Genomic DNA, 144,179 nt, shown 5'->3' with positions numbered 1-144,179 from the left:
CTGGCCCAGCCAGGACTGGATTTGATTGATTCTTTATGGCCTGTAGATTCGATGCCCGTGCTGAGCACATGTGGAAGACGAGCCAGGGAGGAGGTGGGGAGAGGAGAGGCAAGGGGGAGCTGTGCGGGCCAGACCCCAACCCTTGTAAAACACAGGGCTTCCCCAGGCCTGGCCCAGACCAGGACACCCCTTCCCACCACACCCACATACCAATGACTCCGGTTTCTAGAACTGTCCTGAACCTCATTTCCCAGCAACGTCCGATCAAATGGGAATGTCCAAGGCTAGGCCTTGGGACAAGCCTGGGCCAAATGTCCTCCTGAAAAAATGCGATGCGAGCATTGTTCATCTGTTATTGATTGGGAGGCTGTGAGCTTTGCTTCCAAAATCTCCAATAAAACTGGCTTGGAGGAGAATTTCCTGAATCTCCGGGTAAGTGGATAAAGATGTTCCAGGAGTCCAGGGTGGTGCTGGTGGGGAAGTTCATCCACCATGCCCAGTTGGTTTTTCCCTTTGTTACTTAACAAAGAACAGAAAACAATCAGCCCCATCTCTCTGCATCTAGACACGGCACCCTTCACCCTTTGAGTTAATTTCCAGTTAGAAGCAGGGGTCTGCTCAGCCTGAGGGTCCCTGGGAATCTGCCCCTTGTCTTTTGGGTCCATGGCTGAGGTTAATTCATTCCTCTGGGCATCCCAAGAAAGGGCTCTGGCACCTCTAGTGGTATTAGGAGGGTAGGAGGATTCCAAGGAACATGACAAGGAATTGGGGAGCTGGTTCAATTGCCCGAGAAGCCCAGGTTACAGAGAGAAGGATTCAATTCTGAGGTCCCCCTCCAAGGGTCCTGCCAGTTATCAACTGTGTGACCTTGGGCAAGAGAGTTTGCTTCGGGAACCTCAGTTTCTTCATCTGTGAAATGGGTGTCGTCTCAGCCCCGTCTCATGGGGTTGTTACCAGGAGTCCAGGAGCATATGCATTGCATACATGTGCTTTGCACAGTGCTTGATACACAGCAAGCACTCAATAAGCATGGGTTTTAATTACTATTATTCCTTGACATCAGCAGCTGGGATTCTGCTGACTTCATGGTGGACCCCAGAGACGCCCAGAGAGATGGAATCACCCCTTCCTCACACTTCTCCTTCCCTTCCTCCACCCCCGACACATGCTCATGGGCAATGGGATGGAAGGATGAGGACAATCTGAGTCAGAGTGCTTGTCATCTGGGTGGGGGGAATGGGGGGTGGGCCTGGAGCTAGGAGACTTCAGCCTGAGCCAGGGTGTGGCTGGGGAGGTCAGCCCTTGGCCTCATGTCTCTGCTGTTGTGGCGCAAAGATGCCAGAGAAGCCTCCCCCCTCCAGCGACACGGATCTAGGACTCCCTGAGCCCTCACAGCTGCCAGGGAAGGACCACACGACCGCGGCCTTTGCTCCTGAGCACCTATATGGCTCTGGGCCCTGGATGTCTCATCTGTCAGATACAGAGGTTGGTTTGTGCCTCGTGCATCTCAAAGGGTTGTACAGCTCAAATCAGGACAGGGCTCAGAGATCTGAATGACCCAGACAACTGTCAGCCTAACCCAGAATGCCGCGAACACTGGACAGATCCAAGCCAACAGGGCAAAGACTCAGAACTGAAGTGGGAGTCAAACCCACAGAAGCCCACGCAGAACTTAGGGTGTGAACCTAGCCAGGCTGTTTGGCTGCTCAAAAAAAATCCTCAACACTCTTCAAAGAGAATAACAATCCAGGATCTACCCAACATAACATTCAATTGGAATGCCCAGGGTGCAATCCAAAAATCAACATACAAAAAACTGTGGAAATATAAAGGCCTTGAACCTGATAAAAGGCCTTTACGAAAAATCTAGAGTGAACAGCATACTTCACCGTGAAAGCTTGAATGCTTTGTCCTGTGAGCTGCACTTTGCATTTTCACACTTAAAAACGAAATAAAATTGGATCACATACATAAAGATACAACATAAAGAGATAAAATTTCCAGAAGAAAACATAGGAAGAAATCTTTGTGATCTTGGGATAGGCAAAGAGTTCTTGGATTCAGCACCAAAAACACTACCCATAAAAGAAGAAATGGACAAACGGAACTACAGCACAATTAAGAATGTATGCTCTTTGAAAGACTGTTTAAAAAACGAAAAGATAAGGCACAGACTGAGAGAAGCCATTTGCAAATCACAAGTCTGCTAAGGGACTTGCATCCGACTATATAAAGAACTTTCAAAAATAACAAAAAAGTAAATAGCACAACCAAAAAAAAAAAAAAAGGCAAAAGATTTGAACAGACGCTTTACCAAAGAAGACTTATGGATGGCAAATAAGCACATGAAAGATGTTCCAAATAATTAATCACCTGAGAACAGATAATTAAAACCACACTGAGATACCATTTACACCAATTAAAATAGCTAAAATTAAAAAGACTGACCCTACCAAGTACTGGTGAAGATGAAACTCTCAAACTGATACCTACCATGTGACCCAGTCATTTCATTTGCAGGTACTTACTCAAGAGAAAAGGAAATATATGCGTTCACAAAAATTTGTATGAACATGTTCATAGCAGCTTTATTTGTAATAGCTAAAAACTGGGACCAACCCAATTGTTCGTCAACAGACAAATGAATAAACAAATTGTCATATATTCATACAAGGGGCTACAATTCAGCAATTTAAAGGAATAAACTGTTGGTATTGACATATGCAACAATGTCGACAAATCAAAAAAATTAAGCTGAGTGAAAGAAGCCAGACAACAAAGAACACATGCTATGTGACTCTATTTATATAAAACTCTAGGAATTGCAAACAATTTGTAGTGATAGATGCAGGTCAGTGTTTTCAGGATGGAGGGAAATGTTTCTTATCCCAATTATGGTGATGGTTGTACACATAGGTCAAAACCGACAAAAATTGTATAATTGAAAAATATGCAGGTTATTGTACTTCAAATATAACTGAGTCACACCGGGGGAATAAAGGAATAGCTTTCTTCCTATACTGATATGAAATGCCCATTCACATAGCACCCCAAATTGCCCCCTATGCCATCCAATCCTCCCACTTTAGGAAGCCCTTTAAGTACAGGCAGACCTTGGAAATACTGCAGGTTCCATCCCAGACCACCGCAATAAAACGAGTCATAATCTTTTTGCTGGTGGAGGGTGATGCCTTCAGTTTATAAAATATGCAACATCGGTGAAGCACTATAAAACGAAATGCAATAAAATGAGCTGTGCCTGTACCTTAACGTGCCCAGTTCATAAGACCTGCAATGTCCTGCAGCCTGGTGAGTTGGAGAAAGCACACACAAAGCGCGAAATACGATGCTGCTGTGAAGTTAATTTGAAATATAGGAGACGTAAACCCTAAGAGTATAAAAGTGCTGAGGGGTGACTAACTGTCTCCTAGCCCAAGTTCCTCTGAAAGCAGAGCCTGAGGCAGAGAGCTCATGTGTTATCACTTTACTAGGGATGGAATCCCAGTGTGATGGCCACTTGACTGGGAAACAGGATGCCCAGCTATCTGGTTAAACATAATTTCTGGGTGTATCTGTGAGGATATTTCCGGAAGAGACCGGCACTTGAATTGGTGGGCTGAGTAAAGCAGATGGCTCTCCCCAATGTGGCTGGGCATTCTTCAATCCACTGAGGGCCTGAATAGAACTAAAAGGTAATGAAAGTTGAATTTTTCTCTCTCTTTACCTGACTGCTCGAGTTGAGACATTGGTCTTCTCCTGCCCTTGGACTGGAACTTACACCATCAGCATTCTTAGTTCTCAAGCCTTGGACTCAGGCTGAAATGACACCACCAATTTTCTTGAGTCTCCAGCTTGCAGATAGCAGACTGTGAGCCGTCCCAGCCTCCTGGACACAGTGATTGGCTTAGGGGTTGGCACATGACCTGTGCTGGGCCAATCGGAGCCAGCAAGCAGCAGTGCCAGGACTGTTGCAGAAACAGTTAGGAAACAGTCTCTCCCTCTTTCTATCGGGGATTGCTAAACTGGTAAGACAAGACGTTGGGCCATCATTGTCACACCTGAGGGGGGTGCTGCCTGACAATGACTGACACATGGAAGAAGAGGCAAGAGATGGAGCAAGTTCTTGACATCATTTGAGTGCCTGGATCCAAGCATGCCAGTTCTTCAGAACTGGTCTTTGAGTTTTTGGTTACTTGAGCCAATAAATCCAGTTTTCTATGTAAGAAAGTTTGAGCTGTGTTTCTACCATCTGTGACCAAAAGAATCCTAAGGCTGCATTACATCCTCAGGACCTTGTAAGAGTCTGATGCCAAGTACAATTTAGGGATTGGAATTCCTCAGAACACCTACCACAGAACATCCTTTCTTCTCTCAGCGCTGACTCCCTGGGCAAGCACTCCCATTCCCAGGGCACGGGGCACTTTGATTAGCGTGCGTGCTCTGGGACCTGATATCTCGGTTCAAATCCAAGTTCAGCCAGTGATTAGACGTGCAAGCATGGGCAAGTTCCTTACTCTCTCTAAGCCTCAGTTTTCTTGTCTGAGAAATGGGATAATCATACTACTTACCTCAGAGGGTCGCTGTGGCCTTTAAGTGAATTATTATATGCAAAACGATTGCTCTAGAGCTCTACACATAGTTAGTGCTCAGTAAATGCGAGCTGACGTTAGTGATGTACTGATAACTCCTGAATCTATACCTCCTGCTGTCCACTGAGCTCCAGGCCAATAGACAGCTGTGCTCAGTGAGACCTAGACTGGCCTGGCCCCCACCCTATGCCAATCCTCACACCCACTCAGCATCCGCTTCCAAAACTTGGTGATAGGCCCCACATCCTCTCAGTTGCTCATGCCGGAAACTTAGAAATCTTCCTGGAATCCCCGCCCTCTTCCACATCCGGGCAGCACCAAGCCCTGTTGATGCTAACTAACTCCTCAGTATTATCTCCAGATACTTGCGACTCAAAGTGTGGTCCATGGACCAGCAGCATTAGCATCAGACTCTCAGCCGCACTCTGGACCTACAGACTACAATCTGCATTTTTTAACAACATCCACAGGTGATTCATATGAATATTAAAGCTTGAGAAGCCCTGCTCTCCACCTTCTAATTTTCTCAATCGTGGCTGCACACTGACTTCCTCGGAGGGTCTTTAAAAACACGGATGCCTGGATCCCACCTCCAGAGATTCTTACTGAATTGGTCCAGGGTGTGGCCCAAGCATCAAGATATGGCACTTCCAGTGTGTGCCTGGGGTGAGACCCACTGCGCTTGCCCCTGTCCCTCTTGGCCTCCCCAAACCCCCACTGCCCCCACCATCCTGGTCTCCTACAAGGACAACTATGACAGTCCTCAGTCTAGCTTCTAGGGCAGCTCCCCACCCCGCACACTCCAACCACAATGAGCTTCCATAGCAGGAAAAAACATCACACCCACTATAATCGAGTGTACCCAACATGTGTAGAAATGGAACTTATTTTCTCTAACTGACATCACTGAGGGCCTGAACAGAACCAACTTCCTCATAAGTCTCTGCATCTTGCTGGCAACAAGGAAAACAAACTAGCAAATCAACTTGATTTTACCAATTAAAGATGACTCCATCCCTTTTGGGTTACTTTGGTCTCTTGTGGGGATGTGCTGTCTTTCAAGGGTTTTTTTCACCCTCCCATCCCATCTTTCCTTCTTGAGGTGGTTCTCAGAGTGGCAGGGGAGTCGCTAGACCACCTGTGTCCTGTGGCCCCTTGCTTGGCCTCAGGTGTCCTGACCCTCTTACCTCAGAGCTGTGGGCTCTGACTTCACCGAATGCTGGTGCTGTCCTTGGTCCCTCTGGCCTGCGGGTGTGTGCCCGCACCTGTGATTCTGATGGTGGACCTTGCCATTGCCTCTCAGTCGCCTCCTTGCCCTGCTCCTCTTGGGCCCTCTGAACCCCACTTTGGGAGGCATGCATGGACTTTTGGGACTGTCTGTCACCCCCAGGGCTCTCTCAGACTCGCTGGTCTGGATGTGTCCCTTAGTGTTGGCCTGAGCCAGCAGGGCTGGCAGGGAGCAGGGCACCAGCCTGGTGCTCTTAATTCCCCCTTTCCTTCCCTGAGGTGCCCAAGAAAGCTTCTGTTTTCTCCACTCCCCCAACCAATCGGCTGGTGTCCACCCCAGGCTGGTCCCTCCTCCTTCCCTCCCCACCTCACAGGAACGACTCCCAGTTCCACTCTCTCTAGACTGGGTGCTTCTCTCGAATCCTATGTACGTCCCTTCTGTCTATGGCTCTCGGTAAAGCCCACTGGTCCAAGTTGGTCAGGCCTGGCTTGTGTATACAAAGGGAATTTTGGACATTTTGAAGAAAACTTTCTTCACAAGGCTGGCTTTCAAGACAATTACCTCATTGCAAGCTTCAGAAAGGTAGTCTGGCCTCATCGTCCTAAAGAATACTTGCTCTCTCCTTCCCCAGTCAATGAGTCTCCTGGACTTTCCTTTCAGGTGGACAGGCTACAAGGTGGCATGCTTTAGGGTAGAGGAGGGGAGAATCAAAAGTAGCCTTCTGGAGACCTAAATGTCCACCAGCTGGTGAAAGGATAACCATGCTGCAGCACAGCGGTACGAGGGAATACTACTTTGCAGTAAAAAGGACTCCCCTGATTGACAACATGGGGAATCTCAAAAGCATGGTGCTAGGTGAACGAAGCCAGACACAGAAGGCTACTTACTGTGTGATTCAATTTATAAGGCAGTCTAGACAAGGCAAATCTGCGGATTTGAAAACAGATCAATGGTTGCCTAGGGCCGGGATGGGGATTGACTGAAGAGGGGCAGGGAGGAACTCTGGGGGGTGATGGAAATGTTCCATGTTTTGATTATAGTAGTAATTACACAACTGTATACCGTTGTCAAAAATGACTGACTTGTACACTTCAAATTGGCGAATCTTATCATATGTAAATTATACTTTAATAGAGCTGATTAAAAATTTAAAAAACCAGTTTTATATTTTAAAACATCAACCTCACTTCCTATCGAAAATCACCATCCCATCATCTGAGTCTCCATTTCAAACTCCCCACTGCCCTTGGTATCAAGTTTAAAATCTGCACTGCTCTCTCCCTTTCTTCATCTGCTACCTCAAATTTAGTCTTGGCCAACAACTTAAATCTCATCCCCTAATCCAGGCCCTACCTGACCCACCAACACTGGGTTAGATCTCCATGCTGGTTGCCCCACAGCAATTTCCACCTCTCTTTTGCATACTGTGATCGTTTTCTTGTTTGTTTACTTCCCACTTTTCACACGAGACTGTAAGTTTAGTGTCCCCGGGTTCCATCCAGCACTCTGTCTAGCCCGGAGTAGAGCCTCAGTGAATGAACGAACAAAAGAGCAAGGAGTAGTTTGGTGGGGCTGGAGTGTTGTTTGCATAGAAGGGAAGACATTGAACAAAAACTGAGCAGAGATCTAGGAAAAAGCCATGGGAACAAGGCTGGACCCTGAAGGGTAGAAGGAATTCAGGAAAGAGAAGGGGGTGGGAAAAGACACTCTGTACAGTACAACCAGCCCAAGCAAAGGCTTGGAGTGGATATATCATAGCGGGCGGGGGAGTCAAGAGGAGACCGGCTGCTCCAAACCAGGCTCAGACGCCATTAATGAGCATTTACCAAGGGCCGATCACGCTCCCAGAACTGTGGGGCAGTCGTGAGAAGTACGGACTGTTCCTGCTTGTCTCTACACCGCATTTCACTGCCCCACACATTAGTCTCTGCCTTGTAAAGATCGATTCTATATTGACAGTTTCTGTCTGCACCCAAACAGGCAGGAAAAACAGCCCTGCTGGAGGGACCCGACGACAACTGGATTTACGACTGCGTCTCTGAGAATGCAGGCTGCCAACATGCACCAGCCCTGCTGTGGCTCCCAGCACTCCCAGACACACAGCTCCAGGTCGAAGAAGCAAGGATGAGTCCAGGAGAATGGGATCAATCCAGTAAGCCAACATTTCCTGATGTCTGTACCGTGCCAGCCTCTGAGGCTACGGAGAATAGTAAAACATCATTCCTGCCGTGTGTAGTCTTCAGACCAGCCAACAAACATTACTGAATACCTTCCATGTGTAGTCAATAATGTTTGTTGAGGTTTAGTTATTTAACAAACACTTACATAGTACGTACTGTGTGCCAGGAAATGTTCTAAGTACTTTGCAAAGATTAACTCAGTTAATCCTCATAAAAGCCATTATCATTCCCATTTTACCAATGAGGAGACTGAGGCAGAGGAAACTGCAGAAACTTGCTGGGGGTCACGTAGCTGGTAAGTGGCAGAGCCAGGAGACAAAATCAGACCGTGGGCTTCAGATCTGTGCTCACATTCCCAAGGCAGGTGTGCCTTATTTCTGTAGTTGGAGAGCTTCATTCATTCATTCTACAATTATCTAGTGAGCTCCTACTATGCACCAGGCATTGAGTGAGATGCTAGAGATGCAGAGAGTAACACCTTCCACTAGCATTTCAGGAGGACCTACTGTGTGCCTCAAGGACAGGACCATATCTCCCTCACCTCTGCTCTGGGCATGGGGCACAAGACATAGTAGGGGCTTGATCACGTCTGGTGGGTGACTGAAAGTGCAGGGTATGAGAAAGAGTATTGAACTTGGAGCCTGAGAATGTGGATTCCTCCCGCAGGGAAGGAAAATGTTTTGACATGCTCATCCATATTCAGGTATGTTATGTATCCCACGGGGCTTATGCTGAAAGAGTGGAACTGAGATAAGGCAACAATAGCCTCCAAAAGAATGAAGTATTAATGGTGGAATTTCAGGCATCCACAAAGGAGGTAGTTTGGTGGGTGGGTGGCCCCCAAGTACACTTGGTCATTGCGTCTCCTCTAAGCGCTTGGGAATGGGACAGACGTTGTCTGCTAGGAGGTGCCAAGCACTCTGGTGGGGGCTGTGAGTCACTGGCTGGTCACACTGGAACCTGACGGGGAAGCAAAAGAGCACACCCACCCTGTACACAGATACGTCCTTGGAGACAAGGCAGGGTCTGTGGGAGCAGAACGAGGGCCTGGCCCTCCAAGCCATCGGAGGGGGAGGCTTCCAGCAGCCCCAATCTTGTGCCTGGACTGGGACTGGCCGAAGCTTGGGGAGGGGCTGGTGGAAGATCTGGGACAGGGCCAAGAATCTACATCACCCGAGGGACTCTCAGAGTCTGCCTCTATAGCTTTGTCCCCGGCCCAACGCACGGTGTCAGCTGGCGGGAATAGGGTCTTCTCAGATTCACCTGCCTCAGCCCAGGGGTGTGGGAGATGGCTGGATAGGCCTCCTGTCCTCCTGAAAATGACACCAACCGATAGTGAGCTGTGCCCAGGTACCCCGACACGTGACCCCTCGTCCTGCTGAACCCTTGCCCTAGCTCTGTGAGGTGGGACTGTTCCATTCCTTTTGTACAGAGGAGGAAATGAGACCCAGAGAAGTGAAGGCAGGTTAGCTCAGTAGGTATTTGGCCAGCTGAGAACCTGCTGCTTCTGATTCTGGACTCCAAGCACAGAATCCCAGCGCCATGCTACCACCCGCTAGAGATGGAGTCCAACCCTCTCCTCCTGGCTGCCCGTCCTTGCTCTGGGTCGGGACCCTGGCTTCGGTGGTGGCTGTCCACACCCATCCATGGTTCAGCCATTATATCTGACACCCAAACCTGCTAAAAGCCCCCTGGCCCCCTGGGATCAAAACCTTTAAGTGCAGCCCGTAACAAAAGTCAGTGAACCTCCCCTCCCCATCCCAACACTCTCTCTCTCTCTCTCTCTCTCTCTCTCTCTCTCTCTCTCTCTCTCTCTCTCTCTCTCTCTCTCTCTCTCGATCAGCCCTGCCCTCTCTGGGGTCTCCCCAGCCTCCCCCACGCAAGCTGCCACTACCCCTATTCTGCCCCAGTCGCCTTGCTCTCCAGGAGTTCCCAGCAAGCTGGCTCTGACATAGTTAAATCCTCCCCAGCCTTCTCCGAGGTAGAAGAGGTAGTGCTTATGGCGTGAACTTCCCCCATTAGCAATTATAATATTTAGAGTTAGGCACTGCCCTTTCTTGAAACATCATCTGGTGATGGTGTCAGAAACAACCTCAGGGAAATCTTCTGTTCCCCACAGATCCCAGACAATGGCAACAAGGGAGACCTTCAGAGGACATTGAAACCAACTTCCACATTAACAGATGAGGAAACTAAGGCCCAGCAAAGGTCAGGGATTTGCCTCAAGTCATCCAGCCACATCTGCCTGGGGCTAGAATCCAACTCCGTCCAACCCCAGTGCCACTTGCTAAAGTCAAGTCTCTGGAAGCACTGGGAGACCTTCAGTGACCTCAAACGCAAATGCCACCTCCGGGACCTCTTCCCCGGGTCCGGCGGAGGACAGCTCCTGCCAGCTGCCTCTCCTGTCCTGTCCTGCTGTTCATGCCCCTGATGCCCAGCCCCCACACCCCTCTCCTCTCAGCCCTGTAACGAAACCAAACATTTTCCCATACTTCATTTCATCACCAAACAATAAAAGCAGACTTTTTTTTTCCCCCCCTAATGGAAGTGCTAATTTATTCTCTATCATGCAAGCCAGGTTCACTGAGACGATACAGCCAAGCTGAGCGTGGAAAGCCAGGTGGGCAGCAGCTTTCCCAAGAGCGTGGGGACCGAGGTGTCTTAGCTTTCATCAGGAGTGCCGTGCTCTGTCCAGCCAAGCGGCCAGGAGAGGAGCGGCTCAAACCACTTTCCTGGCTGGGCACAGCCAGCGGGCCCTGTCTTGACAGTCCTCTGGCTGGAACGCAAGACTTCTCTTGGGGCTGGGCTGGGGGGCCTGTCCCGAGGCACCAAATTAAGAGTGAAAAAAGCCGATGGTTGGGAAAACAAACCCTAGAGCATGATGGGCTTTGCCAGCTGATCAGCATCCAGCTGTCCAGGGGTTGGCCGACTGTCTTGGGGATCCATGATATGTGGGCATGTCACAAAACACATCTCAGCAGAGAACTCTCGTAGTTCTAACTAAGAGCTCCCTCTCAACTCCCAATTGTTAGTCGTTTTTAATTCCTCTTTGTTTCATGCCTCCCCGATATGCAATCCATCGGCAAAACCACCAGCTCTTCCTTTAAAATATGTCTTGGATCTGGCCACTTCTTGTCATCTATATAACCATCATCTCTCACTTGCATTATTACAACAGCCTCTCCTGGGGCTCCCACTTGCTCTCTTGTCTCCTTATGGTCCATCTCCCATACAGCAGCCAGAGGGATCATTTAAAATGGACATCTGATCTCTTTCCTACTGTGCGTAAACTCTCCAATGGTACCACTTCAAGCCCTCACGGTGGCCTACAAGTCCCTACTCGAGCTGGCCACCGCCTGTCATTTTAACCTCATCTCCTATGGCTCTCCCCCTCATTCATTTCACACAAGCCACACCAGCCTCTTTGCTGCTCTTCACACTTGACCAGCACGTGCCTGCCTCAGGGCCTTTGCACTTGCTATTCCCTGGCTTATTCATTCTCTTAATTCAGGTCACTTTAAAATAACCCCTCCTTAGAGAGCCCAGCTCTATCTCACCTAAAATAGCACTCCTCACTCTCCCACTCTCTGTCCCTGCTGTATTTTTCCTTCAAGCACTGATCACTTCCTGACATTGTATTTTATATCATTTGTTTATGTGATGGTGTACCTTCTAGAATGTAAGTTCTATGAAGGCAGAGGCTCTCTCTCTGTCTTGTTTCATCTCGGTCTCCTTAGTGCCTAGAACAGTGCCTGGCGCACAGCAGGGGGTCAGTAAATACTTGTTGAACGAATAAATGATGACTCTGCTTCACACAGGCTGCATTTGTACACAGAGCAACACTTCCCACCTAGATAATGTGCTTATTGGGGGAAAGCATTGTACACCCCAAAGCAATTCCCAAAGAGGTGTCCACACTCTCTTAGTGGTTTTGTTGGCATAACTCAAGGATGGCAACCTTTCTTCGATTCTGTCCTTCCACTCCCATGACAGACATTATTTATAGGTCATGGTTAACCAGGCTCTTCCCAAATGAGGGTTTGACATCTTGGACAGGTGATGTTATGGATTGCATTGCTGAGCCACTCCCCCCTTCATATGTTGAAACCTTAACCACCAATGAGATGGTATTACAAGGTGGAGCCTTTGGGATGTGATCAGGTTTCTGATGGTGGAGCCCCATGGTGGGCTCCGTGCCTTTATAAGAAGAGAAAAAGATTAGAACCCTCTCTCTCCACCATGTAAGAATACAATAACAAGGCAGCCATCTGCAAACCAGGAAGAGGACCCTCACCAGACACTGGATCTGTCTGCCTCTTGATCTTGGACTTCCAGACTCCAGAACTGTGAGATACAAATGTTTATTGTTAAGCCACCTCGTCTACGGCAATTTGTTATAGCAGGTGAGGTACTGCTGGGGTTGCCCTCATCACAGAAAGCACCCTGACCATGAAAGTCTGGATATTTTCTTTGACATGACTCACAGCTGGGAGAAACTACAAATGTGGCAGAGGACAGAATACCCGGAGCGGCTGGACTACCCAGTTGAAATTGACGAAACGAAGTTCAAGCAAGGTCAACGCTGTCCTTCCCTTAAGTTCCTAAGAAAATGTAGAATTTATGTCTGAAACTCTTTATCATAACCTCATTTGTATCAGTGAAAAACTAGAAACAACTCTTATTTCCAATGAGAGGGGGTGGATGTCTTGTAGAGCCACATGACAGACCCACTAGACAGCAGGATTCCCAGCCTCAGCGTGATCAGCATTTGGGGCCGGATAATTCTTTGTCATGGGGGCCGTCCTGTGCATTGTAAGATGCTAGCGGCCAGTAGCAATGCCCCCACCAGTAGTGGTGACAACCAGAAATGTCTCCTGACATTGCCAAATGCCCCGTAGGGGACAAATGACCCTCGGTGGAGAACCATGCTATAGTCAAGAAAAATATTTCTTAACACCATGGGAAATGTTTATGCTGTTATGCTGGATTAAAAAAGAAAAAGATGCAAAACATGTTTTCAACTATATTCATACATACACTAGAATGAGGTTTGAAAGAAAATATACCAAGATGCCAACAATAAGGCAGTAGAATTATGAAAGATTTTCTTTTACATCTTCACTTCTGCTTTTCAATATTCATTCACTCACTCCTTAGATATTTATTGAGTGCCTACCATCCGCCAGGCATTGTTTGGGACGCTGGGGACAGGCTGTGCACAAAACAGACACAGGCATTCTGCAGAGCTCTGTCTTCACATAGGTCAGTTCTACGGGGAGACAGACATTCGACCCAGAACCTAGGAAAAGTAATACTCTGAGAGAGCGACTCTGGGAGCTGGGAGGTCTGCAAAGCAAGTGGGGGGAGACAGAACCAGCCTGGCACTTAGTACCCACTCAATGAATATTTCTTGAATGAATAAAGAACGTTTAAAGGATTTTCAGTAGTGGGGGGGCTAAATGATCCGATGTCCATTTTAAAAGAGCTATTCAAAAAACTTCTTAGTTTCAAAGAGATAATACAGGTTTGTTCTTATAAAAATTCAAACAGCATAAAGGAAAAGAATATAAAGGAGAGTATAAAAATCACATGAGTGCAGTCACATAGAAAACAGCCACTGCAAACATTTCAGTGAACATCTTCTAAAGCACCTCTCTTTCTCTCTCACTCTCTCTCTCCCTGCCTCTCTTTATAAATATATAAAAACATTTTATGCAAGTGGATTCAAACCATTCATGCTGATTTGTAACCTGCTCTTTTCCTGCCCTTTGTAATTTTATGCTCATTGTAAACTTTCCACAGTGGGCATATATTACTTTTATAATCCGGAACATAAAAAAAAGCAAAAGACCACAAAAAAATAAAGTGAAACCCACAAATACAGGATGAGGGCTCACTGGCTGAGCAATAAGGCTGTGAAGAAAGGCTTTGGGGTTTAGCTGACCACAAACGCAGCATGAGTTGACGGCATAATGTGGTTTCTAATTTCAGTTTAGTTCATGTTATCAGACAATTCTCCAGCTCCTAGTATGAGAAAAGCAAAGGACAATATGAACAGACTTCTTGGGGCTCAGCTCAAGGTAACTCAGTGTCTCCTTTGGAATCCTGTGCTAACTGAAAAGAGGATTGTTCTAACGGCTAATGTTTAATGAGCATTTACACTGTACTAAGCACTGTTCTAAGAGCTTTACGTATATTAACTCATTTCATCCTCCCAACAATCCTATGACGTGGGTCCCATTATTATTCTCATTTATAGATGAAGAAACTGAAGCCCAGAGAGGTTACATAACTTGAGCAAGGTCACACAGCTTACGGAAAGCCTCATGAGAAATACCAAGAGGAGTAAGCTATGGGTCTGCCCTTCAGGAGCGGACAGTCAAAAAGGCAAATACAGCAAACTCACATCAATTCATTCGACACACATTCACTGTGTGAGGAGTTCCTGCATATGTTGTCTCTGCCTAGCCAGAGTGGATCTTCATTTACTCGGTCACCAGACAAAATGTTATTAAGCACCAACTATGTGCCAGGCCTAGGGCAAACAGTGGTGAACAAGACAAAGTCCCCACAGTTCAGCTCACAATCAAGTGAGAGATAGAAACATCAAACAAGCAAATGGGAACATGATCTAATTAATGTGGAAATTAGTCCTATGAAGAAGAAAGGAGGGTGAGGGCTGGAACAGACTGGTGTGGGCTTCTGAGCAGGAAAGCCATGGAGGTCGTTTAGAGAAGGCCCTTCTGATAAGGCAGATTTGAGAAAGTGATCTGAACAAAGGAAGGGAGCAAGTCTGAAGAACATGTGGGGCAGTGCAATCTGGGCATGAGAAATGGCAAGTGCAAAGGCCCTGAGGTATGAACAAGCTTGGAAAGGCCAGAAACACGAAGGAGACTAGGGTCTGGATCAGAGTGAAGAGGGCAGAATTGTAGGTAATGCAGACTGAGAGTCAAGAGTTGATAACACTCGTATGGATTGGGCTGTCATGTAGGACTTTATTACATCTCAGCAGGGAAGCATTTGAGAGTTTTAAGCAAAGAAGTGACAAGATCTGATGTCCACTTTTAAAAGGTCACTGGACTGGAGTGCAGCAGGGAAGGGCATGGAGCAAGTAGATAGTATAAGGCTAGTTCAACAATAAGGATACAAAGTGATAGGACAAGACTAGGGTGGCATTGGGGTGCCCGGGGGAGCCAATATTCATTAGTAAATTGCACTGACCAGACCTGTGGATGGATTGGAGGCAGGCTATGAGGGAAAGAGAGGAGGCAGGATGACTCCAGGGGTTGGGCATGAGCAACCAGTGGTGTCATTTACTTAAAAGCAGAAGACTGAAGGAAGAGGGGGTTTCAGGAACACAATCTGGTGTGAGACGTGGTGGGGACTTCTCCAAATGGGAGGTTGGACATAACAGTCAACCTCAAGGGAAAGGTCTGGCCTCGAGAGATAGACATTTGGGAGATGTCAGTGTATAGAAAGACTGTCCACAACCTCAGACTGGATGACACCACCTGGGGGTGGAGCGGAGCCCTGGGTTGCTCCAGCATTTATGGATTTAGAAGAGGAGACAAATCCCAGAAAGGAGCCAGACAAGGAGTGGCCAAGGAAGAAGGAGGAAAACCAAGAGAGGGTGGTGTTCTAGAAGCCAGGGCTTAAGGCAGGAGGGAAAAATCAGCTTTCACAACGGCTGCTGAGAGGGTGAGGAAGATGAGGGCTGAGGTTGCCCACTTTGGCAGCTGGTCACCCGGTACACAAGGCATCTTCTTTCTGGCATTCAGAGACCCAGAGCTCCCAATTCCCAGTTCCAGCCACAGACCCCCTGGTAGACCAGTGACCTCACCTCTGCTCACACAGGTGTCTGGCAAAGGGTCCCAAGAAAATGTCAGCCGGTATCCTGGCAGAGCCCTCACAGACCCCACCAGGCACAGATCACGCTGCCCAGGATGAGCTGACACACACATGGAGCAACTTCCCAGAAGCCCTGCCCAGCAATATCTGCCCCCTCCACACCCACCCAATCCTGATGCCTGAGAAAGCAGTACTAGGCATGGGACTAATCGCCCCCTCATCCAAAGATTGCTGTGACAGGTAAAGAACCTGAGAGGAATCCTTGTAAACTCAAAGGTAACAGAATGTATGTTCTGATCACAGTCATCAGAAATTAACTCCTCCCTCCAACTGCCTTCCCCCTCCTTCCCACCTCTCCTGGGCTGGACCCAATGCCCCAGCTCCCTCAGCTCCCCCTGCCCCACCTAACTTAGCCCATCTCTTTTTTCAGGAGTCTCTTTCGTCCTGCAATTCACAGTTCTTCCAAGTCAGCTCAGCCCTCCTCCCTTTCTCCTCATCACACTCTCTCCTACTCTCTGTTGAGGAGAAAAAAGGGAAAGAATAACAGAAGTAGAATTAGAGATGGTGATGATGATGGTGATGATGATAATGACAGTGATGATGGTGGTGGTGATGCTGATGATGGTGATGGTGGTGATGGTGGTGATGATGGTGATAATGATGGTGGTGGTGATGGTGGTGATGATGGTGATAATGATGATGGAGATGATGATGGTGATGATGGTGATGGTGATGATGGTGGTGATGGTGATGGTGATGATGGTGATGATGGTGATGATGGAGATGATGATGGTGATGATGGTGGTGATGGTGATGATGGTGGTGGTGATGCTGATGATGGTGATGGTGGTGATGGTGGTGATGATGGTGATAATGATGGTGGTGGTGATGGTGGTGATGATGGTGATGATGGTGAACACCGATACACCTTCCTGAGCACTTCTCCACACCTGATATCATGAGACTTCTTGTGTATTCTTCCCTGCAGCCATGGAGGTAGCTGTTCTCCAAGTGGTAGTAGCTGTCCCCATCAGCAGGATAATAGCAATGCATACTGTTTATTAAGCACTTACTATGTGCCAGGTCTGGGGTAAAAACCTTCTGCTCACGTCTCCTTTCAACTTAATATCAATGGTAGGAGACAAATATTCTTATTACATCCATTTTGCAGGTGACAAAAATTGAGTTGTTAAGTAAAAGAATGAATTGTGGATCAGAATTCAAAAATGGGTCAGGGCAAAAAAACAAAAAAACAGAAAAACAGGCAGAGAGACCTCAGAAATGCCTGCTAACCATTGTGCCACCCTGAGTTCCCAGTAACATGTCAGTATGGGGGTGTATTGTGTGTTGGGAAGGGGAGCAGGGAAGCACACAGACCCGCTTCCCTGCAAGTCCAGCCCTGAGGGAGGGATCCATGCGTCCGTAGCTTGTGGCATCCTGGAGAGTGGCGAGGGGTGCAGGCACCAGATGTGCCGTTGTCTTGACTGTGTCCCAGCGGGACTGTGGCAGACATTGCATTTTTGTGGCATGAGGTGGAAATTTGAAACATTAAACAAAGGGGGAAAAAAGACAGAAACAAAAAAGAAAGAAAAAGCAAGGAAACAATAAAATGTTACCATCTTGCAGGCGCCAGGCTGGGCGATGAAACCACTAATGAGCCCGAGGTTCTGCAGAGCCCAGCATCTAATTCAAACCAGACAGATAACAGCCTGGAACACCCCTGTCCCAGCACTGAGAATGTGCCCTCGAAGCAAGGATGGGTGTGGGAGTCTTCCCACCATGCTGCCCATCCATCCAGCAGCCTGACTGAGTCCAGCCAGGGTGGAGAGGGGAGGCGGGGGAGCCTGAAATGGGCCGAGAGTACACCTACCTGGTCTAGGGAGCTGTCCTGCTACCTCCTCTCCAGGGACCAATCCTGACCATCACCTAGGCCAGCTTAGTCTCAGCTCCTCCCGCTCCCCATCTCAATCAGCATTTCAGGTTGTGGGTTGCAGACTCTGCTGAACTTTTAGAGAGCTTTCCCCCTATTTTGCCTACTTTTGAGCATTTGAAAGATTTTCACTTTAGCTCATCTTTTCTAAAAGCGCTTGCTCATTTGAATAATCAACTATATTTGTATGTTGACATTATACTGTGAGTTTACTCCCTCCCAAGTATTTTGACTTCCTTTTAGGTATCTCAGAAGCAGGATAGTGTAGGGAGACCTGGGTGTGAATCCCAGCATCACCAGTCCTAGCTGTGATCTTCGGCAAAGAATTAACCTTGCCGTGCCTCAGTTTCCCATCTTTAAAATGGAGATGATGATAGTCTCTACCTTTTAAGGTTGGTGTAAAAATTATATGAGATGATACACACAAAGCACTTGGCACTGGGAAAGCACTCAATGAACTTAGCATGGTCTACTTTGATGTATTTTACTTATTTGTCTACTCAAGTATAAACTGAGCATTTCCTAGAGTCAGGTGCTAGTCTGGAAACTAGGAAAATGATCGTTAACGCGACAGACAGGTTCCTGTCTTCGTGGTGCTCCCAGTCCAGCAGGGAAGGCAGACCAGCAAAGAGGTGATTACAACACAGTGTACTAGGGGCAGAGATCTACGGGAGAACATAACAAAGGCACCTGGCCAGTCATAAGCAATCAGAGACGGCTTCCTGAAGGAGGTGACATCCCAGTTAAGCCTTGAAATACAAGTATGTGTTAGGCAATATAAAAGGATCCGGTATCCAAAATACAAGAAACAGGGTTTGCAAAGGCTCAGAGGCATAAAACACCAGAATACTCTCAGAGAACTGCAAACAGTGCTGGGAAGTTGAGTGTGAGGGGAGGGACAGGCAGCTAATCAGGCTGTGGAGGGAGGCAGGGGCCCGGCCAGGAGGGAGCTCCTCCACCTCCAATGCTGGACTAAGGAACTTGGACACTGTTCTGAGGTTGGTTTGAACCTTGTTTTCGAGCTTCTACTTCCTTGTTTATAAAACTGGGATGTCTCACAGAGCTGTTAGGATGAAATGAAATGATACAGGTATTGTGCTTCACACAGGGTCTGCCACAACAGCAAAAGCTCCCCACATGCTAGCTAAAATAAGTATTACTATTCTGATCTAGAGTAATTATTATGAGATGAAATGAGATCACGTGGGCAATGCTCTCGGCACATAATAGAGCCTGGTTGTTAAGAACTTGAGTTCTGGAGCCAGCCTGATTGGGTTTATATCTTGGATCCATCACCCAAGAGTGGGCAACTTATCTCCCCTTTCTGAGCCTCAGTTTCCTTGTCTCTAAAATGGAGACATTAACCCCATTATATTGTAAGGATGAAGAATGCATGTAAAGGGCCCAACAGTTATTGGCAGATGATAAGTGCTCAATAAAATAAAAATATCGGCAATTATTAGTGCTTATTTAATACAACCAGTATCTTTGTAAACGCCACCTTCACGTCCAAAATTGAACTCAATGACATACGAGTACAAGACTATTCCAATGCATGGTTTACCCGCTGCCAGGTTTCCCTGTCAAGATGGTGGAATAAATCAAATTCAAGTTCACTGCTTTCTCAAACTGGGTGAGAATCACAAACCCCTTATTGTGCTCTTAGGTCAACAGAGAGACCTCTGCTAAATGCTGGGTCCTTGACATTCAATATAAATGGTCCATGTTATTGACAACAAGCACCTGCCTGCCATACGTTTAACAAAGGGCTGTCATATCTGTCACCCTTGGAAGTGGGCAGCATCTCCACTGCATTAAGGAGTGGGAGGCTTAGCGCAATCACATGGCAGCGAACGCTTGAACCCAAAGCCTGTGCCCTGAGCCAGGGCGTGCTCTCTCATTGGGCCACTTTTCTGAGCTGAATGCCAAGGCTTTGTGTAGGAGTTGGCAGGGCCTTATCTCCCTTAGCAGCCCCCTCACCCATGGGTCTTCTCTCCATAAGGAAGATCCCCTTTCTCCGGGCTTCCAAGACCAGCAGCCTCTCCTTCAAATTCTCTACAGTGCCACCCTGCGTTCCCGCAGAGGCTGCAGTGACCTGTAGATCGTGGCACTGGGTGCAAAATATCACCTACCACCCAGCTTTGGAGGCCCCTCCCTGTGCATCCCAGAAGCAACTGGAAATATTCCTCCCAGTGTGTGAGGTGGGTGTACAGTCTACAGTGTAATGAAGGGGACAAAGGAGAGCACTGAACTCGGGGGTCAACTCCTGACGTGCATGAGAGGTCACTGTCCTCTTGGAGTATCAGTTTTCCCATCTGGAAAATGGGGACATTAACATATGCCCCATCTTCCTCATAGGATAGCCGGGAGGACCAGGTGAGATTATGCAACTTATTGTAAAACCTCAAGGAGCAGTGCGCTGAAGGTCATCCAAGATGAAGCACCATCTCTATAGCTATGTTAAACAGACAATGCAGGTGTCTCCTCCCAATGGACAAGTCACAAGAATTTCTGAGGACTGAGGGCTAAAATTCCTCTTATTTCCTCAACTGCCATTGATCCAAAGTGCCAGTTCCTTTGCATTCTTTCGGTTGTAAGTGACAGACGATGAGAATTGAAAGGAAGAGACGGAGACAAACAAACGGAGGAAAGAAAAATACTGCAGAGAAAATGACAAGATAGGAGGGGGGTGGGCCTAAGACAATTAGAGGGAGTGAAAAATAACACATAGAAGAGCAGAAGGAGAGAAAACGAGGAGGGGAGAGACCAGTGGTGGGGACAAGAGAGGCTGAGGCTGAATCAGGAGAGGCAGAAGCCGGGGAGCCGGGGCAGAAGGAGGGGGTCAGAACCCAATCAGGGTCTGGCCCATGGGGGCTCTGGGACATCGTCCTAAAGTGATGGGGAAGAATCGGAGGGCAAGTGGCCACGGGGCCCAGGCTGCATGACTCCTGCTGCCGCGTGACTCTGGATTTGGGTAGAGGAAAGAATTCCTGTTTTCCAGATTCCACAAGAGAAAAGACTGTTTGGTCCCGGATACCAGCACCTTCTCTCTACCACTGAAGTCCAGTCCAGAAAACCTAGCATCTGTTTACCACTCAGATATTGACCTTGGTGCATAGATGGGTGATTTCTAGAAGGTCACAAACTGGTGGAACCTCAAAGGCCAGGTTGTTTAACCCTCCCTTTCTCACTGTCCATTAGAAAACTTATTCAAGGCCTAGAGAGGGGAGACCTGCCCAAATCACAAAGGGAGATAGTGGCTGTTTCAAAGCACAGCGGAAGCCTCCTGGCTGTAGGGGAGAAGGGCAGAGAATGGGTGGGGGTGGGGAGTGAATAGAGATCTCAAAGTTGGGAGGCTGGGGAAAGGATGGTGACTAAGGAGAGGAGGAATGGGGGTAAGGATGGAGGTTAGGGGGAAAGAATGGAGGCTGGGAGAAACAAGGGAACATAGGAAGTACAGGTGGGGGTAGGAGGAAGGCTGGGAGGGAGGGAAGGAGGCTCTTCCCCTCTGCCCAAGGCAATGTTTGTGTTCTCAGATATGTCCCCAGCACCTAGAGGAGGCCTGGCACATAGGAGGTATTTAAAAGTAATTTGTGTCAGACACCGATGTAGAGGAAAGCCATCTGGTGACCCCTCTGCCCTTGACCAGAGCATACCACTGGCTGGCCTTGGAGTTCCCTGCCGAGTTGGGGCTGAGGTTAGCACCAGGGTGTGGCAGAGCTGGGAGCAGAATTCAAGCCTGGGTTAGGGCTGAGTGTTCCAACTGGACTGTAGCTGCAATGGGTCTGAGGCTAGGCCTGGAGTTGACAGAGCTTGAGTTGAACTTGGGACAGAGCTGATGTCTGGTTAAACTGTGGATGGGGGTGGGGCTAGGGCAGTTGTGGGTGGTGTTTCAAGCTGGGGCTGGTGCCGAGGGCTGGCTGGGGTGAGGGCTGAAAGGGAGCTTGAGGTGGGCACTAATGTCCAGCCTGAATTGAAGCTGGTTTGGGAATGGCCCTGGGACTTGGGCTAAGGCTGGTTCTGGATCTATTAGAAAAACAGAGCCCAGGGCCCCCTTCCTTCTATCACCCATGTGTCTCTCCACCAAGACTCCCCAGTGCGTCCTTCCCAGAGTCCTGCCCACAGCCCACTGGAGCCCAAGCAAAATGCCACATTCTGACCTGGTGCTGTGGCCTGAGATGCAGGACATGGAATGGAGGTGCCCCCGGGGTGCCAGCTGGGACAGAGCACCCTTTGAGCTCTGCTGGATGGCCAAAAGTAGTGGGGCCCTGCCATGGACTGCCTTTTCACAAATAGAATATATCAAGAGATACTTTTTTGAAGAAACAGTAAGTATTTACCAGTGTTGTGGATTCCTGAGCCCCTGGTTTATGTGGGACGTGGGCTGTGGGGCAGGATTCCTTCCAGGGGCAGCTCCAACCCCTGAGCTCATATGTTAATGGCTTGAGTTCATTTCTACCTCCTCAGGCCTGGGCAGGGAGGTGCTGACGGAGCCAAGAGCACCGATCAGAAGTGCCAGCTGGGAAGAGGGGACACCCACCATTGGAGACTCAGTTCCCACCTCCGCAAATAGCACAGGATTTGGATCAGCTCTGGGACCTGTAAATTAAGTAACCTACTCTCCCCAAGCCTCAGTTTTCATAGCTTTAAAATATAGATAATTTGTCTCTCACAGAGCTGTTGAAAGAATATGCCCACTCAGTTTTTGGCTTATAGGAAAGGTTTGCTGTCCCTTCTTTCTTATAGAGGTTGAGAGATTGGGCTCTGGACTCACAGACCTGGATATAAATCATGGATTTGCCGCTGGGGGACTCTGAGCAAGTTACTTCACTTTTCTGAGCCTCAGTTTCCTCATCTGTAAAATGGACAAATAAAAGTATCTCTCTCGTTGAGTACATTGGTCAGAGTGAATGGTTGTAAGTAATAGAGCCAGACTCTGTCTCCAATGAGTGGAAGAGGGAATTTATTGAAAGGATATTGGGAGCCCACAGAATCAAGAGGAAGCGGGAAGACCATGCCTAGAAAGCGAGTAGAAAACCAGGAATGATGGAGAGTAGAGCCCCAGAGGTCACAGCAGGTGGGAGCAGCCCAGCTGCGGGCTGCTGCAGTCCCCATGATGACCAGGAGCCTAGTGGTCCCCGAACCTTCATACCAGTTGCTCAATGTTTATGGCCAACCTAAGTTATAGGTCTGTCCCCTGCCCATTTGGTTTCCATAGTAGGGGCAGTGTGACCTCCCACCAGTCCATGTTCACTGGGGATTCCCCAGGAATTGGCAGGGTGCTCCTGGGAAGGGGTTTGGAGCTAGCCATGGAGGTCTGTGACAGGGGTCTTTGAGAAGGAAATAAGACAATACCATTGAGCCCCTGTTCCTGGCACCGAGGAATGCTCTTGCATGGCAGCCATTAGCTATTGTGGTAGCCTCTTCTAGCATAGTTCCTGCCTGCAGAGACCCCTGAACTACGTGGTAAATCGACATTGCTGCGGGATTGGCTCACGAGGTACCGTGTACTTGTCACGCAGCCTGATGTGAAGGAAAGAGCACTTGACCCGGAGTCTGAGTCTGCATCTCGCCCCCCACACCCGCCACTAATTAGCAAGGCAGGTCCTTCACACCCTCTGAGTACCCAGTTTCTCAGCTGAAAAGCAGCATCAGTGCTACCTGCCCTGGCTCTGTCACCAGAAGTGGGGAGGAGCCTAAGTGATCACACATGGGAATATTGCTTAAATTTTTTAATGTTTCCTAATAACTTTTAAATCCTTTTAAGTAACTCAGATCCCATAAAAGTCACCCTGTTAAACTATGCAATCCAACGTTATTTTTTTTATTATATTCACAAGGTTGTGCAACCATCACTACTATCGAATTCCAGCACATTCCATCATCCCCCAAAGAAGCCCTGTACTCATTAGCAGTCATTCCTCATGCCTCCTTCCCCTCAGCTCCTGGCAACTACGAATACACTTTCTGTCTCTACAGATTTGCCTTTCTGGGAATTTCCTGTAAATGAAATCAGGCAATATGTGGTCTTACGTGTCTGACTTCTTTTACTTAGCATGGTGGTTTCAAGATTCATCTTCATTGTAGCCTGTGTCAGTTCTTCGTTCTTTTTCGTGGCTGAATAATATTCCATTGAATGGCTATACCACCTTTTGTTTACCTAGTCACATAGGATTGCTTTTAGTTCACGCAGGACCAGGGCTGGGGCCTCGAGTGTCCTCAGAGCAGAACAAGGAGGAGGGGCCACATCTGGATGGGAAGGAATGTGCAGCCTGAGCAAATCAGTCTCTGGCCCTGTCTATTCTAAAAGTGCCTAAAGGCATTCCAGAAATTCCCTGGATTCTGAGAACGGAGAGTTATTGCTACGTAGATTCCAGGCTTTCCATTACCTCTGCCTCAAGCTCTAGGTTGTTGCGAGCACGAGTGGGGACTTCCTGGAGGCGGGGAAGTAGCAGACACGATGCTAAATGAGGCACATGGTAAGTGTTCAACAAGTACGTGGGTAAATCAATGGATGGATAGAAACAGATGGATGATTGGATGGAGCGAGGCAAAGGTAGGTGAACAGAGGCAAGGTGGATAAGTGGAAGGTTGGATTAATGAATGGATTGGTGGGTGGCGCTGGCTCTCCATTCTTGCCAAGACCTACTTTTATGCAGGGGACAGAGAGAAACTTTTGACCTAGTGAGAAATCCTAGCCCAAGGCATCCTTGAACCAAAAGACCTATCATTTATCTACTAACTCCTATTCAGGAGGAGGAAGGATTGAATCTCAAATCTTTGGAATTTCAAAGCAAAATGACCTAGTTGTGTTTGGCACATAGTAGGTACTTAATATATTGTGAGTGACTGGTTGAATGACTGGGTGGCTGAAACAACTGAGAAAACCTATTTCCCATCCATTTCACAAATCAGGAGGGTGACACTCATTTACAAATGAGGAAAGTGACACCTAAGGTCACCTAGCAGACCAGCGGCTGAGTGTGGGGAGGAATCTAGGCCAGCTGGAAGTCCAGCATTCTTTCCCCCACCCCAGGCAGTTTCCCGGTTCCTGATCTCCTTGGGGACATCTCATGTAAACCCCATGAGTCATTTGTAGGTCTTGAATTTTGTGTTCTCCTACCTATGACAAGGAGGTCACTGAACTGACCACATGTCTGTTTGATGTTTGTTTGAGAATAGAGGGGGGTATGCGCACATACTCAAGAATGGAAAGGCAAGTATGTGTTGTCAGCAGTTTCCATCTTCCCGTGTCCAGCTGTGGCATATCAGGTGTATGGGGCACTCAAGATAAGCTGGTTTTGACACACTGCAGATGCCTTCCTACCTCCCAGGGAGGTTGTGACGGCCCCATGTAACAGAGACAATGACATTCAACATCTGGGTAGTATACAAATGAAGGAATGACTCTGCCTGGCACACGGTACATGCTCCATGAATGGTGACTGCTTTCATTAAATAATGACAATCCCCAGGGTCCAGGCATTCTTGGCAGGCTTCATACATTTCAGTGCCATTGGACTGGGTATCAGGAAGTGTAGTTCTAATCCCAGCTTGGCCAAGCACTCCCTCTGTGACCTTGGATGTCTTACCTCCTTGGGCCTCAGTATTCCCATCTGCAAAATGGAGATAACCATACCCTAGTCATGGAGCTGCTGGGTAAACAAGAGAGACAGGCTGTGGAGATACTTTGTATGCTGTAGACTAAGCAAGAGGTAGGAAACTACCATGGGCCAAATTTGTCCCACCACCTCTGTCTGTAAATAAAGTTTTATTGGAATAGAGCCACATTCATTCATGTGCATGTCTGTGGCTTCCTTCAGACTATAGTATCAGAGTTGAATAGTTGCAACAGAGACTATAAGGCCTGCAGAGTTTAAACTATTTACTATCTATCCATTTACAGAAAAAGATGGCCAACTCCTGCTATTAAACAATTATTCTCAGGTCTTAGCAGCATTGGCCCCCACCCCCTCTTTGGGAGCTTGTTAAAAGTACTGGCTCACTGGTTCCAATTCGGTAGATCTGGAGCAAAGCCAGGGTATCTCTTATTTGACAAGGGTATCTAGTATTGCTGATAAAGGAATTTCCCTAGTCCAGATTTTGAAACACCCAGGATAGACAGACCTGGGATCAAATCCCTGATCCACTACTTCCTATCTGTGTGACTGGGGCAAGTAACTTAACCTCTCTGAGCCTCAGTGTCTTCATCTATAAAATGCCTGTCCCTCAGGGTTACTGGGAAGATTAAATGAAAATCTCTATAAAGTGCTCAGTTGGGTCTGGAACTTAGTAACTGACTGTGTTTTTTCCTTCCTGCATCACTGGACATTCTCCTTTAGTTCCTGGGCAAGCTACTCCCCAGTTATCACAGCTTCTCAGGGGGACCCACACCCCTCATCTTTGCAGACAGGTCCTGCTTCCCCAGCGTTCGGTAAGAGGCAGCGTCAGGGGGGCGGTCTGGTAGAGCCTGGAGTCCTCAGCCTATTTCTGACACTAAAACTGTCGCCAGCTCCCTGTTTACACATTTACTCTCATAATATTTGCTTTCTATGGCCATTATTTGCCCAGGGGCTGACGTCAGATGAAGACAATCTACTCCCCACTAGAGCTTTCAAAGAGCAAGGTCAGCATCTCCCTGTCCTCCTCCATTGTCCCATCCCTTCTCTGCTCGTCTGAATTTTCTACGCTAACCATACTTCAAGCAGCAAGTGACTTAGCAAAATGTGTTGGCATGAGACCAGGAAAGCAGGCAGATTCTGGTCCCAACTTGTCACTGACCTTGGGCTACCTTGGGCACGTCTGGTTCTCTCCCTGGGCCTCAGTTGTCTCATCTCTACCCTGAGAGGTCTGGCTTACCTGGTGTCTAGGGCTCCTCCTGGCACCACAATTCCATGACTCTGGGACTCCAAGAACCCTCCAAGTTGGCGGATTCCAGAATTCACCTGGCTGTTCCATCCACCCTTCTCAGGCTGAAGGAAGGATAAGGAAAACGAGAACAGAAACTGTGAAAACTAAGCCACACTCTATCTACAACCATGCAGATAGCACAATCTTTCTCTAATCAAAATAGAAAACAAAAACTGAGAAATCGACAAGCCCTTCAATTAGACCATCTCATGGAGGCGCGTTCTTCCACCATAGGAAATTGCCCTGTAACCCAAACATATCAGGGAACCTAGGGATGGACCATAACTCAAGCTTTTTCCATCCATCTGTCACTTACGGGCACTGAGAGTTTGGTCAAGTGACAGGTGAAGCCACCTGCATCCCAGGGCCAGCTCTGTTTCCCAGGGAAGAGGAAGAATCATGCTGAAGTCCAAGGGAAGATACAATTGCCAAATTAGGGAGTCCCCGACCCCACTAAAATGTGCTTCCATGTCAAGGACATATTAGTTCATGGGACAGCCATTGGGAGGGGTGCCCACAACCCTCAGCCTCAGAGATGTGAGTGAGATGCACTAAAACCCTCCTGCTTTGGCGTGAAGCAGCAGTGTGGGGTTGTGTCGGGTTTGAAGGCAAGTCTGTGGAGCCAGACCGACACTGGGTTTGAGTTCCACCAAGGCCACCAGTGACTAGGTGACCCTGGGCAAGCCAAGTCACCTCTCCGGGCTTTGCCAGCTGTGAAACAAAGGTGATAATGATTCACCTCATGGAGCCTTGTGAGAATGTAAAGGAGGTAGTCTAGGGAAAGTGCCTACGCCCGTTCTAAACTCAGTTTAGGCCCTCACCGATGTGCCTGTCCTCCCTTGGAAACGGTTATGGAATGATCCTTTGGGGGTACTAACAATAGATTCTCTGGCATAGGGAACATCCAAGTTCTTGGAAGCACTCACACGTGCTCTCCCACGTAGAGCATTTCTCACAACAGGCTCATAAGGCGGACATGATTGTCCCCATTTTACAGCTGCTGAATGAAACAGAAGCTCAAAGAAGTGGAGCGATTTGCCCAGAGCTCGCCAAGAGTCAGCAGCGGAGCCAGAGCCAGGGCCGCGACGTCTGGTCAGGGCCCGTGAACACCCTTTCACAGGGCCAGGTCCTACTTGCCCCATACGGCCTGAGAGGGCTTCGCTTTGTCCAGAGGCCTCCCAGGCACTGGCGCCCGGCCTTGCAAGTTCTCATCAGTTCCAAGTGGACTTGCTAGGCCTTGGGAGGGAAGCTCAGCCAGAACTGTGAGGACACAGCACCCTCCAGTGGCGTCTGTGCAATAGTAAGGGAGCCGCAGTCCGGGGACCCATCTCATCAGGGCTGCAGCCCGGAGCAGACCGTGCACAGTCCGGCTCCTGCCCTCCCCAGTCCAGCTGAGTGCCAGGGTCACTGGGTCCTCCATACCCCAATGTTCCATCTGTCCCACGGCTCTTATAATTGTATCGTTTTAACCTGGGAAGAGACTTAAACACCACCTAAACCAACTCTCTTTGCACAGAGAGAATTGTTAAACTCAGAGTGAAGACACCACATCCACGGTCCCACAGGGAGTCAGGGCAGAGTGGAGACCAGAGCCTGGATCGCCTGTCACCCCTTCAGCCCAGCAGGAAATTCAGGGCGGCGGGATCCACCGAGTCTGCACCTGCCCCAGCCCTGCCTCCATTTCCCCTCTGCCCACAGGGCTGTCAGACACACCAGGTACAGTGGGACAGGTTGAAGAAAAAGAGTGTCAGTGATAGGCACTCAAACCCTTTTCTAAAAAACTAAAGTTTATTGGGGTGACAATTGTTAGTAAAGTTACATAGGTTTCAGGTATACAATTCTGTATTACATCCTCTGTAAATCACATTGTGTGTTCACCACTCAGAGTCCGGCTGTGGAGGAAAAGGAACCCTCATACACTGTTGGTGGGAATGCAAATGGGTGCAGCTGCTACAGAAGGCAGTGTGGAGGTTCCCCCCAAAAATTACGAATACAATTACCATATGACCCAGCAATCCCTCTCCTCGGTATCTACCCAAAAAAATCTGAAAACATTTATCCATAAAGACACGTGTGCTCCAATGTTCATTGCAGCTTTATTTATGGTACTCAAACTCTTGATGACTGTGTGACCTTTTGCAGGTTATTTAACTCTCTTTGTCCCAGTTTCCCCCTCTGTGAAACGAGGGAAATAATGGTACCTATGTCACAGGGTTGCTGTGAGGACCAAATATGGTGTAAAGTAGGAAAGGCTGGTAGCACAATACCTGGTAGGTACCGTGTTTCCCTGGAAATAAGACCGGGTCTTATGCCGCATTTCCCCTAAAATAAGACCAGGTCTTATATTAATTTTTGCTCCAAATGATGCATTAGGGCATATTTTCAGGGAATGTCTAATTTTTTCATGTACAACAATCTACATTTATTCAAATACAGTCATGTCATCTTCTGGAACATCATTATAATGTACTAAAAGCGTTCGCCTGGCTGACAAGCTTAACTGGGGCTTATTTCTAGTCCCAAAACATAATGCCTGCTACAATTATTATTATTATTTATTTGATGCTGCTAATTCACTGGCTCACTTTTGGGGGGCCTACATTTCTCCTCCTCCCCTTCTCTCATTCTATTTCTTCTCATGAAACCCCAAGGTGGGAAATGAATCCCCAGCACCTGTATCTCATGTCTCTCCTGTGTGAGGTGCCGCGTGAGAAGATGGCCTGGTCAGGGACTGGAAAGTGGCACCACGGGCACTGCCCCCTTGCAGGTCAGCAGGCTGCTTTGGCCCAGGGTGAGCTTGGCCAAGGTGGAGTCTCAGAGAAGGGCTAAAACCCCCAAAAGGTTTCTCTGGGGCCACGAGGAGAACGTGGGCATATCAATACCTTCCTGGCTTCTGGAATGACTCTGAGGGCCCAGATCGAACAATTGGACACCACCAGGCTCAAATTTCATGATGAGAGCCTTGAAAATCCCTCCTCAGTTATTCCCTTGTGTCAGCTCAGTAAGTGAGGAAGGCAATCACGTCACACCTTCCTTGCGCGGCTGACCCTCTCCACCCTCTTTGGCCACTGCTCTTGTTCTGGAACTAGGTTACAGCAAATTCCTCCTTGCTGGCTTCCCCCTTCCACCCTGCACACTGCTGCCATCGTGGTCATATAACCCCTTCTCCATTCACACACCTCTCTTGAAACCCACACACTGCCCTACAGTATGGAGTCCCCAGCAGAGCTAGGACACCCAGAGCCCCCCAGGATCCCAGCACCTTCCCCACCCACCTTTCCAGCCTCATCTATCTCACCCTCTTTCCCAGCTCCAGCCAGCCCAAAGCACTCAGGTCCCCTGAAGATACCTCAAGACTCTGCCCACTACCCCAACCCCCTCAGAGCATTGTTCTCCAAACTTTCCTCTGCAAACCCTGCGGCTGCCCCTACCTCTCCGACTCTCCCTCCATGGAGTTGAACACTTCCTCCTTTGGGCCACACTGGCTTCCCTCACACCTCAATGATGGCCCTTCTTTCCTGCTTTTGGCACACTTACCCGACCAGTCAATCCTGGAAGACAGGAGAAAGCATTGTTTGAGATCAAGGCCTCTGGGGTCATGTCATTGGGTTCGGGCTGAAATCCTGGGTCTTCATGAGGCGTTACTGAGAGAAGGGGCGGAAAGCCCTAACACAGTGCCTGCTGCATAGTAGGTTCTCAATGCATGAAAGTGGCTCTTTTTATTACTATTTCTCCATAAGACAGCATATTCCTGGCGGGCAAGACTCATGTCTTATTTATTTTTGTAACCCCAGCAAGTAGCATGGGATTGGTCCCATAGAGGAAGCTTAATAGATGTTTTTTTAATAAGTAGATGAATGGATGTGGCTGAAAGAAGTGAAAGAAATACCTAAAAGCTGCCATTTATCTGTTAATTAGGCAGAGACAGAAACATGCAGACTACTTTACAAAGTGATGTCATGAAGTTCTCACCCCAACCATGGAGATCAATTCTATTTCTATCCCTACTTCATGGGGGAGAAAGCTGGCTCAGTAAAGGTAGAGACATCTGCCAGAGTCCAATAGTGATGACGCTGGTGACAGAGCCGATATTCAAAGTCACTTCCCTCTGGCTACAAACCCCATGCAGTTTCCATTTCTCCACACCGTTTCTTAAAAGAAAGTCAGAATAACAGCCAGCGTGTGAAGGAAACACTAACTAGTCGTTATTTAGGGTTTGCTAAAGTTGTCAGGTGCTTCACATGACCATCTCATTTAATCCTCACAAGGGAAGCTGCTACCTATCATCCCCATCATACAGGTGAGGAAACTGAGGCACAGGGAGTTTGGGTAACAGCCGGCAGATGCAGGCCTCTAAACTGCCACATGAGGCATTCTGCCGCCCATTCTGCCGCCCTGATGCTGGTGGGACCTAATGCAGCACAGAAAGGCCAACCTGGAGGGATACATCTTGAGTCTGAAAGTCAGAGGCAAAGAGAGGTAAGCAGGTACAGACGACTCAGGCGTTCAGAGCGGGGGTATTAGGATGCCCAGGAAATGCCGCTGTTATCACTGTTAATAATATAGTCTATTATTATAGATGCTCTGGAATGATATACTGCAAAATTACATTGTTGTGGCACTTGAGAGTTTTCAGAGCACTTTTGCGTGCACAACCAATTTTTCCTCACCAAAGTCCTTCAACACATTCAAAGCAAGGATGATTATCACCACTTTACGAAGCAAATCGTTTCGGAGGAGTTTCGTGAATCCCCTCAAGGTCATATAGCTAGTACTCGGTTTCCCTGGGCTCTGACCTCAGCTTTTCTGACTCCTGATTGGTGGTATTTCTCGCACACCTGCAGCCTCTGAGAATCTAAGATATAGTGCGGGTGCTGCTCATCTGGCTGAAGTGAGTGTCGACGGAGAGATACAGATGGCAGAGGTGGATGGAAAAAGAGGAAGCAGGATGATTGGGGAACTAGGAAGGGAGGCTCTGTTGGGGCGGAGAACAGGACGAGACAAACCAGGCCTCTCTGCACCTTACCCATACGGACCCCTGTTCCACCTCTGCTCAGAGCCGTACACCAGGCTGCAAAACCAGATGTGAACACGAGATGGCGCCCTTGGATAGGGAACGGACTGGAGTGAGCGGCCAGGCTGGAGACCAACTGCCAGGAGACCGCAGTTTCTGCCCTGCCTTTGGTGAGGCCCTTTCAAGCCTCGTCTACTGAAATCCTAGGTCAGTCTTCTCAAATCCTGACAATCGAGCCACATGGTTACTCAGGGGTTCACAGCAGATTTTAACTACGGCCCAGGCCTGCTAAGTGAGTCCTCAGGAAATGCAAAGTAGTGGGTTTCAGCAGAGATCTTTCTAAAGCTTATTAAGCACTTCCGATGGGACAAGGCACTATGCTAAGGGTTTCCTCTGCACATAAGGTTGTCATATAAAATATAGGACACCTAGTAAAATTGGAATTCCAGGTAAACAAGGAATAATTTGTTAGCGTAAGTATGTCCCAAATATCGCATGGGACTTATATTTTTAAAAAAAATTACTCCTTGCTTATCTGGAATTCAAATTTAATTAAACATCCTGTATTTCTATTTGCTAAATCTGGCAGCCCTATCTATATTATTTCATCCTTGTAGCCACCAAGGAGGAAGATTCTGGAACCATTTTCATAGGCACCGTAACCGAGGTCCCAAGAGGTAAAGGAACTGCCTGCAGTGAGCAGTGGGACTGCATTTCCAACCCAGGTCTACCCAACTCCTGAATCTGTGCCCTCACTGATTTCCTCCGTAATCAAAACGAGGGGCAGAGAAAAAAGGCAGATTCCTCTGTTCTCTTGTGGAAGCAGCCAGTTAAAAACGGGCTCTGAAGGCACCAAATGTAAATATCTTCAATAGAAGAATAAGAGTTTCCATTATAAAGCAGGAATGGGTCTTAGAAACCATCCAGCTGCGAGGCAGTTCAACTTTGGGGTTAAGAGATGGGCTCTGGAAACAGATTGTTGGGTAAAAGCCCCAGCTCCATCGGTTACTGGCTGTGAGACGTTGGGCAAGTACTCTAACCTTTCTGTGCTTCAGACTCCCCATTAAGAATATAGGAAAATACTTCCCATGTCATAGGGTTGTTATAAGGATTAAATGATATAATACAAGTATAGCACTTAGAACACCGCCCGGCACTTGTAAGCACTTAAAATTGTATATATTAGCTCTGTGTATGTAGTCCAACCACTTTACTTCACGAAGGAGAACACTGGAGCCCAGAGGGGAAACTGCCTTGCTCAGGGCCCCACCACAGAGTGGCTGAGCTAAGTCTCAGTCTCAGGTCTTCAAACTAAAGTTCGTGATTCCAGTGTCAGAAAAAGGAGAAAGAGAAATCAGCAGGTGAGAGCCCAATTCCTGATCTCCATTCTTGATTTCTCCCATGTCAGTTCGTACAAAGGAATCCTGCTTCCAAGATCACTTACAGAATTTAAATCTTCTGGTTCTTGTTTACCAATACAATATTGCAAATGTATTTCATTCCCTCCACAAATACTTACCGGGGTCCTGCCCCATGCCACATGCCAGAGGCTGTGTTAGGCCCACAGGATAGAAAAACAAGTAGATAGCAAGAGACCCCAGTTTGATTAGCATCAGCAGTGGGGAGCCAGGGCCTGTGGGAGCCAGAGGAGGGACGCCTGGCGAGCAAGTGGGAGTGACAGAGAGGCACTGCTGTAGGAAGTGATAACTGATCTGATCCCTTCAGGACAAAGACAGTTGGCCAAGTCAAAAAGGGCCAGGGAAAGCCTTCCAGGCTGAAGGAACAGTATGTGCCAAACAGGCCAGAAAAAGACCAGGCCATCCTTTGCAGAGCCCACGACAAGGAGACCGGGTACCAAATGCTCCCCACAATGCCCCGGGCCTGTGCAGGGTAGCAAGCCCCCTCCAGTGGGATGGCTGCCCCCGTGGCAAAGAAGCAGTCAAGCCAAAGAGGTTCTCTTGTCATAAAGAAACCCCTGCTTACCCTAACTGCCAAGCAGGATCCAAATCAATGACACTTAAGGAGAGACTGCCTTGGAGACTGGCTTGGCTTGGGCCTTTGTGCTGCTGTGAATATGAATTAATTCGCCGTTGGGTGACTGAAACTGGAATGGAGGCCAAGTTCTTATTGTGACCCAAGAGTTGCCAGAATAAAGGCTAGGGTGCCGGCTGAAGACAGATCTTCGGCAAATCTCCACCTGTTTCATCTTGAGGTGCTCAATGCAGGAGAAGAATTCTAATTGCTACCAGGCCAGAGAGGCAGGCGGGCCGCCATGCACTTTGAGCTGTGTGGCTGCAGCCCCTGGGTTAGAGAGTTTCCTCCGACTGGCTTTGTGTTCACTTGGAGCTTCCTCTGAAGGTCATTACCATCAAGGTCGTGGGTAGCACTGCATCTCTGAGAGGCCAGGTGTATTTGCTGGTTATTGGATGATATTTCTTCCAGGGCCCTAAGGGAGCCTCAATTATGCGCATGCCAGGAAGTCTTAAATGCCTGCATTGCTGAAATTGCTGACATAATCTACGCCCAGCAGCCCCTCCCCTGAGGTGCTCTCCCCTCTCCTACTGCGAACCATCCCCCGCTCTGCTCCCTAGGAGAAGATGGTGGTGGATTTGAAGAGGACCTGGGTCTTTAGTCAGTGTCTTCTGTAGTCACTCAGGGAACCCCAACATCATTCCCACGGGCTTGAGGTTTCACCTCTGAGGCAATCAGGTTACAGCCACAAGCTCCGAATGGCACCACAACCAGCCAGTTGTCCAAGTCAAAACTATGGAGACCACCTTTGATTCCTGCCTGTCTCTCAGGCCCTCTGATCATCAAGTCCTGGAGCTATTGCCCTCCCAAGCCTCTCTCTGTCCACTTTTTCCACCACCCCTCACGACCACCCTGCTCGAAGCCACCATCTCAAGCCTGGACACCTAGCAGCCTGTCCAGCCTACAATATTATCCCATTGGGATCAATTTGCAATTCTACAACTAGAGTGATCATTCTAAAACTAGATTATGATCTCCCTGCTTAAAAGTCTCCCAGCCATTCAGTCAATCAGTCAATCAGTCACTTCTTCAATAAATAGTGTTTGGCCTACCATGTACCGAAGAGTGTTTATTAAATCAGTAGGAATACTGATTTAAGACAAATCTCTGCCCTCAGATAGCAAATATGGTGTGTAGCACAAAGCTCAATGCGGAGCTGTACAACATTACCTCCCTCCCTTCCTGTTACACGTGCTCCACCTTGCGTACATACCCACACCCTCTCTACAAAGGCTTTCTTGGGGCGGGGAAGTCAGGCAGTGGAATTTCATACTCAGGAGCTTCCAACCTCTATACGCTCAAGTTTGTGAAAAATGAACACATAGAGACACACCCCAGAGGCCTTGATTCAGATCAGAGGTGATCTGTAGTTCCCAGGTGATCCCAAAGGGAGGTCCCTAGACCAAGTTTTGCAAAACACTGTCCTAGAGCCTGGGGAAGGCATGAACACTCAGGCAGAGATCGAGCTGGACAGCCCAGAGGAAATCAAAGCTGTAAGGTATGTCCTGGGCGAGTCCTGTTGAAAAGGAACCGCGACTTGAGTGCAAAACATATTGTTAATTAAAAATGATATCCCATAGGAGACAGTATAATATTTTCTATGTATATAAAACTTAACCAAAGAGAGTAGATTGATTGTCTTTATAAAAAGCTAGGAGATGTTTAGAAAAGCATGTGTTAGCTGTACAACCTTCTGCAACTTGACTTAACCCCTCTGTTCCTCTGTTTTCTCATCTATAAGATGAAGATTCTATTATCACTCCCTACTCATCAGGTTGTTATAAAGATGAAATGAGTTAATGCATATAAAGTGTTTGGTGTGGCTCCATCAGTTGTGACTGATGTCATCATTATCACAGCTTTTTTAATGGGGATCATGGACCCCTCTGAGACTGAGGATAATTGTGTGCACACACCCACACCCACACACAATTCAGCACACAGTTTTAGAGGGTCACAGATTACCTGAAGCCTTTTCATGACTCTCTCCAGTGGTGGGGGAGGGACATGAGGGAAAAGCTCAGAACCCTCAACTCCAGGTTCAACTAGAGAAACTCCATGTTCACCTGTGTGACTCTTTGCATACTGTATTCTAAATATGATGTCATTTGAAGAAAGGGGCTATTTTAAAAAATACGAAAAAATGCTCATCTTTCCCTTCTCATTTTGCAGATGAGGAAACTGAAGGTCAGAGAGGGGAAGACATACAGCCCAAGGTCACGCAGCAAATTCGGGGCAGAGTCAGGACTGAAATCCAGATCTTCCATCTCCCAGGTTAGTGACCCTGCTCTCGAAGAGAAATGTGAAGGGGAAATTGGCAGAGGCCTCAATGGGTAAAAATGGGTCAATGGAGTGGGCATAGCTCAGTGGATGTGAACGTGGGGTTGGGAGGCAGACCTAGGTATGAATCCTGAATTGGCCACTTACTCACCTTGAGTAAGTGTCTCAGCCTCTCTGTCCATTTCCTTGTCTCTAAGATGATAGAAAAAATACTGAAGTGACTCGAAAGTCTATCCTCGTGAAGGGGCAGTGTTAGTGTGGAATGGAAAAGGAGAATGTATATCAACATGTTTGGCATCCCATTCAAATCCGTCTTAAAGCCCTGTGACTCTGTATGTTTACATTTCTTCTGGATAAAAAGCTTTGAGGAATAAGACAGTCGCCAAACAAATCAGTGAAATTGAAGAAAAATGTGTGCTTAATGGGAAAAGAGCACCGAGAGGCCCTGGAGGACAGGTGGGGGAGTGGGACCGTCTCTGCAGGGGCTCCGCACCTGTTCCACATACTGTGGCCTGCATGCTGCTCTCTGGAAGCCTCTATCTGGCTTTGGCAAAATAATTCTGTTGTTTTATGTATTGTCCATAAACTGAATGCCTATGGGAAAGAAATTTCGAGACACTCTGATGATATCAACTTCATAGGACTGTTGTGAGGCTTGAAAAGGTCATGGATATAACGAGATTCACTGTGCTTGGCATGGAGTACACTTTTAATAAGTGTGTGCCAATTTTAGAAAATTTTGTCATGCTGAAAGCAGAAACAAAAACGATGAGGCAAGGCCTGTCTCGTTTGCCACGGAATCCTGCAGCACCTAGTACAGTGCCTGGTACATGGTAGGAGCTCAATAAATATCAGATGACTAAATATATGGACAGGGTGGAAAGATTAACAGCAAAAGGGGGAAATGCTGATGGCATGAATTATAAGAAATATACTGAACTGAATAGGAGTATAATGAAGAACAAAATTCACCAGAAAATTCCTCCTACATGCAATTCAGTGCTCATTTAGTGAGCGCTTTCTCCGGTCCAGGCACTCTTCCCAATGTGGGGATCAGGCAGTGAGCAAGGGGGTCTCTGTTCTCATGGAGCTCACATTCTAGCATGGGGGGACAGATAATAAACAAATAAACATAGACTATGATAAAACAGTGTCATGGAGAAAACTAAAGCAGAGTAAAAGAGGTAGGGAGTAATGGAGATGTTGTTCTAAACAGTGAAAAGCCTCTCAGAAAAATGACATTTGAACAGACACATGACAGATGAAGCCACATGGGTCTCTGAGGGAAGAGATTTCCACACTTGGAAACAGATGAAAAGAGAATAAATACATTTCATCCAGTATCTCAGCCTCATTTTCGATCCACTGAAACAAAATAAAGACGCTTTGTAGTGCCTTGCCTGCAAGTTGAACAGAAATACACTCAACATGAAAGGCAAACCTTTAGTTAATCTGTTTCTGTTGTTATTGAAATCTTAAGTACCTTCTTTATCACAGATGGCTCAAAACCTGGAGGGAAAGAGATGCTTGAGAAACACAATGCCAAATGAGAAACAAAAAAACCAAGCGATGATAATGGCCTCACAAGAAATAACTTGAAATTGTGAGTGCACTGCTTGACGAGATTAAACAGTCGGAAGTAAATGACGCGAGCCCCAAAGAGGAAAATATTCATATGAATCGTTACACAGATCTCACTTCGCAGCACCTCAGACTCAGCAGTTTTCTGTTTGGGGAATCAGTCAAGAAACAGCAAGGATTACTTGTAAAACTGTTTTATGGCTTGAAAGATGAATCCAGCTCAGATCCATGCTTAAGGAACTTCAGTCTTGCCCCAGGTTGGCACATATTTATTATTTATTTCTATTTTATTTACTATAATTTTAGTTTCAATTTAATTTTTCTCTGTTCATCTTCTTTTCCCAGAGGCACCATTCTCAGGTTCTCTGTCCATTTTATTTATGTCTATGAACACATTTTACATTTTTTAAATGCATCTGTATGCATTCATATAAACAACACATGGTGTTGTTAGGTGTGTACATCTAAGGTACCTAAGTGATACCTTGCTGCGTAGCTCATTCTGCTTCTTTGAGATTTATTCATATTGATGAATGTAAGTCTAATCCTCTTTGTTTGATTGTTGCGTTATATTCCATTATTTATACAATATTATATTTTATTTAGTAATTCTTTATTGATGGACATTTAACTCATTTCCAGCTCTATTATTATAAACAAGGTTACAATGAACATCTCTCTTTGTGTACTTAAAGAAGAATTTCTCTGAGTTTTATACGCAAGATGGGATTTGCAGGATAAAGCGATATGCATTTTGTCCACCACTAAAAACCTTCAAATTGCTCTCCAAAATGACTGCACTAATTTTCACTTTCCCTGGCAGCACATAAGCGGTGCATTTTCCCCACATCTTTGGCAGTTGGTTATTATTCCATATTTTATCTTTGGACGTAAAGTAGTATCCATTTCTCACTTTATTTTGCATTTCTATGATTATAAATAAGGTTAAACATCTCTTCATCTGTTTATTAGTCATTCTGGTTTTCGGCGTCCTCTTTTGTGACCTGCTTCCCTATTCCTCCATTTTTCTCCCCTTTTGCCCATCCCAACCTTAGAGACTGAGTTGGAGAGTGACCTAGTTTTGACCTATGCTAAACATAGTGGTCTCCTTTTCTTTGTCAGTGATTAGCTTAGATGTGACTCTATGGTGCAATGAGGCCCATGAGCATATAGTAGGGGATGAGGGGCTTTGGGGAAAGATTTCTTTTTTCTCTAACAAAATGGGAACTACAGAAAGAAACATTCTGCCTATGAATGCAGTTATGACAGTGTGAAGCCTGGGGCTGCTACACCTACTTGTGTCCAGGAGGGGAGCTAGTCTATGGATAAGTCTGATGCACTGAGGATAGAAAAGTAGAAAGAGTTAAAGAAATTTGACTGTGATGACCTCATGGTGTTGCAGTTAACCAGTTCCGGAATTATCCAACTTTTGGGCTCCTTGTTATATAATATAACATATTTTTTTATTCTTGAAATTGGTTTAGACAGATTTCTTTTTTTTATTATTTTCAGCCCAGAGCATCCTGATACAGCAAAAATTTTTATAGGTTTTTTTCCTTGTAGTTTTTTAGTTTTATTTTAATAGTTTGAAATTAAAATTTCTAGTTGTGCTGTAGTTACAGAGTACAACATATTATATAATTTTAATTTATTAAATTCTAGGACGAAAGTCATCTATACTGATATGAAGTAGATTGGTGATTCATGCGGGATTGGGTATGTGTGGTGTGGGGTGAGTTGAATAGGGAAGGGGAATGCGAAAATTTTTTCAGGTGGTGAAAATATTCTAGGATAGGGCTTCTGGTTTCCAGTCCAGCATGTAAGAAGACTAGAAGTCACACTCCATCCTAACAAGCAAAAAGCTAAACTGTAAAATCAACGTCTTCTTAGATCTATCAGAGAAGTGAGGTGACAGGGTAAACTGCTGTCCCCATTTTGAGGAGACAGACAGATACAGAGAATCACAAGTTACCTGGGCAGAAACCCAGGAGCAGCACCTCTACAGGAACCAGCCTGGGGATAAAGGAACTGGAATTGTAATTGATGGATTGTTGCAGGCTCAGTGTGGACGAATCTTGAGAGTTAAAAACTCCAGAGGGACAGAGTCATTGGTGGTGGTGGTGGGTGGGGGGCACACTTTCGTGAGTTTGACCTCTTAGAGTTCTACCAGGTTCCCTCAGTGAATATCAGAGCACTTCTGGCAGAGGGAGGGGAAAAGAAAGCATTTTGAAATACACCAGAGCATTCTGTTCTTTTTAAGAATAAGGTCGCCCTCATAAAAACTATTGGATCAGAGTCTAACCTGGTAGAGTTACTTTTATCAGAGCCTAACTGACCTGAGGGGAGGAAAATACCCAATTCCAGCCCACTCTAGCCATCCTGTTTCATCTAAAGGGGTTGAGGGAATGGAAAGCACTTGTGAAGTTTATAGTGTAGAGGTACCGGCTTGCTAAAAACCTGTTAACTAGTCATAGGACTATAAAAACTTCTGCTCACCCTACATTTTACCACCCATTACTAACAGTGTGTTTGCAGCAGTTTCTTTTACCCAGTACATCTTGTCCATCTTTCAACAAAAAAAATTACAAAGTATACTAAAAGGCAAAAAACACAGTTTGAAGAGACAAGCAAGCATCAGAACCAGTCTCAGAAAGGGCAGGGATGTTGGAATCATCGAACCAGGAATCTAAAACAACTATGAATAATATGCCAATGGATAAAGTAGACAGCATGCAACAACACATGGGCAATGTAAACAGAGATGGAAATTATAAGAAAGAACCAGAAAGAAATGGCAGATCAAAAACACTGTAACAGAAATGAAAAATACTTTTGATGGGCATATTAGTAGACTGGCTATGACTGAGGAAAGAATTTCTGAGCTTGAGGATATCTCAATAGAAAACTCCAAAATTTCCCCCAAAGTGAAAAAAAAAAGGCAAAAACAGAAACAAAACAGAACTACTCCTGGATATATCATATTTGAACTTCAGAAATCAAAGGTAAAGAAAAAGAACTGAAAGAAGAGGAGAAAAAAAGCACATCACTTATAGAGGAGCAAAAATAAAAATTACATCTAACTTTTCCTCAGAAACCATACAAGTAACAGAAGACTGGAGTGAAATATTTTAAATGTTTACAAGAAAAAAAAACCCACCAAGCTAGAATTACATCTTATAAAATTATCCTTTGAGAGTGAAGGGAAAATAAAGACTTTCTCAGACAAGCGAAAATTTAAGGAACTGTTTACCAATAGACCTACCTTACAAGAAATATTAAAAGACGTTTTTTAGAGAAAAGACAAATTATGTGAGTCAGAAAATTGATCTACATAAAGAAAGGAAGAGCACTGGAGAAAGAATAAGAGAAGATAAAATAAAAACTTTTCTTTTTCTTATCTTAATTGACATAACAGATAATAGTTTGTTCAAAATACTAATAGGAACAATCTACTGATTATATAAATATGCATATACTAGTATATAAGCATATATATTCTTATGTATGTTTACGTATAATTGGAAAAAGTGAGAGTAATAACACAAAGGACAATATGGAAGAATTAGGATTGTTTTGTCATTATGAGTTACTCACTCTACCTGTGAAGTGGTATAGTGTCATTTGAAAGTGGACTTGGATAAGTTGTAAATGTATATTGCAAAACCTAAGCAACAGGTAAAAGGAAAGGTAAAATAAGAAGTATAACTGATATGCTAAGAAAGGAGAAAAAATGGAATCATATGATGTGCTCAATTAAAACCACAAAAGAATGAAAAAGTGTGGAAAACAAGATTAGGAACAAAGAACAACAAATAGAAAACAGTAATAAATATGAAAGATATTCACCCAAATTTATCAATAATCACTTTGAATAGCAATGGTCTAAACGCACCTATTAAAAGAGACTGTCACAACATATACAAACCAGTTGCATTTCTATAAGCTAACAACAAACTGTCTAAAAAGGAAATTACGAAACCAATCCTATTTACAATAGCATCAAAAAGAATAAACTACTGAGGGATGAACTCAATCAAAGAGGTAAAAGACACACCCAAAACTATACAAGAAATTAACGCATACACAAATAAATAGAAAGACATTTCATGTTCATGGATTGGAAGAATTAATATTGTTAAAATATCCATACTACTCAAAGTGATTTACAGATTCCATGCAATCTCTATCAAAATCCCAATGGAATTTTTTTTTTACAGAAATGGAAAAACAATTCTAAATTTCATACAGAACCACAAAACTCCCCAAAGAGCCAAAATAATTTTGCATCTTATAAAACAATTTTGAGCAAAAACAACTGTAGTCATCAAACTTCCTGATTTCAAAATATATTACAAAGCAACAGTAATCAAACAATACGGTACTGGCATGAAACAGACATATAGACCAGAGAAACAGAATAGAAAGCCCAGAAATAAACCCACACATAAACGGTCAACTGTTCCTCCATAAGGATGCCAAGAATACAAAATAGGAGAATGATGGTCTGTTCGATAAATAATGTTGTGGAAACTGGATCTCCATATGCAAAAGAATGAAATTGAACCCTTGTACCATACACAAAAAGCAACTCAAAATGAATTAAATCTTTAAGACATGACCTCCTAAAACTCTTAAGGGAAAAAAATGGGGAAAAAGCTTCCTGACATTGGCATTGACAATGATTTCTTGGATGTGATACCAAAAGCACAGGTAACAGTAGACAAGTGGGGTTACATCAAACTGAAAAACTTTTGCACGGCAATGGCAACAATAAAATGAAAAGGCAACCTATGGAATGGGAGAAAATATTTGCAAACTATGTACCTGATAAGGTGTGAATACCTAAAATATATAAGGAACCCCTACATCTCAATAGTTAAAAAAAAAATTAACCCGATTTTAAAATAGACAAAGGAATTCAATACATATGTGTATACACTTTTCTCCAAACTCATCAAGTGGTATATTTTAAATATGTACAGTTTTTTATGTCAATCATGCCTCAATAGTTTTTTTTTTTTTAAAGAAAGATTCTCAGGGTGAATTAAAAGACAAGGCTCAACTACATGTTGTCTACAAAACCCCCGCTTTAAATACAGAGACACATATAAATTAAAAGCAAAAGATGGAGAAAGACATACCATGCTAATCAAAAAGAAACAGAAATAGCTTTATTAATTTCAGACAGAGCAGACTTCAAAGCAAGGAACGTTATGAAGGATACATAGGGGCACTGCATAATGAAAAAAGGGTCAATACTCCAACAAAAAAGGTCAATACTTCAATAAGACATAGTAATTTTTAATGTGCATGTGCCTAAGAACAGAGCATCAAAACATGTAAGGCAAATGGAAAAGTCTGCAAAGAGAAGCAGATGACTCCACTGTTCTAGTTGGAGACTATCAGAAACGGACAGTCCAGCAGGCAGGAAATCAGTAAGGACACAGCTGAGGTCAACAGGACCATCACGTAACTGCATATAATGGACGTCTGTAGACCACTTCATCCAACAGCAGATAACATGTTCTTCTCAAACTCACATGAAACATTCACCGAGACGGACCACATTCTGGGCCATAAAACAAACTTTAACAAATTGAAGAGAATAGAAACCATACAATCTCTGCTCTCAGACCAAAATGAAATAACTACAAATCAACATCAGAAAGATGGCAGGAAAATCTCAAAATACTTGAAGATTAAGCCACACACTAATAAATAACACATGGGTAAAGAAAGAAAGCTCAAGAGAAATTTATAAATATTGTAGACTAATAAAATGAAAACACTTCTTATCAAAATATGGGAGATGCAACAAAAGCAGTCCTTAGAGGGAAATTTATGATATAAATTATAGTTGACCCTTGAACAATATGGGTTTGAACTGCGTGGGTCCACTTATATGTAGATTTTTTTTCAATAAATACAGGTGGCCCTTCGTATCTATGGCTTTTGCCTCCATGGATTCGACCAACTATGGATGGTATTTTCTCATTCCCAAATATGGATTAAAAATAGTTTTCAATCCACAGTTGGTTGAATCCATGGATGCCAAGGGCTGACTGTAGTTAAGTTTTGGGGAGTCAAAAGTTATATGTAGAGGCAGCCGGGTGGCTGGGGTTGTTGGAGCGCTGTGCTCCTAAAACCCGGGTCTCCGGTTTGATTCCTACATGGGCCAGTGAGCTGCGCCCTCTACAGCTAGATTGAGAAAAACGGCTCCATCTGGAGCTGGGCTGCTGGGAGCGGCCACCCGCCGGCATGAGCTGCCATGTGCTGCTGTGAGATGCCTTGTGCTGCCGTGAGCGGCCGGCGGGTGGCCAGCGACCAACTGGCTCAGCCGGGTAGAGCACAATGATCATAATACCAACATGGCCTAGTGACCTGCGTCCTCCACTGCTAGATGAGAAACAATGGCTTGATTCACCATGGGGGGCGGTGTGAGGGGAGGGACGGGGCAGAAGGCGGAAGGGGGAAAAGTTATTTGCAAATTTTGGACTGTGCAGTGGATTGGCACTTCAAATCCCCACATTGTTCAAGGGTCTACTATATAATATTATAACTTTATTATAGGAAAGAAAAAAGATATTAGAAAATAACAAAGATCTAAATTCACTAATCTGAGCTTCCACTCTAGGAAACTAGAAAAAAAAAGAAGAGAAAATTAATTCCAAAGTAATCAGAAGAAAAGAAATAAAAATTAGAGCAGGAATCACTGAAATTGAAAGTAGTAAATCAATAGAGAAGAATCAACAAACCCAAAAGCTGGTTCTTTTTAAGAAATCAATAAAATCAATAAGCCTCTAGCCAGCCTAAGGAAAACAAAAAAGGACACGATTTACTAATATTGGAAATGAAAAAGGGGACATCACTATAGGTCGCAAGGATAATTAAAGAATACTATGGACGACTTTATGCCTACAAATTCAATAACTTAGATGAAATGGACCAATTCCTTGAAAGACACAACCTGCCAAGTTTCACACAAGAAGACATAGACAATCTGAATAGGCCTATATCTATTAAAGAAATTAAATCAATAATAAATTATCTTCTAAAACAGAAAGCACTAGGCCCAGATGGGTTCACTGATGAATTTTACCAAATACTTAAGGAAGAAATTATACCAAGTATCTATAATCTCTTCCAGAAGATAGAAGAAGAGGAAATACTTCTTAACTTGTTCTTTGAAGCCAGTATTACACTACCAAGAATGAAGCATTACAAGAAAACTACAAACCAGTATCTTTCATGAACACAGATGCAAAAATCTCTAATGAAATATTAGCAAATCAAATCCAACAATGCATAAAAATAATTATACATCATAACATTCAAGGCTGGTTCAATATTCAAAACTCAGTAAATGTAATCTATTGCATCAACAAGCTAATGAAGAAAAAAATCACCCGATTATATAAACAGATGCAGAAAAAGCATTTGGGGAAATACAACATTTATTCATGATAAAAAAATCTCAGCAAAGTAGGAACAGAAGGGAACTTCCTCAAATTGATAAAGAACATCTACAATAAACCTAGAGATAGCATTATACTTAATGGTGAGAAACTATTAATAGAAGCTTTCCCGCTAAGATCAGGAACAAAGCAAGAATATCAAATTCTCACCAGTGCTTTAAACATCTTATTGGAATTCCTAGCTAATGCAATAAGGTAAGAAGGAGAAATAAAAGATATACTGGGGGATGGCCCAGTGGCTCAGGTGATTGGAGCACTGTATTCCTAAGGCTGAGGTTGCCGGTTTGAGCCAGTGAGCTGCACCCTCTACAGCTAAGATTGTGAACAATAGCTCTCCCTGGAGCTGCCACCACCGTGTGCTGCTGTGAGCGCCTGACTGACCACCAGCCACTGAGAGCCTAGCCGGGGGAGTGCAAGACTCATAATACCAGCATGGGCCAGGAGCTGTGTCCTACACAACTACACTGAGAAACAATGGCTTGAACAGGAGTGGGGGAGGGGGTGTGGAAGAAGGTGGAAAACAAACAAACAAAAAAAACAATATCATATAAAAGAAAAAACTTTTCGTATGTACATACAACCCTGTGGATAACCCAGAAATCAATTCCTGCTTCTGGACATGGAATTATGGACTCTGTAATAGTTAAGTTTTGTGGGTTTTTTTGTGTTAAAACCACCCTAAATAAAGACATTACAAATTTGAAAAAAAAGATATACTGATTGGGGAGAAAGAAATTAGCTGTCTTTGTTTACAGATGACATGATTATCAAGAATCAACAAAATAAAACTTAGACTACCGTGTTTCCCTGAAAATAAGACCTAGCCGGACCATCAGCTCTAATGTGTCTTTTGGAGCAAAAATTAATATAAGACCGAGTCTTATTTTAATATAAGACCCAGTATAATATAATAATATAATATAATATAATGTAATGTAATGTAATGTAATATAATATAATATAATATAATATACTGGGTCTTATATTAATGTTTGCTCCAAAAGACACATTAGAGCTGATGGTCCGGCTAGGTTTTATTTTCGGGAAAACACGGTAATAAGTGATTACATTAAGGTTACAGGATACAAGGTTAATATACAAAAGTTTAACACTTTCTATACACCGTCAATGACAACTGGAGGTTGAAATTAAAAATACAATATTATGTACATCAGCAACCCCTAATATAAAATACTTATGTGTAAACCTAATAGAATATGTACAAGATCTATTGGAGGAAAACTACAAGACCCTAATGAAATAATTTATAGAATTACATAAACGGAGGGATATTCTATGTTCATGGATAGGAAGACTAATGTTGTCAAGATGTCACTTCTTCCCCAACGTGATCTATAGATTCGATGCAATCCCAATGAAAACCCCAGCAAGTTCTGTGAATTTTGACAAATTGATTCTGAAGTTTCTAGAGAGAGGCAAAGGATAGTCAACACAATGTTGAAGGAGAAGAACAAAGTTGGAAGACTCACACTACTCAACTTCAAGACTTACAATAAAGCTACAGTAGTTGAGGGGGTGGTGTCGGCCAAAGAACAGATCAATAGAACAGAATAGAGGGCCCAGAAAGAGACCCACATAAATAAAATAAATTGGTTTTTGACAAAAGGACCAAAGTACAATGGAGCAAAGATAGCTTTTCAACAAATGGTCCTGGAGCAACCGGACATCAACATGCAAAAAAAAATTCATCTAGACACAGCCTTCACAAAATTAACTCAAAATGGATTAAAAACAAAATGTGAAAAACAAAATATTAACTCCTAGAAACGAATGTAGAAGAAAGTCTAGACGACCTTGGCTCTGGCAATGACTTTTTAGATACAATACCAAAGCCATGATCTACGAAAGAAAGAATTGATAAGCTAGACTCATTAAAATCAAAGCTTTCTGCTCTGTGAAGAACACTGTCATGAGAGTGAGAAGACCAGCCACACGGGAGAAAATATTTGCAAGACACATCTGATAAAGGACCATTATCCAATATATGCAAAGAACTCTTAAAATTCCACAATAAGAAAGCAAACAACCTAATTGAAAAATGGGCCAAAGACTTTAACAAACACTTTACCAAAGAAGATTCACAGATGGCAAGCAAGCATATGAAAAGATGCTCTACATAATATATCATCAGGGAAATGCAAATTAAAACAAGATACCACAATACACCTATAAGAATGGCCAAAATCCAAAACACTGACAACACCAATTGTAGATGGAACAGTGCAGCAATAGGAACGCCTATTCATTGCTGGTTAGCATGCAAAATGGTAAAGCCACTTTGGAACACAGATAGCAGTTTCTTATAAAACTAAACATACCCCTCCCATACGATCCAGCCGTTGTGCTCCTTGGTTTTTACCCAAATGAACTAAAAACTTCTGCCCACACAAAAACCTGCACACAGATTTTTATAGCAGCTCTAGGCATAAATGCCAAAACTTGGAAGCAAACAAAATATGTTTCCATAGGTAAATGGGTAAAGTGTGGTACATCCAGACAATGGAATATTATTCAGCACTAAAAAGAAATGAGCTATCGGGTCATGAAAAGACATGGAGAAAAGTTAAAAATATGTTACCAAGTATAAGAAGCCAATCTGAAACGGTTACATACTATATGATTCCAACCATATGACCTCTGGAAAAGGCGAAACAATGGAGACAGTTAAAAGGTCACTGGTTGCCAGTGGTTGGGGTGAAAGAGGGATGATAGGTAGAGCACAGAAGATTTGAGGGCAGTGAAACTATTTTGTATGATACTATGATAGTGGGTACATGTTATTATACTTTGTCCAAACCTATAGAATGTACAACACCAAGAGTAAACCCTAACGTAAACTATGGACTTTGGGTGATAACAATCTATGAGTATAGATTGCAACAAATGTGTTTGGTGGAAGATGTTCCTGGTGGGGGAGGTTATGCATAGGTAGGGGCAGGTGGCTCTGGAAAATCTTTGTACCTTCCTCTCCGTTTTGCTGTGAACCTAAAACGGCTCTAAACATAAAAATGTTCTATGTCTCGATATGGTATTGGTTACACAGGTATACATACTGGCTAAAACTCCACTTTAAATGAGTACGTTTTCTTGTCTGTAACTTTATGGTCCCTAAATAAAGTTGATTCTAATAGAAATGAAATACTACACTGGCATGCTGTCTACAGGACAATGTAAGTGGTATCTTAAGAGGCTGCATGAGGAGGCTATTACAGTAGGTGAGAGGTAAAGGTCAGTTGGGCTTTGTTTGTGGAAATAGAGTATATTTAAAGTGACTGGTTGAGGGTGAGTGACAGAAGTGTCGAGGACAATTTCCAGGTGTCTGATCTGAGCAATCCCGCAGAAAATGGTGGGTGGGCTGGGGAGCTAGAGAGGAGAGGCAGGTTTGGCTGGAAAAATCATAGCTTTAGTGGAGTCTCCATCCTCCATGGAGATGCTGATTCCATCATTCTAAATGTAAGAGTGCCTTTTGTCTCGGGGAAACTGAGGCAAGGGGTTTATTCACAATATAAGATGTTGGTAGAACCATACCCACAGAAGTGCTCCAGACTCCCATTTGGCTAGGCAGCCCCGTTGGAGTCAGGCAATCTCCCTCCTCCTCGTCTTTTGTCATCCTGGATGGATGAATGAACAGGCGGTTGACCTTTCTGAGTCACTCAGCAAATTCCAATAGCATCCTTATCTGAGACTCTGGTCTCCACTGGGCAAGATCTGAAGACCAAGCTTTAGTTGGATTGGAAAAAAGGATAGTAAAATCCTAACACTTAGAAAGCCAGGAAAAACAATGCCCAGATACCTACTCTAAGAAATAAAAAGCATATGTCAAGCCTCTAGCAAAATTCACTTCTACAAATAACACCACTGCCTTGGGGAACAGCAGAGACATTTGACTGGGCAGCAGCTGTGCAGAGGGTGCTATTTAAAGACTCAGCTTTTGCAGCCCAAGGACTCTGGGCTTAAGATTTGATTGGAAGGCAGAGAGAAGACAGTAAAGGCTGAGAAAAGAACCAGATTTGGGGAAAAAACATCACCAGGTGGTTGGCTGCTGATGTGAATCCTGAATATGTTAAATGAGCTCATTTTAATAAAGTTATGTCTATCCATCTCTCTCTGAGTAAATTAAATGTGTTAATTCATGGAAAGCACTCAGAACGATGCTTACTAGAGGGAAACATTCATTATTATCATTATTACTTCTCCATCTACCTACCTACATATATATGCGCCCAAAGATGGAGAAATGCTCATCTGTAATAATATGTTACTGCTAATTGGTAGGATTTAAAGTGATTCTGTTTTTAACTCTTATTTGTATTTTTCTATAACCCTTGAATTGTTTATGATGTACACATATCGTGAGTCATGATTCTGGGTCGGGAGGCAGTCAAGGCTCTGGAGTCGTACTTCCTAGGTTTAAACTCCAGTGCCACTTGCTTAGTGGCTGTGTGGCCTAGAGCAAATTATTTACCTTCTCCGAGTCTGTTTTCTCCTGCATAAAAGAGGGTAATAATGTTACCTACCTCATTGGGTGGTTATGAGAATTAATGAGATAATCTAGGTTAAAGAGCTCGGCATGGTACCTGGCAGAGGGTAAAAGCAAAATAAATGATGACTGCTGTTATTTGCTATAGATGTGGTTGTGGCTATGCTGTTTCCTACTGGGCAGGGATCATGTACTTTTCACCCCGTTGTTCTTGGCATATAGTAGTCACTCCGGAAACACTTTGTAGTTTAGCTGGAACCACCTCAGCCATTGGCCTGGGAACATTCTCTGTCAAGGTAGCAAAAAGGGTGAAAAGTCTACAAGTACCTTCCCACTCGAGGTCAAGGATCAGGACCTTCTGGAGACTGGCAAGCACAAGTTATTTCTCTAAAACCCTTGAGGCTCTCCCAAGGGATGAGGTCCTTAGAAGGTCCAGCCACTGTTTTATTCTCTCAATATATATAATGGCCACCCAGAAGCCAGGGCCATTGCTTTCCATGACCCTATGCTGTTCTTCATGAACTGTAGGCAAGGTAGCCCCACGAGAATTTCTAATAATGCAAACCTTAAGTAACCAATTATGGAGAAACTGCAGCCGTTGGTCTTTGTGAGCGTGTGGGGGTGCATTGGGCAGTGGCATTCTTTGTTATGTCTAAAACAATCCTTCAGAAGGAAAGAGTCCTTCCTGTATTTTCTAAATGCTCTACAACAAACATGTTTTTGTTTTAAAACATGAAATACAATGAGAAATAAAAACAAAATAAAAAAATTCTTTGTAACCATCGTCCCAGGAATTCAGTGGAGGTACAATAGCCACGTTTCTCGTGCTTTCTTCTTCTACTCCCTAGAAAATGTAGAGTTTTGTTAAATGAAAGAGGGGGGACAGATTGGGCCTGCAAACTTATTCCAATTGTTTGAGACTCAGAAGCCTAAGGCATCCACATTCACATACAGTACATTAGAACGATACTGTTTTTTACTCCATTAATTTGACAAATATTTCTTGAGCACCTATATGCCAACCACCATTTAGCTGTTTGTTTGTTGCTAAATTTGGCAACCCTGCATTGGGGATATTCACTAAAGGAGAATGTGGAGGTAGTAACATGAACACAGCTGTATTGTGGCTCTAGCGCCTACAAAAGTGACTGCGTGTCAGCTACAGTAAATCTGACCCTGAATGTGACAGTGATGTGTGAGTATAATAGTGAAAGTGACTAATTGGGAAGTAGCAAGAACAGCTGTGTACCCAGTAGTGGTTTGTTAACTACTGGCTTGACTATGTGGCAGTGAAAGTAGGTGAGTGACAATGACAGTGAAGACAGCTGAAAGGGTGACCGCTGGGCACACATTCCAAGTGCTATGTTGTACAGAACTGTTTGAAGTTTGTGGTCATTGACAGTGTTTGCATATCGGACAGTGACAGTAAAAGATGATGGACCAGGTGACAGCAACATTGTGAGTGACAGTTCTGCCCCGCAGATTGAATTTGTGATTAAAAACGGTAATGATGTAGGAGTCAGGCTGACAATGACAGCTCTCAGAATGGCTGGATATTGACACTGTTGATGTAACAGCTGTGACCACAGAGGGAACTCAGCATTGTACTGAGACAACTGGATTTGGGCAGCATGACTGGCAGTGACAGAAACATTAGCTGCGTGGCAGTGACAGAGTGACAGTATGAGGTTCAGTGGGGCAGCGCTGATGTGACTTAATTAGTCTGACATTGTCTGGATCTGACTTCATGTTTGGCTGCGTGAGGGTGGCAAGAGGAGCCTCAACGTGGAACGCGTAGTGTGCGACTAAGCACGTGAGAAAGTGAGCAAAAGAACGTCTGTGAACACCTTGCCCCCAAATCCCTAAATACTGAAATTGGGGGAGGGAGAGGCGGGATCAAAATGCCTTCAATACATCACGATTGGTTGATTCGGGTATATTAGCCTATCAGGTCCGAGAAGCGCCAAGCCTCTCCACCAATGAGAATGCGTCTGGGGACGAGGCTCAGGTCACGTCTCCGCCTTGCACGTGAACAAGTTGTTTTGGAAAAATGGAAAGAAACCTTTTGTGTCTACTTGATCCTAACCCTAGTGCTGCACCACCGCGAGGGGCGGTGTAACTCGACTTGAACTTTCCTAAGCGAGTGTGGGCAGGGGAGGGGTTAGGGGTTATAGGTCAGAGACAAGGTCAGTAACCGGCTTACTCCAGTGTCCCAGTATTGGTGGAGACAGCGCGCGTGACACAGGCCCCACCCCCAGGAGCCCCCCCCAGCACGTGACTAGCGCGCGGGGCAGGCCGGACCTCCCCCTCGCCGCCTATAGCCCGTCTGCGCCGGCCTCAAGATGGCCGTCTTCTGGCGTCTATGGCGCTGTTGAATGAAGAAATCTTTATTGTTCCCTTTGGGCAGGAGTGTTCGTGTCCTTTATGGCGCTGTCAATAAAGAACGGCAGTTTGAATCGGTGCTGAACAGGTAACCATAGAAACGGGGCTGGGACTCAGCGTGGAGACCCCTCTTGTAGCTGATGCCGGCGAGAGGCGCCCCAAATGAGGGGCAAGCAGAGGACCCTTTCGCAGGGCGAACCGCGCCCGGCTCTGCCAAGTCCCAGCCGCTCCCCCGCCCCGGGACGCGGACCCCCGTGGGCGGCCCCCACCCGGAGCCAGGCTCGGCTCTTGCTCCGGGCGGGCGGGGAAAGGCGGAGGGGTCCCCCGCGCCCCCCGCGCCCGCCGGGGCCTGCGCTCCGCCCGGGGCCCGCCCTGGCCCCGCACCGCCTCCGCCCTCCCCGCGCCGCGGGCCGCCCGCCGCTGAGGCTCCCGGTCGCGTCCCCCGCCCCGCCCCCGCACAGGGCACGGGCAAACTGGCCTGGGGCCAGGTCCGTCCCGGGTTGTGTCTGCAGGAGCTGAGAACGGCTTTTACATTTGTTAATGGTTTTGGGGGTGGGGGGTGGGGAGGGCAGTATTTCGTATGAATTGTGACAGTTACATGAAATCAAATTTTCAAGAGTCCATAAATGGAGTTTTATGGGCGCACAGCCATGTGCTTGGTTTCTGCTTTGTTTACGGCTGCGTTCCTGCGACCAGAGCAAAGTGGGGTAGTTGACACAGATGTCGCAAGACTCGGATCACTTGGCCCACAAAGCCGCAAATCTTTCTCTCCGGCCCTGTACATCAGAAGAGCGCCGACCCTTGCCATAGACACACGTGGACGCGGCCCGTGTTGTCCCGCGATTCCTCAGGCCGCTGCTCACGGAATGGGAAACTCCAGTTAACAGCTGTCCCGTGCCCTTCGCGCTCTTTGACAAACCACTGGCTTCCATCATCCCGGCGGGTCTCATTGATTTATTATTCCAAGTGGGAATTGTTATGATAAGCTAGGTGCTTTATTTATATTCATACCCAGCGTTTTTGGGCTAACAACACATTAAAGGCGAGTGTCCCTGTTTCTCTTCAAGAGAAGGGAAGCTCAGATTCTGAGTGGTTAAGCTATTTAAGGGTGTACTATAACAGTTATGGGGCTGCAAATTGAGCTCACCTCTGGTAGTCCCCTACCTGGTCACCCTGGGGCTGTCATTGGTTCTTCCTTGGAATTGTATTCCAATCTTTGTGTGGTTCGAGGAGATTCACTTACAACCCCAAAGTGAAATTTCTACTTGGCTACATCATCAAACTTCGGCCACACCCCATTTTCTAATTTAGATGCCTTTCTTAGATGGCAGCAGTTCCCAAACCTAGCTATTCATCACCAGTTTAACAAATGGTTTTAGAACAACCCATGCTTGCACGCATGCTTTCAGGAATTGTTCAACATTTGTTTGGCACCTACTTTGCACTAGAGATGATTCAAATCCCTGGAAATACAGTGGCGAACAAGATCAATATAATCTTTGTCCTTCCACAGAATTTAAATTCTATAGGGGCTTGGACAGGTGGTACGCAAGTAAATAAAGATAATTTCAAATACAGCTGTCAGAGCATCATAATAATAAAATTAGTAGTTAATGTTTATTGAGTGATTCCTCTGTGCTAAGGACTGCACGATGTGCTTGATTTACATGGATTATCGTTTAATCCTCACACCAACACTATGACATAGGTAGTATTAATATTCCCATTTTAAAGATGAGGACACTGAGACTCAGAGGAGAGATGTCAAGGTTACATAGCTAATGAATGCATAAGGCAACTGAGATCTGAACCTAAACTGATCCCACTCACCACCCTGTATTATTCTATCTGTTTATCTTTTCTACCAACTTGGGAGGTCTTCAAAGGCATGGACCACACCTTACCTTTATGTATCAGGGGCTAGCCAGTGCCCATAACCAGTCATTTGGTAAATATTAAATCAACAAATCCAGGCCATGTGCTGAGCAAATATTTGAGTGCCTGCTATGTACCAGGTACCACCGTGCTAAGCCAGGGTGAGCAAGATGGACCTAAAACCTAGTGTCCATGACAGTAAAGAAATAATAGTTACTCCAAACCGTGGCAACTACTATAAAGGAAACAAAACAGTGCTAACCTGACAGACTCCTTTTCCCAAGATGGCCCTGGAAGGCCTCCCTTGAGAAAGGTAGTTTAAGTTGAAACTTGTTGAGTGACAAGGAACCAGTCCAGCAAGACGGGAAAAGGGAGAGAAGTGGGGAGGCAGAATTTTTCAATAGGTTCAGAGACTATAGTGGCAGGAACCAGGGTGTTGGAGGACCAAAAGGAGTGAGTGATTGTGCTGTTTCACAGTCCTCTGCTCTGATCTCTGGCCCTGAACCCAGCTCTGCTGCTGACAGAGCTGCATGCTGCTGGGCCACTTACAGATTACTTGTCTGATCTGTCCAATGTGGATAATGGTACCTCTTCAAAGGGTTATTGTGTGGATTAAATAAGACGAAATGTAATAATAGGTTCTGAGTTTTCTTGTTACACATGTTACTGAATTCTAATCAGGGAGAACTAACCAAATTTGGCCCCAAATGGAAACTTATTTAACATGCTAAATAATAACGAAAATCAAGAAGTGTGTTACACACAATATTGTGTGTGTGGGAAGGGGTGTTTCTGTCTTTTGGAGGTAGGGGAACAGATCTTATTTTTCCTTAATGTTTCTGTTAAGAGATTAACTTTTCCAACTGGGATGTAAGTTTTTTCAACCGGGATATAAGTTTTTTTCCCAGCCAAATTTTACAAAAGTCTATTCAGAGCATTTTTCATCATTTTAGTATTTCAAGTTCAAAACCATTTGCGTTCCTCTTGTGTACATGTGCATTTTCTTATGACATTCTAAGAAAATGAAAGGCTTCTTCTAGTTGGTGATCGTTTCAAAATTTGTTTACAAATGATTGTGGCTTACCTCTAAAAGTTTTCAAAATAATGTTGTATACTTTAAGCATGGAATTGAACACTTTAAAGCAAGTAGCAGACTTTTTGAGTAAGTAAAAATAATATGATGTTTGGGCTCATGAACATGAAAAATTACAGAGGCCGTAATAAATTGAGTGAACTATATAAGATCAGCAATGTCAAGTTTTGCTTTAAACTGTGTCCAGTACCCAGATGGCACATGTCATCAGAAAATGTAATCCAGCCCATCAAATGGAGCGAGGAACCGGACAGAGTGGCATGTTAATGCAATGTTAAACAACAAGCCTTGAATTAAATTGCTATTTTAGGTTTGGGTGGGACCTTCAAATTTTAAGTATTTCAGTTTTACTCTGTGATTTGGGTCTTTTTGGTTCCAGTAACGAGTAGGTGGTAACATTAGCTTTGAAGGATAGCATAAAACTGCAGGAAGAGCCAGGGCATACTGATTTGTTTTTCAGTCTATTTCAGTTCAAAGCATCATGGCAGACAGGCAGTGCAGGAAAAAGAGCCGCGCTTTGGCAATACTCAGCTGCTTTTGGAGATTGAGGAAGACTGAGTATAACCAAAGTGTGGCTTATTTTCTTGGACTATCTGTCTGCAAAGATGCTTTGAACTGAAATAAAATAGATTGAAAAGCAAATTGGTATGCCCTGTTGCCTCATACTGAGTGTTTACATTACCCTCTGGAGTTCTGCCTGTACCAGCACCCTGGAGGAAGGCACTGACCTCTCAGCCTCTCTCAGCTCTTTAGGAAAGTGAGCTCTTTGATTTTTACAAGGACATTGAATTGGGCTATTTGGTTTTCTGGATCTCCAATAGACTGCCTTCTAAAGTCAGCACCTTGAACAATGTGGAGAAAGCCAGCTGTCACCACATAGAGGGAAAATTAAGCATTAAGGGCATTTAAAGTCAGAGATGAGATTGTTCCCCCCCCCCTTTTTTTTTTAGGTCACGCAGAAGGTGTGGTAGTTCATTTGCGGAGAGCATGCAGTTTTGAGACTCCTGCAGGCCTTGGGGGAGAGGAGGGTAAGGAAAGAAAGCTAGCTTACCTTACGTTTCCCTGATGTTGTTAGCCTCCAGACCCGTATTGTCAGATCTTCAAATCATGACACCAAGTATTTCATTTCCTTGGATGAAGTAAATGCGTTGTAGCTGATCCCCCTAAGGCAGGGATTGATAATCTGGGGGAACAGTGGAGTTGCAAGGGATCCGCAAATCCTTTGAATTTGCTTGCAAATTTGTGTGAATTCATTTTTCTGGGAAGAGGGTGCATTACTTCAATCAGATCTCAGAGGGGGTCCTTGACCCCTCAAAGGGTGCAGAGCCAGCAATGAAATACCACATCACTGAATCACAGGAGTGTTGAAAATCCCCCCAAAGCCAGTTATGTCCTACTGTTCTGTGGCGTTGACCTCTGAGTTTTAAAAACATCTTTTCAGACCTTGATTCCAGCCTAAAGTGGTCAAGCATGGTTGAATGTGCATTTGTAATAGAGATATTTACCCAATGAGGTGCTTCAGAAATCCCTTAGAGACCCTGTTTGTCCTTATTTCACATGAGGCTGCTGAAATGGAGGCATATTGTTTGTCTTGGCCACTGTGTTAGCAGATACCATATTTGTTTCTTTGAACAGGTGAAAGGAAGAGTAGTAGAAGCCTAATCCTTTGGCTCTAGACTTCAACTTCTTACAGACAGTGTCAGTTCCTCCGATTTAGGAGAGGAGGGTCAAGAGGGAAAGAGGAGGAAGAGAGGGATAGATTCAAAGAGACAGAGACAGGTGTCAAGAAGGAGGGGATGCTTTCCCAGCATTTGTCCAGGAGTCCCTCTGCATCTGCGAAAGGAAAGAGCTTCTGTTTTGAAGCCAAACTTATCTCCGAATTTCTCTAATACTAGGACCTCTAAGAAAGTCCATTCATAGTTGTAATTTCTGGTTTTATTAGTACTCAAAGGGAAATGAAAAGAAGGAAATAGCTTTTAAATCTTTATCATGGGCTTTTTTGTAAAAATGGTACCTCAATAGAAAATTTCAGTCGGCCAGACTTTATTTGGCCCATATAGTGTTTAACAATTAGTTGCTTACATTTAAACATCAGAGATTTTATAACTGTATGATCTTTGGAGGTATTTGCATGAATGCCCTCTGCTACACGCCCTAGAATCTGGTTCTGGGACAAATAATAGAGAATATTTTATGAAGGAAAGGGCCCAAGTAGGATGAGGGAGATTAGAAACAAAGGATTACAAAGGTAAATAATAGCTGTTGAGGCTCCAAATATTGGCTACTTGAATTTTTTAAATATAAAAATAAAAGTGAACAGTATGTGATTCTGTTTCTGACTTTGAGAAGATATTGCAAATACTGTAACCCGCTCGCTTCATCTGTTTCTCAGCTTTCGAGGACTGCAGCCTGACCTGTGGCTTTTCCTTCTTGACTCCTTCAGCTCCGTGTCCCCACGAGGTCTGAAAGATGCTGTCAGGGGTCTGGCAGCAGTGAATTTGCCATTTTTCTTCCATCTGGTATTTCTCTTTGGTTCCTAGTCTCAGTGAATGGTACCCCAGGGTTGCCAAAGGCAGAAAAACCTGGCAGTCCTCCCATGATCTTCCCCTTCTCTGAACCTGCCACCCCCGTTCCACTCCCCACCCATAAAGAGCACAAATTTATATGGACTACAAGCCTGTTGGATGTCCCCTTTCTCCTTTGGGAAAAGCTACTATAATCCCTTGTCCTGGATTACTGCAAAAACCTTCTAGCTGGTCAGCTGGCTTCCAGCTTTGTTCCTCTTCAGTCTGTTTTGTACATGGTTGCCAGTGATCCTTATAAAGCACAGCTTGGAACATGTCACTCCCATGCATACAGCTCCACCAGGAACATTGCCTGCCCTCAAGCTCTCTGGCTGCGCTAGTCTCAAACCTCATCTCAGCGCTCTCCACTCCCCTCTCACCCTTCTACTGGAGCGCTGGTAGCCATTCATTGGGTCACAGAACTTCATCCTTTCTGGGCCATACTGGGGGGCTTTGAGGCTGCTGATGTCCCTGGCCGTGTTATTAACCAGCAGTTCTGTCATCCACATGAATCATTAGATTACTGAATATTTTAGTTTTCTATGTGATTCCTTTGTCCTTACACTATGTGCTACTTGAGATATATAGTCAAATACTGTCCTGAAGTCACTTTTAATTATTTTCTTTATGTGGTTATGCCACCAACTTGATAAACTTGATAAACAGTTTTATTTGTTTTAAACTTTAAGAATTGCTTTTCAAAGTCTGATTTTGTTTTTAACTATTGTAAACCATTTACATCATTCCAAAATCAAAACTATATAACAAGGTACATTCACAAAAGTTTGTATTTCATGCCCGACCTGCCTTGTTTTTTTTTCTCTTGAGTCTTACTGTCAGAGTTTTGGGCTTTTGCCGATCTGTTAGGTAAGAAACAAAATATCAGTATAGTTTAAATTTGTTTTCTCCTTTTACGAGATACAGGATATCGGCCCCAATGTCTGTGGTATAAGTTGCAAAAATATTTTTACCAGTGTGTTATATGCCTGACTTTGCATATGTTTTATTGCTGTACACAAGTTTTATATCTTTGTATAGTCATATTTATCAGTCTTACAGTGTATGTATTGCTTTAGGTTTTGAATTAGAGTAAGGACGTTTGCCCTACTCTTCAGTTTATGAGGAATTCATTAATGTTTTCTTCTAGTACATACATGGTTTCACTTTTGTTTTTTTAAGATTTTTTATTGGGGAAGGGGAACAGGACTTTATTGGGGAACACTGTGTACTTCCAGGACTTTTTCCAAGTCAAGTTGTTGTCCTTTCAACCTTAGTTGTGGAGGGCGCAGCTCAGCTCCAGGTCCAGATGTCCTTGTTAGTTGCAGGGAGCAGAGCCCAACGTCAATTGTGGGACTCGAGGAGTCCAACTGGCAACTTTGTGGTTGAGAGCCCACTGGCCCATGTGGGAATCGAACCGGCAGCCTTCGGAGTTAGGAGCACGGAGCTCTAACCGCCTGAGCCACCGGGCCGGCCCCCTGGTTTCACTTTAAAAAAAAAAAAAAAAAAAAAACCCATCTAAGCCTCTGATCCATTTGGTATTTTTCTAGGCATTTAGTTTGAAGGAGGATCCAATTTTATCTATTCCCATTGGCCAGCCAGATGCCCCAACACTAAAACTTCTTACCTTACTCCACTGGTTTGAGATGCTGTCTTTCTTAGATACTAACCTCTTGTATGCATTTGGATTTATTCCTGGATTTTCTATTTTGTTCCCTTGGTTTGTCAGTTCATATGTCATTACAAAAGCATCATAATTTTAGAGGCTTTATAATTTGTTTTACTATTTGGAAAGGCCAGTTTTTTCATACTGCCCTTTTCCAGCATTTCCTTGGCTGCTTTGACTTGTTTATTCTGCCATGTGAACTTTATAATCAGTTTGTCTAATTTCAGGAGGAAACAACTTGATGGTATTTTTACTGAGATCATGTTAAATTTATAAGTTAGCTTAGGGAGAACTGACATCTTTATGATATTGAGTCTTCCTATCCAAGATCACAGTCTATCTTTCCATTTGCTCAAGGCTACTTTTATGGTTTTTCAGGAATGCTTTATGTTTTTCCTTATGTAAAATTTGTGTGCTTCTTCTTCAGTTTGTTAGACTTTCATTCTTTTTTTTTTTTTTTAGCACATAGTGATTTTGTAATTTTTTAAAAAAATTTTATTGGGGAACAGTGTGTTTTTCCAGGACCCATCAGCTCCAAGTCAAGTTGTTGTTTTCAGTCTAGTTGTGGAGGGCGCAGCTCACTGGCCCATGTGGGAATTGAACCGGTGACCTTGGTGTTATGAGCACTGCGCTCTAACCCACTGAGCCAACTGGCCGCCCTAAACATTCGTTCTTAACTTTAAAAAAATAAATAATTTCTTTGAGAATGCCCCCAGAACTTCTCAGAGAAGTTGCATATACCCACATATTCCAGACTTTTTGCATATCATTTCATTTGGTTCTGAGATACACCCCCAACAGCCCATCTTGTTATATTGTCCCCTCAAAATCCCTTCTGTTGTCTGCCTGTCTTTCCCCTTCTTACTACCTGACTCTGTGTCCTACATACAGTAGGTAGTCAGTACATAGGAGTAGTTGTCGAATGGATAAATAAAGCAGTAAGGGGAAAATGAAAGGGGAAGAAAGTGAAGCCTGTAAGACCTGTGTGAGTCTGCACTCTGCAGCCTTTAATTCACTGGTTCACAGCATTTTGTTCTCCTCCTTATCCCTGGCCTAGAACTTTAAAAAATATTATGTTGGTAATAGTAATTACCATTTATTGAAGCCTACAAAGTGCAGGCTCTATACTAGGTGTTTCACATAAATATTTCTTGTAATCCTTGCAGCAGCTAAGCAGTAGGTACTATTATCCCCATTTTAAAAATTGGTATGGAAATTTCAAACATACAAAAGTGAAAATAGCATTATGAGCTCCTACATACATGTTAACTCCATTTTACTCTTGAGAAAACAGGTTTTCAAAGGTTAAGTAACTCAAGGTTACAAAGCTGAAGTCGGCTTTAGAACCTTTTATTTTTAGCTCCTTATTAAGGTTTTTCAAATTTTAACCAGCTGGCTAGGGAAAAGCCCAGGCAAGGGAGACAGTCCAGAGCCACTCTTCTAAACTCAAACTGGTCGTATTTTATTAGTCTTCCCTGCTAATTCATATCCCAGCTACTGCCCTCACTTCTACCATTTGCAATCAGTAAGCCCCCCTGCCTTACTCCTTATGTGCTCTGCTCACGCTTTGCCTTTCCTGTTTTTTGGTCTAGTTTTATTAGTGCGATCTGGTATTAGTGGATTTTTAAAGACCTGCCACTGTTTTGTGTGCCCAGCCCCTACCTAGCATGATGTCAGGAACCTATACATTTAAATAACAGTGAAACTTACTGCTCTTACTCATTTAGCCCTTAGACTGGTGTGGTACCGTAGCTTCTGAATGTTGCTCTGAAGCCCTGGCAGTCATTAAATTTGGCTACCCTCGACACCAGCTGCTCAGAGCTGGCACTCTGCTGTCCACTGGCCTCACTTCCAGTCAGTTCAAACCAGAGGGAGACTTTCTAAGGTCAGAGTCCAAGACAGCAGACTAATGGGCCCCTAGAGTTCTGGATGTTTTACCCCGGGCAGCAAAACGTTGAGAGGGAAATTGTCCATGTCTTCTTTGAACATTTTTGAGCAAATAGTATGGATTCCTACAGACTCTTTCCCAAAGTTCAAGACAATAGAGAAGTTATGCCCTTGTACAATTTATTTGTTTGTTTGTTTTTGTTAGTTCTGTAAGTTACCTCTCTTTTCATACTCCCTGGTGATGGACTAGAGAAAGGTAAGAGATGAAAATAATCCCATTTCTTCAAAGACCAAAAAACCTTACGGCACTAGGAGGAGAGGAGAAGGGAGTTCATCTGTGAAAGTCCGCAGGGGTGTCTGAAGGTAGGGTGACCTGAGTAGTGGCATAAGGACAGTATTGCAGGAAGCCGAAGGTTCGTTGTCTCTTCAGTACTTCTGCCGCTTCACTCTGAAGGTACAAGAAAAGAAGGATTTTAAACTGAAAGTGGTCTCTTCTTCCCACCTGTGCCATAAGCTCTTTGAGAACAGTGATTATGCTGAATTTCTTCTCTGCGCAGTGCCAAGCCTCAGTTCAGGGCGTTTGGCTGAGCTCGTAAAGATCTGGACGTGCTGTCCAGTGATGAGGCTGGGAAGTGGGGCTTGGAGTGACACTAGAGCTGCAAGGGCTCCATGTACCCCAGCGGCACTCGTACCAGTCGGGGTGGGGGCTTGAGGAATGTGTGTGTGGTGCCTCAGAGAGCACAGAATGAGTAGGTTCTAAATAATGTCACTCGTTCTTACTTAATAATCATTTTATTTACTGTGTAGCTATACCGTACATTACGTCTCTGAGCTGAGACATTACCAAAAAAGTAGGAAAAAGACTCGGATCAAGAGCTTCACTGCTTTTTAAATTCTCCAGCTTGGGCAACGTACAGTGTAAAGGTTCCAGCTCCGGAGTCAGACAGCGTGGGTTCATTTACTGACTACCATTCACACTGGCTTTGTGATTTGGGGGATGTCATTTAATCTCTGTTGGTCTCCACTTTCTCAGTTGAAAGGGGAGTTAATAATAGTAACTGCCTCACAGGTTTTGCAAAATTTATATAAGGCCACCCATGTAAAGTGCTTGGCTCAGTGCCTGGGATATAATAAATCTTAGTAAATGTTAGCTCCATATTGTTAGGTCACTACCTTAACCCTTCCCAACTGTGTCTGTCTGTTTCCCCTTTCCAAAATGTCTTCCTCATTGCTTTCCACTTAGAATATGTAGTTCAGACATAGGTGACAGTAAGAGTCTCATTTCTGTCATTAGTGAACCAGATCTTAAAAACACTTTCCTTAACGCTTCGGTTTTCTCATCTGCAAAACCCGGGAATTGGACTAGGTGATTTCAGAAGTTCTTTGTGTCTCCTCCTAATTTTTAGTCAGTTTAAGGCTTTGTATGAAATCTCTAATTACAGCCCAATTATCTGTGACAGGCCTAACCCTCCCCATTCTAGCTGACTCCCATCTCAGACCAGCTGTGATATGAATATAATGTGGTTTTCTAGAAATTATTTTTTTAAAAAAAATCATGTGATATTTAACATATATAGAAGATACATATGTAACATATAAAATGGTGAGGCAGAGTGATTTTTAAAAAGTACATCTGTGAGCTGACCACCCAGCCCAAGAACTATTAACAACAAATATTTTGGCAGATGTATTTTTATGCTTCCTTTTAACATTTAATGAATGTTTAAAATATTACAGGACATGTCCTTTGTGTATATTGTTGACTCATTTAAGTACAGTGGCTTATTATTGCTTATAACTACCCCATGAGATGAAGACTAATATTATCCCCATTTTACATATGAGAAAACTGAGGCCTAGAGAGAGAAGCACCTTGCCTGAAATCATAGAGCTAGTAAGAAGGGCACAGCTGCAATTCACCCCCTGGGCCCTCTGTTTCCAGCGCCAAACCTTTACTGTAAGCACACAGTCTCTGGAGTCCCAAGGCCTGATTTGGCATTCTTTAGTTGTCTGAGCTCTTTGATTTTTACATTAGACTAGTATCTTTGAAGTTGGCAATTGGTACTGTGTTACTGTGTGGTCCAGATTGATTCCCTGCTGAAGAAAACTGTATCTTATCATCAAATTGGTGAAAACTCAGAACGCATCCACATATTCGGGGCAGAGCAAAATGTCTATCAGGGCCAATGACAAAGCCAAGGGCCTTCTTGATACCTAAGAGGTTGGACGTGAAAGCACTGCAGCGATAATTGCTTGTCGCCACTCGGGCCTGCAGCGTGCAAGAGTTGCGTTGGGTGTATTGCAGTCACTAACCCCAGTCACTCCGTAGACGAATCTGTTGCTTAGGAGATCTTGTAGTTTGGCCTGTCAAGAGTCGTCTTGCAGAAGTACTGGATCAGAGCAGCATGGCCCCGAAAGGCAGGGGAGAGACAGATACGTCTCTCAAAGCCTCCTTCCATTTTAATAGCCTTGAAAAATCGCTTGTTTCTAGGCATTAGAAGATAAGAGGACACAAGCAATTGGTTATGTCAAGCCTTTTGATGTTTTGCCTCATTGTGTTTTATAGAATGCCTCAAAAGAAGAGTTTCACTAGAAATCGAGAGAATCTGAAAAAATAAATTGGTTGAATGTAGTGGTTATGAAGGCTTATCAAGAATCAGATGCCAGCGCTAGTTTTGAGATGTGGCAACCCAACTAGTGATCCTTAATCTGCTGTGTCTCTCCCTCCTTGAGAAGCTGGTGATGAAGTGACGGTGGTGATAATGACGATGACAGCGACAGCAGACAGCAGCTAATCAATTTGTTGAGCATTTAGTATGTCCCTAGCATATAGTACTGGTGCTTTTGGGGTGTTAACTCGTTTAATCTTCTAACAAACCAGTGAGAGAGGCACTATTATTTACTCCTGTTTTGTAGATGGGGAAACTGCCCCACGCGGGATAGGTAATTTCCCCAAGATCACACATTTAAGTTAACTGGACATTCAAGCTTCACGCCCAGGTAGTCTGGCTGCAGCTCCAGCCTTTAACCACTAAGCTACACTGCTGCTCGTGACAGCCGTGGGGCCTGCCCCACAGAGAGTGTGCAAATGGACCACACTGCATGTAATTTAAAGAGCATGTGCACTTTTCTTCCCCTCCGCAGTCCATGGACTGGGGTGAAAACCCCACCCTCGGCTTATGTAAATTCTTTGCTGGCAGAGATTGTATCTTATTGACTTTGCCTGGTACCTTGCAGTGAGTGAATAGTATGTTGGAAATGACGTTAGCTGTGTAGCCAGACAGACCTACCTGGGTTTCTATTTTTAAATTTCCTGGCTCTAAAAATAATGCATGTTTACTCTAGAAAATTTTGACATGTATGAAAAAGAAAATAAGTTCCTCACAATAACACCACCTCAGGATAACCACTGTTAGCATTTTGAAATTATGTCTTTTTTAATACAAATGTGTATATGCATGTACATATGTTTTTAAACCAAATTGGAGTTATAGAGATAGTTACATATGGCTTTTTTCTGTTAGTATATTGAAAGCATCTCCCCACATTATTAAAAATCTTCAAGAGCCTAATTTTAAAAATTGAGATATAATCCATATACCATGAACAGCCCGTGCCCATTAGCGTTCACTCCCAAATCTCCCCTCCTCGCAGCATGTGGCAACCACTAATCCACTTTCTGTTCCTGGGATTTGTCTATTCTGGACATGTCATATGAATGGACTCACACACTACGTGGTCTTTTGTGTCTGGCTTTTGTCACTTAACATAGTGTTTTCAAGGCCCACCCATGTTGGAGCACATATCAATATTCCATTCCTTTCTGTTGCTGAATAATATTCCATTGTGTAGGATATAACAACATTTTGTTTGTCCATTTATCTGTTGATGGACATTTGGGTTATTTCCACTTTTTGGCTAAGTAACAGCCAAATCAACATTAGTGTGCAAGTTTTTGTGTAGACGTATGTTTTCAATTTTGGAGGTGTAGGAGTGGAATTGCCGGGTTATGTGGTGGCTCTGTGTTCAACTTTGAGGAACTGGCAAAGTTTTCCACAGCAACCACACCATTTTACATTCTTACCAGCAGTGTAGGAGGGTTCCAGTTTCTTCACATCCTCAACACTTGTATTTTCTGTGTTTGTTTTATTATAACATCCTGGTGGGTGTGGAGTGATACCTCATTGTGGTTTTGATCTGCATTTCCCTAATGACTACTGATTTTTGAGCATCTTTTCCTGAGCTTATTGGCCATTTTCTTTATTTTCTTTGGAGAGATATCTGTTCATATCCTTTGCCCACTTTTAAATTGGCTCATTTATTGTTGAGTTGTAGGAGTTCTGGATACTATATTCTGATATACTATATTTATATATTCTGGAAACCAGATTCTTGTCAGATATGTGATTTGAGAATATTTGTTCCTATTCTGTGGGTTGTCTTTTTACTTTCATGATAGTGTCCTTTGATACACAAAATTTTTCAATTTGATGAAGTCCCAATTTATTTTTTGGAGGGCGTTATATGTGCTATAGGTGGAGTAATATTCCATAATATGACTGTATACCATATTTACTTTAAAATCTCATATTATACATTTAAGTTTTCAGTTTTTAACCATCAATGCTATTGCTCTGAATACAGTATACATAAATATTTCATTATATCTAATTATTTCTATATACATTCCTAGAAGTGGGTCTAAAGCCACAAATATTTAAATTTTCTTTTCTTCTATCCTGGGCTTCTCATTTTTCTTTTTTATCCTTCATCCTGACCTCAGTAAAAAATTCATTAATATATTGTCCTTTAAATATCTGAAATAGTCACTTAATTTTTTTTTGTTTTTGTTAAGTCACAAATTTGCTTAGAGTTCTACTAATGATAGTAAATTGGGAAATTTGCAATCATGTATTCCCTGAGGCACTTTTGGGCAGTTTTATGGCTTAATGACAATTATTTTCTCATTGAAAGAACTATCAATGGTTGATATTTAATCAGCATTCAAAGAAAAAAAAACTAGTAACTGTGCTGTGTTTACCTCGTACTAGTGGCTGCCAGTCTGTGAGCTACTATATAGGAAGCCCTCCCCATGGAGGGCATGTTGTGTATACTTAGGAGTTGGGTGTTTTAGTTCAAGCACTGGGTTCTGGGTCTGGCCCTGCCATTACCTAGGTACATGACTTGGCAGATCACTTAAATTTCAATCAGTTTCTTCACCTGTAAAATGATAGGGCTGAATTACAGTCTCTGACGATAATTCTAGTTGCAGACTTCTCTGATTTTTATTATCCTTCTGATCAGGAACCATTTCATTTATGTTTGGTATCGAATAATTTTCTAAGTTTTAATCAGTGACGTGTGGCAGAGTGGCCTGAAGACAGGCAGAGTAACAGGTGGAAGAAGGGTGTGGGAGGAAGGAGCGGGTGAAGGCACAGAGGGAAAGGGGATGAGGCCAGCCTCTGGGATAGCCCGTGTAAGGCACATGTGCCAGGTGGAAGTCAGAAGGCGGCTAAGTTGGAAGTGAGCTGAGAGCTTCACTGGGCTTAGGCTCCTGGAAGGAGCAGTAGTTCTCGTCTGCGGGAGACTGATGTTTGGAGCACCGACAAAAGCCTATGGGCAGGAGCAACAGGAGGGCACTCCTTACATTCTTAGAGAGACTGAGAAATTAGGACATAGTCAGTGCTGTTAGGTACCTGCACAAGGTTACCTCAAGGGCACAGCTGAATCCAACCAGATCAAAGGAGAGCAGAAGAGACTAGGAACTAACTCGGTGATGGAGGTGACAAGACAGTGACAGCTGGCACTGCCCGTGCGGTGTGTATTGACCTCAGACTCTACCTGACCAGTCTGGGGGCCAGGACTTCACTTCCATGGCAATGACAGACGCACCAGTGAAGGTAGCTTACAGTCTCTACTGGGATTCCTAAAAGACTTTCTGATGAGACTTGACATCACTGCTTACATTTTTTTTATAGATAACTGCAAAGAGTAGGCATATTTCACTAGTCAATGAACTAATAAATTGGCTTTCTGGTTTCTGTTTCTTCTCTTATGAGTTTAGACAGTGTTGTCTAACCTCCCCAAGTCCAATTAACGGTGAGACTTGTATAGGATAGGGTTGTTTGTTTTTTTAAAGATTTTATTGGGGAAGGGCAACAGGACTTTATTGGGGAACAGTGTGTACTTCCAGGACTTATTTTTTTTTCCAAGTCAAGTTGTTGTGCTTTCAATCTTAGTTGTGGAGGGCACAGCTCAGCTCCAGGTCCAGTTGCCATTTTTTTCTAGTTGCAGGGGACACAGCCCACCATCCCTTGTGGGAGTCGAACTGGCAACCTTGTGGTTGAGAGGACGCACTCCAACCAACTGAGCCATCTGGGAGCTCAGCGGCAGCTCAGCTCAAGGTGCCGTGTTCAATCTTAGTTGCAGGGAGAGCTGCCCACCATCCCTTGTGGGGCTCGTGGAATTGAACTGGCAACCTTGTGGTTAGGCCCGTGCTCCAACCAACTGAACCATCCGGGAGGCAGCTCAGCTCAAGGTTGAGAGCCCACTGGCCCATGTGGGAATCGAACCAGCAGCCTTTGGAGTTAGGAGCATGGAGCTCCAACCACCTGGGCCACCGGGCCGGCCCCCAGGATAGGGTTTTTGTATCTGCAAGGTTGACAACCAAACCAGACCTTAAGTTCAAGCTATGGAGGGAAGTCTTTTGGCAGCCAAGCCAGTCAGCTGGCCTGCTCCAATAGCACTCTCTCCCAGATACACATCTTCATTCATCTTTTCAGCAGAGACCAGCAGAAGAAACAAGGGGCCTCCTGTGAGGCCATCCAGCAGCACATCTCTGTCTGTGAGAGGGGCTGAGGAAGGATAGCAGTGAGCCGGGAAATGCTATTGAGACTAAGGTAGTCATGAAGAACGCAGAACCAGGCAGATCTGCGTTTGAGCCCTGCTCAGACTTAGCAGCTGTATGTCTTGGGCGAGTTGCATAACCTTGTTGCATTAGTTTCCCCATCTGTCAGTTAGGGATAATAATGATATCTACCTCAGATATTAGATAAGAAGTGTATGGGCAATGCTTAGCACAGTGCTGGGTATTATTCCCATCAGAGAGCGGTTGACTTTGCCAAAGGCATCCAAGAGATTCAAGGATATGAAAGAGCAGAGACCAGTGGATTAGGCAAAGAAGAAGTTGTAATCACCTCCTCTTCACCCCACTGATAAGGGAGGGACTCCCACCCTAGGGCTGTGACTGAACACACAACATAGGATACAGGACATATGAGACGGACAGCAGTTCCTTAGTCACATGTACACCCAGCCCCAGGGAAGGACACAGCCTGCCATGCCGGACCCCATGTAGCTGCACTCGGGCAAAGGAGCCAGGGCTTTTGGGAGGCAGGCTTTGTAGTATTAGTGGGCGGGGTACCTCTGGTTCCTGCCAGAGGATGTGATTGGCTTATGTGAATAATTGAGGGGCTGGGAGGGAACTGAACCCCACGACTCCGAGATAAGCAGGAACTGTACCTGGTCCCTTTGAAAATGAAGATTGTTTGGCTAGGGGACCTTGTCTGTGGGAGCAGAGTAGATAGTGGAATTTATGGTTAAACCTGTGGAGACTCTCCTGATTTGACCAAATATCGATGCAGCACATAATATTGAGCCTTAATTTTAGACTTTATGCTAGGAAAGAGAACACAGGCCTTGAAATGCTATTTAATACAGTTTTCAGGGGGTCTGGGTAGGAGGAAGAGTTGTCTGATTCTGTACGGGAAGACCAATAGCACAGTGGCTAGAAAGGCTACGTCGCAGTAAGTCATGTGTAGCGTCATGAGCTAAGGTCTCTTCACTGTCCAGTTCCGCATGCATTTATTGATTGGCTGCACCATTCTAGGCCCATCCAAGGCTTAACTAGGTTCAGTTGACACTTGACTCTAGGTCAGGAGCAGTTTGACCTCTTAACTGCTTTGGCAGCAGCCAGGGACGCTGGCCAGTCCTGGAAGCCCAGGTGGCTGAGATGCATTTTAAAGGCGTTTGAGTTGGTGCCAGGCCATAGTATTCACCTAAGGCCTGGTTATTGGAATCCTTCACACTGTGTAGGTTTTATTCCCAGAACTGTTTGGAGGTTGTTTTTCTGGCTGGAGCCAAGGGCAGCTGCAAAAGGAAAGGATAATGAGGAGGACTTGTGACTTTTAAGAGGTGAAGTGTTGCTTAAAATATATAATAATTCGATATGAAAAGAATGTGACTTGAGAACAGGCAACGTTGTGTAGTCCTTTGTGACGCAGAGAGGGTTCCTTGGACCCACAACATTCGTAGCACCTGGAACCTATTAGAAATGCAGAATTCAGGTCCCAGCCCAGAACTGGATCAGAATCTTTTCTATGACAAGGTCCCTAGGTGATTCCTACGCATATTAAAGTTTGAGAAACTTCTAGTGGCTAGAAGGGCGTGAGCTTTAGGATCAGGCCGACTGGGTTAAAGTCTCAGTTCCTCCCCTGATTTGCTGTGTGACCTTGGTTTCTTCACCTCTTCATTATCAGGACTTATTTGTAAATTGGGTTTAACGATCTTGCTGTGTTGTTATATTAAAGGAAGTAACGTATAAACAGTTCTTAGAAACACAATAAGGTACTTAATTATTAGTAGCTCTTACCAGTGGTTTTTTGATGACTAATATCCTGCTATAATATCCTGCTAGAATATGAAAAGAGAGCAGGACATCATTAGGAGTGTGTTGTGAGACATGAATTGGTAATTGAGAAAAATATGGTCTCCTGAGCCGATGGGGTTGGCTCACTAACCAGTTCCCTCAGGGTGAGACTGTAAGTGTACTTGTTAAGTAACCAAGAGTTGACAGCTACACTTCTTAATGGCTGCTGAACTCTGGGAAGGGAGAATTACCTGCAGTCTCGGCACCCAGCGCGGCCTGCATGTTATAAAGGAAAGGACCATGGCTTGAGAGTTGAGACCTTGGCTTAGTTCTGCCCCTTATTAGCTCTGTGGCCTTAAACAAGGCATCTGACATCTCTGAACCATAGTCTTCTCTGTAAAATGAGGATACATGGGACGACAAGGTGCAAATCCCAGTATGTAAGCAAGATGTGATTATCTCAGCATCATCCCTATTTGGTATCTACTCACTAGCCAGCCTCCCAAATCGCCAAAGGTGAATTTTATGCCCGATTCAGCCACTTTGGAATCTTCGGTACTAGAGTTCTTCAGAGCTGTTCTGGCTACCTGGATACACTAATGACCAGAATGCACCTTAGGAAAGCACACAGGGCATTCAGGCATTGCTACAAATCTCAGGCATTGGAACAGCAGTAGATTAGCACTGGGGGTGGAATGATGATAGTGATGATAACGTGAGGAATAAACATGACAATACGTATGAAAAGATACACCATAGACCCAGGAGTGTCAGATACAAAAATCTCCATCCCTTACAGTACACATTGCTGCCTTTCAGGCCCTCAGTGTAAGAGACCAAATGACAACTGCTTTTGAACTTGAGAAATCTGGGCCCGCTAAAAGCTGCAGTCACCCTTTTCTAACCTCACCAATCCTGCTTGCATTCTCAGAAATAATTGCTAGTCGTTCTCTTTTAACTTAGCTGATTCCTTAGATACCTTACATTTTAAATCTTTTTGTGTGTAGTAAATGCCCCATTTCTTGTTTCTGAATGTGTGATCTTTGCTCTAATTATGTTGAGAGTGCCTGTTATTTCACCTGATTCGGATTGTTTGTGCGACACTAAATAGCCACGGGGTTAGAGCTGACTCAGATCAAAGAGCCACTCAGCCTCTCAGGACCTCAGTTTCCTCCCTTAAAAAGGGAAGAGATTGGACTAAGGTCATTTGGTCATGCAACAAGAGTGCGTGACAAAGTAATGAACTTGTGTTTGCTGAAAGCAATGAATAGGGCTCAGCAAGGTCTCTTCCAGCTTTCTGGTTCCAGCAGAGCCCAGGCATCAAGATAGAAGTAAAAGTTTTCTTCAGGAGTTAGGGATTATCAATAGCAACAGGAAAAAAACACTTCAAGCAGTAAGGCTGCGTCGAGCCTGACCATAAGAGAGATGTCTCATACCGTGAAATAGATGTGCCCGAGGAGAGTACAAAATTGTTAGGGGAACCATAATAGAGGACCCTTGATCAGGTATTAGAATGGCTTTCCTCTCTTGAATGTTGGGATACAGAAAGCCAGGCAGAGGCGAGTCCAGCGTCTGCTCCATGGAACTGCAGTTGTTTCGTGGTAGACAATATATGCAGAATGCCCATTCTTCCTTCCCACTGTTGGTTACTTGTCCTCCTTCGTCCATCCTGCCTGTCACTGGTAAAGCTCTGCTTTCATTGCACTGTTTCTAGTTCAGAAGCTTTTCCCTCAAAACAGGTGTAAGTTCCTCTGTTCCTTTTCTGGCCTCCCTAACCTAGGCAGCCTGTAAGGCTCCACACTTCCTGTACCTGGGTGTTTTGGGAGACCCACCCTACCATAGAAGTGTCCATAGAATGATGGCAACTGCTTCTTGGATGCCTTCCCAATGCCAGGCGCAGTGCCAATTGCCTATGCACATACGTTATTTCCAGCATCCATGCCAAGTGTGCTTCCTCTGGAGCGGGGTTCATGGTTCTCCCACTGGCTGCAGTTCTTTACCTTTTCTCCCTTGCCTGTTGAAATTGTACCTAACTTGCATTTACCTGTTCCAGCCCTTTCCCTTTCTTTGCCACTCCCCGGGATCAGTCTGGTTTTTTTCCCTTCTCTGCTCTTCCCTCATCTTGTCTCTCATGGATTGAGTCTTTTTAAGACTCAAGTTGAGTCTACTTTATTACAAACTGCTTGTGGACACAAGAATCTTGTTTTGTATTTCACTTGGCTCCCACAACACCTAGCAATGTGCCGAGTAAATAGTAGGCAATTGACCCACAAATAGTCATTGGTTGACGTGTGTATTGCTGGCCAAAGACTTATGGGAAAATAAATACAGTAAATTGGGGAATAGCAGGTCCAGTTCCGAGCCACGGATAAGACTCTTACTCTCCGGTAGTAGCAATAAAGGGCTTCGTGAGTGCTTTGCTAAGGTCATTGCCAGCCATTGCAGATTTCAGAACATCGGCTTTATTTAAACAATGCATCTCGAAACTGTAAGTCTTTATATTCCTCTTTGTTCATTAAAAGGATTTCATATTTTCTGCCAACTATGACTTAGTTCTCACTTTTGCATTTGCTGGTTTTTCTCCTGTGTCTGACTGTTATTTCTTTGTAATGTCAAGAATCCCCAAACTTTCAATTCCTTTTTGGAAGTATACAGAATAAAATTTTAAATATATATATTCTTTGTGCTCCCTTTAGAAAGCTGGCCTAGTTTTCACTTTGTGTTGAATTCCCATTTGTGTTTTGGGTCATTATGCAGCACTTGGTTCAACCAATTAAGTTTTTTCTTTCTAAGTATCTTTATTCTGTATCAGAATAGTCTTTTCTTGAGGCTTTAATATTGTTTCTTTGAGAAACATTCGTCTGTCTGGTGCTCTTTTGTTGCTTAAATGTCCTTCCTTTGGGACCTTTGACAGTTTTCCCAAGCAGAGAAGTTTCAGTAAGTACTTAATAACATAATTTAGGTTGCCTCTATATCAGAATCCATAGGCCTCACTTAGAGATTCCAACATGTAGTGTTTACACTATAGTTGCTTAACTCCGAAAACACACTTTCACGACATCCTATCTAGCACTCTGTTCTCTCTCCTCCGTTTAACTTCCTTACAAAGTGAGTTAGGGGTAGGTAAACTCAGTAAAATACATGTCAGAGGCTTTTACACTTTACTTGTGAGATCAGCAAAGTATCGTTTAGCCTCTCTATAGTATATTTCAGCAGCCCCCAAATGACTAGTGTAATCTTCATGATTACATATTAGATTTATTTAATAACAGTATTCTGTACCTGAAAGTGGTCTACAAAGATTATATAGTTTAATTGTTTATTTACAGATAGATACTTCAGCTGTCTTGTCAGATGGCTAGTTTCAAAACTGTTTAATGAGAATGATTCACACCTTTGTTTCGGTAATAATAACAGCTAACACATGTGATCTTTACTACTTGCTAAGCACTGTTTTAAGTGTAAACACACCCACACATTAATTCTCTTATAAGCAGCATATAGCTGGTGTTTAAAAATCCAATCAGAGAATCTCTCTGCCTTTTAACAAAGTTTAATCTGCTTCTTTATTGTGATTACTAATACATTTGGACTTCTGCCATCTTAAGTGATTTTCTGTTTACTACACTTTCTTGGCCTTTTTCCCTTTTCCCACTTGCTATTGGATCAATCTCATTTTCATTATTCCCTTTTATACCTTTCTTTTGCAAATATTTATTTAGCTTTTTCTCCCTTATATCCTTACCTGTTAGCATGCGTACTTCACTTAACAAAGGCTAAAGTTAATCATTATTTTTGTCACCCCCTTGACTCTTGCAACACCCTAACTCTAGTCTCTCTTCTTTCATATTCCATGTTTTTGATTTTTAATTTCAGAGAGGCAGTGGGTTTTTAAGAATACGGACGTCAAAGCCACACTGCCCGTGTTTGGCCCTTAGCTCTGCCACACACTAATTGTGTAGTCCAGGATAAGTTGTGTAACCTCACTGTGCCACAATTTTCTTATCTGTAAAATGAGGATAATAAGAGTACCTACTTCACAGAGTTTGGAAAGGATTAATTAAGCTAATATATGTAAAACATTTAGAACAGCGCGTGGCACATAGTAAACATTTAATAAGCGGTAGCTACTAGGATTATCATTATTCTACCGTGTTTTTAACCTTCCCTTCCCACGCCCATTTTTAAACAGTCAGTGTATTTTAGGTGTATCAACATTTCTTAATTTCTTTTTTATTGGGATAGAATTAATGTGCAGTACAATGAGCTTTGGTTTCTATTTTAAGAGTTTTGACAAATACCTACTCTTTAATGGCCACTCAGAATAAGATATAGAATATTTCCATTCCCCCAGAAAGTTCCCTTGTGTCTTTTTCCATTCAGTTCCCTTTCCCATTCCACCTGACAAACTCCATAGCCACTATTCAACTTTATCGTCCTAGATTAGTTTTGCCTGTATTTCTATTTCCTATAAATTGAGACATAGTATGTGCTCTTTTGTGCCTGATTTTGACCTAACATAATATTTTTAAGATTTATCCATGTTGTTGCGTGTGTCAGTAGTTCATTCTTTACTGTAAGAAACCACCACACAGTTCTCCCAAGTAGTTGTACCATTTTACACTTCCACCAGCAACGTATGAGAGTTCTAGTCACTCCATATCCTCACCAACACTTGGTAGTATCAGTCTTTCTGATTTTAACTTTTCTAGTGGATACGTTTAGCAATTTCTTTGCTTGCTACTTGCTCCCCACCACCCCAACCCACCCCCTTAGATCCTATCCCTTCTTTCTGGTTCAGTTTTCTCCTTACAGTAATTTTTTCAGTGATGTCTGTGAGTTTCCTATCTTTGTTTGAAGATGATTTTATTTCAATCTGGATATAGATACTTGGTTGATTGTTGTATTCCTTAATATTTGAAACTTTACTCCATTTTCTTCTGATATCTGTTGTTATTAATGAGAATGTACAGTTGTCATTCTCTTGTAAGTAATCTTTTCTCGGGTTGTTTACAATTATTTTTCTCTGTGTTGTTATTTTGAAGTTTCCATTTTGAAGACTCATACCTGTCTTTAATTCTTGAAAATTCTCAGAAATTATATCTTCAAATTGCTTTTCCCATATATTCTCCTCCGTCTCCATCTGGAATACCTATTAGATAGATATATGTGTAACCTTCTCATTTTATTTTCTATGTCGTTTAACCTCTCTTTCATATTTCTCTTTTTTTTTTTAACTCTGCTACCTTCTGAGTAATTTTCTCAGACTTCTCTTCCTAATCATTAATTTTCTCTGTAGCTATCTTTAATCTGTTTAATTTATCAATGGATGGATTTCAATGACATCATATTCTATTCCTAGAAATTCTTTTTCACATCTGCCTGTTCTTTTTTTGTATTGTTCTTTCCTATGGCTTTACTTCATTTTGCCTTTTTATTAAAATGAAAATTAATTTATAGCGTTTTTCATAGTATTCTGTGATTGTTATGGTTTTCAATTCTTGGGGTTGCTGTTTCCTGCATTTCATGACTTTTCTTCTTGGTGATTCATTTCCTTATGTAACTTTTTATTTTTATTTTTTAACAGTTGGGGGTTACAGGAATCCTTTTCATCTGTAACGATCTAGCATTATCTATCTGGGAAAGGCCCCTCTTGTTTGATTTCTATTTTTTTCCTCACCTCGAACCCCTAATCCCATTTCCCTCCCCTCATAGACACTCACTCTTATGTATTTGATAAAATGTCTTTGGCTACATATGCAGCTTTATGTATCATATAGTATTGTTTTGATTGGTTTTTTTTAAACTTATATAAATGGTATTATGTTCTAGATCTCATTCTAGTTCTTATTTTTTTCATTCAGCACTGGGTATTTTAGAGCTATCTATGCTTCTATCTGAATAGTTCTGTCAAATACTTATTGGTTTTTCTAATGCATAATATTCCATAGTATATATCCTGCATATTTGTTTTGTTTTTTTTTAGTGATGGCCATCTAAATTACCTCTCGTCTCCCCGCTATCACAAATAATGCCCCAGTGACCTTTCTAGCGATATTTCCTTATGGATCTATGCAAGAATTTTTCTAGGATATACACCCAGGAGTCTGATTCCTGGCTTATAAGACATATATGCACAGAAAATTTCACTAAATATTGCTAGAATGTTTTTCAGAACAGCGATATCAATATATGTACCCACCAGTGGTGCTCTAGATGCAAATCCATGTTTTACCACATGTTACTATGAGACTGGAGAGATTACTCAACCTCTCTGGGCCTCAGTCTCCCCATCAGTTAAAAGGGATAATAATAGCAACTACCTCATCAGGTTGTTTAGAGGATAAAATATACTGTGTGTGTGTGTGTGTGTGTGTGTATGTGTATATATATATATATATATATATATATAATAACTATATATAGTTAATATAAAGTTAATATATAATACATATTATATAATATATATAAAGAGCACTTTCTGAGTATAATAGACATCAAAATAAATGTTAGCTGCTATTATAACAATTACTATTACTAATGTTACCAATTAACTTAGCTCCTTCTCTGAATTGCCTAGTTATGTTATTTGCCCATCCCCCACCCCTTGGATTTCAATTGTTTTCCCCTAAGATTTATAAAACTTTCTTATATAGTCTAGATATTAAATCCTTATTGCCTTTAAACTTTGCAGATGTTATCACCTAATTCTTCCATTTGTCTGTTAATCATATCTACAGAGTTCTTTGGCGGAAACCTTTAATATCAGTATGGTCAAATTCATCCTTTTCCCTTTATTTTTTGGCTTTTGGGGCATTAAGAAGTTTCCCCACCCCTGCTTCAAAGATACCCTCTGACATTTTCTGCTGTTAGCTTTTATAGATTTACCTTTCACATCGTGTCTTCCTCATGTGGTTTGTAATAGTGAGCTCTTTTCTATGTTTTTCTTTTTCCGTGCGTGAGTGTCTGAGCCTTGGGTTATGAAAATACCGTTTTTCTTTCCTGCTGCATGTCAAAGACCAGTTTTTATGCTAATTTCTCAGCTCAGGATTCTTGTATAAAGCAGGGTGTAAATCTGGACCCGACACCTCTGTGGCATAGGCCTACATGTTCCATTTCTTGCCAGTGTCTTTCCCCCTTTTCCATACTCAAGTCCTAGAAAATGGGCAACTTTTATTGCTGTTGTCTGAGCCAGTGAGGGAGGTTTTTCAGACTGCATATCAAAGAGGGATAGGTATTTGAGGCTCTTTGTGCAAGGTTCTCAGTTCCAAATCCCCCACCTTCTTACCTGCCTGAAGCTATATTTCCTGTCTCTGTGGAACATTAATGCTTCTTCCTCCTCCAAGCCTAGGGCTTGTGTTGGAGTGTGAAACCCCTATGGGCCACCGTGGTCTCAACTCTCACTTATTGTTCTGGCTTTGATTTTGATGTCTCTTTCATTTCCTGTGCCTGGGAATTTCCTTTTTTTTTTTTTTTTTTTTTTTTTTAGCTTGACTATATATTTTTAAAGCATTTTTTGTTTTGTTTTATCCAGCATTTCTATGTATGTGTGGTGGGAAAAAAAGATCCATTTACATCAACTCAGTGTGCCATTTTGCCAGAAGTCTCTTCTTTAATTAATATTCCTGTTAATCTCAGTACAATTTCAACTTTCAACATTGCCAATTTACATTCATTAAGTAACCCTTGATCACCTTTGAATGTTTTCTACCTTAACTGTCCCCGTTCTCCTTTTATTGATGAAGTTTATAACCCTGATTTTAGTATCTATGTATTGATAAGCCACATAGTTCTGTTCCTTTTTTAACCTTGCGCAGTTGCTTGTTCTGCTAAGATTATTCTATTATTTTCTCATCTAATTTAGTTGTTAACAAAAATCTGAAATAGCTCTGACCAAAAAATCCTATAGTTAATGCTCAAAAAACCTCCCTCTGGTTTATTGATATATTTTCTTATTTTTTAATCTGATGAAAGATATGGATACTCTCCCCAGAAATATGACCAAAATACGACATTTTAAGTAAGTTTTTGTTTGTTCAGAACATATAACTTCAATGACTTGTCTCTTGTTAATAAGAATGTTTAAAAATATTTAATGTATGTCCAGATAAGTCTTTTGATTTACTGTAATCCATAAGTCCTGTGTCTTCTCTAAGGGGGAAAAAACACATTGTGCTACTGTAATTTGTTCTTTAGAAAAACTACATCGGTGCCTGTTTAGTAGTTTATGTTTTGTGTTCTTTGCAAAATGAACTATTCTGATTTTTTTTTCAGGTATTAAAATAAGTTAATTTATAATTTTTCAGAACCATCTGCTTTTTTCTAAAGATAGCTCCTACTTTTGCCCATTCGAAATCTTGTGGGATTTTTTTTTTTCTGTTTTCCACAAGTACCAGGAGATACAGATTCCAGTCCTGCTTCTGCTGCTACTATTATCTCAAACCAATTAGCTCATAGGCCACAGTTTCTTTACCTGTTTATAAAAAGTACAAATTTTTATAATGCAAATATTAAGACAGACTACTCAAACAGTAGGGCTGGATGTTCTCAGAGATACTCTTTGAGTAAACTAACAATATTTTATGAAATAATGAATGCCCTACAATGTTAGATACCGTGATGCATTAGATAGAATTTATGGAGATCAGGACTGAAAATTTTTACATTCACTTTAGGAAATTTTTTAAATAAATTATCTTTATTTTTTATTAATTTTTTCCAAAATTTTATTATTGCGATTTGTCTGTTTGTCCATAGTTATTTCTTCTTTGTTTTAAATATTAGTTTCAGGTGCACAAAACAATGTACTCGTTAGATACTTATCATTTGTACCCCTCACACAGTGACGACCTGCCTATATTTTACCGCAGGTTTCGGTTCACAGCAAAATCGAGAGGAAAGTACAGAGAGTTCTCCCACGTGCACAACCTTCCCTAAAGTCTCAGTGCTAACGTGTGTTATAATCAGTGCACCCACACTGGCACATCATTTTCACTCAGAGTCCATAGTTTTCATTAGGGTACACCTTTGGTAGTACACGTTTTCTGGATTTTGGTAAATGTATAATATATGAATCCATCATGGTAATATGACACAGAATAATTTCACTGCCAGAAAAGTCTTCTGTGCTTCCCCTATTCATCCAACCCTCACCCAAACCACGGGCAACCACTGATCTTTTGACTGTCTCCATAGTTTTGCCTTTTTCAGAACGTCATATAGTTGGATTCATAGAGTGTATAGCCTTCAGATCGGCTTCTTACACTAAGTAATATGCATTTAACTTTCCTCCATTTCTTTTTAGTATTGAGTAATATTCCATTGTCTGGATGGACCAGTTTGTTTATCCATTCATCAGGATATCTTGGTTGTTCCCAAGTCTTGGCAATTATGCCTAGAGCTGCTTTAAAAATCTGTTTGCAGGTTTTGGCGTGGACATAAGTTTTCAGTTGAGCTGGATCGTATGGGAAGGGTATGTTTAGTTTTATAAGAAACTCCTAATCGGTCTTCCAAAGTAGTTGTACCTTTTCGCATTCTCACCAGCAGTGAATAGGCGTTTCCATTGCTACACATCATCACCTGCATGTGGTGCTGTTTTGGATTTTAGCCATTCTAATAGGTGTGTAGTGGTATCGCATTCTTGCTTTAATTTACAATTCCCGTATGAAATATGATGTGAACATCTTTCCTATGCTTACTCGCAGTCTGTATGTCTTCTTTGGTGAGGTGTGTGTTAAGGTCTTTTGCCCATTTGTTAACTGGATTGTCTGTTTTCTTGTTGAGGCCTAAGAGTTTGTTGTATATTTTGGATAATAGTCTTTTATCAGATGTGTCTTTGCAAATGTTTTCTCTCAGTCTGTGGCTTGTCTTCTCATTCTCTATAGTGTCTTTTGTAGTTCAGAAGTTTTTAAGTCTAATTAAGTCCAGTGCTTATCAGTTATTTCTTTCAGGCATCGGTCCTTTGGAGTCGTATCTAAAAAGTCATTGCCATAACCAAGTTCCTCTAGGTTTTCTCCATTGTTATTCTCTAGGAGTTTTAGAGTTTTGCATTTTACATTTAGGTCTTTGATTCATTTTGAGTTAAATTTGTGAGGGCTGTGAGGTCTGTGTCTAAATTCAGTTTTTTACATGTGGATGTCCAGTTGTTCAGTCACCCTTTATTGAAAATACAGTCTTTGCTCCATTGTATTTTCATGGCTGCTTTGGTCAAAGATCAGTTGACTTTATTTTTGTGGGTCTATTTATCTATTCTTTCACCAACACCATATTGTCTTGGTTACTACAGATTTGTAGCAAGTCTTAAAGATGAGTAGTGTCAGTCCTCGAACTTTGTTCTTTTTCTGTATTGTGTTGGCTCTTCTGAGTCTTTTGTCTCTCCATATAAACTTTAGAGTCTGTCAATATCCACTAAATAACTTGCTGGGATTTTGATTAGGTGTTGAATCTATAGATCAATGTAGGAAGAACTGAAATCTTGACAATACTGAGTCTTCTAACCCATGAATATATAATATATCTTCATTTAGTTAGTTCTTTGATATCTTTCATCAATGTTGTAGTTTTTCTCATACACATTTTGTACATATTTTGTTAAATTATCCATAAATATTTTATTTTTTAAATTCTTTTTGGGGGTGCTGGTAAAACGGTAATGTTCCACTTACCATGGAATGAACAAATTCCACTCGTTCATTCCTGATATATAGAAAAGCTATTAACTTTTGTATATTTACCTTGCTATAATTGCTATTATTAGGTTGGTGCAAAAGTAATTGCGGTTTAAAGGGTTAAAAATAATTGCAAAAACTGCAATTACTTTTGCACCAACCTAATAGCTTTTCTGTCAGTTTCTTTCTGATTTTCTACATAGACAGTTGTATCTTCTGTGAACAAAGACTGTTTTATTCTTTCCGCCCCAATATGCATATGTTGTATTTTCTCTTTTTGTCTTATTGCATTAGCTAGAACTTCCAGTACAATGTTGAAAAACGGTGGGAAGAGGAGACACCCTTGCGTTGTTCCTGATATTAGCAGGAAATCTTCAAGTAGCTCACCTTTAAGTATAATGTTAGGTATAGGTTTTTTGTAGATGTTCTTTATCAAGTTGAGAAAGTTCGCCTCTATTCCTAGTTTGTTGAGAGTTTTTATCATGCATGGGTGTTAGATTTTGTAAAATGCTTTTCCTGTGTCTATTGTTTTAATCATGTGTTTTTTTCTTTAGCCTGTTGATGATGGGATGGATTATATTCATTGATTTTCAAATGTTGAACCGCCTTGAATACCTGGGATAAATCCCGGTCATGGTGTATAATTCCTTTTCTATATTGTTAGATTTGATTTGCTAATATTTTGTTGAGGATTTTTGCCTCTATTTTCATGAGAGATATTGTTCTGTAGTTTTTTTGTAATGTCTTTGTCTGGTGTAATGCTGGCCTCATAGACTGAATTAAGAATTATTCCCTCTGTTTCTATCTTCTGGAAGAGATTGTAGATAACTTGGTATAATTTCTTCCTTCAGTGTTGGGTAGAATTCACCAGCGAAACCATCTGGACCTGGTGCTTCCAGTTGGAAAGTTGTTCATTACTGATTCAATCTCTTTGATACATACAGGCTTATTCAGATTGTCTGTTTCTTCTTTGGAGAGTTTTGACAGACTGTGACTTTTAAGAAGTTGATCTGTTTCATCCACGTTATCAAATTTGTATCCATGGAGTTGTTCATAACATTTCTTTATTAGCCTTTTATTTTCCATGGGTCTGTAGTGACGTGCCTTCTTTCATTTCTCGTATCAGTAATTTGTGTCCTCTCTTTTGTTCTTAGTTAGCCTGGCTAGAGTATTATGGATTTCATTTATCTTTTCAAAGAACCAGCTTTAGGTTTCATTGATTTTTCTCTATTGATTTATTCTTTTCAATTTCATTTAATTCTCCTCTAACTTTTTTTTCTTCTGCTTACTTTGGATTTACATTGTTCTTCTTGTTCTAGTTCCCCAAGGTGGAAGCTTAAATTGTTGGTTTTAGATCTGTCTTCTTTTCTAATCAGTGCATTCAGTGATGTATATTACCTCTAAGTACTGCTTTTGCTGCATCCCACAATTTTGATTAGTTGTTTTTACATATTTATTTAGTTTAGAATTTTTTTAAAATTTCTCTTGAGATTTCTTTCTTGACCCGTGTATTATTTAGAAGTGTATTGTTTAATCTCCAAGTATTGGGGATTTTCCAGCTATGTTTCTGATACTGATTTCTAGTTTAATTATATTTTGATCTGAGAGCAGACATTGTATGGTTTCTATTCTCTTCAATTTGTTAAGGTTTGTTTTATAGCCCAGAATGTGGTCCGTCTGGGTGAATGTTCCATGTGAGTGTGAGAAGAACAAGTCATCTGCTGTTGGATGAAGTGGTCTACAGACGTCCATTTTGTGCAGTTACGTGATGGTGCTGTCAACCTCAGCTGTGTCCTTACTGATTTCCTGCCTGCTGGACTGTCCGTTTCTGATAGTCTCCAACTAGAGCAGTGGAGTCATCTGCTTCTCTTTGCAGACCTTGCAGTTTGCCTTACATGTTTTGATGCTCTGATGTGAGGCATGCGCATTAAGGATTATTATGTCTGATTGGAGTATTGACCCCTTTCTAATTATGCCCCTTTGTATTCCTGGTAACTGTCCGTTCTTTTAGTTCTGGTTTGTCTGAAATTAATATTGCTACTTTTGCTTTCTTTTGATGAGTGTTAGCATGGCATGTCTTTCTCTATCCGTTTACTTTAAATCTGTATGTATGCTTAAAGTGGATTTCTTGTAGACAACATAGAGTTGGGACCTGTTTTTTGATACACTCCGACAATCTTTCTTTTAATTGGTGTATTTAGACCATTGACATTTATAGTGATTATTGATACAGTTGGATTAATAGCTACCATATTTGTTAATGTCCTCTATATGTTGACGTTGTTCTTTGTTTCTATTTTGTCTTCCACTTTTTTGTGGTTGTGGTTGACCATGTTACATGACTCCATTTTCTCCCCTTTCTTAGCACATCAGTTATACTTTTTAAACTTCTTTTTAGTGGTTACCCTATAGTTTGCAATATACATTTACAACTAGTCCAAGTCCACTTAACCACTATACTCCTTCACAGGTAGTGCAAGTATGTTTTATTAATGAAACAATCGTCATTCTTCCCTCCCATCCCTTATATCATTGCTGCCATTCATTTCACTTACAAGTAAGCATATATACACATACGTAAATAAATTGAATACATTGTTGCTACTAATTTGAACAAACTGTCACTGTTATATCAATTAAGAATGAAAAAGTTTTTATTTTACCTTCACCTCTTCATTTTCTAATGCTTCATTTCTTTATGTAGATTCAATTTGTTGTACTTTATCATTTTCCTTCTCTCCAAAGAACTTTAACATTTCTTGCAAGACAGGTATCCTGGTAACTAGGTCTCCCAGTTTCGCTTATCTGACTCTTCATTTCTCCTTCACTTTTGAATGATAGTTTTCCATGGTACACAATTCTAGGTTGGTAGTTTTTTCCTCTCAACACTTTAAATATTTCACTCCATATTTCTCTTGCATGATTTCTGAGATGTCTTACTTAACTTGTTCTTCTATACGTAAGGTGTTCTTTTCCAGAATTTTTTTAACTTTGATTTTCTGTAGTTTGAATATGATATGCCTACGTGCACTTATTTTGGCATCTGTCCTGCTTGGTGTTCTCTGAGCTTCCTAGACCTGTGGTTTGGAGTCTAACATTAATTTGGGGGAAATTCTCAGCAGTTATCACTTCAAATATTGCTTCTGTTCCTTTTTCTCTTTCTTCTCCTTTAGATATTACTATTGCCTGTGTGTGTTGTTTTTCATAGTTGTTTCACAATGCTTGGATATTCTGTTCTGTTTTTTAGACGTTTTTCACATTGCTCTTCAATTTTGGAAGTATGAGTATCAATTGCCATATTCTCAAGCTCAAAGATTTTTTTCCTTAGCCATATCCAGTCTGCTAATGAACACATCAAAAGCACGCTTCATTTCTGTTAGTGTTTTTGAACTCTGGCATTTCTTTTTCATTCTTTCTTAGAATTTCTACCTCCCTGCTTACATCGTCCATCTGTTCTTGCATGTTGTCTACTTTTCCCATTAAATCCCTTAGCCTATGAATGATGGTTTTCAAAAATTTCTGGTCTGATAATTTCTGACATATCTGACTGTGGTTCTAATGCTTGCTAAGCCTCTTCAAATTGTTTTTTGCCTTTTAGTTCGCCTTGTAATTTTTTCATGAAAGGTAGACACAAAGTACTGGGGAGAAAGAACTGGGGTAAATAGACCTTTAGTGATGGGTGGTAAGGTGTGGGAGGAGGAAGTGTTTTATAAACCTATGATTAGGTCTCATTCTTTTGGTGAGCATGTGCCCCTGATCTGTGAACTTCACCAGTGCTTCTCAGTCACCACCCCCACCACCTTTAGGTGGTGCAGGGTGGCTAGAATGGGCAGAAGTTGGGTATTTCCCTTCCTCCAGTTAGGTTAGACTCTGAGGGTATGCCTTGTTAAGAAGAACAGAATGCTCTAGTGTATTTTTTTAAATGGTTGCTTTTCTCCAACCTCTCCCAAAAGCGGGAGGGAATTTTTCTCCAACATTCACTATGAGAATCTGCTAGAGCTCCTGGAGGTAAAATTCACAAAATCATGACTCAGTCCCTCTGGAGTTTTTAACACTCAGACTGTCCACACTGAGCCTGCAGCAATTCATCAATTTCAGTTTAGTTTTCCTATTTTGGCACTGGTTCCCGTGGAGGTTTCTGTTGTTGGGTTTCTGCTCTGATAAGCTGTGATTCTCTGTATCTGCCTTTCTGTCTCTCCAGTTTGGGGAGCAGCAGTTTTGCCCTGTGACCTCACTTCTCTGATGAATCGAAGAAGAGTTGTTGATTTTTGTGTTTGTTCATTTTTTTACTTGTCAGGACGAAATGGTGACTGCTAAACCCCTTAAATGCCGGACCTAAAAGTGGAACTTGGAAATATTTTTATTTCTATTTTTATCTGTCAGTTTCAAATGTGGACAATAAATAAGTAATGGTGGAATAGAAAGGGCATCATCTATAATCCTGCTAACAAAGGCAAGCAGTGTTATTTTAACACATCTACCCTTTTCTTACTGTATATTTTTTTTCTTTATACAAGTGAGATTATACAATTTTGCTATCATCATAAGATCCTCAAACCTAAAACGGAACTAGATGTCTTCTTTCCTAAACTATCTTTTCCTGGTATTATCTGGAGCAGCTCACGATCTATCCCCACTCATCAAACCAGGAACCTGGGAGTTGTTTTATCTCGTTCCTCACATCCATTCTCACCCTAAATCACAAGTTACACTTTCTAAATAGTTTTGGCTGTCTCTTCCTCTCTCTTCTATTACCACTTTTCCTGGTCATTGATTTTTCCCTGAATTCCTGCAATAATAGAGTCTGTCTCTAGCATTATCCCTCTCAAGTTCTGTGCAAATCTTACTTAGATGATATATTTAAAATGCATATCTGGCCATGTGATATTTCTGCGTAAAGCCCTTCAAACCCTTCAGTGGCCCTTCTTTGCCTTTAGGATAAATCCAAGCTCCCAAGCATGGCCTGTCTATCTCTCTGTGTGACTAGCACTCCCGCCTGCCTCTCCCTGTCCCCTGCTTTATGTCCCGCTCTCACTGACCTCCTAACCTACTCCCTGCCACTCTGATGTTTTCTTCCCTGTGCATCTCCTGCAGGCTTCCCTCCTTGAAATGCCTTTGTTCTCCCACACTTTCCACCTCATCGCAGCCTCCTCATTTATTGATAGGTCAGCAGTTACCTCCTCCTCAATACTTACTCTAACTCTTGTACTCTCCTATTCCCCAAACTGAGTTTCTCCGTGCAAATCTCTGCCATTACATTTCCTCCCATTCATTCATTCATGCATTCCATCAACTAACCAACAATATTTGTGTTAGGCAGAATTTTAAGTACTAGGATCTAGCAGATGATAAGGAAAAAAGTCCCTTCCTTAATGGAGCTTACATTCCAACAAAGAGAGATATTATATATATTTTTTATACAAGAAAATACATAGTAAATATACAAGAAAATACATAGTAAACAAGCAAAAATACAGTATGTCAGTAGGTGATAATTACTATGATGAAAAATAGAGGAAGAGGGATGGGATGTTTTGAGGTTGGAGCGGAGGTCGCTGTGTACAGACCACGGTCAGAGAAGGCCTTCCTGCTAATGTGCTTTGAGCAGAGACCTGGTGGACGTGAGAGAGGGAGGCGTGCTCACCTGTGAAGAAGCCTTGAGGAGGCGTATGCTCGGTATGTTCCAGGATCAGTAAGGAAGGCCCTGTGCTTAGAGCAGAACTGGTGAAGGGGAGTGGTAGGTGACGAGAGTGATCTCATGACAGACAGCTGTCTGTCATCATGAGCGATTGTAGGCTATTCTAAGGACTTGGGCTTTTACTGTGAGACCCGAAACTGTGGGGGCTTTCTGCAAAGAAATGACAGGATATGGCTGTGTGCTAAAAAGGTCACTGTGACGACGGGGTGAAGATAGAGTGGGATGGGGTAGTGCTGAGAAGGGGTGGAGGTGTGGAGACCAGTTGGGAGATTGTTGGAATGATCCAGAGAAAAGGTGACAGTGTCTTGGATTGACCAGAGTGGAGGTGGTGGTAAGTGATTGGATTTTGGATATATTTTGAGGGACAAACCAATAGGATTTATAAAGGATTGGCTAAGGGGTATAAGAGAAAAACAAAACAAAACAGGAGACACGGAAGACTTGGAGGTTTTCAGTCTGAACTACCGGAAGGACGGGATTGCTGTGAAGTGGGGAAGAGGGCTGGAGAGTTTTGGGTATAAGTTTAAGACACCTATCAGGCCTCCAGTTGGAGATACTGAGTACATAGTCAGAGGGATATGTCTGCAGGTCAGAGGAGACGTCTGAGCTGGAGATACAAATCTGAAAGCTGTCAGCACTTAGATTTCAAAGGTACGGAATGGGCTGAGAGAGAAGAGAAGAGGTGAGACGGCTGGGTCCTGGGGCTCTCCAGGCGTTAGAGGCCAAAGTGTTGCAGAGGGCGTCTGAGCAAAGGAAACTGAGAAGGCTCGTGAGGCAGTCGGAGAACCAGAGAGCAGAAGCAAGTGAAAACTGCATTTTATGGGGAGAGAATGATGACCTGCGTCCAGCGTTGCAGGTCCAACAAGATGAGGACGTTACGTTGTTAAGTCTTTGTTTGTGTATCTGTCTCCTTCAGTTGGCTGAGAACTCGCTGGGAGCAGGACCGTAGTTACTTACAGCTTTGAAATCAGGGAGATACGCGCATGCCGTTTACTGGCTGTTTTCCCTTAGGCTGGTTCTCTCGGTCCCTTCGCCTTTCAGTCTCGTCTGTAAAATGGGGAGGATGTAGTATCTTTTCCAGTGAGTCATCGTGACGAGCAAATGAAACCATCCAGATGAAGCACTAGCACAGTCCCGTTCATATAAACACAGGACAATTGTGATCATTATTAACTCCGTGCATCTGTAACAGGGCCCCTCCCTATTGAGCAACGTTCGTTGAGTGAGTGAATTGCCTTTTTGTTGGTTGGTTTGTGTTAATATTTCATTCCCGGCATTTCCATGTGTGTTGTGATGTACTAACAGGGCATTTTTCGGTTTTCTCTAGGGTCCAGTGCTGAGCCTTATAAAGTGGGTCCTGGAATAAGGGAGAAAGAGAAGTCCTCAGCACAGAGCTGGCACCATGGAGCTCCCCAACTATAGCCGGCAGCTGCTGCAGCAGCTCTACACGCTGTGCAAGGAGCAGCAGTTCTGTGACTGCACCATTTCCATTGGTTCCATTTATTTCAGGGCCCACAAACTCGTGCTGGCCGCTGCCAGCCTCCTGTTCAAAACCCTGCTGGACAACACAGATACCATCTCCATTGATGCGTCTGTGGTGAGCCCGGAGGAGTTTGCCCTCTTGTTAGAAATGATGTACACTGGCAAGCTCCCTGTGGGCAAGCACAACTTCTCCAAAATCATCTCTTTAGCCGACAGCCTGCAGATGTTTGATGTGGCTGTTAGCTGTAAAAATCTTCTCACCAGCCTTGTCAACTGCTCTGTTCAGGGTCAGGTGGTGAGGGATGTCTCCATGCCCCCCTCAGACGCATCCAGGAAGGAATCAGAGAAGCCGGAAGTGGAAATCCTGTCCTCAGAGGGTGCAGGAGAACTTCATTCTTCCCCGGAGGGTTCTACCCCTGCGGGGGCCCCCGTGAGAGCCGAAAACCAGGAAGTAGTCCACATGGGTGCACCAGAGATTAGCATGGACTCTTCCACCACCCAGGAGATTCAGGGGAACGCAGAGGTCCCCGTGGAGACCCCTCGTACCACTGAAGTTGGTTCTCCCTCCCCGGTTGTACAAGTCTTTAGTGAGGCGAAGGAGGCAAGCACAGAACCAGGTAATATTCACGTGAGGGTTGTTTTGTGATCTGTCCTCAATTCCTAGATTCGGTGATCTTTATGAATTTCTTTGTTTCATTGACAAATTCACGAAAGACCACTGGTAGATAGGATATCAAAATCCAATGCATTACTCCCAGTGGGATCTTCCTTTTTTTTTAAAGTGTCTGTTTGTGAGTGTTGGAAGTCTGAAGCTGAACGACAGAGCAGAAAAGCAGTATTGAAATAACAGTGTACCATTTTTGATACTTACCCAGGGGGAGATGGCACAGGGGAGGGAGCTGTCAGAGACATGGTTTCCCATTACTCATAACTGACATGCTAGATAGCCATTATAAGTGCAGTCTGTGACCTAAAGGTTAGCTTCAACTTTTAAAAATCACTTCAAGCAGTGAACCACTGATTTCGTATTTTGTTTTGTTTTACATGCAGAGTATGAGAGGAAACATTGCCAGCTGAATTTTCTTCTAGAAAATGAAAATATCTTCTCAGACGCACTCTTGGTTACCCAGGATATTTCTAAAAAACTAGAAGAATGTTCAGAAATTAAAGGTGCACAGAAGAAGGTAGGTACCATGAGTTTTGATTGCTAGCTTAGTGTCCTCAGGGTACCAGATCCGCTTCCCATATGGGGCGGAAATATGGAAATGCAAAATATACCAGAGTCTCAATTTTTTCAAACTTTAATTTTTTTCCCCCTGACATTTATTCTCTAAAGGGCAGCCATGCAAGAGTACTAGGCAAGATCCTTTCCAAACACAATTGTATTTTGATTTCCAGGGGAATCCCAGCTTACAACCAGTCTTGATCCAGGGTACTTAACTGATCATACCATTCCCTCGGATTTAATCAAGGATTAAACAAAACAAAAACAAATACTTAAAATGTGGTACAAAAAGGATGTAATAGAAACTTACATAGTAAATTGCATCCAGTGTTTGGGAACACAGCGGCCATTTGCAGACACCAAAACAATAATGGTGAACATTTATTGAACACTTACTGTGCTATGTTTGGTATATATGTTACCTCATTTAATCCTCACAAAAATCGTCGACGTGGATGCTGTTGCACTATTTTTCACCCTGTTTTAGGGATGAGAAAACTGTCTCAAAGAGGTGATGTATCTCGGCCAAGGTCTCAGAGCTTGTAAGGCTCTGAGCAAGAATTCAAACCTAAGCATTCTGACTTCGAGCTGTTCTCTTACACATTGAGTTAATACTGCCTCTCCACAGGATTTAAAATGATGTGTGTATGCCCCGTATGCAGAAACGTTTCGGAACTGACTGACAGAAAACTGCCACATGGTTATCACGCTCTATTTCTTAGCTGACATTGTTTTGTTTTTCCTTCAATACCTCAGTGAAATGCATGTTCACCTGTGGGCTCTCTCACTACCTAATTCCTCACGACCTTGCAAGACTAACTCCACGGCCACATCAGAATTCCCCTTGCCTCCTCTTGCTCCCAGCCCTGCCTCTGTTCTGAGAGGTGCGGGCAGAGTGAGAGGGCATTGCCTCCATTTAGGGAGGTCTCCGTTGTTGCTGCAGGCAATTTAGTTTTTGTTAGTTACTATTAAGCCAAGAAATAAACTCCTTCTAATAATTAAATATATCCCCGGTGCACAGCAAGTTACTTTTTCAAAAAACCAATTCAAGGTCAAGTATTTATTTTAACCATGGTTAATGGACAGTTGGCTAGTTGACTATAAATTGTTTTCTTGAGAGATAAGCTATTTACAAGATTGGGCTGATGCTTCTCTGAGGGGGGTCTAAGTTGTCAATCCCGGCACTCTTTGTACCAGTTGTGCTGAAGGACATTACGGTTTCACAGTTTTGCACTTGGATGTTCTCTTAACTATTCAGGCCTTGCTTTTTGTCACTAGTTTGTTACCTTGATAGCTGCAGGCACACCTCTTTAGTCTCTCGGTTAAGACTTCCTCTCCACTTAACTTCCGATCCAGAGGAGCAACTTCAGTCCTTAGATCAGCAATACTGAAATTACCAGTGACACCTCTGTAGTTGCTTCAACTGTGTCTATGCATGTTTTTTTTCCCAACACTGTGTCTGGCACATAACAGGTGCTCAAAAAGATTTACTGTCCATGGATTCATTTAACATTATTTTTCCTACCAATACTTGTCCTAATCTATTGATGGCAATAACATGAGAGGTACTTTGAAAGAACACTGAATCACTGTTGGTGATCATTATAGGCTTATGTTATTTCTTTCTCGGTTTTAGAGGTCAGAGTAAGAGCTCTACAAATCATTTGGTGGCTATATTTAAAACTGATTCTGTTATATTGCATAATAAATCTTTCCGCTACAGAAAGAAAAGGGGGAAAAGTACTTTAAGAACATAAGATTAAATTGAATAAAATACAGAGTTTGGGAGGTACTGCTTTGTACGTAGGCCCTGTACTTCTTCGTCTTTTCACTTTCTCTTAGACAGCTTTTTGAGGTGTGATTGACAGATAGTAAACTGTACATATTTAAAGTGTACAGTTTGATGCGGTTTGAAACCTGCAATCAAGATCGTGAACAATCTACCGCTTAAAAATTTCGTTGTTTCCCTTTGCAATCCCTCCCTCTCCTGCCCCTTCTACTCGTCTGTCCCCAGGTAACACGGATCAGCTTTTTGTCTCTGTAGATTAATTTACATTTTCTAGACTATTAAACAAAACGGAGTCATATGCTCTGTATTATTTTTGGTCAGGCTTCTTTCATTCAGCATAATTATTTTGAGGTCCATCCATGTGGTTGCATGTTCATTGTGTTAATTGGAGGTACAGTGTACCCACCTCTGCCATCCACCAGCATTGTGACCTTACCACTTAATCTCTGTAAGCCTTAATTTCCTATTTTGTAAAATGGGAATGTTATCACCTATAGTACAGAATCATTGCGCAGTGAGGATTATTTATATAAAACTCACACTAAAATGCCATGCACGTGAAAGTAGCTCAGCAGATGGCAACTGAGTTGCTAGTGATACATTAACACCGTAATTTTAGACTTAGTTGACTTTGAAGCCCCTTTTCACTTAATGCCTTTAATATCCCAGTACTGTGGTCATTTACTCCGACACATGAGATGGTTTACCGTTATTTCAGGCATAATTTGGAAGTCACGTTTTCAAAATGGTACCATTTCTCCCTTGGAAGTGGCTTCCTGAACTGCAGATGTAGTGTCTTATACAAAGCCATCGGTCTCTACAACAATGGTTCAGTGTATATAAAAGTCCCCGGGTGTGCTTCTTCAACTGTACACCTCCAGGCTACATTCCCAGAGAATGTGATTCTTAGATTGTGGTAGAACTTGGAAATCTCCATCTTTAACAGGTTCTCCATGGGCTGCTGTTTTGGTATCACTAAACCACATTTTGAGAGGCACTCTGGGAAAATCAATGGCTTACAAAATTCTTAGTGTATCACAGCAGATGTCACAGTGTCTGTGCTGACATCTCTCAAAGTTTTGAGGGGTCACTGACCCCATTTTTCCCAAGTGTTACTCTTTGCTAACCCCTTAATTCAGCAAATATTTACTGAAACGTGCCAGGTATGTGCCAGGCATTGAGCTGGTTGCTAAGAAAACAAACGTAAATAAGGCTGGATTCCTACCTTTATAGAAAGTCTTGACAGCAGAGAAATCCTGCCACCTGTGTAATTTTGGGGACAGTGTACCCAGAAGTCACCCAGCTACCGGAATCACCAAAAGCCTTCAGTGTTGGGTGTATTTAAGAACTGTTCATTTGGCACATCAATTCAGCTGTAACTGGAAAGGTTGTTGGGGTGGGTGTTTGTTTGTTGTTTTTCTGTTTATACATTTTTAGCTCCCAAAGAGCTTTGAATATTTTTTGCTATTGGTTGTTGTTATTTGGTTGATCAATCAAAACACAACTTGAGATAGCTTCACATTCAAAAGAATCTACCCTTAGATGTGTAGTTTTGAGAGTTGTTTTTAAGGCTTGTGAGTGATTTCTGGTTAAGATGGACCTGCTTGTTCCTTTTCTGAAAAACTAATACAGGTATGCAGCTGGCCTGGATTGAGTTTACGGAGGGTCCCATGAACCAGTGTCCTGATTATTTTATTTCCTGAGCTAAATGATGAAAGGTGGCAAAGCCATTCCCTGAGCAATGATTGCAGCAATATGAGAAGAGGCTGGGCTGCTTGAATTGTGTGAAACCAAAGCCAAAACTGATTAAGGAGAAGTCTCTTGGGTGCTGGGATGGGGACATGTCTTCTACCTGTCTTTTTCTCCGTGTAACATCCCCCACCCGTTAGAAAAAGCAGGTACTGACCTAAGAGGTTTTCTGGCCAAACTGAGTGAAATCTTGACTTAAAGGCAGACTCAGACTTTTTTTCAGTTTTTACACTAGAACTTTTATTGGTATTCTTTATGCCTAGCCATGTCCCTGCTTTTAATTAATTGTGTAAATAGCAAAGTGAGTCTCTATTTCACTAGAATAAGGAGATAACTTTTTCTACTATTGATTTCCTTGTTGTTTGATCCACTTTTCACCGAAAGTTCTAGAAAGACTCCTAACGCCGACGATGTCATAGCATTTTTTTCTTAAACAAGTCTCCTCTCCTATGTAAATCTAATGTTTCCAACTGTGTCACTGCTTTGGAGGTTTGTCAAGAAGGGCAGGTCTGTATGTTTTGTGGACTGCGTTTGCTGGCAGGATAGGCTAACCCTCTTGAGAATGAGTTAATAGGGTTCATTTTGCAGGTCTATGAGAGATGAAAATGGTTGTTTTTCTATTAATAAATCTCTTCTGTGTTAATTAAGTCTAAGATATACTGCCATAGATAGAAGGCCTAGTGGTTTTATGGCAAGAGAACTTCATTCAGTTAAACATTTATTAAGTGTCTACTGTGTACCAGTCTCTACAGTAATAGAGGAATGTTACAGATTGTCTAGATACTACTCACACAGGTGTTCAAAATGACGTTGATTCTAGTAAATCCAGTAGAATCCAGTGTAAATGGATTTGGTTACACTCAAAATCTGGGGCGTGAAACTGGGTGAAGGGGGTTCCAGGTCAGTGGAAAGAGCTCAGTGTTTCATCCCGGCTACTCTGCTTCCTCACCATGTGATCTTGGGCAGGTTACTCCACCTCTCTGACTCTCATTTAACGAGTCATAGTGATGCCTCCTAGGAGTGATGTGAGGGGTAAAGTGGATGGCTCGAATGCACCGGGCTGGGACGGTGCTGAGCTATTGAGGTCTGTATCGTTACTGCCAATGTCTGGCCCCCGGCATCGCGGGGAGGCATGAGTGCACAAGAATACAGTGTAGCCCAAACCCGAAGGCAGTACGCAAACAATTGAGAAAAATAAGTAAATTCAATTAAAAGACCTGAGTGTAGGGAAAGATGAAATGGCTTACCATATACAATAGAGGAAAAGGAAACTGTCCCATCTTTAAATATATTGACCTATTTTTTACTCATGGATAAAAGTGCTTTGATTTCACATGTGACTATGAATTGATACGAATTTGTTGCAGTACCTTTAAGAATCAAAAGAGTTCCAAATGTATAGATAAAAACCAAAACTCTGTTTTGGTTCATCTCTTAGAGTTCTGTTCCATAAGAGCAATCAGTGAGCCCCAGCCTGTAGCAATATGTGACACCCTTCTGTTTAGGCAGATTCACTGTTTCAGAAAAGGGCTCACTCCACTGTGGAGCCCCAGGCAGCAGAGGGGGCTGATGGAGTAACAGTTATGAATGCTGGCTCTGATACAGGTCCCCAGTAGGTTCTGGAAGAGAGAGCAGAGAGCAGGACCATCCAGGCAATAGGCTGCTCCCTCCTGGCCCTTTCATCAGCCCACCCTCGCTTCTCTTCCCAGATGGTTACCCTAGCGTCACTGCTGAGCAACGAAGTTAACAAATGTTTTAATTTCACTGCTGAGTAGTTCTGCAGAGGAGGAGACAGCAGAGAGGATAATGAGAAGCGCATCAGATGCCACCATTGAGGAAAGCTTCTCTTCCCCAGTGGTTCAAATGATAATGCCAGACAAATTAGATGCTGAGAAAGGTGGATTTGGGATACTCGGAGAGCTTTGGGTGAACAGAACTGGCCAAATACAGAATGAGATAGCCATCTGCTGTATCAGTTATAATGTGCAGAAGGAAGGAAGGAAAGGGAAAATAAAGAGGGAGAAGCATGTTTGCTAAGGGCATTAGCAATGAGGGAATGTATTAGTTATCTACTGCTGTGTAACAAATTACTCTCTAAAGTTTAGCAGCTTAAAAGAACGAGCATTTATTACCTCACGGTTTCTGTGGGTCAGGAATCTAGGCATAGCTTAGCTGAGTGCCTGGCTCGGCCTCTCACAGGGCTGCAGACCTCTCAAAACTCAACCGGGGCGGGGTGTTCTTTCTAAGCCAACTCACGTGACTGTTGGCAGGCTTCAGAAGATCCACTTCTAATCTTCACCGAGTGTTGGCCAGAGACATGCTTTTTGCCACCTGGGCCTCTCTGTAGGGCAGCTCACAACAAGGCAGCTTGCGTCCAGAGCAAAGAAAGAATGCACACGGCAAGATGTACACGGAAGTCTAGTAACCTAACCTCAGGTGTGGCGTCCAGTTTCTTTTGCCATATTATCCTCCTCAGTCATTAGGTTCAACCCAAGGGCGTGAGTACCTAGAGGCAGGGACAAGAGAGCCGTGTTGGAGGCTGCCTACCTCAGGTCCCTGCTGTGGTCAGGGAAAGGCATTCTAAAGAGATGGTAGGCCAGCTAACAAAAGCATGAAGGGTTGAATCAAGGGGATTAAGCGTTCAATTGATGTCTCTATCTCATTTATTATTTTTAAAATAGAGCTAAGTTCACAGTAGTTATGTATTCCAGGAAAATCTTAATGTGGATTACTAAACTGTGTTGTTTATCTAAGTTTACTCTGGGAGATGACAAAAAAAAACATAGGGACCTTTTTTAAAAAAAAGTTTAATTTGGCTTTATACAGCCATTCTGTGATGAGGAAACAAGCTAAAGCAAAACCAAGAAATACAAAGTCTAACTCATTTATAATTCCTATTTATTTGGGAGGAGGGGAGAAAGACAAAATCTCTAAAACAAAAATTTTAAAGATATAATTACCACCAGAATTTTAACTGTCCAGCTGAACTTTGTTTGCAAGTGTTGGTATTGATGCAATCATTTCATGGTGTGTGTGTGTATGTGTGTGTAAGTGTGTGTAAAACCTTAACTTTTTGCTCTCTAAAACTCATGAGAAAACTATTTTCTTTTATGGTATCAACAGTAAAAAGCATCAAAGGTAGGTTGTCGTTTTGCCAAGTAGAAATGTAAAGATAAATAAGACTATACAAATGAAATTAAGTTTTGGTCACCTGATTTTTTTCCAGATAAATTCATCATTGCTAAAATAGTTCTTACCATTTGTGTGAGAGATGCTCTATCAGACCAAAGGCAGAAATGCTAATTTTGTTTCATTTATCACTGGAGTTGTTGATGTTTCTTTTGTACTCCAGGTTTAGAAGAGTCAAGATGGTGAATTTGGCTTCAGACTTGTACTGAGACCTCTGGAGGATAAGGCATATCTAGCAGAAACTTTGTGGCTCTAGGTTAAATGCAGAGCTCAGGATTAGAGAGTTGTTTTTCAGGGTTATCTGCATAAAGCTGGTAGTAAAATCTAGATATGTGAGAGCTTTTCAAAAGGGAGAGAATAAAGAGAGAAGAAATAGAGTTGAGACCAGTCTTAGGTACTGCTTATGGTTATGGGTTTGGAAGAAGATCCAATGAGGAATGCTGAACAGGAGTGGTGCTTATCTAGACTGAAGTAGGATGGGGTTAGAGGACAATTGTTATGCAGAGGCAGTCTTAACGCCAGTGTCACGGAAAGGCGGGATCAAATTGTTGAGGGCCATACTTGGCAAATCCAAGGAGTATGGGCTTCTTGTGTCTGGCTGATCTCTTTTTCTGGGTACTTGTGTTCCACAGACCATCATGGAATGTCTTGAGGGTAAAGAAGGAGATTCAGCATTCCGGAGAATCCTGGAGAAAGTAAGAGATGGGAGCCTACATGTTCAGGCTGTTGTGTACCTGCTGAGGCTGTACCAAGATTCTAACCCTGCAGTAAAGACAGCGCTGTTAGGCAGAACGCCTGAAGGTGTGGAAGCAGTGCAGCCGAAAGGTAGGACAAAGCCCTGTCCTCCTGGGCCACTCAGTGTGATTCTGGGCAGATGCTGTAACGTTTGCCCCACCAATACACTTATTCAGTGGCTTAGATACTGATTTTCACATAAACTGTGCATGTAATTCCAGAAGCTGCATGTTAAATATAGACAAGCTAAATCTGAGTCTCCATTTCTATCCCCTAGTTAACTCAACTAGTCTGGCACCTTGAAGTTGGAGAATACCATAATGTTCTTCTGCCCTTCAAAAAGCCACACATCCAAATGTTTTGAGTGCCCAGGGTGAGCTGGTTCGCTGACAGCACTTTGAAAGGCTGAAGTCGCTCTCATTTGGGTTAGGTACAAAGCAGTGGCCTTGCCAACCAGAAGTTAACCTCTGGCTGGCTCTGCAGCTTTGTGTTTCGACAGATAAATGAAACATTTTTCCTTTCATAGAGTTTAAACAGAATAATAAAGTATTTTCCTCTCCTTTTAAAAAGAGAGATTCTGCATTTGGGTCCTCAGAATAGGCTAAGAGAATCACTTTATTATTCTGTTAGATCTCTCTTGACAAACCATGCTGTCATTTTCTTCAAATTGACTAGCTTCTCTGTGCATCTCTAACTCTTTCTCCCCCCAGGGAGCACAGAGGAGGGAAAGACCTTGTCTGTTCTGTTACTAGAACACAAAGAGGACCTGATCCAGTGTGTAACGCAGCTGAGACCTATTACGGAGTTCCTGGAAACAGCCAAGGAGGAATTCCTGACTGGCGCTGAGAAAAGGGTAACTGTGTCAAGTGTCTCTTTCTCCCTTCTGAATTCATATAGCACTTTTTTTTTTTTTACCTCTTTTGTGTTGCATAGCACTTTTTGCCTTGCAGTGTTTTATACATACAACATAGTAAGCACCTTGAAGTTCAGATTCTTGATTCAGGTGTCTGTTTTCCTTGCAATAACTTGCATATTGTAGTCATGCATTAAATGGTTAGATTCATGGATAGAGGGATATTCCTGCTCTGATTCAGTGAGTTTTTCTTATAAAATAGTTGTCCCAAGAGTTGAAGTGTCTAGGTACATTTGTAATTACTATGAGTCTTTTCCTCTTTACAGAAATGATACACTGTTTATCTGCAGAAAATTGAGAAAATAAGCAGAAAGAAAAAAGTTCAAATCTCCTACCATCTCATCACTCAGAAATGATCACGGCTAACATTTTAGAGCATGTATTCCCACTTTTTCTCATTTGAATCATCCTGGAATGGGGTTATACACTTTTTAACTTTATTTTTTTATTTAATATATTGTGGATACATTTCCATACCTACAATGTGGATTTTGGTAGCTATATTGTATTCTGTATAATGGACATACCATAATTCATTAATTCTCTATCATTGGGCATTTATTTGTTCCCAGTATTTTGCTATCATAAATGATGTTGCAGAGAACATCCTTGCACACAAATCTTTGTATACTTCTGAAATTATTTCCTTAGAATAATTTCTAAGAAGTGGGATTTTGAAATAGTATAAAATTTTTCAAGTGCTTGATATACTCATACATTGCCAAATTGCCCTTCAGAAGGTTATACCAATTTACTCTCCCACCAGCTAGCTACTAAAATCCTCATAAAACTGCTGGCATGACTTCTCAAGTCAACTAGATAACTGTGTTTGTTGGGGTTATTGATTTCAACTTTGTGCTAAAAATACTTTTATATCTGGAAGGAAAGAATAGGCACAGAGAACTTTTGTGGCATCAATTCTTAAAACTGTGGGAGGTGGCTTAAATGTGCAGGAGAGAAAACATTTAGAAACCACTGGTGTAATGGCTAAGCACTGGATTCTAGATTTTCTTTTTCTCAGTAATCTTGTATTGCTGTTTTTTTCATATAAAATGGGAATAATCTTTAATCTCAAAATTATATTTTGCAAATTAATTATATTTTTTAACATTTTAACTCCTTTGAACTTCTTAGAGAAAGAAAATACACAAAATAAGATTAAGATTAAACCCGTTTTCTCCTTAGACTTCAGATTAAGTGTGATTCCAGGCACTAAGTTAAAGTAGGTTGCTTATAGCTCTAAAGGTACCCAATTCCCTCAGTGATTTTATTCAATTACTCATTCAGACCTCTTCCTTATTAGCTGGATGGAATGTGTCCTTTGAACTGTTTTATTATCGTGGTAAAACATTTATATGTGTGTGTGTGTGTGTGTGTGTGTGTGTGTGTGTGTGTGTGTGTTTTAAATATATATACATATATATGGAGAGAGAGAGAGAGAGCGAGAGAGAGAGACCCAACTCAGCCTCATTCTCTGCACGAGGACAGACCACATTGTCATTTTCTTCTGTCACTTTCAGTTTACCTGACAGAAAGGGCTAATGCAGAAGAACTTAAATTAGCTCTAAGTCACAAAAATACTTCATAGGATTGGGGTTCCACCAGAGCTTCATTAAGCTACTTCTTCACGAAAATTGAAGCAAATTAATAAAGCAGGAGTCTAGAAAGTGAATGTTGATGGAACAGCCACAGTGTTTTGACGTCTTGTGGAATACGCACTCAGGCCTTTCGGAACGTCTTTCTGTTATGGGTGATGCTAATCAGTAGCATCATGGCCCTTATCTGTATGTATCTTGGATTCTATATGAAATGGTAAATAGGGATGTCTTCAGGAGTGGAAACATGCAAAGATAGTAATTACTATAGCTGCCGTTTATTCACTGCTCACCGTGTTCCAAGAAGTATGCTGAGGACCTTTTAAACATATAAATTCTACCCTCACAACAACTTTTTGAAGTCCTGGGTGTTACCCTAATTTTAAAGATGAAGAAACAGACACTGGAGGAGGTTAAGCAGCTCACCCAAAGACACAGCTGCATATGGCCAGTACTAGAAGCCAGATTTCTAAACAAAGCACATTCTCTTAACCAGTGTGCATACTGCTTCCTAATAATATCAGTAGCCATTATCATTTATTAACGATCACATATATCCTAGGAGTTACGCTTGGCTCTACATAGAGCAACTTCATTTTATGGAATCCTCATAAGAACTGTGCAAGAGGTGGTAGAGTTACCTTCTTTTACAGATGAAGAAGATAAAGTCCCAAGAAGTAAGTGACTTGCCCAAGCTCACACAGGCAATACATTTTAGAACTGGCATTCAAACCAGGCCTGTCTGGCTTTAAAACCCATTCCTACTCTTCACAGTATCTGGCTGCCTCATTACGTATCAGGTTAATTGCTTAGGAACTAAGAGATAGCACTGAAATCAGTATGGTTTTTAGAAACAAGCTCTGAAATTTTAAATGGTGATTCATTTAGTAGAAATCTCATACATATTAAACCTTAAAGCAAAAGAATGACTCCGTTCTGTACTGACCTTTGATTTATAGTATATACATTCCTTTCATAAAGATAATGTAGCTATTCCTTTCATATATACATAACACCAAATTGGCTCTGTAGCAAAATTCATTATTTTAAAACGGGAGTTAATGTGACAACGGCGTCCTCTGGCATGCTACCATGACTGAGCTGCTTGACTCCTTCTCCTGAGAGCTGGCACTTTCCCAAAGGAAAGCTCACAATTCAGTTACTATGAATCTGTAGATTACATGTATTGAAATAATCCTGCATTACCAGTTCCATAGAGCCATATCGTGCGTATTGATTCACACTCCATTAAGAAATAGTTCCATTGTAATAGGAAAATATCTGTAGAATAGCGGTCCCGTGTTTTATGTTTTCAACCTTTTCCTGGAGCCCTCTGCCCTGTTGACTTAGAACATCTTCTAGCACATCAAAGTTGTGAGATGACAACTGGGCTGATGTACGCAGCCACTGAGAATGAGAAGGATAGATAATAAGAATCCATCAGAAAAAGAATCCATAAATAGACTTTAAATCTATTATTTTGGAGGCCACAGACTAATGTATAAATGATCTGGGTATTCAAATTGCTATGCAAATAAAGTAAAAGGAAGTAAAATAATAGAATTGCTCTGAAATTGCCACTTGTTCCACTGTCATGTACTTTACTGAACAGAGATCGAAAAACACTAAGTATTAGCTAATTGCCAGCCTGTTTCTCAATCTTAGTGTCTGAACAAACTAAATCTAAAGAATGAAGTTAGATGTAAGCTACTTGCTCTGCCATATAAGCCTAAGGGTAAGAATATTTTCGCAAAACGCAAACTGTTTGGGGAAGCAAAGAATACACACAGACCTGCAATTGAGAAAGATGGATTTTCATAGAGCTATTTGGAGAATGTTTTGGATTTTTATTGAAACAGAATAAGGAAGAGACTACGAAAAAAGTAACACTAGAGACAAGCAGAGAAGGACCTGGAGCTAGGGCATCTAGTAATGCCATCTTGCTGGGTTTTTCAGTGGTGTGTCAGATACATTTAGAATTGCCGGTAACTGGTGTCTGGTTGATTGCTTGCCACCGCAGGTGATTCTGAATTGCTGTGAGGGGGGAACACCCAAGGAGACAATAGAAAATTGGTTGCACAAAATGTCTGAAGAGAAGACCCTGACTGCTGAGAGTCTGATAAAACTCCTTCAGGCTGTGAAGATGACATTCCCGAACTTGGGCCTTCTGCTGGAGAATTTGCAGAAACTAGCCACTTTGCCGAGCACCACAGGTATTCGTTAATTGTTGACTCTCTGGACTGGAACCACTCCTACAGAAAATTACAGCTTTAAACACCCTTTTCATTCCATCCATGCTGGGGGGTGTAAGATCATGTTAAGAAATGCCATTGCAGAACAAAAACTAGCTGTCACAAATCCATGATTCTCAGTATTTCTGGAGTTAAGATCTGAAATCTGAGAATTACTGTTCTCCATTAAGCTCCCACCTGATGGTCCAGTGGTGCAGGGTTTGTTAAAGTGTGGCTCCCCCCAGGCTGTCATGTGTCGCCTGTGAATGCCTACGGAGCAGATGGGCTCACAAGGCTCACCATTTTGACAAGTTACGTTGACAAATGTGAGCAGCAACAACTCAAACCTTGATTTCCCCATTCCCACTGGAGTGCTGTTTGGTTCCAGCGGTCCCCCAATTCACTACCCCTCGTGTCCGTTCCGTTTGGAGCAATGAGTCCATATCCCATTTGTTAGAAAAACACCACTTCTAGCCAGTTCTCCCCTACGCTCAAGCACATGAGACTAGATGGTTTTCAAAAAAAGTATATTTGAGAAATGGAAGAACTTTTTTCCTAGCTTATGAAAGTTGTGTATACTTATAGAAATCTAAACAGTTTAAAAAAATAAAGAAGACAACCTTAAAGCCTACCACTTGAGTATATCAGTAATCACACATTGACGTATTCTATCTGTCACATTATTTTTACAATGTTGAGGTATTCTACCATATTTTTTAATGTTCTAATTGTTTCCCATTTAACAGTATAACATAAATATTCTCCCCCATGTTTCAGAAACCTCCCTATGATCCTATTTTTTGAAGGCTACATGGTTTTCCATTATAAGGATGTATGTGACATATTACTCATGCCCACGTGTGGGGGCACATGTAGCATAATGGTTAAGACTGTCAAGACTCGTTTTGTTGCTCTGTTACTTAAGCTTTCTGAACCTCATTCTCTCCTATGTGAAATGAGGATAAGAATGGTACCTGTCACGGTCGTTTTTATGGCTACTGTGACATAACGCAGGCAAAACGTTGAGCACAGTGCCCAGCACATAACAGGCACTCAGTAAATATTACTTGTTATTATCTTCACCTTCATCATTGTCATTACCACAAGTTATACACCGACGGGTATCTTGGTACATAGATCTTTTTTGCCTTCAGATCGTTTCTTAAGATTAGATTCCTACAAGTGGAATTACTGGACCAAAGAGCAGAATACATTTTTAAATATCTGCAAAGCTAAGGAAAATTCCTGATGATGTTGATTCTTCTTTATTCTAAAACAAATACGACCTCTTAAAAGAGCACCTAGCAGATTGGCTCAAAGGGCATCTGAACAGGAGAGCCATGGGTCAGCTTCACTACCAGTCTTAACTCCTGCCTGCCGTATTTGGGATCACCACGTCGATGCTTTACCTCAGGCTTGAAGAATAACATCCTTCAGATCTGTACATCTGAATCGTTTACAAGGGCAGCCTTCCAAGTATGCCCCTGTCGAGCAATTGCTAGCAGCTGCCACCAGGTGCCAACTTTCAAAGGCTTATCCGTTCTGTGACCCTGCAGCACCAAGTGATTAAGTGTAGACCGAAGGAGATTTGAACACATGTGTATGAGGCCCCAAGCCAGGAGCCAAACTTTCTCTGCAGATGAGACGGAGCTCTTGTGCTGATATCTCTTCCTCTCTCATTTGTAGCTCCCCCCGGTCTTCTGTAGGAGAAGCCCTTTAGGAGGTTTTGTTCTGTTTAATGTTATTGTTTTGCTAATATCCTTACAGTCCAAGCAAGCCCTGAGGATTATGGGACTGAGTTATTAAGACGGTATCACGAAAACCTCTGTGAGATTTTCACAGACAACCAGATGTTACTAGAAATTATCCCATGCATGAAGAGGTTAGCCCCTGGAGAAAGAGAGGTAAGAGAGGGAGAAAAAGAGGGAGCGGGGAGGGTAAAATGAGACACAGGGGGGAAAAATGAATATGTGTGTATGTATGTATATATATATATATACACATATATATATAATTCTTTTAAATATGTTTATATTTTATATAAATATATACAAACAGCCATGTTGAGGAATGCTAAGGGGTCAGTAGAGAAGGAGCAATAGAAGATGATTCAATTTCGAAGGCACAAGTAGGATAGTTGTCATTTCTGCAGTACTAAGGAAAGGCATTCAAAGGGAAGAATGCCAAACTTTGTTAAATATAAAAATCTCTCAGGTGGAGAGAGGTGTAGGATGTTGAAAAACCCCTCCGCAGAAATATTAATACATCCCCTGTAACTCAGTGCTCAGACTTGCAGCTCTACAGCTGGGCCAGTGGCTAGAAAGTCCCTCACGTGTATGTTTGTGCTGTATCTTGAAGGTCATGGAGAAGCTTGTGAAACATGACTCTGGTTCAGGTGGTTTCAGTTCTTTGATGTCAGCTGTTCTAGAAAAGCAGACTCTCTCTGCAACAGCCCTTTGGCAACTGCTGCTGGTGATTCAGGAGGCCAAGACCTGCCCATTGAGCCTGCTCATGGAGGAAATACGAAGGGAGCCTGGTGCTGATGCTTTCTTCCGGGCAGGTAGGTTACCCGCCCACTGTCATAGCTTTGCCCCCACTAGAGATTATTGTCAGTCTTTCCAGAAAATAGAGTTCTCTTACAGTAGTCTTCCACAGCCCTACCGTTGCAAATAAGGCCTGGAAGTTTTGTTCTGGAATGCAAACCTTTTTAAATAAAATACACAGTAAGGATTCTAAGCTGATATGAATAATGATACGAGCGTTCTGAATACAGTGCTATTTGCCACTTGCCTCACTCTCACTGCCAGGTAGGAGACAGGCAAAGTGTCTCCTCATTTTGAAGAGCTGAAGTGAGAAGAGGTGAAGGGAGGAAATGGTGCTCAGGGTTTCACTAATGAATTTGCCATCCCCCTGTCTTTCAGTGACCAGCCCAGAAAATGCTGCCTTAGACACCATCCTGAGGCATCGCAAACTGATCCTAGAGGCCATCCAACACAGGCTTGAACTCAAGGGCTTTCCCTCAGAGGAAGAGCGCCGGGCAGAGACTGTGAAAGAGGTGTGGTGGGGATAAAAAAACGCTTCGTTTCAGAGAGTTTGACAGAGTTAATGCCTGCGACTGCCTCATTCCTAAGGGAGGAACCAACTTCTGTAGCGTGCCTACTGTGTGCTGAGCCCTCGACAGTTCATAACACTCTGCCCTTTTAATCCTCCCAACTGGAAGTGGCAGCCGATGTCGTCCACATTTTACAGATAAGAGAACTGAGGCTCTGAGGGGTCCGGTAACATTTCTGGGGTGCTCCAGCTGGTCAGAGATGAAGCCAGAATTTGAACACAGGTCCTGTGACTCAAACGTAGATTTATTCCATTTGTCTAGATCTTGGTAAACTCAATGGGAGCCATGATCTGTTCTCTCACATGTTTTAAGAAGCAACTTCTTTTAGAGGAAGGAAAGTAAAATGGTCTTAGTACATGCTCCATTCTGGCTTCTAGAAAGAGCCAAGATAAACATAGATAGAACAAAGCTTTTTCCCATATGGGGTAGCGAATAGTGCCAACTCATTTTCTGTAAGGCTTCTCACAGTGTGGCCGGGATCCCAGAAAAACCAGGTGGGGACTAGAGGAGAATTCATGAATGTCCAGTCCAGTGTCTCTTGAGTGGGGAAGAATTCTGAAGGAACATAAAATTAAGCTACAAATTCACCTGTAGTGCTTTTTGATCCAACTAGGCATGGAAGGGCTGGTTTCTAACTGTCCACACAGGTGACAGCCCCTCCTTGGTCTGACTCTCACATGGGAACAAGGTGGCACACATTTCTGTGGGCTTCAGAAGAAAGATTCGTCTGCTAGATTCTCTCCAGCTCTCCACATACTTCAGAGATGAGGCTTCTGCAGTTGATCAGTTTTAGCCTCACTAATTAGTCTCATGCCTGTCTCCAGGGACATCAGGTTTATTTAGATAGACTTGAAAAGAGCAAAAATAAAATATCTTCCAAAAGGAAAATTCCATTTGGCCATCTGTGGGTGGTTTAGCTTTATTTTCTCAGTGTACTGACTCTTTCTGCTGATAGCTCGAACATTCTGAAAGAGGACGGCTTTGAAATAATATTCTTGGCCTCTTTAAAGCCCCTATTTGAACCTTCTTTAAAAAGCAGAGTTTCTTTCTGAAAGCAAACTATGTTTAAAAGGGTACATCTAAGTATCTAAAAATGTAAAGCCACTGATCATGCAGAATTACTTCCAGATATTGAGGCAGTTATATGTTATGAAAAATTATTTTGATCTTCAAGACAGAAACACCAACACCCAAATCCTACAGGTTTCCAAGCTTTTAATATTAAGATGTAGAAAGTTCTTTGGGAGACTCCTGGTTTCTGAGGGTATTTCTCATAGAAAATGCTTAATGCTTTCTTGCACCTTCTTTATATTTGCACATTTATCTTCACATGTGCCCCCTTTTTTTTGTTGTAATTTCCCTATTCCTTGGAAAAGAGGGCTCTCTATTACATGTATCACAAGCGATGTAAACTTGTTATAGTTGGAGCAATGCCTTCCTGAAATTAGCTTTTTTTTTTAAGTTGAAAACCATGTAGAAAATCTGCTGATATTAACCACAAACCTTTGTCTCGTATTCGTTTAGATTCTGAGCATTTCCTCTGAGACAGCCGGCCCTGAAGCATCCCTGAGAGCAGTGCTGAGCAGAGCCATGGAAAAAGCCATCTCGGCCATGGATATGTGTCATCTCCTGTGCAGTGTGCACAGATCCTTCCCAGGCCTGCAGCCTGTCATGCAGGAGTTGGCATGCACTGGTAAGAAATGGGGGGGGAGGGGGAGAGTCCTATTCGGCCCCCAGAGTATTTCCTTAGTGGAGAGAAGAGGCAGCAGTTATATGAGAGTTCATCCATCGCTACCTTTTCTATTTATTTTATATGTTCTCCATCCTTAGAAAGTCATCGACGTAGATGTAAAATGATGCCCTGTGTTATTCGGAAAGTAAAGATGACAGTGACACTGCTTCAGAGTAGTATGAGGGTCTCAAGTAGTCTCCTCTCTCCTCTAAGAAGAAAAGTTAGAAAGCAAAGTAGAAACGGAGAGAATTCCCAGAGCCATGAGCTTTCTCTCCGTGCAGGTTTCCTTACTCAGGAAGACGGAGACAAGGAAAGGTGGGAGGTGAGTAACAAATTTCACCTTGAAGCCAACGACAAAGCGGATGAAAAGGCAGCGGAGCCAGCCGAAGAAAAGTGCCAGTCTGGAAAGCAGAACGATCAAGGAGAGACGAGTTCCTTGCCAAAACAACAAGAGAAAGACACTTCTGCCTCCCCAGACTCTGCCAAGAAGAGCTTCATCTGTAAGGCCTGTGACAAAAGCTTCCATTTCTACTGCCGTCTCAAGGTGCACATGAAGCGCTGCCGGGTGGCCAGGAGCAAACAGCTGCAGTGTAAGGAATGTAACGAGACCAAGGATTCTAAGAAAGAGCTGGAGAAACATCAGCTGGAGGCCCATGGTGCAGGTGGAGAGCCTGACGCCCCCAAGAAGAAAAAGAAGAGGCTTCCAGTGACATGTGACCTCTGTGGAAGAGAATTTGCTCATGCCTCAGGTACATTCAAGAAAGCAAAGTGACCGAGGATGACAATTCCGGGTATTGTGGTTTGGGTCCCTTGCTCCAGCTGAATGCAGCAAGCGCCATGGATGGGCTTAGAAAATAGAGCAGGTTCCTACAGAGGTGGGGTGATGTTTTGAGAAGAGCGCGAGCTTTGGAATCAGCTCAGAGCTTTCATTTCCCCATCTGTTAAATAGGCACCCCGATACCACCTACTTTTTCAGATTTAAGGTAATACAGCTAAACATCTAGTACAGTGCCTATGGTAGAATTAGTAGTCAGTGAATTGTGGCTGTTGTAACGATAACCAGCTACTTCCCACCTGACTCAGACTTCCAGGCATCACTTGTTTCTTGATAATAAACAAGAGTCATGGAAACGATGGGATGTATAGTCAGAATTATTTTCCCCTACCCCAGATGTTGGATAAAGCTAATGAAGCATAAAAGCAAGCTTTGTTTCACTCTTTCTGGGCGACTGGGTCCTACTTGAGGGGGAGAGGGAGGGAGGGAGGAAGAGAGAGACGAGAGAGAATGGAGAACGGGAGGGATAAACCCAGGATACTTCATGCCTGATTAAACCATGTGTGGGACCGAGGTGATTGAAGTGCTAGGTGGTGGGCACAGGGGTGGCATGGCGGTGTGAGGTCAGAGAGAGCATGGCCAGCTATCCTTTGGTTCATGCTGTGCTTCCTCTCGAGGCCTGGCCTGAACAGTGCTTCTGTGACATAGCCTCACGCTGGCTTCATGACATTGATTCCTAGTCTCTCTCTGGTCCCTGGTATGGCTTCCCTAGGCATGCAGTACCACAAACTGACCGAGCACTTTGACGAGAAGCCCTTCTCCTGTGAAGAGTGTGGGGCAAAGTTTGCAGCCAATTCTACCCTAAAGAATCACCTTCGCCTCCACACGGGGGACCGCCCGTTCATGTGCAAGCACTGCCTCATGACGTTCACCCAGGCCTCCGCTCTGGCCTACCACACCAAGAAGAAGCACTCAGAAGGTAAGGCGCGGAGGGCTTCTTCAGTTTTCCTGCACACTCTCACGGGGTGAGCCGCCGAAAAACCTACTAGGATAGCTAGATATACAGATATTTCAAGAGGATTGAAAACAAAACAGAACGTAAAATCTCTAGGCACACAGATACTAGGAATACATATGTGCACAGACATATAAAATGCTTCTGGTGAGAATTGCTGAAGAGAGGCTGGCTAACGTAGTATTATGACTTTATAGTTCGAGAACTTACATCAAGCCAGGAATTCTTGGGCTTTGAGGTAGAGTTCAAGCAGGAGAAAAACCTTGGCTGAGTACCTCTGCTTCCGACATCATGCTTCCTCCCTCGTCTCTTCTTTCTCCCTCTTACAAGCACCCTTGTGATGACTTGGGCTTGCTTGTATAATCCAAGGTAATCTTCCCATCTCAAGATCCTTAACTTAATCTCATCTGCAAAGTCCGTTTGCGTGTAAGGTCACAATATGCACAAGTTTCAGGGCTTGGGATATGGACATCTTTGGGGCCATTATTCTGACAACCACAGGGAGCCATAGGAGAGTTTTGAGCCAAGGAATGATAGGATCTGATTTACACTTTTTAGAGTGAATCGTGGCCATCCTGGACAATAGGCTATAACGGGGCAGAAGTACAACACAAACAGGGAGACAGGAGGCGTGGCTACAGTCCAGAGCGGAGGTGATAGAGTTGTCAGCTAGAGTTGTGTTGGGGCAGGGGGGCTGAAAAACCTTTCAAGCTTAAGGATATATTGTTGAAAGTGGAAGTGACAGAACTAATGATGGAGTGGATGAGAGATGTGAGGGCAGGAGCGGATTTAAGGAAGGCTGTGGAGTTTTGGGCACGAGTAAATGATGCTGCCATTTACTGAAGTGGGGGATATTGGAGCATAGCGGGTAGGGGAGAGAATCAGGAGCTCTGTTTTGGGTATGATAAATTTGAGATACCTGTTATACCTTCAAGGAGAGGAGGAGAGGAATAGGGAGTTGGATATAAAAGTCTGGAGTTCTCGGAAAAGCTGGGAGCGAGAGATAGAAATGTGTGAGTTATCCGTGTACAGATGGGATCTAGTCTCAGATAAGATCAGCTAGAAAGTGAGGGTAGACAAGAGGGCCAAGGACTAAGTCTGGGGCTTCTCGGTAACTTGAACTCTTGACGTAGGGAGCCTCTTTTTCCAACAGAATCTTATTTCAATGCCCAATATGTAAAAATGAAAACGAGGTTGAGGGCTCTAGTAGAAGTAGTCCCTAGGACTCGGGGTTCTCGACCCTTGCCTCACTGATTTCCCTCCTTCTCTGTTGGTCCGTAAGGGAGCTGGGAGGTACAGTTTGTCTAGCGTTTTTGACAAATGCCAGTTTTCCAGACTTGCTCTTTACCTGTATTTTCTAACCGTCTTTGTCAGTCTGGTCATTATATTCTCATCATATGAATGAGAAAGTAGAGAAGCCAAGTGTTTTGTAATAACTCTAGCAAGTCACTGGGGGAAGGCTTTCATTCTTCTCTGAATCCATGTCTCTCACCTTTATGTGCAGTTGGCAATTCCGCACTGAATGAACGTGTTTCAAGGGGTCCAACTTGGGTGTTTCTGAGCACAAGGGTCTGTCTGCTTCCTGGGAATAGAATGAGCCCTTCCGTACTGTGGTGGCCTGGTTAACAGATGGGCAGTCTTGTGTGATAAGAAGTCTGTCCTTATCCCTCAGGGGAGGGAGACCACACTCTGTTTAATCAGTTGTATATATGAGGTGTCATCAGACCTCTCACCCAGTGTATTACAAATTGCCTGATGTTTCACCATCATCTCGTAGATTATATTTCCCCAGTACATGCTTTAGAATGTGATTTTCTTTTTTCAGGCAGGTCATAAACATTCAGTGCTGGCTCTAATAAACTCGTGTATGTTTCCAGGGAAAATGTACGCATGCCAGTACTGTGATGCTGTGTTTGCCCAGTCCATCGAGCTGTCCCGCCACGTGAGGACCCACACCGGGGACAAGCCATATGTCTGCAGGGACTGTGGCAAGGGCTTCCGGCAAGCCAATGGCCTCTCCATTCACCTGCACACCTTTCACAGTATGTACTGAGATTGTAGATGTCGGGCCCTCACCACCAGGCTTGGCCCCGAGAAGGCATGTAACAGTCCTAAGGGAACTGTCACTCCACCAGAGCTGGGCCCCATTCAGTGCCCTCCCCTCCCTGTTCTCCTGCAATACCCAGAGCCCCTCATTTCTATTTCAAGAGGAACCCTTTTTACCATGTCGCTGCATGATGCCTATTTCTCTGCCAGGCTGTTTCCTTATCTTTTTTTTTTTTTTAAGCCCACCTGGCCTTGTTTGGCTGACAGGACAAATTATATTGGAAGGAAAGCGCCTCTGTAAGAAACAGATTAACAGAGTAGCGGAATATTCTCATTTGTCCACAGCTTCTCTTTTCTACCGCCACCCTCCTTCCCCACTCTCATCTTATGGTCATACCACCTTTCCCCGGAGCAGCAACCCAGACACTTTGTGAGTTAATGCGCACCATCATAAGCGGTCCCTGGTCACGCTCCTTTACAGGCCTCCTGCCCAGATTCTCTTCTAAATGCTGTTGTATTCTCTCAAAGAGTGGGGTCGGCCCCCATCTTGCTCCCCTTCAACTAGAACTGATACAGACACTTCTGTTGAACACACAGGCTCAGGAAGGAAGAGGATCCTCTGTGATTCCCTGTGACAGCGTCAGGAAATCGCTCTGTGGCGCCTGGCGGCCACCACACACTTCCACAGCTGCTCGGCCGCAGCAGGAATGTAATCAGCACAGCACAGCAGGGGCTAAGAGCTTGGTCTCTGAAATCTCACAGGCCTGGACTTGAATCTTGACCCTGCCGCCTACTTCCTTGAGACCTTAAACAAATTTCTTTACCTTCCCGAGCCTTGTAGTCTCCTTCTAGAAACTAAAGAAACTGGTAACGCTAGCACCTTGGATGGTGGGGAGGCGGAAGTGAGCTATCACACGTAAGCGTGAAGCTCCATAGCTGACACACACAAAAATGCTCCATAAATGCCAGAGAGTATTATTGGTGACAAGAGCAACCCTCCCGGGTGCCATCTGTCACCATCAAAGCCTGTGTTTTTTACATGCCATGCACCTTGCATACCTTTCTTCCCCTCTCCCCTCCCCATGCCTGCCTGTTCCCCACATACCGGCTTCTAGCCGGTGGCAAATACAGTTCCTCACAAACCTGTGTTCTATGTCAGAACGTTCAAGTGCGTCGTCAGCCTTGGCCAGAGTGCCTCTGTGCCCAGCATGTGGCTGGACCCTGGGCACTGTAGGAGGAATATAAAATGTCGCCCTTTTCCTCCACCCCCAAGAGGTTTATAAGACTGTCCAAAAAAATCCAGTTGCAATGGACTTCCAGATGAGTGAGATTGGCTTGGGTCCAGTGCTACAATTTTGATGTCCTCTTGATCTCCTTAAGTGATACTCTGCTTTAGTCTCCTTTTCCCCAGTAGCACTAAATGAGAGTCAGGAAAGTGGGGGAAGATGTTATCAATTTTCAGAATGGCGAGGACCCCAAATATTTTGCCATGCGTTAGAGTATATCACTGGGAGCAGGCCCAGCATCCAGGCTCCTCTCTGCCTGGTCCTTACCTATGTCATAGGACCACATCGTTGCTTATGGGCAAGTGCTTCAAAGTGTATGAAAAGACAGTGTAAAACCAGGATAGCAAGAGCTCATGTCCACAGGGAAACTAGTTAATGATACCGAGTGCTGCTGCATGTCAGAATTCCTGAATTAATCGGAATCAGTGCACATATAAGATTGGCTTGTGGGCAAAGGAGTTTATTATTAAAACATTTCACTTTCTGTTATATTCAGAAGACGACTGAAGTCTCCTGCCCTAGGGATGGCAAATGTATTCTTCATCAGTGCTAGTTCTTATTTTTAAGATCCCACTGAAGAGCTGGCATGTCCAATTAAGCAGGTAGCTCAGAGCATGGCCTTGGGAGTGACAGCTGGGATTGTTTCCTAGTTCAGCCCTTTCCTGCTTGTGCCATTGGGCACTCACTAAGCCTTGATTTTCCTCATCTATAAAATAGGACTGATAATAGCACCTATTCACAGGGTGATTGGAAGGATTAAGTGGGTTAATATATATAAGGCGCTTAGAACCTGCCTGTCACATGGCACACATTAAACATTACCTATGAAAGTATTTTTATTGTTGAGTCTAACGTGAGAGCAAGGAAGCCTTCCTCCTGTCATTCATGTACTGACAAAAAAGGAAACAGTGATGCTCTGGGGAGGATGTTGGAAATCTCTATAGAGAATTAGAAAACAGAAATGCCCCCTGCAAGCAGGGGGAGAGCAAGAGCGATACACCCTGGAAAGTAGTAAAATGGAACTTAACTTGTAAGATGTAAAATGAGGAGTGGAGTGAACTATTTGGTGCTGCAAGGTGGTGAATGCAGAAGCCTCAGGGGCATCCCGCCTCCTGGGAGGAAGGTAGGGGGTAGTCAGGTGACCGCTGCACCGACTTCTGGTCCGTGGAGTCTGTGACCCCGCACAGGACCTTTAAACAGTCTTGTGTCTAGAGCTGTGCACAGCAACCCACTCCTCTCTGACTGCTGCCTGTGGTGTTTTTTCCTACGCCCCGTCCTCTCATGGAACCAGACATAGAAGATCCCTATGACTGCAAGAAATGCCGGATGAGCTTCCCCACGCTGCAGGATCACCGCAAGCACATCCACGAGGTTCACTCCAAGGAATACCACCCCTGCCCCACGTGTGGCAAGATCTTCAGCGCCCCGTCCATGCTGGAGCGGCACATGGTAACCCACGTCGGAGGGAAGCCCTTCAGCTGTGGGATCTGCAACAAGGCCTACCAGGTGATCTCAGGCTCCCCGGGGGCTCTTGCTCCGTGCCTGACCTGCTCTCCCTTTGGTCTTCCTTGATCCCCATTCTGTGGCCTGCGGAGCACATCTTATCACCAGGATGTGACGATATGGCCGGTTCTCGTGAAGAATGCAGCTTGTAATAATTCAGATTCTCTAAGGCGATCAGGTCAGAGGAATGCCATGGGGGAGCTTTCGTCGGAGCAGAGTTCTCACACCCCTGAACTGAACGCTGCTTGCCCCCTCGGGTACCCATATTCTGTAGAACCGATTGACTGCATGTGCCAAGGGACCTGAGGATGCCAATAGGGTGTGTAGCATTGCTTGGAATTACCTTGTTCAGTGCAATTACTGTTTTTTATTCCGACTCCCAGGGAAGGGCTCTGCTTTTTTACCATAGAAGTTGGTGTATAATGAAAGTGAACCCCATATAGAACTAAAAAGAAACCAAGAATGGTCTTTGCTGGCACCTGTAAGATTTGGGTTATAGAGAGAAGCACAGCAGCGAATTTTAGTTCATCAAAAACTGAGAGTTAACTTTGTGCCACACCCTGTGCTGTGACATTGATATTACAGAGCTGAGGAAAACCTGGGCTGGGTTTCCTCATGGAAATCGTGGAATTGTAGGGAGAATGTCCTGATGCTGCTCTGGATCCAGGACGGAGGGGGACCCTTGCTAGTGGAGCAGGGACAGTGTGCACCCCTGCTCCGGCAGCTTTCTCTGCTGCACCCCTGGCCTCTGGGAAGCAGTGAGACGCAGCTCAGTGGTGAAGAGCAAATGCTCCAGTCAGAAGGGCAGGCTTTGAATCTTGGTCCTGCCAGTAATTAGTCGTGTGACCCTGAGCAAGTAATTTGAGCCCTCTGTGTCATTTTCCACCTCACTGGAAAGATTCTGACCCCTCCCTCCCAGGCTTGTTGTGAGGAGCGAGTTTCTCGGCTGAGCCCTGTCGTGGCCTCTCAGGAAATACCTAGGTGCCTTGTTCCCACAAACAGTAGCCTCTCTGTCATGTCAGCACGCAGTGTGATAGTAAGTGTGATTCTAGATCCCTAAGCTTACCTGTGAATGTTTTTCTCTCTCACACAAGAGCCTTGGAGCTCTCCAGCATGCTGGAACATTCTAAGACCTAACACTTGCAAATTCCTTGCAGCAATTGTCTGGTCTATGGTACCACAATCGGACCCACCACCCTGACGTGTTTGCTGCTCAGAACCATCGATCTGCTAAGTTCTCGTCACTCCAGTGCAGCTCCTGTGACAAAACCTTTTCCAACACCATTGAACACAAGAAGCACATCAAAGCAGAGCACGCAGGTGAAGTTGGGGTGCCCGAGACAGGGAGTGTGAGCTGATGAGTGGCAGCAGTGTGGTGACACCACGTCCTGGGTCTGTCTCCAAATCCCGCTTCTAGAGGGTGGTGTGCTATGGTTATTCCCTTTGTTCTGCCCTCGCACACCTGCAGGAAGCCACGCCAGTCCAGTGACAACAGTTGTTTGAATGTCAGTGGTTGTAGGGCACTATAAGGTCTGTCAGCCCCTGAGGGATGGTCAGTCACAGCTCATGGGAAGGGTGGCAGCGTTGGTGGCAGACAGGCCCGGGTGGAAATCCTGACGGATCCGCTGCGTGACCTCAGCAAGTTACTTCGCTTTTCTCAACCTGTTTCCTCTCTTCAGAATGGCTGGTCTTCATACCTGGCCTCCAGGTAAATCAGGGGGGATCACAGCAGCTGGCAGTTAGGAAGCATTTCCTGTGCAGGGCACTACGCTGAGCATTCTGTGTGTTCTGCCGTTTGATTCTCACAACACTGTCTGCATCCAGGCCGTCTGGATCCAGCTTTGGAGTCTTTCCCACTGCGTTGCGCTCCTGTATCACAGGTGTAGGCTTCCTGGCACATGGTGATGCTGGCTAAGTGTCAGCCGTCATCCCGCCCCCAGCCCTGTCCTTCTCCAACCTTACAGAGCCACCCTGTTCTTTCCTCACGTGCTTCACAGATATGAAGTTCCACGAATGTGACCAGTGTAAGGAGCTCTTCCCCACGCCAGCTTTGCTCCAGGTTCACATCAAGTGCCAGCATTCAGGTCAGTGCCCCGGGGGTGCTCCTGAGCTGCCCCGGGGGGGGGGGGTCTCATCTCCACCATTCACAGCTATGCAACCCAGGCTAAGTCCCTGAACTAACTTGTGCCTCAGTTTCCCCATATTCAACGGGAACAGTTGCAGTTCCTACCTCATCAGGTAGCTGTGAGAATTGCATGTGTCAGCAGACAGGAAACACGTAGTTGTTGCCGGGCACCAGTGAGCATCCGTAAAGCACTACCTGTGATTGTCAATTTACTGCTGTGCCTCATCAGACCCGAACTAAATTGACGAAGGTACAAATGCAGCTCTTCAGAGTAGCTGTCGATTCCGATTGTGGACGTGCGTTATTCCCCATGCTGTTGTTCTCTGCCCTCAGGAGTACTGGCGATGGAGGACATAGTGAGGCCACTGGTTCGGGGCTCCTGAGCATCATGGGAAACTGGTCTGCTTTAGGTTCCAGCTGTGAGAATGTCCAAACATTGTGAACATCTGCCCTCCTCCCCCCCGCCTCCTCTCTTCTAAACCTTTGGGTTCCTGGGAGTTAAAGACGTGCGCCTCTCCCATGCTAGGGCTTCCCTTCCAAGCCACAGATACACACTGCACAGGTCTTGGTCTGCAGGATTCATCAGGTTTCAGTGCCCATACATGCACAATCCTTGACAGTGAGAGCCGAGTGCCGCCCAGCCCACAGCAGTCGGAAGAAGCCATTGAACCCATTTCAGAGATGTTAAAATGTGCTTTTTAGAACTGACAAATAGTGTGGTCAGCAGCAGCATCTACCGTGGAGTGAATAATGGCCTTCAGCAGAGGCAGATTCGGCCTGAATCCAGTACCCCTGACACCATGGCTTCAGGGAAGCTTCAGGTGCCGCAGAACCTGGATCTGCCTTTGCGCCTTGGGCCTCGATGCTCCTTCCTCTCCCTCTTCCCGCTCATTTCTCAGTTATTCCCCCCACAGCCCATCCCTCTGTCTCCCGTCCTCCAGGGTCGCAGCCGTTCAGGTGCTTGTACTGTGCGGCTACTTTCCGCTTCCCGGGGGCCCTGCAGCACCACGTCACCACGGAGCACTTCAAGCAATCGGAGACCACCTTCCCCTGTGAGCTCTGCGGGGAGCTCTTCACCTCCCAGGCCCAGCTGGACGGGCACTTGGAATCGGAACACCCAAAGGTGACGGGCACTGAAACCCACACAGCAGCCTCGCAGGTCGTGCAGGTAACTCAGCCCTCAGACACGAGGCCACTAACACAGGGTCCCTAAGGCGGCTCTCAAGGCGCCTCTGTCACAACACCCAGCCTGCCTCTCTCGGGCTCTCAGAGGGTCCTGGAACCAACGTATTCACCACCAAGAGGACCTGGCAGTCTTCAGACCACTTACTGAACAACAGAAAATTCTGGTGTCCTGGTGGCCACATGTGAGGTGGCCCCTACATAGTGAGGGGCCTAGAACAAGAATTTCCAAAAGCTGAAGGACCTTGGCTTCTCTTTCCAGTTCACGCACTTCCCCACCTTCTGTGAAACGCTGTGGGATGTAAGCAGAGTTGCAGGAAACCTCAGAGAAGGGTGGATGGGCTCTTTGCTGGGAACACGTTAGCTGAAACACTTTGTTCCTTCGGGCTGGGCGCAGGACACGTGGGCATGTCGGGCCTCTCGCCTTTACCAGGATGGGAAGCCACCTCTAGCGATGTGTCAAGGCTGAGCTTGCTCCAGCCCTTCTGGTTCTCTTTTACTGTTCTTCCCGTCTTCTGCAGAGCGGGTGGGCAGAAAAGGAAAAGCAAAAGCAACTCCCTTCTATTGATTGGCCGGAATCTGTGGGTGGACTGGAAAGGAACTGCTAACGACTGCATCTCCCTCTGTCCAGCCTCCTGAGCGGTCAGTCGTTCATAAACCGTGTTCTTCTGCCTCGGTGGGGCGCACAGGGCGAGTCAGGTGGGCAGGCCTCTGGGTGATACTCCCAGCCCCATGTCAAACCGAACCAAAGTGCTGCTTGTAGCTTTTTCACATACTAGCGTTCTTGGTAAGATGCCCTTGGGGAGGAAAAAGATCCCATTGCTAGAAGAAGAAAGAAGACAGTTTGCAGACTACTGTGGTAGATGAGTTTTGGTTGAATGTCATGGTTTGTCTCTTCACTCTCAGCAGCACAGGAAGGTGGTAGAGCTGACTTCCCCACGTTTGCCCACTCGTGTCTAGTGTCCCGCTCCCCACTCCTGGTCAGTTCTCAAGAGCCAGGATGCCTGTGCCCCCTGCAGCCACTCTGGTTTAAGAACACTAGGGGATATCAAGCTGTCCTGAGCTCCACAGGTCAGAAGCATCAACCTGGAGGTTCAGGCAGAAACGGGGTGTTTTAACCACAGACTAGCTCCCCCTGAGATGGGAAGGTCATCTTTGCCAGCTGGTGTGGATTTGGAAGGGGGGGTGTAGCCTATGGAGGCGAGAAGGAGGTGCCTGCCTTGCCAGCCTGATGAGCCACATGAGGGCGTTGCCAGAAGTCACGTTTCGCCCACCTGCTGTCGTGCTCCCTCCCGTAGTCATTAGCTCTGTAGCCATGGAACCACTGAGGAAGGCTCTTCGCCTGATGGAGGTCCGGAGACGCCACCTTTGGCAACGTGAGGCTTCTGGTAAATCTTTCCAGTTTCCGTGGCTCAAGCATGAGAATAACCACCCTCCGTGGCATTCCTTTCCCATGGCACTTACTCTGCAGTGTAATCCTCAAGACAGGAAAACCCAGTGTGAGAAACTGAGCCAGCGTGCACTGGTGTGTAATCATAGAGTCCAGGCACCCTCAGGTGGCATACTGAGCTAAATTATAGCAATTTAGCACACAGAGTTATTTAAATTGTTTGCCTGCCTTCTCTTTTGCATCACCGGTGTGTGAGATTTGCCTCTTCCCATTAGGCACATGTAATTGCTCTCCTCAGGTGAAAACATAAATACCGTCATTACAGCATGAGATGAAAACCACGTAAACTCGGGGACGCCGACTGTGGACACTGCCCAGAGCAGCCTCACGGTCTTTCCCTTTCAGGTAATCCAAACCCCGGAGCCGGCGGTCCCAACAGAGCAAGTGATCACTTTGGAGGAGACCCAGCTTGCTGGTTCACAGGTATTTGTGACGTTGCCGGATTCGCAGACGTCTCAGACCAGCTCTGAGCTGGTGGCGGTGACCGTGGAGGACCTGCTGGATGGCACCGTGACGCTGATCTGCGGTGAGGCCAAGTGAGTGGCTTCCCATCCGTGGAGGGCCCTGCGTTTGCAGAGGGAATGCTCCACAGCTTGCCCGTTGCCTTCCACGCCTGGTCGTTCTGCGCAGAGGGCATCTTAGCCTGGCACCCGCTGAAATGGTCTCATCTGGAAAACAGAAGTGGTGTCGTTGTAGTCACAGAACCGACAATGTGTGAATCACCGATCCCGACACCACCGCCCTCCATTGCAGGCGGGCCTCCTTCCCCTCCCACAGGCCTGCTGCTGTGGCCTCCGTGACACGGTCCACCCCCGAGTGGAGGATAGCCTCTGAAACAGAGTCTGCAAGAACAGTGGGATAGGAGCTGGTGAGCAGGAAGCCGGAGAGGTGCGATGGGCCGGCAGCCCTTAGTGTGCAGAATGGCAGGAGTGGGACCGTGGCCTACAGACTGGGGCTGCGAACTCGGCCAGTGCCTTCTGGCCACTTAAAAAGGAGAAAAAAACACCAGCAGACCACTTAAGGACCCCAGCCTTGAGCACACTTGGCCGCTTCCCCACTTGTATTGTCCTCCCAGCTGCTTCGGCGCACCCAGCCCCCTCGTGGTGGCTGCAACAGGACGGAGCAGCGTTAACCAGGAAGCCTCATTTCCATGCAGAGTCCCGCCTTGCCAGCACGGGCAGCCCTTCCAAAATGAAGTGTTCGTGTGAGACCATCCAGCTGCAAGGACAGGCCCTGCCTTTCCAGGATGTCCTTCACGGTGTTCACACCTGAAAGCTGCTTCCCGCAGCCTTTCCACGTCACGTTATCCTCACCCCTTTCCCTCCTCAAAGGCTGCAGCTTCCACCCGACCTGGAGGCCTTGCCCCTCCCTCCGGAGCACATACTCTAGCTAAAGACTCTGTCAGGTGGAGGGGCGCCTGCGACTGCCCCTGGCTCTGCCCCTGCCACCGTCTTCTGTGCCCTGGAGCGCTTCCATGCTGCCTCTGCTACTGCAGGTCAGTGATCCTCTGGAGTCAGAATTTCACAAAGCTTTTTTATCTTCAGTTCCTAACATGTAATCTGATAATTAATGGTTTGTGGAAGCCATTAGGAAGTGCAATTAGACGGATGTAGGTTCCTGCCGTTTGGAGGGAATGACTAGCATTTATCTTCCTCTCCTCGGTACCAGAAAATTGAGTTCTGCTAGCGCTGTGTTTACACACAGGCAGGGCTCCCGGTCACCCTGTGTGGCCTGACCCCCTGCAGAGGGTGGTGTCCGATTGGATCACTGGTCCTCAAGCTGTAGGCTGGTGGAAGGCTAGCTCACCTGCTCTTTCCAAGCATATTTCATAATAGCTGGTACAAGCAGGAGTGCGGGGTTGATTTGGGTCATGGTTGGGACTTTTACTGCCACCACATACTGCTGGAAGGGCAGAAGGGGGATCCTTAACACTGACCAGTACGGCGGCCACCCAGCTTTGTGCTGGATGTGCAGCGACTTCCAGCCTGGGCCAGCTCACCCAGGCAGCTACTCCAGGGGGTCCTCATTTTGGTATGCAAATCGCTTGAGCGTGTCAACTCTGGGATCTTCATTCTGAAGTGAATGAAGTTTTCAAAGGCAAGTCGGGCATCAAAAGCCACAAACTGACCAGAAGATGGTGCTCAAACCTTTAAGACTTGCCCTCCACGGGAAGCCCTCACTGCTTCTGCCAAGCCTGTCTCTCTTAGGGGTTTTCAGGCCTGTGAGCCATCAGACCAGGAGAGCTGTTGATCTGCAAATGGCAAAAGGACACCGCATCTCTCCTGGACACCAGGTCAAACGCACTGAAAGAGAGTGGCGTGGCTTGTGCTTGCAGGGCCTGGAGGCCAAGCCCAGCGGATAGGAATGCAGCTCCTCACCAGCCGTGGGCAGTGGCTGGGAACTGCCGTGTCATCAGAACTTCTTCCAGCCAAATAACAAAGTAAATAAAAAATTAATTGCCAAGGGCCTGGAGAGGAAAGTGATTTTTCTTTTTAAAAACCTTCTGAATACAGAAAGCTCTTTAAACCCAAGTTTCAGATCCTTTCTTTCAAGTACTGAGAAACCCTTTCTGAGGTTTCTGACGGATCTAGGTTGTGATAGGACACGTGTTTTCTTCAGAATCACCCGACGAGCAGCTCTCTGCGGTGCTGAGAGCAAACACAGATGCCGGACGGACTTGCGGCAAGGTAGCTCTTCTCCCAGATATACTCGTCGGGAGGTGCAGACTCTGTACCCGTCCTAGTCAGGGACAAGGAAAGGTCCATCCTGAATGTAGCCTTTGCTCTGAGTGGACCTTTGCGAGACACTGCATTGGCAGTGATTTTACAGTGTCACGCCCCAGAGACGCCCAGTGTGGGTGGTAACTAGGAGGACTTTCTCAAGCTCTGCTTGGCCGTCTTGTTCTTTTCTCCCATTTCTGCCCAAGAGACCCTCTGCATTGCTGCCGCAGAGGACACTGTCACCATGGTCTCCTTAGTCCATGCCCCGTGCTTCATGAGGGCAGTGGTCTTCCCTTTGCCTCCTTGCCATGGGTGCTGCCCTGTGGCCTCTGGCCTGAGCCCTGGGGCATTTGCCGGAGTGTGGAGGCGTCTGTGGACTTCTTGGAACACTTAACCTGTTCAGTGGGCCCCTAAACCTCCCAGAGCTCATGAAACAGCTGATGAGGAGGGAAAGGCAGGCGGATTCCAGGCTGGAGTCTACTTCTGTGGGAATAATGGGGGCACTTACGGAAGAGCACTCACCCACCCCAGGTAAGTGAGACAGTGTTGCCGAAGAAAGATGGCACTGTCCAAGCCCATGAGCAGAACCTGGGACCAGAGGGCAGCAGCGGGGCAGAGACAAAGGGCTCTACTTGTTCGTGTTAGAAAGCCCATGTCCACTCTCTCACAAGCTTTATGTTTGGAAAACTTGGAGCCCAGCGCGTACCGTGGTCAGTGTGGATACTGGTTCCCTGGTGATTCCAGTTCTCTGAGGAAGCGTTCTGACTCTCCCGTCCCGCTGACGCCCAGAACGGACATGGTCCTCCTCCCCCAGGAAGAGCTCTGAGAGGCGGCTGGTGGTTGACATGCGTTCGAGTCTCTTGGGTGGATCAGGGGGACGAGGTCCCTGTCCACCCGTGTCTAAATCAGGAATACTCCCAGACTCCAGGAGATGAGATGGGGCCTGAGGTTTCTCACCCCAGGTGATGTGGCCGTCACCACACACTGACATATTAATGAGATGGGAGGGATGTGCCTTGAAATCTCTCGTGCCTGAGATCTAGGAATTGATTAGGGATGGAAAACACTGCTCACTTTATACTAAATGATTCTTACGAGCAGTATTTCTATTAAATGGGAGCTAAAAAGTTTGACAGTGATGGGAAAAATGCTGGCATGTCTTACTCAGTCCTCCCAAAGGAAGAATTCCGCAGCCCAGCCCTGCTGCACTTGGCCCAGTGTATTCCAGGGACACTGGGAGTATGGGAGGAAAAGGAAGACTTGGTGTTGCAGGGGGTGTGAAGGCAGTGATCATTGTTTTGTTGTCATGGAAACCCTTGGTGCTGGTAGGACTTGGACCAGAAGCTCAGAAGCACAGCCAGGACTCAGAAACTTGCTACACCTATCACTCGGCCTATAACGAAGAGAAGCTTCTGTGTTTTATGGATTATGCTGTTGAGAAAATGTATCCCCTAGACTAATTTTGTTTAGATCGCTTCCAAATCACGCAAGTGTTCATTGTTTCCCGAACCAAGGCCAGCCCCACCTGGCACCCACCACCGATGATCAGGACTGCTAACCAACACACGATGCTGTATAAATTGGATTACAAACCATTATTTGTGTTCGTCTTGCACTATTCTATATAAATAAAATGTGTACTTTGAAAAAAATGATGCTGCATGAGTTTCAAAGGGCTGTGATGATACCCACTTGTTTTCTCGTCGGTCCTGGGCAGCTGTCGAATAGGCCTGACAGGCCTGGTTTCCCAGGGGCTGTCGTGTGCCTTTAGGCCGTGTTAGCGTGGGGGTGGGGGTGGGGGTGCTCTCCTGTCATGTGGAGTCTGCTTCCTAAATCCCCTTTCCCAGGGAGCAAGTGTGGAGCAATGTTTCAGACACAGGTTTTGGTCGGACCTGGGCACATCCCAGCTATGCCATTTTCTGACTGTCACCTTGGATGACATACTTACCCTCTCTGAGCTCCCTCCTCCCATCTGTAAATGGAGGAAATTACTATATTTACCCCACAGAATTGTAGTACGAATTAAAAGCCTGGGTTTAATGAATTTAGTGTTGAAATTTTTAGTTGTTATGAATAAAGTCCTTCACACACAGGTGAGCTCTTCCCTGCAATTTCTAGCACTGAGAAGAAGGTCCATTTCTGCAACTGTACGTGTCTCTCTTCTTCCAATCTCTCTGAATCCTTAGGGATCCTTATAACAACCACCACTTTTCATTATCTCTTAAATCTCAACTGCCCCCAAAGCATAAAGTGCTGAGCAGATAACTATAAAATCAGCAGAAACCTTTCTGTGGTGAGCAGCTGAAAATGTCATGTTGCTGGCAGCCAACAAGGAAACAAGAGCAGACACACAGATAGGCTGGACCTAATTTTTGCAGTAAGAATCCAGCGTGTAAGGCAAGGGGAGGGAGGCATCAGATCCCGCAGCCGTCTTAAGTTCAGGTCAGGGGAGAGGGCTCTCTGTGCTAACTTCTCCTAGGACGGTGCTGGAGTCTCTGAATAGACCCTTGTCCAGTGCCCACAGGGCTGTATGAAGGAATGCCCCTCTGCCTACACAATGTCTTTGGAGAGAGGGCTGGAGCTGTCGCATTTAGAGCAGCCATCCTGAGTGTCCAGGCAGCTGGGCTCCAGCCATGAAGGTGAACAAGCACAGAGGTGAAGTGGTGCTGTGGGCCAGGTGTGACTGAGCAGAAGCAGGAAATGGGCCGAGTGATCCCTTCTGATCCAGTTATCTCAGGCCTGGACGGGGGCCTGGCTGGAAGAGGCTGAGCAGCACAGTGAAAAGGACAGGGACTCGCTTCCCAGACCACTTCTGACTAGACGATGATCTTGGGCGAGGTGATCCCAAGAGTGATTGTGAGGAGGGAAGGTAACGTGTGCAGTGCTTGGCAGATGGAGGGGGGCATATCAGGATCACCTGGGGTGCACCTGTTTGAAGTGAGTGGGGATCAGAGGGTTGGGAGCACAGACTCTCAGAGCTCCCTGCACCAGGGCAGAGGGGTCATGTCTGAGTAAAGGCACAGACTCTCAAGTGTCAGGTGGCAACACATGCAGTGAGAACTGCAGTGACTTCTGGCCTTCCCGCCTTGACTCTTGAGCTTTTGTACTCATCGTTTATCTTACCCTCCATGAGCTTGTGCCCAGGGATGTGTTTGGTGTGGAGAAAGAATTTGCCCTAGACCAAGCGTCATCACCCTTTGTTGGGAAATAACCCAGGACTCAAGGTTTCACCAAGAAGAGAGGGTTTAGGATATGGACATAGAAAGCAGCTCATTTTCTTCTTGGGCATCTGTTCCATCTTCTGCCCTGTCACCCAGTGCTACGAGATCATAGCTTAGTGGCTTGTGTCCACTAAGACACTTGCACCTCTGCGTATTTGGCACCAGACAGCACGGTCGGGTGCTTAGATGTCATTGCTGCTCGGCCGGGACCAAGCAGGGTTCCTCTCACTTGCCCTCATCACCGCCCAGGGAGAACCCAACTTCTGCATCTCACCCCTGTCAGCAAGGCTGTTCCCCAAGTGACCTGTGGGCTGGTCTATCAGAGCATCCTCCTTTCTCTGTCCTCCAAGGAGAGATTAGCAGCAGGCTACAGCAGCCAGCCTGGCCGGAGCTCCCAGCTGCTCTGATCAAATACCACTCCTGCCGGTTCTTCTCGCACTGGTTCCCCCTGCACAAGCCAGGAACAGCTGATCAAACACATCAGGACAAGGTCAGTCCAGGGACCCACAGTCCCCTCCAGGGGAGATTTCATAGACCTGCCATCAGGAGGGTCTGATAAGAATGGGCAGGGGGTGGAAAGGGGGGCCCATGGGGCGGGCACAGGACTGAACAGCTTTTCATTCCATTGAAGGTTGAAACCTCTGTGCCCCACATAGGGTCCAGCCCAAAACCAGCACTTCCTGTGAGCCCAGGGAACCGAAGTGAAATGAGGAGGAGGGTAGCTGTGCGAGCACGCACGCCTGGGGGTGAGAGCAATGCCAGGTCGGAGTGAGTGGGTTTGGGAGCAGGGGATTATTCGATTGTCACAGGATGACTTCAGATCCTCCCTCGCTAAACCGCGTCCCCTTCAAGGACAAGAACTGTGCGTTATCTTTTTTGTTACACACGCATGCGCAGGTAGCCTGGCACATCAGGTGTCTTTTAGACCTGAGGTCCCAGAGCCTGAGAGCCTACTAAGTGCTGAGTCCGGTGCCAGATGCTGTAGAGGTTGGGGCCATACTGGGCCAACATGGTGTGTGGTTCCTGCTCCTAGGGGACTGGTAACCCATTGGCCAAGCAAGAATTATACGTGAGAAGCAAGTACCAAAACACCCATTCCAGTCCAGACTCAGGACTGAGAGTGTCTATAAATGCTGTGTTTCTCTTTTTGTCTTTTCATGAAAGTGGGGGATTAATATTTGTGGGAATATTCTCATAATTAATAGTATTAAGTGCTTACCACGTGGTGGATACTGGACAAAGAACTTCATGTAATCCTCATTTCACCAACACCATGAGGGCAGTGCATTTACTACCCCACGTTCCAGGGGAGGAAACCAACACCAGAGCAGTCACCTGAGTTACGTAGCTAGTGAGCAGCACAGCTGGGATTTGAACACAGGCCATCTGAATCTTGCTCTTAAATACCATGCTATATTCAAGCATTTCTTGCTTAATCCTCAGTCATACTTCCCAGTGCTTACCAGCATGGCCTGTCACACCTGGACTGTTGTCATAGGACCTACCAGGTCTCCCTGCCTGCTCTCTCCTTTCTCTTCCCTCTGTCCATCCTACCTGAGACAGCAGCCAGGCCTAAAACTCTGCTTCTATCAGCTAGAAATGTGTCTGCCAGCAACAGGTCATGTCCTTTGCCTTGCTTGGGACCAGACTGTTTGTGGCCTCAGGCCCTGCTCCTCAGTGTCACCAGTCCTCCGTCAAGCTGGCGGCTCAGGTGGGGCTCTCCCTGGAGTAGAGATGGGCAGACAGTGGTCCTGCCTGAGCTCCAGGGGGCAGCTGAGCCCCCCACAGCGCCTGGCACAGTGTGCGAGGTTGGTTTCCCAGAGCAGGCAGCTCTGAGAAGCATCTTGGCCAATACGACCCCCATCTCTCCCCTAATCCTGGGCTCATAAAGGAAAAATGTTTTCCGGAACAGCAACTGTTTTTTTGGAGAGTGTTGGAACAGACGACAATGTAAAATGCAGTGGTTCAGAGCACACTTTAGAGTTTCTGAGATCTGGGTTCATCCCTGTTCTATTTTGTTAGATGTGTGACTTTAGGGATGTTACCTTTTTCTTACCTTGATTTTTTTTTTTTTTGGTCCATAAAATAAAGGTAATAAAAACTCTTACGGTAATTGTGGACATTAAAAGTGACACATATAAGACTCTTGTATAAGTAACAGCATGTAGCAGGTGCTCAACAAAAATGGTATCAGTCATGTTATCGGGACCCAGAGCTCTGGGGTGGTCCCTGCAGACACCTCTGGGTGCTTCTAAAGCTCAGGTAAGATGGGCTTCTGTGGGGGAGAGGAAGGTGGAAAAGAACAGGCTGGACAGAGTCCCTGGAGGGCAGGGCCTGGTCTGAGTCATCTCTGTCCCCCATTTTCCTGGTGTCTGGCACATGGCTTGAGAGCAGAGAGCACCTGCGTATGACTACGTGAGCTGCAAACTAGGAATACAGCCGGGGCCTGTGGGTGCCCGGGACCCTGCTCCTAAACTGCTCTGTGCTGTGTCGCTGAGCCTCCTGGGAGAAGATCCTGCAGCCCAAGGGCTGTCACAAAGGCAAGCGGACTTCCTGGACCTGACGGTGTCCCAGGGTGGCCATGTGGCTCCAGTGGAGTGAGTGCCTTGTTCCCTCTGGCATTAGCAGAACAGGTTGTCTCAGTCCATTTGGTGTCCCCGTTCGTCCTGACCTCGTCCATGGGAGCCGAGAGGCGTCACCCGTGAGGCAGGGAGAGCACAGACAGGGGAGGAGCTGGCAGATGCTTGGCCCGACTTGGCCTCCCTCGTTTTGGAACAGGTAGCGGTAGCCCCAGAATGTCTTAACTCTTGAGTAGCACTCTGCTGTTTTCAGATCACTTTCATAGACATCATTGATCCTCACAGTGAAGTGACGGTTTAGTCAGCTCTTCACTGCTACCCCTTTTAGAGTGAATGAATTCAGACGCGGCCTCCTCTGTGGAATTAAGGGTCCTCAGCTAGCGAGAGGAGGAATTGCAGTCCAGCCATCCGACACCAGAGGTAGGCTCCTCCCACCGTGCCCTGCTGTCCCCGTGTCTCTGTGGCCCCTGCATTTCAGTGCCCTTCCAGTCATTTACTTGCTTGATTCTGGCAGCAATGCTGTGAGGCTGGAGGGGTGCGAATTATTTTGCAAATGAAGAAACAGGGGTTCCAGGAGGCAACATTGCCCGGGCACATAGTGAGTCAGTAGCTTAACCGCCGTCAGAGCAGCTGGCCGGCATTCCATCCACTTGGCCAGGGAAACACAACTTAGGCCTGGTGAGCGATTGCCTTGGGGTCCACCGGGCTCCTCATGGCCGGTAAGGCTGAGCCCAGCCATGTGCTCCCTGCTGCCCTGGACCCAGCCCTGTGCCTCATCCCCAGCGCAGGCCCTGCAGCCACATTCAGGTCCCCTGATGAGCACCGTCCAATAGGATTCTCTGTGATGAGGGAAATGGTCTATTATGCCCCGGCCGCCAACACTAGTCAACTGTGTCTTTGAGCACTTGTAATGTGGCTAATGTGACTGAGAATTAAACATTTTAATTTAAATAGTCACATGTGGCTATTGTATTGGATGAGGGTATCGTATCGGATGAGGGTCATACAGGAAGTGGCTGAGCCCAAATTCAAACCAGGTCTGTCAGACTCCAAAGCCTATGACATTTTTTCTGGTGCCCAGTGTCAGGACAAAAATGCATTGAGTGGTAAACGTCGCTGCCAGGTTCAGAATACTTAGTTTCATTTTTTAAGGCTTTCCCTTGCTTCATTTATTGTGCCGGGGGCTCTACCTCCATCATGAGTGATCCTGATGCTAACTCTAGTGACCTTACTGTTATCCCATTTTACAGATGAGTACATTGAAGCTCTAAGGAGTTGAGAAACTTCTCCCAGATCTTGATAAGTTTGTCCAAGACCACCCAGCTTTTGCTGGAAAGGTCACACTGGTGTAACTATAAAATGCCGACTCCTTGCTCCTGTTTCTCTCCAGCTCCAGACCAGAGCTAAACTGAAATTAGAAGGTGCCACAGAGGCAGCCAGGCAGCCCTCTCCCTGCCCCCATCTTTGAGAAGACACTACATTGGGCACCAGCTGTGATCCACACAGAGTAGGTGGCAGGGGCCAAGCGTGCTCTCACGAGGCAGGCTCACCTTTGTGTATGTGGCTTTCTAACAACCATTGGAGTACTTGCCGCAATTCAACTGTTTTTAAAAAGCATACCATAATCTCAAATGCGATGTTTATCTTGGAACTAACGAGATTTGTGGCAAAGTCCCAGCACATTTATAATGGAAGTCATGGGAAAACTAAATGCATGATAACTCATGAGCTGTGCGACCTTGGACAAGTCTCTTCAGCTGCACCCCAGAAAGTGGATTAGATGACCTCTAAGGGCCCTCGTTCAATATTCTATGATTCCTAATGTGGCACGGGTAGTAGAGAAGTCAGGCTCCCGGACCTGACTGCCACTTGCATGCTGTGTGACTTCTCTCAGCGTCCGTTTCCCCACAGTGTGTTGTAAGGACTGATCCCAGGATGGGGCTGCCACCGGGTGAGTGTGCAGTGAAGCCACGATAGGCTTGTGCAGCATGCATGTACCCCAGCAGTCTGTCCGCACCCACTCTCAGGAAAGAGACGTTGGAAGAACTCCCTGTCCTCAAGTGGGAGGGGAAACGTCCGCTTTGGGCCAAGATGCTGGCACAGGTGCTGAGAGTGGCACCAGTGAGAGCCTCCTGTGGTCATTTCCATCTGGTGCAGCCCTGCCTCCTCCTCACCTTAGTGGGGGCTGGGGCCTTAGGGTCTGTGCCCACCACTGGCACAGCTGGGAGGAGCTGGCAGGGACAGGTGACAAAAGCATCTAAGCCTGGAAGAGGGAAGCTTCCCAGAGCTGGTGGGGAAGGGCTGTTCTAGGAGAGTGGGGCTTGGGGACAGTGGCTCTGCCATCCCTGTGAGCCCTGGTCTGAAGCAAGCCTAGAGCCCAGCATAGCCCAAGGTTTGAGAAGGCTATAGAGTCAACACGGTCTAATGTCAACCTTTCTACTGCCCAGTGCTCTGGCTTTGGACAAGCCACTTAACCTCTCTGAGCCCTATTTTCCTTGTCTGTGAAATGGGGAGGATAATAGTACTTGCCTACCTCTTAGGATTATAAAATAACCCATGAAGGTCCTTGTGTGGTGCCAGGCAGAAAAGGGACTCAGTAAGTGGTTATTCGCTTCCCTGGGCCTGACCCCAGAAAGGCCAGCTGTTGCAGGAGGACACTGTGCTTTGAGTCTGGACTCTGGTGCCCACAGAGCAATAGGAGGAGACACCCTGTGTAGGAGCTCCACCCCTGACCTTGGTGAGGCTGTGGCCTTAGAACTTATAGGGAGAGTCAGGGCCTGAAGCCAGCTGCTTCCGTGCCCCGAGTCTCCCAGGGTAGGCCTGGCTGGCTGGGTGATCAAGCCCAGATCCCCGGGTATGGGGCCAGGGGCCTGGGGCATTTCCTCAAACCTACCCCTCAGAAGGCCTGAGGACATAGGATCCCCTGGATACCCCGGGCTGCCACTTATTTTCTGACCAGAAACTTCAGAAACCTTCCTGAATTCTCAGGCTGCCAGGGGAGGTGACAGGGCTTCAGCGTTCCCAGTGTGTGTGTGGGGGTGCTCTGTGTACCCCAGCAAGCACACATACTCAGGGCCAAACTTCCTTACCTCCAGGCCTTGGGCCAGTCCGTCCTCCTCCCCATCCTCCAAGGCCCAGCCCAAATGTCTCTCACACCAGAAAGTTGCCACCATCTCTCTTCTGGGCGCCATTTATCGGCAGAGCATATGCTGAGGAGATGGGCTCAGGGACAGCTGGAGGCCCTGGAGGCCCCAAGCCGAAAAAAGGAAGGCCCACGGGTCTCTAGAGCTGTCTTCACAGACCTTTCAGCTGTCAGAGGGATCTGCTCAGGACACAGATCCGACCACGTCATGCCCTGGCTCCAACCCCCTCAGCCCCGCGATGAAGTCCTGACAGCTCAGTGGGCCGATGGAGCCCTCTGAGATCTGCCCTCTGCCAGCCTCGCCCGCCTCGCCACTCACGATCCCTGCCTCATACTTCACTCAAACTGCTGGTAACTCCCCCGCCCGCCCCCCACACACACACACTGCCTGGCTCCACTTCTAGGCCAAGAAGGACGAGCACTGCCTGCTCCCTGAGCCTCTGATCTCTCTGCTGCCCCCCAGGCCAGGATGCCTGCTTGTGCTTGAGGCCATTTTGAGCTTCAGCTCAGATGCCACCTTTTCCAGGAAGTCCTCCTTTGGGCTTCTATTGCACCTCATCCTTTCCCCATTCTTGGAACTGAGGCGGTGCTGCAGCTGTCTGTGTGCTCCTTGCCGGCACAGGGCCGGGTCAGAGTCGGCTGTGGGGGGACTGCCTGCCCCACTGGCCCTCACAGGGAGGCCAGCGCAGCCTTGTATGCCCACTATACAAATGAAGAAATGTCCTGGAGAAGTAAAGGAACTTACTGAGGTCACACAGCCGCTAGGAGGTGGGACTGAAACCTGGAAGGGCCCCACCAGAGCCTCAGTTGTGCTTCACGGCACTCCATGGCGGGGAGGGGGACTGTGAGCTCCGTGGCCTCTGGAACTCCCCCACACCAGGAGTCTCGGTATTCTCCCTGTGTTAATAATGGCTCAGGTTCCCCATCCCCGAGAGCCTTCCCTGCCCACCTCAAAACTTCCTATGTCACTCTCCATCCTTTCGCTCTCCTTTAGTATTTTTCATAGCACTCATCACGATCTTAATAATTCCTCAGTGCTCTCCTCACCTGCACCGTAAGCAGGGTGGGGCTTGGCCCGTCTAGCTCGCTGCTGGAGGCCCAGCGCCTAAGCCCACGCAGGTGTCTGGCAAATGTTTGCGGAACGCCTGGGGACTCCATGGGCCCAGCAGGGGCTAAGCGCTCCACACCTGTCATCCACCAAGCCTCCAATCTTTTGCGTAGGAGTCAGGCACATTTTTCAGACGAGGAAATAGGGCCCCCAAGAGGTTAAGTAACAGGCTCAGGGTCACTGATAAGGGGCAGAGCTGGTGACCAGGTTCGTCTGATTCCAAAGCCTGTACTCCTAGACAGCTGGGCCACAGACACGGAAGCTGGTACCCAGAGAGGCCATGGACTGGCCTGAGGTCACCCAGACGCTGGCTTTGTTCTTTGCACAGACTTCTGCCGGGTCCCTGAGGGCCGTTGGCGCCAGCAGGTCACATTTTCAGAATTCCATTCTGCTCTTCATTAAGCGTGTAGGGACTGCAGCCTTCGTTCTTGTCCATAGTTCAGCCCCAGTTTTTCTTTTTTTTCTTTTTCGGTGAGCACACTCCTTCAGTGGCTGTGGTGTCATTAATGCTCTGGCCTCTTCCCTGGTGAGGCCTTCAGGCCCGAGGTCAGGACCCTCCGACAGCCCTGGCAGGAGCCTCTGCGCGCTCCCAGTCCACCTCACAGTTGTTAGAACTCAGAAATTATGCCTTCTCATCCTTCCTAATGAAGTTGTGGCCCAGGCACCCAGGCAGTGCCAGAGGAGACAGTGTTTGTCTTCCCAACTCTGTCCCTGTCACCTAAGTTCCCATGTCCGAGACACTCCTTTCTGGCTGTGTGACCTGGAGTGAGTCCCTTCCCCCCTGGGCCTCAGTCTCCCCTCCTGTACAACAGAGGTTCAGAAGCCTGGATGTCTGTCTCATGGCTCCTCCAACTCATGTTCTACAACAGTGAGGTCCAATAGAAACAGAATATGAGCCAGATGTGTAATTCGAAACGTCCTAATGGCGACATTTAAAGGATAAGAAGAAACAGGTGCAATTAATGTCATTGTTGTACTTAATCCATACATACAAATTATTTTCACCTTCACATGCAATCAATATAGAAATAATGAGATGTTTCACATTTTTCTACCCTAAGTTATCTCAGTACCGACTGTCTACATTTCACGTGCTCAGTAGCCACATGCTGTACTGGGCTGGAATTCTTGTCTTGCCCCCAGCCTTTTACCCTCACCCATCCTGCCCGGAGCCCTGGGCCACCTTCTCTCCCCCAATCCCTGCCCCCTTGGCTAAGTGCCAGTCTGGATGGCAGTTACAGGGACTGTCACACCAGGAGTCCACTGTGAGGCTGGTGGAATCCTGCCGAGCCTTGAAGGGGCACATAGCCCAGTAAGGCTTTCCTCCCTGCCAGCCGCAGGGGAGCAGGGGGGATAAAAGGCACCGCCTTCCTCTCCCCCCAGGAAGGGCAACTAGGAGGTGGAGGGGGGCAGCTCTCAGAACCCAGGTCCACTTTATTGGATGTGTTCCTTCAACTCAGATTCAATTGTGCCAGGTGCTGGACTGAACCCTTTACATAAATCATCTTTTTATTTCCCAAGAGCCCCATGAGATGTGTGATATTCGGCTCCTGATTTTTTACAGAGGAGGAAACTGAGGCCTAGTGAGATGAAGGGACTTTTCCTTGCTCCTAGGTCCCTCTTTCATTCTGTCTCCCCCTTTCCTCTCTCCTTCCCAGCCACTATATGTGTGTGTGTGTGCGCGTGTTTCTGTGTATGTGTATGTGTGTGGGGGGGGGCTACATGGGAAATGAGCTCCCTTCCACACACAGCCTTGGGGTTGAATTAGCATTCCTGCTTGCAATCTGCCCCGTTGCTGGGGGTTGGGGTAGCAGGTGACGGCCAGATAGAGCAGGACTCTGGGAGTAGGAGACACAGGACTTCATCCCCTTACCTCCCAGACAGCCATACCAGCTAAGGTGGAAGGGGGCTACGGGAGAGGGAGGGGGGCTGGAGACAGAACCTTCTCTCATTTCACCCTGAGCCCAGGTGTCCTCCACACCACCTGGAACTTGCAAGTCTTGTTCCTGGCTGGGACCCCCAGGCCCCACGCCCACCAGGCCTGGCACTGAGCCGGTGTTTAGTACACATGGGTTGGATGAATGACCATCTTTCTCAGGGTCTCCTCACTCCTCTCCCGTCTTTCCCAGTCTTTCTCTTTGTCCTCCCATCCCTGTCTTTTCCTGACTTCCGCTGTCTTCCTTGTGTCTCTGTCTCCACCTCTCTCCTTGGCTGTTGGTCTCTCTCACGGTTTCTCTTGTTCCCTCCCTCAGTCTGGCGTTTGGCCTATCTGTCTCTGTCTCTGTCTCTTTCTGTCTCCCCTTTACCCCTCCGGGTCTTCTTATCTTTCCCCTCCTGTCTCTGTTGTTCTCTGTGGCTCTGTCTCTCCCCCACCCCCTAACCTCACCCTCATTCTCTCCAGTCTCCTCCTCCTCTCTGTTCCTGTTCATGTTCTCGGGCCCTCTCCCTCTGCCACCCCTCTCTCCCTGTCACTAGTGTATGTCTCTCCTCCCTGAGCTTCATTGGAGCCTCAGCTCCTTAGCCTCTCTCCTCCTCGGGAAGGCAGGCGGCTGCAGCGTGAGAGGCCCCACTGGATAACAGCCGAGCCCAAGCACCCCTTGGAGCTGTCACTGAGGAAATCACACACCGGCGCCTGAAATTCAAATTAGAGTTTTGCTAAAGCTGCTAAAACTCATCAAATATTACCTTTGAAGTTCCCTAGCATGCTGGTCATCAGTCTTAAACAAGTCCCTGCTGGAAATTAGATGGTGGGCAGACGGTTGGGCAGGGCCATGGTCCCAGGGACTGGGAGTGGGGGTCCCTCCCTTCACACTCCCGTCCCTCTGACATGTCCAGCCCCAGTGGTCACCAGTGGCTCCCTCAAAGCATGCTCACTGGGTCAGCACCAGCCTCACCAGGCCCATATCCACTGCCCCCACGGGCTCCCCATCTCTCCCCAGGGGATAACTGAACCATGGACCTGTGGGGAATGCAGGCTAAAAAGCAGGGGAGGGAGCCCTGGGTGGGCAGACAGCCTGAGGCCCTGGGGAAAGGTCTGCCTGTCGGTGCTGTCCCTCTCCTGCTCCCTGGCCCTGTGACCGGGAGCCCGGCCATCAGCCCTCTGGCCTCCTCGGGAAGCCAGGATAAGGGTACTAACCCACAGGCTGTGGTGAGGATTAAATGTCATCGCATGAGTGACGCCAGCACACTGGTGCTGCTCAATAACAATCAGCATTTCTATAACGAGCAATAGCAAAAACCTGTGCAGTCAATCATCACCGCCACCACAGCTCATACGCGTCAGGCATTGCTCTAAGAGCTGTGCCTATCTCAGTTCATTTCATCCTCAGGCCAGCCCCACGGGGAAGCCACGAGCATCTGCCCCCATTTTATAGATAAGGAAATGGGGCCAGAGAAGTGAAGTAGCTTGCCCACAGTTCCCCCCACCACTGTTGCCCCGATCCTCCTCATCCAGCATCCCACAGTGTCCCCAAACCCAGGATCTAGAGTTTGTCCTGAGCCTGCCCTTTGCCTCTTCTGCCCGTCCTACTGTCAGTCCCTGTGATGAAGGTGACTTGCCAGATGAGGGCTGGTCACCTTTCCCTCTGCCTGCCTGGAGTTACCAGCCCTTCCAGCGGGCCTACCTGTTTTTCCACCATTACCTGTCCTCTTCCCCCTAAGGTCCCCTCTGACCTTTTCCACTGCATAGAATCCTTTGAGGTTTGGTCTTGTTACAAGCTAGCTACCACCAGGCAAGCACAGGCAGTTTTCTGCTCAGGAATTTTAAAATAAAGGTCCTTTGCACCCTGTTCCCTGGTGTCTGACAGATGACCTCTAGAAAGGGCAAAAGTAACAGAGTGAGACAGGAAGATTGAGCCCTGAGGCCTCTGGGAGTGGGAGAGAGGGGCCCGCTGTGTTTGGGAAAGGTGCCAAGGAGGGAATGGCTGGCATTTGTCTTGCTGGCCCTGTGTGTGGCACTTGAGAAGGGTGACCCCCAGCTGACATGCCCGTGGCACAATGGGCAGAGCCTCCTGCGCGAGAGCGGCTGGCCCTGGGCTCTCCAGGACAGGCAGCCCAGTGGAGGGTCTCGGACCCAGATATGGCCACATGTGGCGTGCCCTCAGGGGCCTACACAGCCAGGTGGGTGCTGAAATCATGAGGCAAGAGCCAGTGGGAGCCACAGGGGCGTCTGCCAGAACCTGCCAACCTTGAGCTGCCCTGGCATGGTCATTCATTCAGCAAGTCCGTCAATGCTCACAGTGTGATGGGCCCAGCCTTGGGCAGGACACCGTGCCAGCCCTCTTAAGCTCCAGGTGCCCAGCAAGGATGGGTCACTACGATAAGTTTTGTGATGGCAGAAGTTCAGGAGCCTGAGGCCACACCTGACGCTGATGTGGGGAACCAGGGCAGGCTGTTTTGGAGACCTGAAGTTTAAGTATTTGAAGTTGAGTCCACCGGGCAAAGGGATAGGGCAAGGGGAAGAGTGTGCCAGCTGAAGGACTCGCGGAGGAGAGCAGGAGAGACCACAGTAGACCGGGGAAACTGAAAGCTGAGAGCAGTCACAGCTTACAGTGGGGAAGCAGGAGTGGTGAGACCTGCGGCTGGAGAGGTAAGCAAGAGCCAGGACCCAGAGCTCTCTTGGTGGGGAATTGACACAGAAGAAATTCTCAAATGTTTCCTGAAAATTCACTCTGATAGGAGTTGGTGGTTACGTGCAGACTAGCCAACCTTCCCTGAGCGCTTACTCTGTGCCGTGTGCTTAGTGCCGTGTGGACAGAAGTGGTGGCCCACAAAGGAAGCACCTCTCACAGAACCTCTTGGCTCTGGATGGGCAGAAGGCTCTGAGCTCCCGCAGTGGCCGGGCCACCATCCCTGGCCAGGCTGCAGGGACCACAGGCCTGACAACATTCACCATGTGATTCAAATATCATGGGAAGCTCCGGTGACCAGGGCAGGTCAGGGCCCTTTCAGATAAAGAAACGGACACCAAAGCAGCACAGTCCTGGGCCGTGTAGGAGGCCAAGGTCACACAGGAGTTAATGGCAAGACCAGAACTCAGAGCCCAGGCTCCCCAGCCAGGGCTTTCAATCAGACCAAATGGGAGTCAGACAAAGCCCGAGGTTCTCAGGAATTTTCCCTGATGGCTGAGGCAACTGAGTGTATTCAGTGAGCACGTATCTCCTAGTGCCTGCTGTGTGCCAGATACGGAGCTGCATGTTGGAGGCTGTGCTGGGGGAAAACGGGAAGGGCAGGTATTTAATAGCACCTGACCCACATCAAAGCTGTTTCAGAAGGATGCAGCAGATGAGTGGGTGCTCTGCAAATATAAAATGCAATCGGAAAGACGGGGAAGCCATGAGGGACGCAGACTGGAAGGATGCCTGGCCCCCTACCCTGGACCCCAGTCTCCCTGTCCTTAGGACAAGGGGGCTGCTAAAACCATCCCCCCACAGGCCCCATTCTACCCTCTGCACTGCTCGCTGAGCCTGCGTGTGCGTGCGCGCCTTTGCAGGCGTGTGCATGGCTCGCATGTGAACGTGTGATGAGCAGGAGCTGCTGACAAGCGCCCCAGGTGTATTTCAGGGGCCGTTAAAGCTCCGTGTTTAATGGTTGGAGCCACAGTGGTCACGGCTGTCATCAGGGATTTCACGGGCTCGTTTACATCTTCAGCTTGCTTCTTTGGAGACAACTTCATCATCCCCAGCCCCCAAGCCCCTCGGATGGTGGTGGAGAGAGGACGGGGGCCAGAGTCCTGAGCTCCTATGTTGGGGTTCAAAGCTCTGATAGGGAACAGGCTGATAGAAGAAGCCCAAGTCCAGACTGAGGGCTGCGGCAGGGCCTCTGGCAGGGTCAGGGTCCCCAGCCACCACATGGAGCCAGCAAGCTGGAGACCTGGCGGGGCCAAGAGACTGAAGTGTGGAGATGGATCTGGGGACAAGCAGGAGGTGAGATCCGGAAGCAGGAAGTCATGACTGGGGACATCAGGACCAGAAGTCAGCCCAGGGGCTGTAGAAAGGGGGCTGGGAGAGCTGGAGGTGAGGGAGGTGAATTCATGGCCACACTGGGAAGCTCCCCGCTGGGAAGCTGCTCAGAGGGCTGCTGGGAGGGCTGGCCCTGGCAACAGTCTGACTGACCAGGGCTGGCATCCAGCCGGAACCCAGAACAACCCCCAGAAGCTGAGATATCAAGGGTGGGACATGGGATAGAGTGTGGGTAGGGAGATCTTTAAATCCTTGGCTCACACCAGCCGCTTACCCGGTTTGGTGGGTGAGATGGACAAACAGGCCCTGACCACACTGGTCCTTGGCTGCATGGAGTGAGGCAATGTGGGCCCAACTCTCAGCACAGGCCCCACGTACCTTGAGAGTCTATCACAGGGAGCTGTGAGGATAAGAATGATCAAGGGGTAAATGCCCGGGGCACTGGGGGACACCGAATCCAGACTGCAGGGCTTCAAGTCAGGGAGGGCTTCAGGGAAGAGGTGATGTCTGAGCTGAGACATGTGGGAGAAGTAGAAGTTAGGCCCTGCTGTGGCGAAGTGGCAGGGTGAGGGGAGGGTGCCAGGAGGAAGGAATAGCATGTGCAAAGGCCCAGAGCACAAGATGTAGCCACAGAGAGAAGCAGAAGCCAGACCATGAGGGGCTTCGCTTCTCAAACCAAGAAGCTAGGGCTTTCTCCTAGGACAGTGGGGTGGCTGCAGGAGGTAAGCAGGGCAGTGCCATGCTTTAGAAAGATTGCCCTGGCTGTGGGTGGAAGCCGGATTAGAGGTGGGGCACTGGAGGCAGGGAGACCCCCACCCCCACCCCAAGGAGGCTGTGTCCAGGAGAAAGGGAGGTGATAGAGTGAAAGGGGACAGATTTAGTGGGTGGTCCCGAGCTGGATCAGGGCTGGTGACTGGGCAATTACTCAGGCTTCTCGGGGAGGCAGCAGAGGCTGAGCCCCCCCCCCCCCACCTCCAGGCTGGGGCCAGCCTGTCTCCACCTCATCAGCACTCCCTCCACAGCCCTGGGCCTGTCACCAGCAGCCCCAGGAAACATCCCCTCGGAGAGGCAGAGGCGAGAGCCTGATGGACCTGTCACCACAGTGCTATCCTGCCCAGCCAGCCCCCTCACTGGGTAATCTGCTTTCACCAGGAACTCCGTCCTTCAGCCTCCCCAGCTCCCAGCTCAGAGCAGGGAGGGCGGGGCACGCAGGGCTGAGCAGCTGCCTTTCTTCCCCCAACAAATGACCTTGGGCCAGGTTGGAACAGCTTGGCCGGAATTCAAACAGCCCTGCCTGGCAGCCGTGGGCTCTCAGTTCCTCTTCCACTTGAATCCCAGGGAGTAAATCTGCGTTTGGGACAATTCCAAGTTAAACTGGACTCTTGGGAGCTCCTTCTAGGTGACCCTGAGCCACTGAGGGGTCGCCAGCTTCTGAGTTACACTGTCTCCTTTCCAAGAAACCTGCCTTAGGGGGTTAGGGAGTTGTCTGGCTGAGGGGGACATACACAGTTTGAGAGTCAGATATCCTTGGGTTCACTTCTCAGTTTGGCTGCTTCCTGGTTGGGTGACCTTGGACAACCTGTCCATCTGGGGCTCTAGGGAGTCTCATGTAAGTGGTATGATATCCCTGAGGGTTTCTAGGGAGGGGAATTGCAAAGCATGCAGCCCACAGTGGACACCTCAGAAATGACGGCCCCTTCCAGCTGCTTATTCCCCCCTGCCCTGCTGGGGAGCAGGACACAGACCCCTTCCCCCCCACCCCGCACCTTTCCCTGAGGCTGACATGTGAACAGACCCAGACCGTGTCACCTTTTCAATGTTCTGGCTGCTCCGTGGTGAGATGGCCTCAAGTAGGGACAACAGTATTGGATGAAAAGGCAGGAGATTGGGTTCTGGTCCCAGATTTGCTGCTGGCTGTGTGACCTTAGGGAAATCACCTGCCTTCTCTGGGTCCATGACTACTCCCTTCCTCCTCCCCACATGTACACCATTACCACCCTGTTTAGCTCTCTTTCCTTTTGACCCTTTAGTAATTTGTAGGTGTTCCTACCCCACTGCCACTAAATGATCGATTCTAGGTCTGTCTGTACCATCATACTAGCAATTCCTGAAGGGCAGTTGGTGTGCACAGCCCTCTGCCCCCCATCCCAGTGGTGATGGTAACGGGGGTGGCTGCTGGAAAGGTGGCAGCAGTGGTTCTGGTGGGAGTGGCCTCGCTGTTGGTCCTGCTCCTGGCTCTGGCTCCTGTAATCAGACCTTCCAAGCAGTGATGGAGCCACCACCGCCTCTCCTCTCACACGCTCTGCTTCTGCAGTTCTAATGAAAATCAGACACAGATCCGTAGAGCTGCTTAGCATTTCAATACATTCACTATTGGGTATTACCAAGTCACCCTCCTAAACCTATTCCCCTGCTCTAAGAGGTGCCATCACCACCCACACACACACCCATACACTCACACCCACTGCCCCCCAGCAAGTCACTGTCACCCAGACACTCCCTCACTTACAAACACACACACACACACACACACACACACACACACACACACACACACGCTGCGTCTCCCTCCCTCCCTCCCTTCTTTTCTGTCTGTCTGTCTCTCTCTGGCAAACACCGAGAGCTGCTCCCCCGTCTGTCAGATTGCTGATGTGGGCTCATCTCCTCCTAACAAGGCAGAAAGATGATAAGGTTATTTTTAAATATCAGGGATATTAATGCTCTTCTTTCTGATAACGAGGCATGGCCTGAACCCTCCTGCACCCTGAGGAAGGTCTTGGGGCTGGGTGGGGAGAAGTGGGCACAGGTCTGTGATGCCCAAGGACCTACTATGTGTCAAGCACCCTTTCAATTGTCATAACCCTGAAGAGCAGCTGGTGGTAGCCCCATTTTACAGCTCAGGACCTGAGGTTCAGAGAAGTGAAGTGACCTCCCAAAGACACACAGCACACAGGAAGGGTCAGGCCTGGGATTTGAACCAGGTCTGACTCTAGAACCCAAGCTCTTTGCTGCCTCCCCCCAAATCTAGAGGTTTTCCCCCAACTGCTGCCTGGAAGTCACCCTGACACTCCAGAGGGAGGGCCCTGCTGTATCCCAGAGTCAAGCTGAGAGGTCAAGCCCAGCTCTGGCCCTAGAATCCAGCCATGGGCAAGTGAGTCCCTGGAGACCCCAGGCTTGGCAGAACCACCCTGCCCTATCCTCTGTGGTAGCCCAGCTATGGCCTCTTTTCAGGGACATGAGCTCCTTCACTTCCCCCACACACACCCCAGAAGTCTGAGAGGCTCAGGGAAAGGTTAGCACACCCACCGGCTCACCTACAAATCACAACCTACTGTGGCACGTGCTCCCTCCCTCCCTCACCGCTGACCCTGCCCCTGGAGTCCTAGACATTCCGCTCTTCTGAACACTCAGCCCTCTCCCTGCTCCCAGCTGCCCCATGACCATGTTCACGGGCTCTAGAACAGGGATCTGAGTTTGAATCCCGAGCCAGCCACTTTAGTAGCTGTGGCCTCTTGAACAAACCATGTCGCCCCCACCCCCACCTGATTTTCCTTATTTATGGAGTGTAGATAATAACAGAAGTTACATAAAAGGACTGTTATTAAGATGAATAAGAACAGTGGCCATTCTGCCATGGTAGAATTGAGGCCTCGTCCGCACTGGGCAGTGCCTCCGAGAGGTAATGAGGTTTGCCTAGAGTTTCACAGCAGCTCATGGCAAAGAGAATCTAGCCCTGGTTCTAGGTCTGGGCCAGGCCTCAACGGGAGCCAAGGCTAAGGCCAAATCCTTACGGGGCTGCCCGTATGCAGATATGGAGGGAGCCCAGCAAGAGCAGAGGCAGTCCCTGCTGTCACAGGAAGGCGTGACCCAGGTGTGAGTCAAGGAATCACAGAGTGCAGGTGGGGTTTTCAACAGATGAAGTGTGTTCAGAGAGGGAGGAGGTGGTGCGTGGAGAGGCGGCAGGGTCCAGACCACCTGGATAGGGCCTCACGACATGATAAGAATTTGGATATTTATCCAGAGAGAGAGCAGAGGAAGGCTCTGGAAATTAGGGGAGGGGAGGGCACGGGGCTGACCACGATCTTTGGGACTGAACGGACTTTCTTGCCGCTGGGAGGTGCGTGACTGAAGGGCCACAGAGTGTACACGGAGGCCAGTAAGGTGGCAGCACAGTTGCCCTGGTGAGAGGTGATGGCAGCAGGGGTGAGGAGTGAGTGGATGGATTCAAGGTATGTCTTGGGACAAAGTCAAAGGACTCGGGATGTCCCAGATACGCAGCTGATGGAGAAGGGGGAGCAGAGACCAAGTTCAGTTTCCTGATTTATAGAGCTGGGTAGATGGTGGTGTCGAATGAGGACCAGGGTGGGACAGAATCATGGAGTGGAGTCTGGGGAAGGTGGTGTTTGAGGGTCTGTGGAGGTGATGGAAAATGAGAGGCTGAGGGAGAAAGAAATGGAGTCCATGAGTATAGGTGATTCCTTCAAAAAGCCTGCTGAGAAGGGGAGGAGACAGGGAGAAGGCACTAGGCAAGGGGAGTGAGGGATAAAGGGATGGTTTGGTTTGTTGGTTTTTCAGGACCTAAAAGACTTGAGCATGAAGGATGAGGGGGAGCCAGACCTTTGAGGCCCCTCCCATCTCATCATGTTTCCCCTTCACCCTCCTGCTCGCCAGTGGTTCCAAACGGTGGAAGTGATTGATTATCTGTAAACAGGAGGAAGCAATTAGTCTGTGCATGCCTGGCCATTAATAAGCCTCTTATGTATTTATAATACCTCACTTACCCTCCAACCTGAGAATAAATATCTTGAGACCAGCCAGGAAAAAGCAGAAGAGACCTCCAAGTAGCCACAATCATCGACACTAAACACATCCCTTACTTTCTGGGGAAGTCCCTCACTTAGAACCTATTGACTCTTACTGTACATACAACTCTAATAAGCATTTTTTTTTGTTTTTGTTTTTGTTTTTTAGTCTGAAATAGATTAGAAGCTGCACCTTAGGAGGCAGTTGGGAACGGTCAGAGGCAGGAGTCCTGCAGTAGAGAGGAAGTAGCTGGCAGCCTGAGAGAGAGGGGTGAGAGACAGAACACTAGTACAGCAGAGAAGCTCAGGTCCTTTACTCAGCAAGGGTGAATGCAGCCCAGCCACTTCTGCGGCCCTGAGGGCACCTCTGCCTCATACTGCCCCACAAGCAGTGGCTTGAACTAACTTGTCTTGAGGTCCTTTTCCACATCAAGATTCAACGACTCTTTATTGAGTGATGACTCCGAGCCACTGAGAAAGAGCTAGATTACATGCGGCATTTTCTGCTTAAAGAGGACTTTTAAAATATAAAGATATTTTTAAAAATTGTACATTTTATTTTAAGTGTTGGTGCTTACAGTTGCTGAAATTGTCCCTTATGCGGAAGGGGACTTTGTCACTCCCTATTTAGTGATCTGCTTCCCCGTTAGGCCAGAGTTCTGTGAGAACTGGACCTGCAGCTGTGTGACCCACCATCTCGTCCCGGCACCTGGCACCACAACGCCACAAGAGGGCTCAATGCAGGGTTGTCGAATTACTGAATTGATTAATAAATTAATATGACATAACTAAATTAATATTACATACCAGGCAACATTCATTCAACAAGTGTATTACTACATTTGATTCCACTGATTTCTTTTTACTTTTTGAATGTGGCTACCAGAAAAATGTGAAATTGCATGTGTGGCACACAGTGTATTTCCATCTGGTGGGGCTGCCTTGGATACCCCTGTCCTGGTTCTACAGGTGAAGTGCACCGTCCCCATGGTCTGGGAGGGTCTCTTCTATGTAACAGAAGCTACTTTCTTACTCGTTTCGGGGGGGCTGCCTCCCCCCTGCCTGGGAACACTTCATAGGCAGGGTTCTACCTTATTACCTGGGAACCCCAGCACCAGCCCGGGGAGTGCCAGCACCATGCTCCCTTCATGCCCATGACAATGTGGGAAAACGGGTGGAGCAGGTCCATTACAGATGGGAACCCTGAGGCCCAAAGCGAGGAAGCCACATGAGCCTCATGTTAGGAGTCTGGTTCTCCGGAAGATCTCCAAATGGCTCTGTGCTCCAGCCTGGGGAGAAAGAGAGGTTTCTATACAACTGTGAGGAATGCCTGCCTCCAGTCCGTCCCCTCAACAAATGAACCAAGCGAGAGAGCCAGCGTGAGAAGGGGCCAGGGGTGGGGGTTTCTCTGCAGGAGTCTAGGCTCTGCTGAGGGGGACACTTGGGGCAATGCGTTGTCCAGGGCAGGGGTTAGGGTGGCTCAAGCATGAGAGGATTTCACCATTAACTGCTGCCTCCCACACACACACTCACACACACACACACCCATCTCCTGCCAAAACTTCTACCTGTGCCGGAAGTGGTGCCCCGCAGTTTTTCCCTTGCAGGGCACAACTCCTTTAAAATGCAGCAATGCCTCCCACTCTTCCATCTCTTCCCAGGTTCCCAAGCATGTTTGCATCTGTGAACTCGTGAGCCTTACAGCAACTCTGAGTTGGTGGCATATCCTCATTTTCATAGTTGGAGAAACTGAGGTCAGGTGAGAAGAAATACCCCTGGGCCTATCCACATGTAATGGGGGCTCATTTAATGTTCCCGGCAACTCCCCTTGCCACTCCCAGAAGGCAAAGACAAGGGTCAGGGGAGGGGCGCTGAGGTGCGGGAAAGACTGGCTCAGAGGCCGCCTTCAGAGGCTTGGCCAAGTCCAGCTCTGCTCACCCCACCCCAACCTTGCCTGTTCCGTATAACGAGGTCCGGTATGCCAGTGTACGAGTAGGAATGGGTAAGTGCTGTTTAGATTCACGCCTTGGAGAGTGGAGGTCAAGGCCACTTAGCAGGTTCCGTTAACACACCTGCGTGGCAACCCAGACAGCAAGCTGCCCTATAACCCAGAAAGGGCCTTCCAGCGATGATGGCCTCAAGCAGTTGGCCAGCGGGGTGTGGGCTTCTTGGACATCAACTCAATCATCAGCAAACATTCTCAGGACACCTGCTAGGCTCCAGGAGGACCCAGCATGACCCAGCTGGCACCGTGCTATGGACTTTGTCCTCAAGAGGCTCCGAATCCAGTTGAAGAGAAGAGACAAACTAACCGCACCCATCACTGATCCCGCTCCTGCACCCCACAGAGCTTCCCACTCCCTCAGTCAGTCCTTATAAAGCCCACTCTCTACATCTTTAAAATGGGTGAAAGCCCTTCATTGCAGGGATTCCACGAGAGAAGGGATGGAGAGTCCAGCGCTGATAGTGAAGCTGGGGAAGTCTCGCCTCTGCCCCCTCCAAGGACCTCCCCAGCTGCCCTGCTGCTGCTTGACCACTCAGGTGACAAGGGGAGGCACATCTCCCCAAAGGTCCTGGTGACGACACGCCCATTGCTCCAGGAGCGGGGTCTAAGGGCTTCTTCCTTCCCATTGGCAGATTGGCAAGTTGCCACTTTGAAGCACAGAACAGACAGAGGAGGAGTGAGAGGCCTGGGCTGGAGTAAGATGGTGTACCTGGGCTGGGGCATCCTGGGAATTTCAGAGGGCACAGGAAGCCACCTGAAAGCAAGCTGTCTTTATCCCACAGGACATTTGATGAAATGAAGTTCTTGGTTTGCTAAAGAGGATTCTGAATACAGAGCCACCTTTGATGCTCAGTGTGGGGACAGAGTCCCAGAGAGCAGTTTCCAGGCTCTTGGCCTCACGTGGAAAGGTGCTGGCTCGGGTAGTAAATGGCCATCAGCTGTGACGAGTTGGACGTCAGCTGTAACCAGTTAGCCATTAGCCATTGATACAACTGCCGCGGCTAAGCTAGGAAGCGTGGATTGCAGTTAGCAAGGAGTTGGTGGGTTGGCAGAGAGAAGTTGATGGCGGGTTGCGGATTGTGTGGCTCCTGCTTCCTGTGTCTCCAACCCAGCCGCCAGCGAGACTATAGTGGTATGACTCCCTTATCTATGGCTCCGTGGGTGTTGCTTTTTGGTCTCACCATGTCCTGCGTTCTTGTGCAGGGAGCGGGACTAGAGGCCCCGCATGACACCCCGCATGACACTCATCAAGTCCTTCAAGGATCCCCAGCTCCAGAAGACTAGCTGTCTTCAGTTTCCTCACCTGCAAAAGGGGCAAAACCCAGGTTTGGTTGGCTCTACCTTGACTTGGGGATGCAGAACCCCAGCCCCCCACAAAGCCTGCCTCACCAACACATATTTCTGGGAGCCCTGGCTGGGGCAGAGGACACCCATGAGTGCTCGTGACTGTGTCCTACCCTCTGTC

The 144,179-nt window shown here is 45.5% G+C and overlaps 1 protein-coding gene across 4 annotated transcripts; it reads left to right on the top strand.

Annotated features, from left to right (window-relative positions):
* The first annotated feature begins 51,871 nt into the window (after positions 1-51,871).
* ZBTB40 (zinc finger and BTB domain containing 40) lies at positions 51,872-121,542 on the top strand. Of its 4 annotated transcripts, XM_081054878.1 has the most exons (19): positions 51,901-52,037; positions 55,868-55,945; positions 87,371-88,142; positions 88,576-88,709; positions 96,110-96,302; positions 96,923-97,065; positions 100,741-100,933; positions 102,719-102,855; positions 103,310-103,511; positions 103,873-104,006; positions 105,588-105,756; positions 106,077-106,544; positions 107,343-107,549; positions 109,463-109,627; positions 112,209-112,423; positions 113,578-113,740; positions 114,418-114,504; positions 115,487-115,713; positions 117,523-121,542. In XM_081054878.1, the coding sequence occupies exons 3-19, from the start codon at positions 87,446-87,448 to the stop codon at positions 117,715-117,717; spliced, it is 3,729 nt and encodes a 1,242-aa protein (XP_080911004.1). In that variant the 5' UTR covers positions 51,901-52,037; positions 55,868-55,945; positions 87,371-87,445; the 3' UTR covers positions 117,718-121,542. The 4 variants fall into 4 exon arrangements, with proteins under 4 accessions (XP_080911003.1, XP_080911004.1, XP_080911005.1 ...); XM_081054877.1 differs by lacking the exon at positions 55,868-55,945 and having other exon boundaries at positions 51,872-52,037; XM_081054879.1 differs by lacking the exon at positions 55,868-55,945 and having other exon boundaries at positions 51,909-52,037; positions 96,932-97,065.
* Positions 121,543-144,179: the final 22,637 nt, after the last annotated feature.

Source organism: Rhinolophus hipposideros (genome assembly GCF_964194185.1).
Source record: "Rhinolophus hipposideros genome assembly, chromosome: 8".
NCBI lineage: Eukaryota > Metazoa > Chordata > Mammalia > Chiroptera > Rhinolophidae > Rhinolophus > Rhinolophus hipposideros.
Note: the sequence above shows the minus strand (reverse complement) of the source record. Positions and strands in the feature narration are given on the sequence as shown.

Excerpts from the sequence above, each read along its gene's own strand:
- ZBTB40 (XM_081054877.1), top strand. The coding sequence starts at position 87,446 with ATGGAGCTCCCCAACTATAGCCGGCAGCTGCTGCAGCAGCTCTACACG. Across the intron at positions 88,143-88,575 it reads GGAGGCAAGCACAGAACCAG|AGTATGAGAGGAAACATTGC; the intron begins GTAATATTCACG and ends TTTTACATGCAG. Across the intron at positions 105,757-106,076 it reads GCAGGAGTTGGCATGCACTG|GTTTCCTTACTCAGGAAGAC; the intron begins GTAAGAAATGGG and ends CTCTCCGTGCAG.